A 143462-nucleotide genomic window follows, 5' to 3' on the forward strand; every position below is an offset into this window, starting at 1 on the left:
TAGAAAAGGAGAACTGTCGGCTAATTGACAAACACCATATTGGTGATTTTTTTTTTTTTTCTGTGTTCCACGTAGTTCCTTTTGTTGAGAATAGTCCAGCACTGCCAATGCTTTCAAGTCTGTGTGGCAAACAATGAAAGTGTCACATTTTCTTCAATGTTTAATCATCCTTCGTTTTTGCCACAACAAGATTTCTGAGCAATTTACATGATCAGACACTCAACAGCATGCATTCTCCTCCTCAACATTATAAGTATGTATCTGAAAACTAACATTATCGTGTGAATGGGTTGTGTTTTTTTTTTTTATAGTGTTAATATGTTACTGATGTTTGGGTAAGAATGCACTTGCACCTGAGTGAATGTAATTGTTATGCTGCAATGTGTTTACATGTTCTCCAATCCTTAAGCTAACGAGCTAATATCTGCTTTAAACGACTAACTTTATCCAGAGAGTAGACATGAGCCACATTTGCTGAACAAGAACACACGCGGTCCGCACATTTCAAGAAACACCCGAAAACACCGGACGCTTTTTCTGAAGAGTAACAATGCTTTGGACGACATCGAGAGTTATGACCAAAGATGAGAAAAGAAAACCTGCTGTAAGTCCCTGGAGGTCAGACAACCCAATCACCAGAATAAATGTTAGCTAAGTACGTTTCTGCAAAACCACAGATAAGTTAAAACTGAACGTTTCTTTTTGTTGCGACGTTACGTTTTGTTTAGGTTCAGTTTTCTATATCTCTCCTGTCACAACACTGTGCTTCTGGTTAGGTTTGGGCGCAAAAAACGCAAGGTGAGGGTTAGGAAAACAAAAAGGTTTGGCTGAAAATACCAGTTTTGGTCGCCACAATCACAGATACGATCCGACTCCCTGTGACTGATATCCAGTTTGGGTTGCAACAAACTGCGGTCAGCCGTCTAGTAGCCTTGTTGGCTGTAATAACTCCACCTCCATCCCCTCTACCTCCTGTTGTAAAAGTCAGCTAATAATGTGAACGTGATATGCCGTGTTTGCTACACACGTCAACCTTGGAGGTATCTGTGGTTTGCAGAAACGTTAACTGCCAACATTATATCCGGGCGGCTGGGCTGGGTGAGAGCTGTAAAGGTCAGCACTTGTGTCCCGTTGAGAAATATGAAGCATGTCCTCCTTGTTTTTATCAGTATTAGCAACGTCTCATGTGAGTGGGTGTGGGGGGAAAACTGTTATTTATAAAAGGGATGTTTCCACTATATTTTCATTTCAAACATATAACATTCTTTTATTTTGAAATTAGATGAAATGCAAGTCAACTAAAACACAAATGGCAAACAAACCGCAAACTAAGCTGTATCATATAAGCTCTGTATAATGCAGTATAATTGGCAGTTGTAGTAGAATTATGTGCATGTGATGACTCTCAGCTGTGGCTTCTTGTTCCCCGAACTTAACAACAAGCAGCATCACTGAAACTATCAATACTTCCCTTACTTTAATGCTGCTAAGTAAAGTTATATTTTCGTGTGTGTGCGTGTATGAGTCTGTGATTGTGTGTGTGTTTAGGTCCTTACATTACAGTGTGTCTTTGTCTATTTGTGTTTTGTGTGTATTCTTGCATGTATTGATTCTTTCTGTGAAAGAAATCTATTATCTATAGTTTGGAGAAAAAATGTGAAGTTTTGACTAATTCTTGCATACAGTAATATTCATTTTAACCAAAATAGACCAAAATAGAGTTTATGTTATTTTAGTTGCCTGTGGTTTTGTAGTCATGCTAAACATCAGGGCGAAAATTACTCATGTTGCTCTCCCTCAATTTGAGAAGAAATACAACACAGTATTTATTTATTTGGAAAGTGAAAAACTACTGAAAGCTGAGACGAGACGTCTAAACAAGGTACATAATTGTTATGAAACAGTGTGCGTGCCATTTCAATGATAGCATCAACTATGGACAGATGTGTGCCGTCACTGATAAATTATTGTTTACAGCTAATGTGATGCTACTGTATGTCTCAGGCATGTATAGTTCTCAGATTTTAATCAAATTTGCCCACCCATGATTACTTTTCATCCTGACTGAAAATAGTAATGAGCAGCCATAACTGGATACACGTTTTAAGTCGTCTTTAATAAACTACACAGCAACCACTATCAATACAAGAGCTGTTATCTTGCATTTATTACTGTACACTTTATATGTGATTGATTGCTCGTGTGGACAATTTGCGTATGTTCTAATTTTTTTGTTAAGTCTTTAAATCCAAAGTTTTGTACAAAGTAGTTTTTGTGTTTTTATGGATTTCTAAAATTTGATGTTTTTTTTATAATTATTTATTTCATGCTATGTACATATTAGTAAGTAAAAGTATATATTTGCAGAAATACATTTTTTTTGAAGCAGTGTTGTGACTCGTAACACTGTAGCTTTTTTTTTTTTACCTCATCTCTGTTTTTTTCACTGACTGCACACAGGTATCGTTTGTCCTGCTGCCTGTAGTAGATTTCTAAAGTTAACTCTGTAACACCAAAATAAAGCAACATAAACAAACCAAACCGTTGTTCCCTCATCTATGACTGAACTTTACTTTTATTATTTATTCGATTTTGCGAATTTTGATTGTCCCAGGACCAGTGCACATTGACCTCTGACCTCTGGGGGCTGATGTGAGGAAAGTGCCAACATTGTAAGTATTACATATGTATAAATTTGAATCTGAAGATGAGAGCACAATGTAAAATAAAAATGTAAAAAAAAAATGAAATTTTTAGAAATAGTTGTATAAATGTATAAAACATTTTTGGCATTTTTTAAAAACAGCCCTCATAGAAAAGTCACACCAACCTACGCTTTCCCACGGAGGACACAAATATGTGCAATGACAACCAATACCCAATTAGCTATTTTTATACGGAGAAGATTATGTGTTGGAATAGAATTATGAATGATAGTGTTGGTTAAATTCAGCTTTGGAAGGGTGTGAAGCTGAACAGAATGTGGTGATGGTACATGTACGGTGACCCTGAGAGTTCAACGCAAGCTTATTAAGAAAACATCAAAACATCTTCACCAGTTTGACAGCAAGCACATCATTTAGCAAAGAGTAAACACGGCCAAAGTAGCAGAGAGACTCTGCAAGTAGCGCAGAGACAGCAGAAACTGTTCCAGGGGACACCAAAAAGTGATGCACATGGCTGGGATATGCTTGTTGCTGTGGTTGTGTGGTAAAGTCATTGAAGTCGGCTATCCAAATGTGGTATTGGAACATCTGTTAAATTGTACGATTTTAAAGTGAGACTACAAGCATGTCCTTGCAGCTTCTGGACATGTGCATCACCTTTAAGTGTCCCCCAGAAACAGTCTCTGCTGTAATCTGTGCTACTTGCAGCATCTTTGTGTTTGGTTGTTTCCTCTTTTCGCAGATTCTTTTCTAAATGCTGTGCATGTGTTTTGTCAGTGTGGTGAGGATGTTTTCTTAAATGACTTGTGTTTTATCTATTTGCATGTAATCTTTTTGTCCAAACAACTACTGGTCATATCATTACAGCACCCATGTCAATCCCAATACAGTTGACAGTGATGATGCAACAAATAAACATCTTGATGCATGATTGATGCAAAAATTTCAGTTAGCCATTGTCTTCAGGTTATCTATCATTCCCGTCGAAACATTTAAAGTTTTAAAAAATCATCTATTTTACATTTAAATCTGTATGTATGATGTTCCAAAGGCATTGTCTAAAATATCATCTTGCGTCAACGATTGTGGGTGGCATATTACCAATCCATCTGAGTACTACATTTTCCCGGGCAGCAAATGTTAGTATATTACACAGCCCTCTTTAATGGGAACCTTTAATATCAGGACTGGGCAAACTGAAAAGCAAACCTGAAGTTCAGCCCCCAGCTTGATATCAAAAATTTGGTCAAGCCTACTGACAATTTTACCCTGATACTCCTCAACATGGATCCGTGTCCACATATGATGCCAATAACTTCCCTCTTGACATTTGGAGAACATTTCAGTCAAACTTGGATTCATCCTGAGTCTCAGCTGGGAGGGCTGTAAAAGATTGCATGTGTTTTCTTAACTTGCATTGTGTTGAGATCTCAGGGCCACTGCGGTACAAGATGATATGTCTAGAAGCACCTTAACGGTTTAATAGTAGTAGCAATAGGTAATCATAGCATTAGTAAAACTGTCTGATCTGCAGATGGTGCCTCATTATGACGACACTATTGCAACCTACCACAGATCATTCTGACGTTTTCCATTGATTTCTTCAGCACAAAATGAAAAATCTAATCACAGTCCCACACTTAGAATATGGACAAGCTGTCAGTCATGAAGACTAATAGATTTAGGCCATAATACCCAAACACGGGCGATGGATTGGTCAGAGAACGAAAGAAGAAGAAAATAAAGCTGCACTAATAATTTGATTCCTTTGACAGGCTGCAGGAGCCAGCTGTGCTTTTTGGAGAAACAATAATAACAGAAAAAAAATCTTAGTGATGAGAGTTTAGAAAAAGATGGAGCTTTGTCGAAGAGAAAGACCTGATCTCAAGATAGATTAGGGGTTGGATGTGAATAGAGCCCACCAGTGCTCCGGCTCAGCCGCTGGACCCCTGATAGTCTTTGAGCCCTGCAACAATGTCACCACCAGAGGCCAGGTCTCACTGCTATCTAACCCCATTATCTCACAGAAAGATTGATACACACCCCCTCCAGAGCGGAATCACCACAAAAAGTGATACCCTTCCGTTCTCATTCATGGGGATTCATTAGTCTTGCCCACCCCCACATCAAACTATATTTTAAGCCGTCTTTCACAGTTTGTCCTACGACTAAACCTCATTACTTGGGTGTACTTATTTTCCCAGACATATATAAAAATGCTATGGCATTTAGACCCTGCCTCGTGATGGGAAATGAATAAAGACTTGTTGAAGTGTATGAGCTCCTGGGAGCCAGCCAGGTTCAGGTTTGGTTTAGTGACTGGGAGGCTGTCAGCAGCTCATTCCACACCTCGACCTTTGACACTTTTCACACCATCTGAATGGGAGAAAACAAGTACAGAACATGAAACAGATCACAGGATGGACAGAAACTCCGGCCCTGCAGCAACGCTGTCTTTGGGGCTGAAGGAAATGGGCCCTTCCCTTCAGCCAGACCCACCTCGCAGCTTTGTCACCCAAGTGAGATGAACATTGTTAGCAGATAGTTGCCAGAGGAGGCTACGGCGGCTCCAGTGAGGGAGATGGCATCCTGACTGTGAGAACTTCGACGCGACCAGACTGCAAGAGTCACCACCCAATAACCATATAAATGGGAGACAATGGGCCTGATTGCAATCGGTGTCCTCTTTTTATTTTATGTCCCGAGTTTCACCCTGACATTCACAACAGACCACTGCATGCATTTCAATAAAGCCGGGGCAGACCGGAGCGACATATATACAGTGGAGCGGTGCAAAGGCCCACACTCAAAGGACACCATGCAAATACTCTCACAGAAGTCACACTTTGGTTACAGCCAGCTTCTGTTTCGCTCTTCCTGAGGCCTTTTGATGTTCAGTTCAACATAATTCAATTCAACTTTATTTACATTAAAGTGAATACTGGAATCAGTGTTTTTTTATGCAATTGCCCACAAAATAAATTTATTTTAAAAATGTGCTACTTTGGCTCTGATGCAATGTGCAATCTGCAAAGTAACTCATCACTAAAACTATCAAATATATGATATATGTTCAATTTGATGTTTTACCTGTGTGCAAACGTTTGACTAGTTTGAAAGACGAGTTTGAATGTGAAAAGATGATAGACTGAGCTGCTCTGATGCTCAACATGAAATGTGTCTGACTGCGGCTTTAAAGAATGTGATTCTCAAAGCTTTTCTTGTTTATAGGTCAAACACACCAAAGGTGACGGGCCAAAACGGAGCTACAGAGGGGAGAGTGCAGTGTGTGGGCATTTCATTATGAAACTGACTTTGAAGCAGGTCTTTTGATGTCAATATGTTTTTCTGTCTGAAATTAGATCACTCCCTTGGATTCAGTCTTTAACACATTCAACACATCGGGCCATCCGGATCAGAGAAATATCAAAAGCTAAAATATATTTTTCATGTGGATATTGCTAGAAAAACAGTCATGATATACTCCCAAATTCAAATATTACAAACTATTCTCTCTCACATTGTTAAATTTACATTATTTATCCTTAATGGTCTTGTTTATTGTGTATATGGCCTGTAAGTGATATTTCTCACTTCTATTTTCTAAATAAATAGATCCTGACAGCACTCACACCTTCACCCAACACTTCAGCCACTAAAATCTAACTTTAGATTGAGCAATGTGTTGTTTATCACACAACACTAATCACTTTTTTGCCACTTTTTGGACAAACATTAGTCACAGCAGAGAAAATAATCCCCAACAGATAACTCTTTGCACTGACACAAAATAAAACCCTCCTCTGATGGCTGTGTTGAAACATCTTCACATCTGTAGCAATCATGGCATTATGTTTTCCCTTTTACAGCCAGGGAGGGGGACGTGCGAAGTATGTCACCTGCCTTGAATGAGGATGATGGGTTATCTGTGAGATTTCTAAAGAGGACAGCCATCATCAGAAGAGATGTGACACCTGTAAAGCAGCCTTATCCCCTTTTGAAGTGCCTGTTTGTATTGTTGAAGCCAACAAAGGAATTTTGCCACCTCTGTACTTACAAGAGAACATTAGTCAAACTGGGGAGATAACAAGGAGGGAGGGGAGGTGGGGGTGATATGGGGGTGATACTAATGCACTACACAGTCTACAGGTGTGTGTGTTTGCACGTGCATGTGTGCGCATCTGGTTACCACGCTGACTCTTCAGTTTAAGGAAGTTTTTCAGGGGAGCTCTCTGTGCTCAGGTATGCTGCTGTAAGATGTGGTCTGGTTGTGGTGGTGGTGGAAGGGTCCCGTGCCTGGAGGTTGACAAGGGGTCATCATCCAGATCAATGTGGGCTGGGGCTGTAGAGGGGGGGAGGAGGCAGACATGATCACTCATTAGTCACCTTTTCACCTCTCTTGTAGCTCAAAGCGGTTCAGCAGGTAGGATGAGGGTGTGCACACATCCAGAAGAAGTTTCAGTCAGTCTCTCTGGAGGATAAAGATTCAATATTTGTTGTACTCCTCCTGTAATATCCATCAAGAGACTGAGATTATTATTTCACTTGTGGAGGACTGAATCCTAATATAGTATTTTTTTTGTTATACAATTATTATGTGTGTCTCATTTCATACAGTTAAAAACTTAAAAGTTTCAGATGCCTTTTATAGACAGGGCTGGTCCAAGATGTTCTAGGGCCTTAGGTGAGATTTTGCTGTGAGGGCCCCCTCCATAATTTAAAAGGACAACTTTACACAAAATGGAAATTTTAATAGTTATCTACTCACTTTCATTCTGAAGGAAAGTCGAGCAAAGTTTCATAGTCCATGAAACATTTCTGGAGCTTCAAAAAAACACAGCGTTGCAGTATTCTCCTAGACAACTGAAGGAGATGGGGACTTGTTTTATCACGTAAAAAAACAACCAGCGCAACCCAAGTCTCCAGGTCCTCTGAGATGCCAAACTGATTTGAAAAGACACTTTTAGCTTGGCAGCTGAAGTGAAGATTTCAGCCTTGAAATATGGAGTAAATAACGTCTTTTCAAATTGAATTGGGATCTCAGGGCTGCCGCAGCAGCAACGCATCAAACATATGATGATCTAAGCTCGACCTTCTACGTCATCACAGTGGCAAAATGTAACATACACATTAATGTAGCAATAAATATTAATCTAATGGTAAAACACTGATGGTAATACTTACATGCCTTTACTTACAGAAGGTTTTGAATGCAGATGTTTTTACTTGAGTATTTTCAGGGTGGTTTAGTACTTAAATTATGAAATGCTAAAATGGCAGTGGAAAGAAGCCCTTGTTTTATGCATCAGGTATTGCCCTGACCAGTGATATACAGTAACTGACCATGTCAATACAGCCAGGACACCATCTGCCTCAAGTCAAGGGGCAACATTTATGAATAACAGGGAGATCTTTATTATATATGCGTGTAGTCATCTGCCATCAAACGGGAATATAAAAGTGAAGAAAAATGTGACAATTTTTAACTCAATTTTTAATTTCAAACTCTGTCAGATTCATCACAAAATCATCAAGTTAAACATTGAAAACAAAAATGGCCTTTTCAGTCGGCAAGCCAGTTACATGCACTCTAATTCATAATAACCAGAGTAATTCATACATTTATTACTGCAGTATCAAGATGGGATTGAAACAGATCAGACTATCATGGCTAGGAGAGGTGAAAAAAATGAACTTGTTAAAAAACTTTCTTGTCACAGTTAACATTACAAGAAACAGAAACTGTATGTAAATCTTTACACGGAAACCAACAAACACCCTCCATTTCCCTTTTCTATTCCAGATTTTTTCCAATTGGTTTCCATGCATCTTTCCATATAGATCAACTAACAAACAACTCTGGGAGCCTGAAGTGAGAATTTGGTGTAATGAAAACTATATGAGTAAATGCCTGAATCTTACCTTAATATGTGCATTCACAAACTTTTTTCTGTATTGTGTTTTTGTAAGTGACTGACGGAAAGCCAAAATGAAGGGAAAAAGAGATGCATGTCCAAATTCATCCGCATTATTGTGGACATGTCCCGAGTGAGTGAGATTGGGTATATCAATTACAAGGTGGCTAGCAGGAGAGAGGAGCGGGGTTATCATTAGCAGGGACTGGCGCTGGCCTCTGGTAGTTCCAGTAATTACCTCACAAAGGGTGGTGCTTGCCTTCCCACTGCTTTTCCCACACTGCACTGCAGGCTCAGAATTCCAATCGGCCCCAGACCTGCAATCTCCTCGGTTTTAGACAGCAAATTACTGACAAGTCCCATTCTTCACAGCACTGTAATTGCTTTTTAGTGCTGTTTTTATTGAGGCAGCCCCAACCCCCTTGCCCTTCCCTCAATAAAGCTAAGTCAGGGAAGGGGCGAAGGGTTAATATAGATAACATTAGTACCTAATTGGAAGGTCTTGGACCCCAGGAAAACTTTCATACAAGTCCATAACTATGTTTCTGTTTTGTAGTGATCAAGAAACCACAGTCATTATGAAGATACATGCAAACTCTGCAATAATGCTTCTGCATGTGTCTGCTCCAGAGAAGTGATATCATTAAGGCTCTTTACATGCCATACAAAGAGAGGCACTGAGCATCTTGGCTACTCTACGACTTAAATCACTTCATGTTGTCTTTCCCACCCCTGCGCATTACTCTCTCAATCTATTACTTTGTGGAAATCATTAGTCTCCATGTCAATACAAGCTCCGAGCAGAGAAAACATCTCATTATGGGACTTAAAGAGATCTGTAGCATTCTTGGCTCCGTCAAGCTGTTCTTCCTTTCTTCAATATAGTTACTTTCCTTTCACCAAGAGGACAAATTCTCAACGTTCCAATGCCGGACAACCAAACAGTTGCCATTTGAAATGGGGAAAAAGAGAAAGAATGGAAAATGGCTGAGGGATTAGAGGATCTAAACAGGATAAAGGGATAGGAGATTCTTGGTGTGATCTAGTTTAGTTTGAAAGATGGAGGGTCTTAACAAGGATTTGAGACTTTAGAATTCATTGTTCCATTATTTCCATCCTGTGCAGTCTCAGCTAAATTGTTTGCCGTTTTGTGGCCCTTACAAGCCCATAGTCCTTCACATCTTTACATGCAAGTGTGTGCACAATATTCAAAATAATTGTGACCTAATGTGCTAATTATCCCTTTATTCGGATTTAAGACCATTTCCAGTTTGTTTCCCACGTGCATGTCACCATATTTGGTCTGGATGAGCACAAAATGCATTTGTGAGGTGGGTAAATCACATATATAAAGGAAGTGGATGAAGCCTCTGTGTCTGAAAAAGTGCAGAACAATTATTTCTATTCGCCAGTAGGGGGCAACTCCACTGGTTGCAAAAAGAGGTCAGAGTTTATGTAAGCTTATGAACTAGTTATTTTTTTTTAGCTAGTTCTCACTTATTTTTCTGCTCCAATAAACAGTTTTCTAATGAGCTTATGGAGCATGGTGTTCATTTTGTAAATTATGGTCCTATTTAGAGTAAAAAAAAGCTGTGAACTTGTTTTTGTGTATTTTCATCTCAGAACATTGACTGTTTCAGTGTGTTTTCATTTCATGACAGTTAATTGTAACATTTTGGTCACCTAAAAATCTTTCTTTCAGCGTTTGGTTGTACTAAAAAAGTTTTAGTTTTTTTGCTAGCCAAGATTAGCATCCCAATTAACATCAGAGGTAACATGAATGCACCTTTACAAATAGGATAACTAGCTAGCACTATCGTTATCTGATGACTTAGTGTTTGCTATGCTAATGTTGCCTGGCCCCTATGTTAGCCATAGACAGTGGGGCAGTTGATCCATGCGTTATTGGAAGCTATTTAATTTAAATGTGATAAAAGGATGCATTTAACTAACGCTAAGCTGACAACATTTGTTTTGTGTTTCCCGCACGTGACCAAATTTAATTGTATTGTGTTTTCTATAGTCAGGTTGCCAGTAAAGGTTGGCGTGCACAGTGTCTGCTCCGGTCAGATCCAGCCTTTGCTCCACCCTCAATATGGTCACTTCTGGATCCAAAATACCAAGATGGAGGCGGCCAAAATGCCAAACTTGAGGCTTTAAAACAGTAACCACAAATCAATTGTTTATGTCACATTGACTACAACCACTTCTTTTATACCGTTCACGTGTCCATTCATCTTGCAGCCTTTTTAGGTATTGATTCCCCCAAAGACAAAAACATTTACAGAGTTTTTTCTGCCTAAACCAAACACAAAGACATCATGAAGAAAATATGATAAAGAAGAAAAATGCAGAAAGCAGAGGTGAGTTAAATATAGTTTAAATGATGAAAAGTGATCTACGTGTCTCGTGTTTTCTGTCTATGCATCAAACGTGACTACATCCGGGCTTTATTGGCGGAGCAGCCCTAGGGCTACAACCTGCAGTTGACTCGGATAGCAACCTAATTCGCCTGCGCCTTTATGTGTCCATCTCCCTGTCAGTCTGAGCAGGTTGACACCTCTGACCCTGTCAGGGTGTCAAATAGCTTGTCAGAGGTCTTCAATAAAGTACAAGGACAAGCCCTCTAATGCATTACCGCACGAGTTCCAGTCAGAAATGAGAGGCTGTAATCTTTCCAGCCTCGAGGCAGACAGGTGCGCCGTCGAGCAACACACACACCAAACACACAGACACACACAAAGAAGCCCTCCCTATCAAAACAGTGACCAACAAAATGGAGGGTTGATGATACAGCTTACATGTTGAAAATCTTTATTAATATTTCTGGAGTGTACAAAACACAACGATATTAAAGGGGAATAATCGATTCTCATCATGTTTTTTGGCCTGTGGTGAACACACTTGGATTCAGTGTTAAAAATGCCTCCAAATTCATTATTCAATCACTGAAGGATTATCTTTGAGGGGCTTACATAATCAAGAGAGATCAGTTGTCAGTAGCAATAAAAAACACCCTACCAGGACCACCTTGGGAGCATGTGAGGCCTGTCACCACGAGGCCTCTCTAAAGGGCCCACAGGGCCACTCACACCCAACTTGTCAATGTCACTGATGCCTGATTGTTGGAGGAATAAGATGAGGCCGTGTTACAAATCATTTGGCATCAACATGACAGGTTAAAAATCCCAAATGCCAATTCTGGACACCTACCTGGTTTTGATGCCACAGGTTTTGGTTGGTGCTGGTTGTCCTCAAGGCCCTGCTTCGACATGCTGTGCATTCCAACCAATTATCTACCCCAAGGTGCAACAGGTTCACACTTTAATCTTTGATGCCTCCTCCAATGGGATATAGCTGGATTTAAAAAAGGGAACAGGGGTGGGACAACCCTTAAAAACCTGTATACATAGCAAACATGAATCAACTTCAAACCAACCCACTGAGGGAAACAAAAAAGTCTTTCAAAGAAATACCTTTATCCTCACTATTGTTTCATCTTGCATTGGCTCGTCATAGCCCATGTGGATGCTTGGAGCAAGTTTCAAAGAGAGAGGAGCCAACGTAGCCTCAAATATTACGCCAGTAAAAAAAAAGGTGTTTTGGGTTCACAGAAGGTGATGAAATGCCCTAAATACAGGTCATTCAAAGGGTCCTGAGAACTTGAAGAACTGGAGCTTGGTAACCTCACTTTGAACCAAGTCATCCTTTACAAGGAAATCCAGTTCCCTGGCATGGACGTGGTGTTCTATGTGTGCCCTTACACCTTGCCAGTATTATCCACATCCTCCAAGCCAGCGATTCCCATTCTTAATAAACCCCACCTCCCACGCTAGAGTACCCCATGTCCTTTCGGAGGAAGTGCGTCCTTGAAGAGCTTGTCTCAACCATCTGTCACGGATATCCCATTGACGCCAATGGCTCCCACAAATTCGAGAGTAGTACTCATTGGAGTGTAAAGGTCACCAGTATCTAAATTGTATAATATGTCCAGTGGCACAATCTCTCACAATTAAAGATTATTTGTGGCATCAACGATGAGGATATTTGTCTTGCACAAGTAGGTTTCTGGAAAAATCTGATCAATGCAAAAGAGGCGTGGCTTATGAAATTTCATTTTTCTTTCATTTTCTTGTTGCCCAAATGTATGTTTCGCTTCATTGCTACTCAACCAGATTGCCTCACTTCCCTTGTTACCATAAACTGTGCTGTCAAATTACATGAGAACCATCTTCATGCGGTAATGACTCAATATGGAATCAAACATTTCCGCAAGTACCCGGGGTGGAGTGCAAAATGTTATGTAAATCCCCATAACGACCTTTTCAGGCTGCCGACAATCACCATACAAAGGTGATTGGCAGCCGACACTGGTGCACATTTATCCTTTAGCCCCAGTGTGTCTCTCTCTGTAGCGCCCCCTACTGTGAGAGGCGTGGGGTAGGGTGCCCAGTGGCACTTGTTGCCAATGGATGAAGCCAGCATGGATCCTCTCATGGCAACGATGCTGCTCGATGTAATAATGTTCGGTTTGTTTCCTGCTTCACACCTCCTTTGGGACTTTGCCCGACCTATAATCCAGTACATGAGACGCAGAGGGAGGTATCCCATGCTTGTCCATCTGAGTTCCAGCACTGCTTAGCCCAAACCAGCTCCTTTGTACGATTCCCACAGCAGTCTATTGGTTGCCCTTGGGCCATTTCATAATGCAAGTCTATTATCATGATTATTATGATTACTGAAACATACACAAACCCCAAATCCAAAATAAGTTCTTAATGTGAAGGCTCACAAAACTGCAACACTTCTCTCTTATGCATACACACTAACGCGTACACACACATTCTCTGTCTCTGTCACATACACACACACACACACACACAGAGACACACACACACACACACACACACACACACACACACACACACACACACACACACACACACCAGATCAGCGTTCCCAAGCCCCTTACTGAGCGTTTTTATCCTTGCTAGGCCTCGTCTCAGAGGGGAGTAAGGCCCCTACTGAGATCCTTACCCACTTCCTACTGCGAAGCCTGTTTGGCTCCTTGGCAGCCCTCCTCCATTCACAAACAGCCATAAATTTACTTTGATTTGGATATGACTGACTCAGCGACCTGCATAACATCTCTCAGGTGATGATATAGTCCGTATACATTGCCCAGAAATTTACCAGAAGCATATTTTTCCTGCAGGAAAGAGCTCTCCAGAGTCCCACTGTGGCTGCCCCCCTCAGGGGTCGCGGCCCCTAGGTGGGGTTAGGTGTTCATGGGGACACATCTGACACAAATAAAGAAGGGATTTAACAACAAAAAAAAGAGAGAGAGTGCAGGCATGTGTCTCTTTGTGCGCATGTTTGTGCATGTGTTGGAGAAAGTAGTTAAGCGTGTACACAATTTGTTTGTGTGTTTGTGTGTGTGTTCGAGGGGGGTGTGCGTGATATATACACCCCCTACTGTCCTATTTCTAGCCCTCTGTCCACACATCACAACTGTCAGTATCTGGTGAGATATGAAGCCGAAAGGAGGAAGGAGGAAGGAAGAGAGCGCTTTAAATGGATATTACCGCCGTGTTTACCTGTGGAGTATGGAAAGGTGGATTCAGCAAAACATCTAGGATCTTAACCCTATCGACGACTCACCGCATGGTACGTTTTAAAAGTATATTATGATAATATCAACCGAATAAAACCTGCTTTTTGTCATTTTTGTTTGAATCCTCATGTAATCAAAAGAAGGGTCAAAAACAATTGGAGATCACTGAGCATTATTTATGCTAAAATATATCTCATAGCAATTGGCCTACAGAGGTTTTCAGCCTGCAGGTATAATCTTCCAGATACGTAAACTGGCTACAGCAGACGACACAGCAGTTATAAAATATGATGTTGACAGGTTTCATTTCACATGTTTGCCCTGATCTCTGCTGTCACACTGCCGCACCTGCACCTGTGCTCTCACTGTGCAAAGAGGGGGCTGGGGGGGCGGACTTTTTCACAGCTGTATGGAGGATCACCGAACAGTTTATAGCCGCAGTTCACTTCTTGTCTTGTTAAGCTGTCTGGTTTTTTTTTTAAAAAGCTGTAGTTTATTATGCATTCATGGATTACAGAACAGTGCAGAGTTTGAGCCCTGGTTCTCTGTTGATTCTGTTTATCTGCTGTAATTTAAGTTGTGTTGTGGTTCATATTGGTCCAGCTGATACTGTTAAAACCTTAAAGGAAAGTCAGTCACATAAAAGTAAAAATGCTCAGCAGTTCCAGCGTTGACAGGTTTATATGTCATAACCATGTTTTTAATCTTGGCACTGCATTAAATATCACTATTGTAGAAAATGTGTTTGTTTTAGATAATCAAAAGAACTGTACAATTGGGAGAGTGAAATGCTGTGTTATGCAGATGTGAATTTCCAAACTTTCAGTACTGCACAAACTTCTCATTTACTAAACACAAGGTAGAGACAGACTGTACGTACTGGTCTTCATTCTTGAAAAGAAAGACATTCAACAACTTTGTGCACAGATATCACTGTTTTCTCCAAAATGCAACCTTCCCAACAACTGAGAAACTGTCTTGTCTGCAATTTACTGTCATCTGTTTTTTATTCTCTTTTTGAGAAGGTTAGATAAGACAGTAGTGGGGCTGGGCGATATGGCCTTAAAGTAATATTGTGACTTGCAACTTGACTTGAAAATGAACGACTCGAGTCGAGGCTTGGACTTGAGAGTGACCTGACTCGACTTTAGACATGATGAATCAAAAAACCTTCATTCATTTTAGGTTTGACAATCTGATTTATTTCCATGGATGGTTATTTAAATTGTTGGCAGGAGCAAGAAATCTGCAGACGTGCAACTTAAGAGCCTGTATCTGTTCATAACTGAGATATTCTGTAAACAGGCCAACAGGGTGACTTGACTTGCCCAAGAAAAAAATTACTTGGGATTTACTTGACTCAAAAGCACTTCATAAATGCTAGGACTGCGCAACAAAATCAAATATCACACGTTTTTTGACCAAATACCTCGATATCAATATTGCTAAATATTGTAGTGACGACTATTGGTGCTTTCACAAAATATTAACACAATGAGGTTTTTGATTTTTTAAAAATTATCAGTAAGGTGGATAAAATGACTAAGTGGTTAAAGGCAAGTATTAGAACAAGTCTGATAAGTTCAGAAAATGACATCACTTTAGTGCAACGCAGCCTTTACAACCAGGAAAAAACAACCCTTATCACATATCATGATATGACAATATCCAAAATCTAAGATGATATAGTCTCATATCATGATAATGACATAATATCGATAAATTGCCTGGCCGTAGACCCTAGGTTGCAGAATTTTGTTAAAGGAATACATGTCATTTCTCCAAGTCACTCACCAAAATTGGCATGTCAGAGTTTGTGTTTTCACCTGAAGACACCTGAGCCTTTTAGAAACCTTTGGTTTATGAACAAGGTTTTTTATTTTTGTCAAGATTGTTAAACGGTTGAATGTTTTCTAAAATAGAAACAATGTGTAGTATCTGTTTTCACATTGTGCCATAAGAACAAAGTTTTTGGGGTTCAAACAATATCTGGAAAACACAGAGAGGATAAAGAGGAACATATATTACAGATGCTGACACCTTTGATACAGTGTGTTTGATTGTAAAACCTTTTGAAAATATGACATAGTTTCCTCTTGAAAACTGAGTTAAATGTGTGAATCAACAAGAATCTAAACAACTGCCACTTAGTAAACACCTTCCACACACGCATTAAAAAAGACAGCAGTTGCTGTGAAAATATGCTTGAAGTGATCTCTCAGGCATTTGGCAGGGCAAAACCACAAATTATGGTTGCAGAGTGAGACAGCATTATGAGCCTTCACTGTGTGGTCCATCACCAACTACAGACCTTTCTCCCCTCCTGCTGCTCTCTCCTGCCCTTCTCCCCTCCTGCTGCCCCCTCTGCTGGGGGTAGCAGGCATAGTTGACCCTGGTTAAAATTCAACTGGCCAAACAAAAACGTGGTCAGACCTTTTCTTAATGACCTGGTCGTGGATCTTAAGAAAGTGGAAGTTGCAGAGTTTGAAAACAAATACCTCAATAGGTTTAAGTGAATTTAAACTGAACATGACAGACTGCAAGTCATCAGCAGGATGCTCGTTAGGCAGTGAAAGAGTTATATTTTATGAGCCTCGTCTAAAGTTTAGACAATGATACACAGGACATTATTAATTATGTCATACTATCTGAGGAGTTTTCATGTTGTTTCAAATCAGGATCCTGGAAATTGATCTACATTAGATCTCAGATGCATGTAATCAGATTTAACTTTGCATAAAGTTTCTGATGTAAATATTGTTGTTATTTGATTTTTAAAGTTTATGTGTCAATCCTTAAAGCAGCTGGTAGAATGGTACACAGGGTTGAATCAGATTACTTTGAAATGTAGTCAGGTACTGAATATAAATTATTGTAATTAGCAATGTAATCCATTGGAATGCAAAAATTATGTAATCTAAAATGATTGTTTACGAATCAAACACTGAAAATAAAGCATTAAAAAATGTAAGCTCCACAAATCACAAATATTTTTTTACTCTTTAAACATCTCAAAACATTTTCAATACAAATACAATGAAATTAGCATATTCAGAATTTTAAATTACTCAGTATCAGCACTGACACAAACTACAGGAGTACTGTGAGAATTCAGCAACTTGTGGGATGCTGTTTCACACAAAGTTTAAATACATAATTACATGCAATGCCACGTTTTAAATACGTGATCTCATGGTAATCAGAGAGTCTCCTCTCTGGCATAAACTTAGTTATTGGACCTGGAGGACTCTATTGTCAAACAGGCCAAGAATTTACTCTCAAGCTCAACATATTTTAAGAACACATGTATACGCCCATTTCAAACCTGCCTGTGAGTTGTGGGTTCTTCATTATCTTCTCAGAGAGCAAGGGACACGTCAGGAGCTGCTGTTCCACTGGCCAGTAGAACCAATTCAGAGATCTGACATCTGGCTATTATTATTATTATTATTATTATTATTATTATTATTATTATTATTATCATCATTATTGTTATTACTATTATTATTATTGTTGTTGTTATTATTATACTTTTAGTTTTATTAATATTCATATCTCAATCAGTAAAGCTGTTATTAATGTTGTGGCCTCTGTACCTCCACCTCCCTCCCCCTCTCTCCCTCTCTCTCTCTCTCTCTCTCTCTCTCTCTCTCTCTCTCTCCATCCCTCTCTCTCCCTCTCTTCCTTCTCTCCCTCTCTTCCTTCTCTCTCTCTCTCTCTCTCTCTCTCTCTCTCTCTCTCTCTCTCTCTCTCTCTCTCTCTCTCATCCTTCTCTCCCTTTCTGTCAACCCAACCGGTCAAGGCAGATGGCCGCCCACCATTGAGTCCGGTTCTGCTCTGAGGTTTCTGCCTGTTAAAGGGCAGTTTTTTCTCACCACTGTCGCCAAGAGTTTGCTCATGGGGGAAATGTTGGGTCTCTGCAAATAAATGAATCAAGGAGTATGGTCTAGACCTGCACAATTTGGAAAGTGTCATGAGATGACTTATGTTGTGAATTGGTGCTATACAAATAAAGATTGATTGATTGATTGATTGATTGATTGATTGATTGATTGAACATTGCATCATGACGAGATGACCAGTGTTGTTCACTTGAACTGTAAATGTTTTTAATGTTGTGGCTGATCGGTATACAGATGATTACTTTTAGCATCGAGTAGGATAACATGTTGAGCAGAACGGTGGCCCCTCACAGCAGAAGGTCCTGGTTCGGTTTGTCCTGGCTCTGGCCTGGAGTTTACATCTCCCTCCCGTGGTTGTCAGGGTTTTCTCTGGGTACTCAGTTTCCCTGACCTTACCTTTTATATTAACAAAACAAGTTGTACGTAAATATTATCAAATTAGATATTGAATATTATTAATAAAATAACATCAATAAAAACTTTTTTTTCACCTGTTTTAGTTTGTCTCTGAATCAACTCACCTTTCCTATTTATCCTGTGCTGTGTGTGTGTGATATCCTCCTTTGTCCAGGGTTTTCATCTTGAACTCTGGGTGTCTGCATGGTCTGTTATTGTCTGTTATGTTGACTTTACACTTTGGTCAACTTATGTTTTAAATGTGCTATAGAAATGAATGACTTGTCTTGAAGCGCGGCACACTGAGTTCCTGCCAACAACCCTTTTTTTGTTTAAAGGTGCAATATGTAAGAATTAGCCACCTGTCATATGCATCATCAAAACAAATGGGGGCAGCTTATCACCACAGTAGTAACTGTAGCTGCCGTTAGCTAGTTAGCTCAATTTGGGCCTGGTCCCTTTTTTTCGGACAGAAGAGCGCTGGCTGAGATTAAGTGTTTGTGCGCTGCAAGAAAAAAACGCTGCACGTGCGTCTTGTCCCTATGACAACAACATCGCCAAGGCCAGGAAAAGGAAAAAGAGCGACAGTGACGTCACCAGCACCTTTTTGAAAAGTTTAGAGGTTTTAAACTTAGATATCTCTGCAAAGCAATACATGGACGGCATAATGTCAAAACTGTTATTACTTCTTCTTTCATTCTTTTGATAATTTTAGAAGAACCTGCCATTAAAGCTGCAGGTTTCCTTCCTGTCCTGTCACATGGGCAACTTTAATTAAATACATCACAACTGTTAAAAGTCCTGCACTTTAATTTCTACTGAAGTAAAAGATATACAGATATTAATAGGTTCAGGTAGTTTAAGGCAGGGACACAGGGCTGGAGAAGAGTCAGTCTATAAATGTAGTAAATGGTGCGCACGATTCATGTTTTTATGTATTCATCAAATGGCCTATAACATGTTATAGGTCAAAGCAGCCACATCAACTACAGTCAACAACTGCAAGGACAGGGAGAGAAATTCCCCAGACTCCCTTATAAAATCAATCAATTTGTGAGTTGTCGAGTCGGGAGAAACTTTGTAAACTTTGCAAAGTGCTATTACTGACAAATTCTTAATTATTTGGACCTTCTTGTAAATTCGGCATATGTTATAGCTTTGTTAAGGGGGTGCTGCAGCCCCCTCAGCACCTCTAGTTCCCGCACCCATGGTTGTGGGCTACATGTGTAAACACAATAAACTACTTTTTAACACAATGCAAGAATTGTTTTATTTGTAATTAAAAAGATCTTATGAAATATGATTACAGCAAAATTATACTGTGTTATCAATGAGTCATTTATTAACTGTTTATACACCAGTTACAGAGAGATAATAAGTTGAGAAATACAATAATTAGAACCAAAAACTTCCCTCTGTGTATACATACATTGTGCGTGCGTTATAAAGAATTTAATAAGTGTTCCTACATGTCTTATTAATGCTTAATGGTGAGTTAAAGAGGTTAAATGGGTAGTTAAACACTGGAGACGGTGCGTGCAATTCCCCTCTCAGCCACAGGGGGCGACATCTCCCACCGCGGTGACTACGGAAGTTTTGGTGGACCGGAACCTTTGACGTGTCAAATTGTAGCCATCTTTCTGAGGAAGGAAACGCCTTGAAGAAGGAAGGAAACACACCAACTGTGTAAGTGTGTACGAGAAACTTTAATTTATCCAATTAATTGCTGTTTTCGCTGACTGTAACTCACCGAAAGCCGTGCGTTTACCTCCAGTGCCGTCTGTGTGGCCGCGGTTACGACAGTCAGGATTCTGAGACAACAGAGAGTTGCTAACTTTACCGATTAGTGAGCTAGCTAGCTAGCTTAGCAGACGTTCCCCTGGTATTTCCGTGTTTACCACTCGTGTCCAGACTTGTATTTAATTGGCATGAAACATTATAAAATAACCGTAGCGTACTTTAAAGTAGTTTTTCAATAAACTTCCGGAAATGTGAACTGACCGGACGAGTGTTAGCACTGCACCTTAGCAAGCTAACTTTGTTTTTTGGATACGTCAGGTTAGTCTGGTAACTTTTAGCATTGCACCTTGGCAAGCTAATGTCAGAGTACTCCAGCGAGCTGCCGCCTTGGGTCTTAACGTCTATTTTAATTCACAAGAGTAACAACGGGGTTAGCCATTTTCAAAAAAACAATGTTTAAATCTTTTATCTCCACAGATTTGACATATGTTGTAGCACAGAAGAGCAGAGCAATGATGACTGTCTGTGAATTAGGACTGACAGTAAAATTTTATTGCGATTATTTTTGACTGATATAACTATTACGATGTGATTCAACATAAGTGGGGCTTATGTATTTTGAATCACGCTTTTCAGTTTCACTGAAAAAACTTGAAAATCCTGCGCCATTTGTTGAGGTCAGAACCAAACAAACCTGTTTTCTCACACCTGGAGAACAGGATTTGTAGGCCTGAGCAGCCCTACGGTGGAATGATACCTTTTTAATAACGTAGCCTACAGTACCCTTGAAGATCCAGCACGGTGCTGTGTTCATATCAGGTGACAGATAATGTTTTAATTTTTTTCCCTGAGGTTTGCATAGGAAATGTTATGTGATGTATAGATAGGCTGTACTAATGAGTGCATTGAATGGTTTCACATTTTCAGTTGGATTGCCTTCACGTGCAGCTCTGCTGTTTTTCAATCTAAGTAAATTATCGATGAATAATTTGGTCTTCAGCTCTACAGATGGCTTGTTTTGTGCGACCCAATGTCCAAAACCCAAAGAGATTGTTTCATATCGCGCCAGATAAAGATAAGCAGTCAATACTCACAGTTGAGAAGCTGAAACTAGCGTATATTGGGCATTTTGCTCTAAAAATCACTCAATTAGTTATGAAAATTGATGCTGATTAATTTCCTTTCCATGTTTCTCCGCAGGTTTCTTTTTTGTTTGTTTTTGCTAAAGTAGGATCCAATCAACAGTTGGGATGGGGGGAGTATTTGCAAAGCTCTTTTCAGGTTTGTTTGGGAAAAAGGAGATGAGGATCCTCATGGTAGGTCTCGATGCTGCCGGAAAGACAACGATTTTGTACAAGCTCAAGCTCGGAGAGATTGTGACTACTATTCCCACAATCGGTAAGAATAACTGCTTTACCTGGGACTTTTACATGGCTGTTATGTTTTACATCACATAATCATTTTCTAAGAAGCCAGTTTGTGTACTGTGTGCCCTCATAACTGTTAAACAATAACTTTTTTTTCCCCTTTAGGTTTCAATGTAGAGACAGTAGAGTACAAGAACATCAGTTTCACAGTATGGGATGTCGGTGGTCAAGACAAAATTCGACCGCTGTGGCGCCATTACTTCCAGAACACGCAGGGTACGTTCAGTAATATCAATAATTAGAGCCATGATTTGCTTTAATTAGCTTTTTTTTTGTTATTTTCACAAAGTTTCCATTGTGTTGTATTTTAAAGATACAGTACACATCGCACAACCACTCATTTGTTCCCCATTTGCTCTTGTTCCAGGTCTCATCTTCGTCGTTGACAGCAACGACAGAGAGCGAGCTGGAGAGGCTCGTGAGGAGCTTGCTAGAATGTTAAATGAGGATGAGCTGCGTGATGCTGTGTTATTAGTCTTTGCCAACAAACAAGTAAGTCATACTTGTGAAAACAATTGATGTATGCAGGTGTATATTCTAAACAGTTTGCTGCTAGTTTTTCTCTTGTATTCACAAGATTGGCTTCTAATATTTTCTCACTGTTTATTGTTTGTAGGACCTTCCGAATGCCATGAATGCAGCAGAAGTCACAGACAAATTGGGACTTCACAGCCTACGCAGTAGAACATGGTACATACAGGCAACCTGTGCCACCTCCGGAGACGGCCTCTATGAGGGTCTGGACTGGTTGTCTTCTCAGCTGAAAAGCAGACCTTAACCTGCTCTCCACAACTATTCTACTACACCCAATCTACTCTACTCTTAAGGTGTTGCCAAACTGAGTTACCTTGTCCAAAAAAAAAAAAATGCAGGTTTTTCTAGTCTCACCTCAGATGTTATTATCACAAACGTATAGACCAGATGCGCGGGTGATTTATTCTTGTAAAGCTGTGGGGTTTTTTGTTTTATTTTATGTAACTGTAAGTATATTTGGTAATGGAGCAGCTTATTGCACACATACAAATGGTAATTTCCCTTTCTGGTTGTTGGACAGCCATCGATGCATTCAATAAGAAAAAGGGAAGCGATGGAATAAGAATGGCCCCTAGGAGCTCAACGCAATCTGATGACTGGTTATGATCTGGTCACACATACTGTAAAGAGTGGTCCGTGAGGGGCTTTTAGTTTTCTATAAGCCGAATGGAACATGATGCACTACTTGCAGCTACTATAGTTGTTTCAGCCAGTGACTACATGTCCCTGATTACCATTTATAAAACACTGGCATTGACTATTTGTACTCTGTACTGACATTCCTCTGTGAACACTAACCAGCGTTTGTGATACATATGATGGCTTGATTTTAGAAATGCTACAATGATGTCCCATCTGTCTGCTTTATGGTTGTTTGAAAGGCAGTCTGTTGAGTCAGCATTAATGTTTTTTTTGTATTTCTGAGTCTCAGGTTTATCATGTGCTGCCTCTGCAATACTTACTAGAAATACAGCGTGGTGTGGTCTGTTAGTCTTTAAGGACATGCATATTTACTGGGTGTTTACATCATTAAGCTGCACAGGAGCTGTTACCCAACTGAGTACATATTTCAACAGCCATATGCTATAACTTGTTATTTGTACTGTGGCAGGTAATGTAACTAAAGGAGTTGCACACCGCTGTCTTTACTAAAGACTTTAGCAAGTAATGCCTTTTCTTTATTCAGTTATCAAATGTGGGAAATAGCATTTTAATGGCAATGCAGAATCAGTTTCAGCTACGTGTTTGATATAAGAAACCAGTATTTCTTCCTTTGCAGCACATCATCCTTGAGGTAAACAGGACAAGGTATCAAAGACACGTGTTGCCTCTTATTTCCAAGCTTCTTTTCTTAAAGGTGTGGGTGTTGCTTTACTACTCTGAAGATGTTTCAGATTTTTTGACTTATAACTGCTTTAATTTATCTTAATCTCTTCTTAAGTTTTTTTTTTTTTTTTAATGTAAACCTTTTGTTTTGTGAGGAAAAGGCAATGTAATTTAAGTGACTGGGTAAAAGAAAATCTTTCAATCTATGCAATAAAAATGTTGAATGTTGACACATGGAATGTGGCTTTTTCTCCCTTCTTGGTATTATTTTGTGATTTTGTACAACTTTTTACGGGTGAGTTCCCCCAAAGATGAAAGTATTGTTTTAGCTGGGGACAAAATGTAAACAAACAAAAAACATTAAATGGCTGTATACAGCTCGTCCGGTGTAATCCAGGCCTATGGAAGCCCAGAGATGTCAAACTGATTTGAAAAGTTATCAAATGCTTTTTTAGAATTTTTATATGCCAAATCTTCACTGGAGCTGCTAAGCTAAAAGCGTTCGTATGCACCCCATCTGAAGTTGTTGTACTAGCTAGACTGCATGTCGAGGGTGTAAATAACGTTTTTCCAAATCAATTTGGGAACTCAGGTCTTCTGTAGACTTGGATTACACTAGGTGACCTGTATGGAGCCATTTTATGTTTTGTCAGTCAGCCAACAGAAAATCAACATTTTTGATGTTATAGGTATTTATTAAGCAAACATGTTCCGTTTCAGGCATCTCAGTTGTGAGTGTGCCTCTTTAGTTGAATCCGATCTCATAAAAGGCATTTAATGTGTTATAAAAAAAATGCATATTAGTTTAGGTCTGCTGTAGGGAAATGAAGCAATTGGAGGATGTCCCTTTTCACAATTATTTGACATTTTACTGGCAGAACAATTAAACTGATGTTAGGGCCGTCACCCTTTGACCCTTGGAGAAATGTGATGGCCTGAGGTGGTGTAAACCACCCAATGTTGGGGTTAGAGCAGTAATGTGGAGAGCACACCCTGTCTCACATTGTGTAGGGGTGGCAATCTAGGACAGCATTCTTGCAGGTTGATTAGGCTGCTATGGTTAATGCAGCCAAGCCTATAAAACATGGCAAGAGAGGATGGTGGTGTTGGAAGGGGAGGGAGTTCGAGTCTCGGGTTCCTCGTAGGGCTGCTTTGTGTGGCCTCCTCTCCTGCTGCTCCATCAGCTTGGTTTGTGTGTGGCGGTCTAACGGTACTCGGTCATATAAAAGGACCAGCCTGGTTTTTTGCACTCTTCTTTATGAATGCCTTGCTCTTTTTTAGTGCACCCCCCAGGTGCCAGCCAGCAGAATACCCTCTTTCAGACCAATTCAAGGCAAATGCAAACACTACACTCTATTATGACCAGTGGAGAGCATTCCAATGGTATCGCACCAGTCAGGGAGCTGAACCTAGAACGGTGAGGGATTAAGAAGCACTGGCATGATTGAGAAAAGAAAAGGAGCGGGGCTGCTGAGTCGTGCAAGAGGCACAGTGGGATGGAGGAGATGTGCAAAGGGCAACGTGGCGTCAAGGATCATCTTGGGAAAAAAAATTAAGTAAAACATTTAAAGAAACTCCTGAAAAAGCTGCAATGTCCTATATTAAACTTTAAAATATTTACTCGCTAATGCTGATGTTTCATGACACAAACATTACTGTGCTGCTGAAAACACAAGCTATTTACCTAAGGAATGTAAACAGGTTAATTTGTTTTTTGTTGCTCCTGTCCCAACTTGTTTGAGACGTGTTACCGGCATCAAATTTAGAATAAGCTTCCATTTACAAAAATCAATGAGGTTGATGAGGAAAAACACAAAGTATATTGTCTTTGTACTGTTTTCAATTTAGTATAGGTCACAAAGGATTAGCGAATAATCAAAAATGATCACATTCTGTTTTATTGTTTTACACAGCAACCCAACTTTTTGGGACTTGGGGTTGTACGACACTTTAAAAAAATGTTGATATAAAGACTGATAATTCAATCTGTATCAGTTTTTTACTTAAGCTGCTGTGAACACGTGTCGGGGTAAGCAGTTTCCAGGAAAAACCTGACAGCACAATAGAAAATTTCTGCTTGTGGCATTAATGTTCTGATTTAATTTTCCACCATTTTCCAAACAGTGACAGCCAGAGGCCAGACACAGGGATAAAAGATAATTTTGTTTGCTTTGCAACATGTTTCATCTTGTGTAGTATTTTAACAAATTAGATCAAAAATAAAAAATGATGTTTGGCAATTTAATCACAATTAAGTGTTAAAAAAAAACAAAACACAGCACAAAAGACATCAGAGTCCCCATATTGACTTATTGGGTGAAAAAGCTAAAACACGAGGCCAAAGCCTGTTAATCAGACACATCGACCCGTCTCCATCCACAGTCAGATTGGCCGTTGAGGGTAAATGAGGTCTTCAGGGCCATTGAGCTGCTGTAGAGCATTCTGTCCGCGTTATGTGTCTTTGAATTGGGGGAGGGCGGGGAGGACATTAGTCGTCCGAGTCTGTGTCATGGCGCCGCCTGTGGCTTTGTATGGCACCAGCAGGGGCCGTCTTGTGGCCGGCGGGGTTACGGGGGACAGGAGACCCCCCATCAGAGGAGTCTGAGTCATGTCGCTGCCGTCGGTGATGGGGGTAGGAGTGCTGTTGCTCGGCCTTTGCTCCCCGCCTTGAATGGCTGTCATGGGGTCTGGCTCCACTCTGACTGTGGTATGATGGATTATGATGATGGTGGTCCTTTCTCTGCCTGAAGAGTAAAAGGAAACAAACAATCCATGATCAAGTCGTGGTGGACAGAGTATGATGTGGTCAGGCTGGGGAACAAGAAGCTGACTGATGAGCTTTATAGGGACATCCACAGAAAACACCCAATGACAGCTTTATGTGAAGATAACTGGCTGGTTTGTGGACACGTCTGTACATTTACAACTTTTATCATGAATCCTGTACACTGCTATCATGTGCTGATTTATACATAATAATCAAGCACATGAGCTACATTATTCATCTGGTATGTCCCCAACTATCCTATACACTTGATTTTCAGGATCTATCTTGTGAGACATGCACCCCAAACTTAAGAGGTAATACTTCAAGATGCTGTGTGTACGACAGTGCCTTAGTGCCCTCTAGTGCTGAGTGAGGAAAGATTTTGTTTCATGGCAAACCTGAAATTCTCCAAATTGTCTAGAATACAGGAGGTGGAACAATTTTTAAAATATTTTCATAAAATTATGCAAACTTGGAGAAGCCTGTGATGATTAAACGTGATTTGGAAATAGAATATTTTAAGGATTTCTGTTATTTATCCAATCTCAGGCAACTGGTGAACATTGCAAAATGAACCAACCTCTTTCTGTTGTCATCTGAGTCTGATGAGGACGAGTCCCTTCTTTGCCTTTTCTTCTTTTTTTCCTTCTTCTTTTTCTCCTTTTTGCTCTTCTTTTCTTTCTTCTTCTTTTTGCCCTCGTGCCTTCAAACATAAGAAAGTAGTGTATAACTATTATTGAATTAAACACGGCAAACTGGATCACATTTTGTCCAGTAGAAAAAAATACTTGATGGTTTTCGTGTCTGAAATATCATGCAGGCGTTCAGTGAGTTATCTTAGGTGGTGACAAATGTGAGCCGTACTCACCGTTGTTCCTCGTCCCCTTGTTCTACACTCTGAGAAGTCTTCGTCGTTGAGGTTTCTGGACGAGCTTCTGTTTTGTGATGCTGTAAGGAAAGCATTTCATTAATCTTTTTGTGAAGTCGTAGATCCAATGAAATAAACCTCCAACTCCTCAAGTCTCTTCGCTGTTTGTAAAAAGATTCAACAGGCCTGTTTCTCCATCCATCGAACTGGACTTCCATTTTAAACATCTGCGTCTTACAGAGTGAGCGTCATAAAAATGTTCTGTGATATTTATCAGAGAAAAAAAAAAACTTACTGTAAAAACAGGCAAGCCTATTTTAGCTGCCTCTTTTTCCTTTTGGGAGAGCACCATTTTCCTTGACCCTGCACTGTAGATGGAAACACTCATTTAGAAACACTTGACAATCACAGTGCATTAAGATAAGTGGCTCTCTTGCTGCCACCTAAATGTCAACAGGAGAGTTTTAATGAGTTTTAACAGGACAAAAATAGAAAACTGTGAAGCACATGGACAGATATTCACTTCTTGTTGTTTGCTCTAAAAACAAAAACTATTTTTATGATAACAAACATTAATGTGGGACCATAATCAACTGGAACTCAAAACATATAGACAGATGTGTGGAAATACTAAAAAATCTTCTGATATTACGTAGGTGAGTACTTTCTGGACACTTGTTAACGTGATTTGTGATTGAGACTTTCCATGTGGATTCTACGGAAGCCCTAAAGGGCCATGCATTAATACATTTTATTTCCTCCATTTTCCCGTGATAACGAGTTAATTTCATTTGTTTTCTTGAGATCTCGAGTTATTATCTCGAAATAACAACTGCCGTTTTCCCGAGATAATGGGATAATTTTCTCGAGATCTCAAGATAACGAAACTTTGTTTTCCTGAGATAACGATATAATTAATTTGAGATCTCGAGATAATGATATAATTAATTTGAGATCTCGAGATAACGATATAATTAATTCAAGATAACAATATAATTAATTCGAGATCTCGAGATAACGATATAATTAATTCGAGATAACGATATAATTAATTTGAGATCGAGATAATTAATTCGAGATAACGATATAATTAATTCGAGATAACGATATAATTAATTCGAGATAACGATATAATTAATTTGAGATCGAGATAATTAATTCGAGATAACGATATAATTAATTCGAGATCACGATATAATTAATTCGAGATAACAATATAATTAATTTGAGATCTCGAGATAACGATATAATTAATTCGAGATAACGATATAATTAATTCAAGATCTCAAGATAATGACTGTGATATGATAGGCCTGAGATTATGGAGACGCCGGGACCTCGTAGCTGGTCAGCTATGTAGTTAATGACGACATCAGGCTTACTTAGATTGCGCCGCCGATATAGCTGAAGCCTTGCTAACCGTCTTTTTAGATTACGCACACTAATGTGTATATTATCTGTAATAGCAAGGCATAATGCTATTTCAGCCTGTGTCAGGCCTTGATTGAAAAGATGATCGATATGCTCCTGCTCCTCTGACATTGCTACACTGAATGATGTTTCCTGCAATGATTTAATATACTACACTATCGTTTTGTTTTCACAAGATTTCGAATTAATTATATCGTTATCTCGGGAAAACAAAGATTCGTTATCTCGAGATCTCGAGAAAACAAATGACATTAACTCGTTATCACAGGAAAACAGAGGAAATAAAAAGTATGAATGCATGGCCCTTTTGGGCTTCCAAAGATTTCTGCATACTCTCACATGTAAATTATATGTATTTTAAGGGTTATTTATTTTTACACTCCATTCCACCGTATACTAGGTTGTTATATCCTATATGTAAGTTGACTGCTTAGAAATAATAAATTAATAATAAAGTCACCTGGAGCTTCCCAAGCCTGAGATACGATCCACATCTTTCTCTTCACCATCAGCCTCTTCCCTCCTGCAAACATCTGCAAGGTCCTAGGAAGAAAATTGGGAAAAAGAAAAAAATCGAATCATTCAACTTTTTTTAATGAAGGCCAATTCTTCAAAAATCAATGTTGAGCTTTTGAGCGAAAGTAAGACCAAACAGCGTGACATACCTCTTTGGTCAGGCCAGTTGGTTGCCTTTTAATATTCTTGTGCCCTCTAGATACAAGAATAAAAGAGATAAATATTTTATATCTATTGACCCACACTTGTGTTTATCAAGTGTTTCTCTTCCAGTAATTAAACTTACAAGGCAGCCATCAGTGCCTCATGCTCTGCAGCCTTGACGGCAGCAAGTTCTTCTTCTTTGGACAAAGGTCTGCTGCCTTTTTTGTCTCTGGCGTACCATGTAAGATCTTTGCCTTTCTGCCATCGTCCTACTGGTGCCATCAAGGAGTTCCCTGGAAACAAAACAAAAGATTTGAGAGCAGATGATGAGACGCTGTAGTGGTAATGTCACCCTGAGACAACCCCTGGAGAGACTCTGCTCTCTGCTATGCTTTAATAGCACCCACAGTGGTGTTAACAGCACTTATGGATGTAACATTTTCTTATTAACAGATATGAAGTAAGTGCTATATTCCAGTAGAGCGCATGGAAGCAGTATCCCACACAAAACCTCACTGAGCTCACAGCCAGTCCGAATCAGGGTCAATGAGGCAGCTCCAAAGGATGTCACCTGATGATTTCAGTCACTTCTGCCAATTATTGTTTTGGGTTCAGCGACATTATTGTTTTATTTTCAATACAACATTAAAAAAATTGCCCATCCTAGATTCCTCAAACAAATAACATCGAGAAAGACAGAAAACGTCTGAGAAGCTAGAATTTCATTTTTGCTTGAAAAGTGATTAAAAGATTGTTGCCAGTCCATTTCTTCTTCTACTAGTTGACTAATCACTGCAGTGATGTTGGTGTGTGGGGTAGACTTCGTCCTTTGAACACATGATTGAAGAAGACATTTGGCAATGATGTTGCACTTTGAAAAAGTTCACATTTTGGTTGCATCCTCTTTCCAGAGTCACCTGCTGATCACATTATACTGAAGATATTATGGTTTTAAAAAAGGTACCCGTGCCATGTGTTTAATCGACTTCCTGTGTCAAATGTAACGATCATGTCGTGTATTGTAGTTTATCCTTTTATGTCACAGCTGTGGGTGCTACGTAGTAATGCTGACATGATGACAGCGGTGTGGGCTCTCACAGGAGGTACGTGTGTCTGCACAGAGAGAGGAAGCAATAAAAAAAATAACACGACCTGCAGTGTGCAGAGTTCAAAACTGGACTAATACCGAGCCACTACAGAGTGTGTAATGAGGGACTCTACAACAAAAGGTAAGGAAAAGGGAACATGTGGAGTACTGACGACACGTTGTGTAGTTGTGATTTTTGGAGTCTCGCTCTGTTGGTCGCATGCTCGCACACAGCTATTAGCAGTGTCTCTGCTAGCTTGGCTAAACTTACCGAGATAATTTTCTCTGTGTTTATCCACTTTCACGTCATCCCAGTTGAACTGGTCCTGGCCTCCTCGGACGCCTCCAGATCTTGACGAACCAAACATTTTAGCTCGTTACGATAAAAGTTTTAGAGGAAGGTAGCGTGTCGTTAGCTCAAACAGCTGACTTTAGCCACATTAGCACGTGAGCAGCGCGATTGGTCGGGCCTTCAGCATTAGCTCATCCGGGGAGTTTTGCGGTGAGTTTAATTTCCCTGTGTCTATCGGAAAAACGTATTTCCTGGCGGTGGTGTTTACTTAGACCATTGAAACTAACCCGGTAGCTGATTCGTCATTCATCGAAAAAAAACCTTAAGAGCGACAGAGTAATAGTTGGTTATAACAGCCTTTAACACAAGCTAGGCTATGCTATATAGCTAACATTAATCTGAGACCTAAAAACAACACCGTCGTAAAAAAAAAAAAAAAAGCCTAGCCATGCGTGTATTTGGCTTTCCGTCAAAGAAAAAGTTGCAGCTACAAGTCTGAACACATGTTTTTAAAATAGCAGCGTCAGTAGCATCTATTCTGTGGAGCTAACGCTGCTAACAACTCTGCGTTTCTGTGTATTGTCGCGCGCATTCTCGACGCTCGCGAACGTAACGTGTTGATGTTTTGGCCCGCAGTGATGACGTAGGCAGCACAGTTTTCCCTAATGGCTCTCTCAGCAATCGCACAGAGCGGAGGAGAGGGAAAATCCTCCGGAGACGACCCGGCGATCGTGGACTAACATAACTCCCGATGTACATGAGATATTTTTCCAGGCTATTGTCAGGTAGGAAGGAGGATATTTGTTTAATTTCTTTTGTTTTTGATCATCATCTGCCGCATCACTGCTGCTTACACTGCCATTCATTTCCCTTCAGTGTGATACAGATGGTTTATACTGCCTTGTTGTAGAGGAAGACGGTTGTTGTGTGATCACTGAGCAGGTTAAACCAGTTTAATTGTGTGTGAATTGTGCTGCACAACAATGCTGTGTTACTATTGCTGTACATCAGTATTAATGCCACCAAGGATGATTTATGAACCTGCACCATATGTTATTCCCTGTAGATGGGAGCCATCAGTAATCACTGTTATTTAACTCGGGCAGTGCTTTTTAATGGTAATTAATTTGCGTATTATTATAAAAATTATCCAAAAAATCAATGCACAAAGCAATCATACACATTTCCTCCGGGAAATGCTTCTTTAGTTTGTGTTTACCAGCCTAAAAGCATTAACTCATAATTTTCATCCAATCACAACATATTTTTATTGCTCCTTACAGCGTTTTTATTGCTTCCAACATTGAGTCAAAGTGCACTTTGTTATGAGTTTTTATCAGTTAGAAAATTCCTGTGCAGTTGTGACTCTCACTCAATAATAATAAAACCTGAAAAGTCGTAATCTTTAGTTTCTGTGCACGATATAAAATAAGATAAAATGAGTCTGAAAGAACAGACCAAGTGGTTGAACTTGTGCCCATATAATGTCCAAATCACCTCTATGTGTACTTCAGGGTCAACGCTGCCGTTTTCACATTACATAGTGTGTGCTGTAGGGCTGCAACAAATGTTTCTCACTACATTAGTATGTCAGCAGTGTTTCAGTGAATTAATAACGCAATTTGTCCATTAAATTGTAAACAAATTCTGACCAAAATTCTCTCCAGAGGTGACATAATCAAATATTTTGTCTAACAAGCAATTAAAAACCCAGACATATTTAATATACTATCATATAAGACAACATACAAGCAGAGAGAGATCATCAAACCATGGAATGTTAATAGTTTTGTGTAGTTTGTACATTTTTGTTGTCAAATTGATAAATCAATATATTGTTCCTGCTTTCATCCTGACCACCTAACAGACTGTATCCGACTGATAGACCTGACAGATTTCACATGATTTGAATTATGCTCGAGGCTACTATCAATCACGTGGGGTTTAGTGCACATGATTAAAGTTAAGCTTGGTGCAGTTTCCAATAAGCGTCTGATTGTAAACCCACATGTCTCTCATTTCCTGTCAGCTCGGTGTCAAGTACAAAAGGTTCATTCTTGTGTAGGTGCTTGGTTTGTATTTGGCTGATAGTCCCAGAAGCTTTTGACAAAAAGAAAATGCAAATGAGATCTTGCTAAACGTTAGTTTAAAAAAAGTTTCCTTACTACAAACTTACAAAATGTTGTACATCTTACAAAGACCCAGCACACCTGCTTGTTCATGAACTTTTGCTTTGGCATTGATAATATTTCACTCTGGGGCTGCAACTTATACCCTATTTATTTTGTTGTGTATTTGTAAATTATGATAAATGCCCATTTATTGCTCAAAGAGCTAATTAGTATAGCGTATTCAGTCTGACAATTTGTAATCTGTAAATGTATATTATATTATAACTGACGACACTGAAAATCTGAATAAAAATGATTTGGTTGATTAATCAATTATTCCAGCACTAATTTACCATTGTTTAGAAGGCCGTCTTTTAATAATGGAAGTAAATATACTTGTAAGGCTTTTTAAAGAAATAAAGAAATAGATAACTAAAAGTACATTGAATAAGAAGATAATAATCTATAATTGAAAATAATAATTTTATTGTCACCCTAATTTGATTAAATTGCACAAATAGAATCATGGAAATGTTTTCAGTTCGAGGGCACAAATCTAAATATGTTGAATCTTTTCTTCACTGGCTCGAGGAAAAGGAACTGCTGCTCCTTTAATTAGTCACGTTGCTGTTTACTGGAAGCGTTCAAGAGGCAATAGAGAATGCCTCTTGTCATCTGCACCTGCAAAGTTCAAAGATGACCTCGCTGGTTTGCCTGGAGCCAAGAAGGCCCACAGTTTTATTCTTGGCTATAAAAGAAACTTATCAAAGATCAATCAATCAAAGATGGATTAGGCTCATATATAATTAATCTGTTGCATGTCATATGGACTACCTTATTCTTGGACTAACTGCCAGCCTGTCTGATACCTGACATCGATGTAAGTAACAGGCCTGTAACCAATAACCATGATGATTTATAAAAGCTTCACGCTGTGGTTCTTTTTGGTGGCCCAACAGCGGAGCTATAGCTGCTTTCCTATTACTACTTTCTGTTTGGAAGATTCTCATAGTTGTTACTGAAACCCAGCTGACTTCCTGGTTTACTGGATTGTTTTCTCAGCCTATAGAAAACTCATAATATCGTAGAAGAATGGAGGGTTGTGTCCCGGCCTTTGGACTATAAATAAAAAACACAGACAGGACCCTTCCTATAATATTCTCAGCATTTTAAATTCATCTTGGGCTGCTAAATATACTCCAGTGTAAACATGGCCCTTCCCTCTTCTTTTCACTCCTCCCTCCTGCATTTGTACACACCAGCACCCGATCACACCCACTCTGTTCACTTCCCCTTCTGCTCGAGCGCTGTGTGTACAGAGGAAAGGTAAGCAGGAACGCCATAGGATATACTTTATTCTTTATTTGAGTAGTTTACCTAAAAATGGTGGTAATGAAAGAAGGTGGTGTAGAATATATCACAGTGTAGAGATGGTAAGATGTTGATGTTTGCAAGTGTTAGCTTATAGGCGTGTTGGTAACTGGATGGCTCCATAATGTAGTTTTAAGTCTTTGCTTGAATACGTGTCCATGTGTGTATTAAAGGCAGTTTTTCCTCTCAGCCTCTTGTGTTTCTTAGCTTTTCTGTTCTTTCCTGCAATCACAAGCAGAGTAGGACTCTCCAATTAGGGAGTAATTGCTCCTCGACAGCACCATGGTAACCTCACGGCTTGCCTGTGCCCTTGTGGGAGATGTTTTGTACTCATCATCATCTGTTCGCCTTTGAGATCTGCTGGCTTATCATTTTATCATGCTTATCCCAGCAGACTGGGGCAAGGCTTGTTGAAACACATTAACCCGCTGTAATGTTCTGAGGTCTTTCTTCTTTTTTTTTGTGCACAGATGTATTTGGTCTTTTTATGACTCATGCCACAGGATTCCAGTGGTTGTGTGTCATCTTCTCCACCCTTGCCCACTTGTTTCCTTCACTGAACTCTCCTCTCCTCCTCCCCTGCAGCTATGGCTGGACCCAGGCCTGTGGTGCTGAGCGGCCCGTCGGGGGCAGGGAAGAGCACGCTGCTGAAGAAGCTCATGAAGGAGTATGACAGCGTGTTTGGCTTCAGCGTCTCCCGTAAGTCTGCCTGAGCATCTTACATTAGTTTTCGGTGGGGTTTCTTGCTCAGTCGCGAGGCTTGTTATTGATGAGTACAGTCTAACATGTAGGTCATTCTGTGTTTGGAGTAGGGGTGTCGCGATATGCGATAACTGTGACATTATGCATAATCATGTCAATAATGCACATATGATAATAATGTCTGAATAATCCAACAAAGATGTTCGGCCCTGTGCATCTTTTGTTCGTGAGTTCATCTGGTTGCCTTTTCACTAGTAGTTGAGGAGTTGATAATGTTCTTTTTGTACACTTTTTTTCCACAGTTATGGTCACAGACTCTCTCCACTCCCCTACACTTGTATATTGAGGGTAATTTATTTGCAAAAAAAGAGATAAAACACACAATAAACAAAGTTAAAGATGAATTTGATTTTTTTCTTGATTGATAAGTTCATCCACAAATTTTTTTTTTTAAGTTTATGAGTGAATGAATGAATGATCTATTTTAAAAATCAATTTAAGTCTCTCTTCATGCTAAAAATGCCAAACGTTCTCTGGTTTCAGCTTCTCATATGTGAGGATTTGGTGCGTTTGTGCAGTTCTATGTGACATAAAACTGAATATTTTTTCGTTTATGCCGGCATCAAAAAATACAAGCCATTCAAAGACATACCTTTTGAGTTTTAGCTTATAGTTTTTTGTGGACCAGATGATTAATAAAACAAAAGGCAGATTAATCAGTGATTAAGATGATCATTAGTCACAGCCCTCAATCTGTTATGAAAATTGTTGCAGACTGATTTTTCTGTTGATCAACAAATGGATTCATCGATTGTTTCAGCTCTCCAATAAATCATAGACTGTGACATAAATGTCTTATCAACCCTCAGATACAACAAGAAATCCTCGACCTGGAGAAGAGAATGGCAAAGGTACGACACATTCTTCCTCTTTCTCAAGCACTGCAACAGTATATCACATGTTTTGAATCATCAGTATTGTAGCTTTCTTTTACCTGTAATCTATATATTCCGCTTTTTGTGTTTCAGATTACCATTATGTTACACGGGAGGTGATGCAAACAGGGATCGACAACGGAGAGTTCATCGAGAACGCTGTGTTTTCTGGGAACATGTACGGGACGAGTAAAGCTGCTGTGCAAGACGTCCAGGCCAAGAACCTCATCTGTATACTGGACATCGACATGCAGGGCGTGAGGAACATCAAAACGACAGACCTCAATCCCATCTACATCTCCATCCAGCCGCCATCCATGGAAGTCCTGGTAAGCACAGAAGCAAATGCGTGCCATTGAATTGACAGCAGGCACGTATAGATGTTCCATTTTCCCTGCCCGAGGGGAGTTTCTGGGTGTGGCCTTTAGTTCTCTTTGTGCAGCAGGTACCTGGTCATACAGGTTTTGGTTCCTCTGATTGTCTCTGAATGACATTTTTTTACTTGTATTGTTTCAGGAAAAACGCTTGAGAGAGAGAAAAACAGAGTCAGAGGAGAACCTTCAGAAGCGTTTAAATGCAGCCGAGGTGGACATGCAGTTTAGTAAGTATTCATTGTTTTCTGTTGGAAATCAAGAAACCACATAAACTTTAAAAACACGACTCTGAACGTTACTTTATCTCCTTGTAGGTAAAGAACCTGGTGTGTTTGATGCCATAATTGTCAATGATAATTTGGAGGAGGCTTACGGGCAGTTAAAAAACGCTCTGCTTGAGGTGAGTTACCGTCACAGAACAGCCCTCAATACCAGCATCATCAAACACATGTTTGAATGCCCTTCACACATTGAATGAAAACGTTTTAACATAAACATGATTCAGTGAAAGCGAGACTATGTGACTTTTTAGAAAGAAAAAATAAAATCAATGATTGTCCCATCGTAACTCAGTACCAAGTGTAGGATTTCTCCACATGTGGTGGTGCGCATGTGACGTGACACACGGCATCGAAAGAATTTGAAATGTCATTTCTTTTTTTCTTTTATTAAGCCTTTCCAAAGCCAAATGCAGAAATGTAATGAACATAACCTGCCTGTTTTGGAAGCATTATGAAATGTTTTTTTTTTGTGCCTTCCTAGGAAATTAATAAGGTCAAGAAGGTCAACATGTCTTCGTAGGAGACGGCAGCACCCCGACACCCTTTTAGTCCCGTCCAGCTACTTCTCACCAAAACCGCAGACCTCCATTCCCGTCGTGAACATTCCCTCAGATGGTGGTCTGTGAACCTCAGACATCCCTTAGCGGATACACAAATACTTAGGTTTTACATGGTATTTAGAGGTAGTTATTACCAAATGATAACATGCTGTTAAGTGGAACATTTATTTTTTTTCTTACTTAAACTAAGCGCTTTCCATATTTTTATTTTCATTTGTATGAAGGAAAGATACTCCAATAATGCTTACTTGATATGTGACTGACTGGCGTGGGGTGCAGGATGTTATGTTGGACGGACACAGATACGCTGTCCTCTCACCAAGCTGGAGTAACACAAATATAACTCACACCATCATGTGTATAAAACTGGTCCTCCAGGGGTGTAGAACAAGCATTTCTGGATATGTTCTGGCGGCGAGTTATGTTACTCATACTGTTCACGGTGAGATAGATTTACAAGACGGTGAAATGTACTGGTGAGTTTGTTGTCACACGTTTAATTCAGGAGGGAAACCTCGTCTGAAACTTCAGCACTACAACTGATTTCTGGAAAACATGGCTGCTAGATGTACACGCAAGGCGGCTGTGTAAAACTATTCCAGTGCTGGTGGTTAATGCTTTTCTTTTACAGGTTTTTGTAAATTGCAACAGAATGTGCTAACTCCATTAAGTTTGGTTTGCTTGATAACCATAAATACTGTCATGCTCTAGTAGGATTAAATTCCACGATAGAGATAGAAACTGACGCTTAAAACTGTCACTTTTTTATTTTTCGGACAGAACAATGTAACTGTTTATTTTACAGTTGTAAATTTGTAAAACTTTTATATTGTGTAACTGTATCATTTTGCAGCTTCACCTGTACAGTAAAATGACACTCAGTGGACTATTTTGATTCCTCACTAAAGGAGACGTTTTTAACTTCGAAGGAAAATTAAATTGCGTGTTTGCCTTTTTTTCTATTGCTAAGAATCAAGCACACAAATCGTCTTTTACTTGAAACTGAAAATATTTATGACCCATCTGTAATTTGGTGTTTTTTTCCCCCTTAACAATCCATTTCTTTCAATTTTGAAGTGTCCACTTATACAGTAATTAAATGTTACATCAATCTAACTGGGATGCATGTAGTTCTCTGTTGTGTTATTTTACACTTAAACATCTCTTATAATAATGTGCTTGGTGTTGTGAATGTCATTATGTATTCCTTAAATCTATTAAACATCCAGCAGTAAGACTATGTTATCTGTTAAAACATTAATAAATATGTTACAATACTGGAAGAAGTGTTTTGTGAATGTGTGCTATAAATAAGAATTGTGAAAGAATCTGGACATGGTCATTATTTGCGATACATTTATTTAATTCAGATTTAACAGAGTACTCAAACATGTTTCCAAAAACTACACATGTACAGTACAAGCAATTACAATCCGTTAGTGCTTTAATATTAATACATAACATGTTCCTTGTAACTGACTAAAAACAACACAAACACCACACATATTTCAGGGGACAGCTTCTGTATTCTAGTGAAAAGGTAGTCAATTCTGTGAGCTCAAGTACTTTCGCATAAACATTTACTCACAATCAAATATGACATTACAAATCTGGTTACACTGGATAAACACCTCTGCTGTGGGAAAGCAAATACATGCAGTCACTCATCTAAATATCTCACTTACATATGAATATCCCTGTTATATGCTGTGCGTTCACAGGTAACTGCACTGCATTCATAGACACAAAAATGTTTTAAAAGCTGAGTGTAATATTCAGTTCACAATTAATGGTAGAAACGTGTCACAACAATAAATGACGTAAATGCAGTCAAATAGAGTTCTGATGTGAAACGGGCTGTCATTCTGACTGCTCAACAATAAATCATTCACAAACAACCCAAGTAGAAGAGAACTCATGATTGATTTTTGACAAACTGACTATGATTTCACCAAATCAACAACCGAAGTTCTGTTGTTAACTTCACATAATCAGTGTTGCATAAATGATCTCATCAATGATGAACTAGTAACATGTAGACATGACCTCATTAAAAGTCATTAACTCCCAACATTCGCTGCTCCAGGAATCCAAGGCACTGCAAAAGTGCAAAAGGCAACATTTCTTAAAAGGTACAAAAGTAAAACCGTGAAATATATCTAGCTAAATATATTGTACTATTTGTTTATGTATATAGCAACAGTCTCCGTTAATGATAATGCTTGAATCAGTTAATATTGGTGGGTCAAGGTTTATCATCTTGTAAAGGTTTCTACAACATGATGAAATTGTTCATCAGTAATAGCCTTAATTTCTTGCTTTCTGTCCACTGTGTATACTGTAAAACACATAATGTATGTGTCATAAAGCAGTTCTAACAGAGCAGTTTGGGACTGAAATACAGTGACTTAGTGATAGCTATATTTTCCAACTCACCTCGTCCAAAGACACCATCTGACTCTAACCATTTGTCAAGAAATAGACTCAGAGGATGAGCCTAATTTCTGATGGGCAGCTTTAAAATGGAATGGTTTGTCAAATGCAGTAAATATACTTCAGGTTAGAATATGTCTCATTCGTCATATCTAGGTAGAAATGTCCCCATTTAAGACTAAGAGGGTTTGTGGTACTAAATCAAAATAGCTTGCTACTACTGGTTCTGATAAAGGTTATCACTGATTTGAAGAGTGACTGGGTTTCCCACTGACGTGTAGCCGTAGGTCTGAGTTGACACTTTGGTTTTAAAGCTCTGCTGCCCACCCTCGACTCTCTGCACCTCTGAGCAGTATGACGGCTTCACTTCCAGCTTGGCGTGGCTGACTTGGATGGGGACGTGCCTCTCCGTCCCGGACCGGGCTCCGTTGGCTTGGGGGGCAGCGGATGAGAAAAGGCTGCTGGGGAAGAGATGCTCCCTGAAGCGGCTGAAGAATCCGCTCCTCTGCCTCGGTGCCACGACAGGCCGGCCCACGTTGAGGACCACCGGCTGCCCCACAGCGGACCCACCAATCTCCCTCTGCAGCACAGAGATCTCACAGGGCTTTTCTGCAGCAGCGCTGTGGACGTTGGAGGCGCCGTACGTCTCTCCTTCTTCTGGGACGTAATCCTCCAAGTCTTCGAGAGTCAGGACGCGGCCTCCTTGTGTCAGAACCTGAGGCTCCCGTTTTCCCGATGAGTTGTGATCGTCATCTTCATCATCTGGTTCAAAGATGACAGTTTGTTGATCATCCAGGTCGCTGCTGTCCTCTCCATCTGCAGTGAGGACGGATGAGAGCTCATGTGGCTCTCCAGTGATTTGTGTGACAGAATCAGAGGTGACAAGACCCTCCTCTTCCTCCCAGGAGAGCGGCTGGCCGCTGACGTCTCCCTGCAGCTGGGCCTGCTCCACCAGCTTGTTGTTGCAGTTGTTGGTGTTTGGGTTTTCCGGTGGAGACCGTTTGGGTCTGGAAGGTGTAGGTGCACGATCAGACCCTGCCGGTGAGATGCCTCTCCTCCTGAGCAGCCTGGGCGATTTGTTGACCTTGTACTCGATGACCTCCTCTACCTCAACCCACCTGGGCTTGCTCTCCACGACCCTGGCTCCAGCACCCTCAGGTTCAGTAACATAGAGGGTCGGGATGGTGGTCTTTCTTGCAGCGGGCATCCTCCTCACCCTGGCTGTAGGGGGCTCTGGGGTGGAGGTCTCTGAGCGGTGAGCTCCAACAAGGGATGCGCCGGGGGATCTATGCCTCCTCATGCGTGGGTTCTTCACCACAGTGGTTATAGTCTCCTCGCTGGCATAAACAATAAGAGACAACACTGGCATTATTAGAGCTGCAGTAACAAGTGTGTAAATATAAATGCTGTCTGAGGAGCTGCAGTAATGAGGCTGCTGGTTAAAGAAGACAACACCCTGGTGAAGACAGCCCATCCTCTCATCATCCTTGTGATAGAATCCTTTACACTCAGGCTTTAAATACTACACAACAATGCATACATGAGGCCACCGAGAGAAGCTCACACATATGAAAGAGGACCAAGTTGCCTATAAGTCTATTTTAACTTTTAGCGAGTAATACTTTCACAGCAAGGCAGAGATGGGAAGTACTAATACTTTGTTACTGTACTTAAGTAATTTAGTAATAACCCTGCAGGCCTCTGCCTGGATTTTTTTAATTTCTCAGTTTGTTGCTGTGCTCTGGATGCTTTACCAACCCAAAATGTCCATATTTGACATCCTGGGAATGATACTCAACTATCACAATCATCCTACTGATTCTAGCTTTAAGTTTAATAGTCTTTGAATTCTATTAATATGATGTGAGGTTCAGTTAGCTTTGCACAGAAATGGGCAGTAGAAATGTTCCTCAGGGGGATACTTTCTACTTTTCTTCTTTGAGTACATTTCAGAGCCTGTACTTTCTTACTTTTACTTGAGGAAAGAATGTGTGTACTTTTGCCACCTTTGCAGCAATGTCCAACCAGGCAAAATACATGCTCACAAGGATCATTTTAGCCTTTTCACACTTACATGATGATGGTTTTCTTTGGTATTCTAGTCTCCTGCTCCGTAACTATAGGGAGAAGCAGAATAAATGAGATTTCAAAGACAAAATAAGACAATTAGTCTGAAAGCTACAGTTGATAAAAAAAACCTTATCTGGAATATAAGATGCATTAAAAGCATTATAAGCATTAGAGTCTCTTTAAGGATTAAGTTGGTCTTCCTACCTTCAATGGTGATGGCCTGCTCACCAGTACGAGCGACAGCAGAGAGTGGAATTAAATCAGCAGCACACTTGGCACTGCCCAGACGGTTGGACAGCTGACAAAATCAGAGAATATATTTTTAGAGTCTTAAAGATTGTTGCTAATTGATATCAACTGCTTTCAACCCTTGGGTGCAAAAACAATTACAGGGCCAAATTAAAATGACTGAGAGCTGCACAGAATGTTGTTACCACAGGAAATGTTGATAGCCCACGCCTTACACATTAGTTTAAATAAGGTTTTTGATTTATTTTTTTATATATATGTTGACTAACCTCACACTCATAGTGTCCCAGGTCTCTCTCTGTCAGGTTTTTGATTACTAAGACCAGGACCCCACTGCGGAGCTCGCTGTATGTCTGAAACTTTTCCTGGTCAGTCAGCAGCCTGCCATCCTTGAACCACCTTGACCATAAACAGGTACACGCAGCCAAAAAAGAGAGGAAGAGGTTAACACACAGGGCAGCAGAAGTTTCAAAGGACCTCCTGAATTTAATAAAAATGTTGAACCAATTTCATGAATGTGTGCATACCTAATCTTGGGGCTGGGGGCACTCTGTATGACGCAGGTGAACTGAGCGTCCTCACCGGCCACAAATACAGCATTCCTCATTTTATTCACAAAACGAGGAGGCACTACAAGAAATATGTTCAAATATAATACATACATTTTCTGTGTTACATTATAATTTAAATCATTATAATTTAAATCAAAGCATTTGGGTATTTTAGGACACTATCACACTATGTCATTTACCCTGAACGGTGATCTTGCCGAGAGTGCTGGCGTTGCCGGCTGAGCTTGTGGCAAAGCACATGTACTGTCCAGAATCATCTGCTGTCATGTTGTCAAGGATCAGTGTGCAGGAACCATCAGGGTCCTCGATGATGATGTGATGAGGATCGGCCTCCACAGTACGTCCATCTACATCCAACAAGTAAAACAATCCAACACATTTGGCCTCAGATGTTGTTTGTATTCAGAAGTTGGTCATTGGTTAAGAGCATGTGCCTTTACTCCCCGTAGAACAAAAAACAAATGACGTACCCTTGTACCAAGTGACCGAAGGTTTGGGTATTCCAGTGGCTTTGCAGGCCAGTTTAACAGTCTGTCCCAGCTCTGCAGTGCAGTTTGCCAGAATTTCATCAAAGTCAGGAGGACCTGTGAAAGGATATTCATAATGAAAGGTTATGTTTGAAAATCTGAAAATACTAAAAAAAACATTCTGAGTGATGAAAGTGAGAATAAAATACAGAAATAAGTTAGCGTGTGTGTGAATGTGAACTCACTCCATGCAGGCATGCTGAATCGCTGCTGCAGTTCTCTGAAGTCTCTCAGCCATGAGTTCTTGATGGTAACAGTTCGAGCCTGCAAGGTGTATTTCCTCACAGAGTCCTCACGTTCATGCCAGATCTCGAAGGCACGGTCGTCGCCCTCCACTGTCTCATTCACATCAATGTTATTCAACTGCAACAGGATGAAAGATACAGACACAAACACCATTTAGGCTGCTGAAGAAAAAGAAAAGAAGAAAGTGTTAATAAAAAAAAAAAGTGTGATATTAAAAATCTTACCTTCATCATGTTCTTAAAGACATATGTTTGTGTATCAGTGTTGCTGTCTCTCTTGGGTTTGCAGATAATACAGTAGTTCTTAAACAAGAAGACATGGCGGTGGTGACCTCTGGAGGACGTCCTAATTCCTGGAGCCCCTTCCCACACTTGGAAGGGTCCCTGGTTTCAAAAGAAAAAAAATTAAATATTTGAACAATCAAACAAAATTAATCATGTCAGTAATCACTGTACTAATCAAGAATGCCACATTTACCTGTCTAATTGGCTCTCCTAATACTTCCAGTGTGGCGGGATAGTTCTCGATCATGGACACATGGTGTGTATTCTCAGAGCGCTGAGGGAGTGCAGACACCATGGCGTACGCCTCTTCCAGGAGGCAGCAGTTCTGGCCATTTTTTGCCTTGTTTCGAATGAGCTCCTGAAGATGATGGAGAAGAGATTTTTATAACTTAAATATGCAAGTGATGTGTTCCTATCTGTAATGGAGGGAACTGAACGTCACTAGAATTCATTCATATTGTGTGCCACAGCTGTCACCTTGAGGACAGCCTTGTACTTCTGAATCCTCTCCAGTGGATGTTGGAGGCAGGCATTGATGCTGCGTACAGGGGGATCAGCAGGGTCTGCACTGGCTTGGGCTTTCTCAGTGTACTCCTACAATGTAGTAAAAGAACATAGTAGTACAATACCGGCTGGAAAAACAAACAAAACTCACAGAAGAGGAATAACAGTTCTGGTGTTACCTTGAAGAAACGGTGGACTGTCTTGTCACTGATGGCAGATTCAGCCAGACCCTGTCCAACGAGATACTGCAGGTACTTCTCAAAGCCCTCCTTGCTCTTCAGGAAGCACATGGCTACATCATCATCTGTCTCACACTCATTCAACTTTGGAAGGAATGCCCTAAAAGCAATAGTTGTGGGAAATTGATGCATTAAAAATCTTGTTGTTCTTTACTTTCTTTTTTAAAATATCTGACTAAAATGAAAAGTCATGAAGAGGTGAGCTCACTTGCTATGGAAGGACTTGATATCATCAATGTTTCTAAATATTGTGTCCTTCTGGCTGCTGACTTCAGGCGGTGCATCGGGGACGTCTGCATGCTTCAGGTGGTGGGAGGTAAAGAAGTCTACCTCTTTTACAAACTCTGATTCACCATTTATCAGGTCGTGGATCAGTTGGCTAGGGACATGACATAATAGTTGGTTATGATACATGGTTTAATTCTAGTAATTGCTTGGTGAGTGTTGATATGCTTTACTTACAATAACTTCCTCTTGTATTCACCCTCAGACACCTCCTCTGCACTCGTCTCTGGAAGGTCACCTGTGTCAGCAGAGAGCTGGAGGAATATGCATTTTTATTATTACCTTTAAATTGTTCAACAGCCTAAAGAGAATGAATTTACACTGGTGATAAGAGTTGAGATGTGATGTTGGTGGATCAGTGGCTTTAGTTCTATGACATACTTTGAGTTTCTTGTCCAGGTAGGCAGGTGAGACCCAGCCTTGGCGGGATGGTGTAGTTTTGGTGGGTTTGGTCCGGACTAACCATTTGAGTGGATGAGCTGAGTCCAAAACTTCAACATACTGTCCCTCCTTGAGCGAGATGGATTCTTTGCTTGCTATGGGGTTGTAGTCAGCCGTTGCGACATAGATGTCAAACATCTGGAAAAATATGAAGCACACGTGGCTTCACAAAAGCTGCTGTGAGGATGCTTATTCTTTCCGTTCTATTGATATTTCTACTTCTGTGTGTAGAGCGGATGTTTTCAAAAGCCTACACTTTAAGGGCCTGTGTCCACATAGCGTTTTTTTATGAGTGCCAGCTTTTATCAATTGTTCCCAATGAGTGAGCGTCTGCTGCAGACGGCCACCCAGAGAAAAGGCACAGTGTCCAGCGTCTTTTTCCCAGCGCTCCGCTTTTTTGTGCAGATCGCTTCAAGTTGAAAATCTCTCAACTTTTCAGAAAGGCGCTGGTGACATTACTGTCACTCTTTTTCTTTTCCCTGGCCTAGGTGATAATACTCACCATATTTTTGTCTCCTACAGATCATGTCATGCACCCACATCCTCCCTGCTCTGATGTCCTGATGTCAAATAAAAAACAAACCGATGGTAAACTGCAAAGGGGCAGTGTCGATCATACAGTGGTTGTTGTCGAGATATTGTTGTCATAGAGACGAGATGTACGTGCAGCATTTTTCCTCTCAGTGCACAAACACTTCATCTCCACGCTCCTGAGCGCACAGCCAGCACTTTTCTGCCAGAAGAAACTGCTATGTGGGCCCTAAAACCTACACTAACATTTCCCCCTAATTCTCAAATTAAATGTTTTGGTCTATTTTGTGCCTTTATTGATGTATAAAATTCCCTCTTTATGTTTCTCCAGACAGTGCTTCTGTGCTGAATTGTGGTGGATGGATAATATAAATAAGAAGGAAGTAAATGGACTATAAATACTTAATCTTTGATTGCAGAACTCAATACAAACCTTGAGGTTTCTAGTAAAGCAATTCTGGACATCAAATATCACACTGAGAATTTGTCTATCTCACCTCTCCCCTGGCATCCCCCTCATCAGACTCAGACGAGGAGTCAGCAATGAGGGAGGGAGGACGAGAGCGACCGTGATGAGGTGATGCAGAAGGGGTCTTGGTCTCATCATCACTGTCTGCACCTGGTACGCGTAATGAAGCTGAGGCAGCAAGGACGGAGGGAGGCAATCAGAGGAAGACATGTCAGGATTCTGTTTAGTCAGTAGTGCAAAGAACTAGAGCACTTACAATAAATAAATAAATAAATAAAATAATATGTAATATAAAAATATAAACTTGGTCACTGTTATGTACCATGAAAATGAACATACTTGGTTTGAGATGCAAAAAAAAAGGTTTTTTTGTTTGAATTTGGTGGCAGTTATTAGTAACACTCAGTTTGTCAAAGCTCGGATGAAGCAGGACAAGTCAGCTCTAAATCACATTTCAAGCAATAACCGACTCTCTGCTGGCATCTACTGGTGCTTTATTTGCTTAGCAACGTCTCTCAAAACATGTCTAGGTATCATTTTAGATTTTATTTTAAAGTAATCACATATTTTTTGAGATGTAAAGAACATTGCTTTTAAAAAAACGTTTTAACTCTAAATGCTTTGCTATGACTATGTTAGTATTGTGACAACATGCAAGAAAAGGCTACAGTACAGATAACACTTTTTATCTGAGCTCTCCACATACATGTCTGTCTGTCAGCATGTATTCCAGCTATAAGTTGGTGAGACTTAAGTAGGTATAAAGGGGCACAGACAGCACAAGAGGGGAATGCTTTACAACAAGAGAAAACTGTTGTGACCGCATCTATAATACATGTTTCTTCCTGTATGTAAAACGAAATGTCCTACTAGTCATCTGCAAAGTTATCTAACACTAGAAAAATATCTAAAGGGAAAAATGTATATTAATTGTGAAGCTGAAGCACTTGGGATACATACTCGTAGTTTTGGGCCAAGATTTCATCCACTGGAGCACTTCGTGATTCTGTAAGCTGTCTGAATAACAAATTCATGATTGGATGAGCATTTAATCGGTTGGGTTGCTAAACTGATGGATGTAAAAGTGGTAAAGAAATGATGTCTGTATGAAACAATGAGAGCTTTTAAGTCAGATGCTCAAGGTTATAGTAAAACATGCTGGAAAACAAGCAGGAAATAAACGCTCCTTTGTCAAGTTTGGTGTTAACCTCGCATCTACTGGAAAGTGAATTCTTATTCAAGAATTGAAGTACCTAAACATTCACAAAACCACACTTTCACAATTCTTGAATAATCCCAATGAATTCACTAAAATTCTACCAAAACAGACGAACATGTAACAAAACATTTACAACAGAAGCACTGTATCCAACATAATGTGTGGATTGTTTGTATACTTTTAGCATCTTTAGCATTACCAACTAGCGAAGCCATTTGTGTTTCAAATGCAGTATCAGAAAACTATGACTCATTCTAATTTAGCAAGGGGACAGGCAACCTGCAGGGTTTTATTAACAAACACAGATAACACCAGGTGATTATAAATTAATGATTTTAAAGGGACTTTCTCTGGGTGAAAGCATCCACAGCATGTAAATCACAGACAGTACGTTATCTGGTCATAGTTAGCTTGCTGCATGTATGATGGTGACAGAATTAATAATTTCACACTGAATGAAACAATCTGTGATTCTATTCACCAGTGTTACCCAGTGCTGGATATTAGTTGTACATGCAGCAGTGTTTGTTTTGGCATATAAACTTTGATTTAGTTTTTGTTATATAGTCATCTGAATTGTTTCAGTTTGTCTAGTTTTAGTTGACTAAATATCGTAAGATCTATAGTAGATTCAGATGATATCCAAACTAAAACTGACAAAAATTGCAGACATATTGCCTGCCTGACATATTCTAACATTGCTCAGTATTTCTGGTTGAAAGTACTGAAAACTCTAACTAGAATTTCTTTCAAACATATTGATTGAATATGTAATCGCACAGACTGAATGGTCCATAATATACACTTACCTTGAGTAAACTTGGCTGATACCATTTCAGTGATCTGGGAGGTGAGTTTCATGAGGAATTCCTCAGTACCTACTTCACCTAGGTATGGGATTTTACCCTCTTAAGGCACACACAAATAGGGAAGAACAACATACTTATTGCAGTATTAATTTCTACAAATCATTTATATCACTGTAAATATAGACAATATTTATATAAATGAAAAAATCTCACCATGTCCTCTGCTGGCCTCCCCTTCTGGTGGACTAACTGTAATCCCAAGAACCCTGATGAAAATAAAATGGTTTTTTTTATATTCAAAATGTACTGTATATACAACACAATCTGAAACTCAAATCTCAAAGAAAAACTTACTCTGATGCTTTGGTCTCTTTCTTTGGTTGTGGTGCTGGGAAAAAGAGGAAGAAACATATACAATTACAGTCAAACCCAGAGGTAAACTATGTATATAATTTTAATCTAAAGTGCCTAGATGTCTTTGCTTTCCTTACTTTCATCAACCTCGAGGTGTGCAGTGCAGATTGACTGCCCTGCACTATTCGTGGCAATACAGGTGTAGGCGCCAGTGTATTCTGTGCCCACGTCCATCAAAATGAGGCTGTGCTGGCGCCCTGAGCTTGCCATTTTGTATCCCTTGGTATCAGGCTTGATCCACAGGACATCCTCCATTGATTCCTCCTTTAGCCAGGAGACCATAGGAGTGGGAGACCCTGAAAAAGTAAAGGGGAGTATTGAGAGTTTTTAGATGTCCTCAGATTACTGGAGGTGTTAAAAGATGTTAAAACAATCACATTAAACAGTAAACAAACCTTCTACTTTGACGGACAGAGTGATGCTGGCTCCTTGTTTCACCTTCCTGTTGCTGAACCTCTCAATGAAGCGGGGTGGCACCAGGTGCACCTTGGGGTCTGTGTAGATGAAAAACAAAAGCACAGTTATAATATACTATTATAAAAACTAAAGTAGTTGTACCTGTGCCAAGTTTGTAGGATAAATTACCTCTTTTATCTTGTGGCATAATCTCCCCTGGACCTGTTGCAAAATGCAGTTGTTACTTTATCTGTAAACATCTTAGCTCTAATATTTGATCTCATGCTTTTTGTGTTGGCAATAATTCAGACAATTGCATACATACTCAGAACTATCAGCCGAGCAGAGGAGTAAGCAGAACCAGCCACATTGCTGATGTAGGCTGAGTACTCCCCCATATCCTCTCTCTTCACCTTCAGGATCTCCACGCCATGAACATCTCTCTCTGCTAGCAACAGAATCCTGTCCGAGGGTCGCAGAGGGTGGCTGTCTTTGAACCAGTATACTCTGGGTTTGGGGAATCCTGGAGGACAAAGAGTATTTCACAAACAACATTCTCAAGTCATATGTATAAGACTGTTACAATCAGCTGTTGGCTGCCTCAAATGAGTTAAATTTTTATATTGGTTGATAAACTCACCCTTTACTTTCAGCTGCATCTTAGCACTAGGTGAACCTGGACTGACATGAACATCATGAAGCTCCTCCAAAACTTGTGGTAGTTGATCATCTTCAGCTACGGACTCAAATGTCTCAGTTTCCCTGCACGGGAAGAACAGAATGTTATTAATATTATAAAACATATTCATCAATATATTTTTAAACATCATAAACACTGTTCATAGTAAATTCACCTGGACATGTAGCCCTTGGCACTGATGTAGGAAGATGTCTCAGTGGCATCAGCAGCAGTGTCGTAATCTGAGCTGCAAGACACTGAAAGAAAAGATTGATGTACAGCATCACACAGTGATCAGTGAAATCAGGGAAAACGTGTGTCAATGTTTACATGTGTAGTTTTGCTAGCCTTGTGAGAACCAGTTTGAGCTTTCAAAGCCTTCTAATTTGTACACCAGTGTTTCCAGGTCGCTTTTGTATTTAACTCTCAATGTAAGGACCCTTTTGGCCACTCTACATTTTTAAGATGCTACTTTAAGACTAGCTACTAATTTCAGTTCCTAATTTCCTACTTATTTCCTACATTTCCCAAAATGTTTTTTAACAACTCAAACAAATGTGCCTGCATCCAGATGTTGGTTTCATGTTTAGTGAGAAGGAGCAAAAGATATGTCAATGACAAAAGTTAGGGAGTGAGATTTGCCTGTCAAAAAAAGAGAAAAGAAAATGAGAAATGTACCCTCAGAACAAAAGCATCGTCTTGTGTGATGAACCTTTAAGACTACTCCTGCAGTTTGTGGATTTTTTTTCTTTTTTTCTGGATTTTTTATTGTATTGAAAATAGCTAAATATAGATGCAAATATTAAATTTAAAGGGCTGACAACACATTCCTGATATTTCTACTGTACATGCTATAACTTTGCTGGAAATATCTCAGGGTGTTATCCACAAACTAAGGAAAAATGCACTACGAAACAAAAACACTGTCCAATAAACACAGCTGCCAACAGATGTGTTTAACAATGCTACAGTTATTTAGGGCCCGCCATCAATAAGAAAAAATGTAGTAATAACTCAAGCCAAGGTACTCAAACATATTTGTAAAACAAATGTGTAGGGAGCATATAACTACTCACTGTCAACCCTGAGTTCAGCCTTAGTGGCTGTGATGCCGCTGCTGTTTTCAGCTGTGCAACGATAGACACCCATGTCAGTAGGCAGCACAGTGGTAATAATGAGTTGGTGGCAGCCCTCCTGGTCTTCATTGATCATGTAATGGTCATTCTCCTCCAGCAGTTTGCCATCCTTATACCACCGAATGGTGGGAGGGGGCTTGCCAATCACAACACAGTCAAAGCTGACTGGATAACCGTCTGGAACATCCTGACTTCGTAGCTCTGTCAAGAAGACTGGGGCAGCTGGGTAACAAGAGCAAATAGTCGGAAAATCATAAAGTTAAAATGACCACATAAAATGTTGAACACTGGTTGGACTCAAGTAACAAGGACAATAATGAGCATACAACAGAGCAGAAATCTGAATCAGGTAAACATACATGATATTGTCACATTAAAATGTATACATAATGGTGAAAGTGTCAATGCTTCTTACCCAGGGCTCCAGCCATGAATGCAGGAGGCTGTCTTTCTTGTGTGGGGGTCTGTGTTCCATCTTGAGTGTAGCCCATCTTCCTAATTCGCAGCTCCACTTTAAGGTGCCCTGCCTCAAGGATGGCAGTCTCCACAGGAACTCCATGGATTGTGAACATCTCCTGGAACCTCTTTGAGGCCACCTCAGCCTCTCCCCGTGAGTTAAAGCGAATGTAGATGTAAGTGTCATCCTCACGGTAAGAGTGGGGATCTGGGGGACGCAGGTCTCCTTCATCCGCGCTGAGAAATGGTTCTTCCTCAACATCTGGTGGGAGACGTGTGCGTAGCAGGCGCCGGAGACGTCTGCTAGCCTGCCTCAGTGACTCGTCCATCTCACTACCTGAGGAGCTCTCAGCCTCACTGTCGGCACTGTAACCCACCGTCAGCGGTCGTCGCCCAGATGATTCTCTTGCTGTTCCTACTGTGACCTTACCGCTGTGAGATGATACTCCAAACTTGTTGGTGACCTCACAAGTGTAAACCCCAGTATCCTTTGTGGTGATGGCAGTGATGACCAGTGAGCAAGTACCATCATTGTAGATATCAATATGGTGGTGCTTGCCATCCGTCAGTGGTTCTCCATCCTTTAGCCACCTCACCTTATCAGGTTTCCCTTCTGACACACATTCTAGATGTATGGTGCCATTAGGTTCTTTGGTCTGGTCTTTGAAGGTCTCTTTAAAGACAGGACGCATGTCTCTGCGGGCTTTGTAACCCTTGAAGGCAGCTTGAATTTTAATGGCAGCTTCTCTGAGCTCAGGCTCATCTTCTTTACTGACCTCTATGATTTCAGTCTCCTGTGTAGAAACCTGTTTTTCATCTGTCTGCTGAATCGTGGTTGTTTTTACTTCAGTCTGCTGCACCGTTCTCTCCTCTGCCATCTGGAAATGCTTAAAGAACCTATCAGTGGTCATAGTCTCTGCCTCGTTGGTGGCTGTGACAGTAACCTTGCTGCTCTTCTTGAGGAAGGACACAAGAGATGGACCCCCAGAAACAGACTCATCCTCAGAACTGGTGATCTCTGTCTGCTTCTTTGCCACAATAGCCTGCTCCTTCTGTCCTGATGTTATTTCCACTTTCTCTGACTCCTTCTGTTCTGTTTTCTTTTGACCACCTTTACCGTCATCGTCAGGTTGTTCAGTGATGGAGTCAAGTGTGGGCTCTCGACTCATACGCCGCTTCTTTGCTGATTCCTCCCATAGGTCATGGATATCCTTTTCTTCAGCAGCTTCTGGAGGCAGACTGGGCTGACCAAGTTTCTCAGCCTCTACCTGTTTTGCCTCAAGACCTATAATGACAATGGAGTTTTCAATGTTACTATGTTTTTTTAAAAACTTAAAAAACAAAGCCATTAACTAGTGCTAGACTCTGTCGATTAAAACTCTACTTATTCCAACATCGCATGATGGAAATTCCTAAAGGCTTCAAAAATAGTTTGAAAAAAACAAAAAAAAACAACACACCCAACAAACAATGTCTTACCTGGGGAAACTAGTGGCTTCGTGGCTGCCTCTGTGTAACAATGACAAAACAAATGCACATATCACATTGCAGTTTTAAAACTTCTAAATGTCTAAATGCCATTATCACATCATTTGGGAGAACATTTAGGAGCACATTTGTAGAGCTGTCTATTAGGGTCGAGCGAGTACTTTGCTGAAACAAGTACAGATAATGTATTTTTTCAAGTACCATCCGAGGAATATGTGCCTATAGCTGACTGAAGTTTTTTATTCAAGTTTATAAAAATAAAAAATGCAAATAGTCTTACTCGAGATCAAAGACATTGATTGGAAGCTCAATTCTGAGGCTGTTTTGTTAGTAGTTTTCTAAAAAATAATACATATAGCAACTTCTGATAAACCCATATCAATTTCAGGCTTAAATTAACATTTAGTAATTAATTAATTTAATGTTAATCAAAATTTAGTCCCACCCACTTGCAGTTTAGCACCACCCTCCTCTGGTTTAAGTTAAGTGAAGTTTAACTCAAGGTGCGGGTGCAGATAATGATAAAGGTGTAATTGTCCGTTCCTACTGTCTATATATGACCCCAAAAAATACAAAAAAATCTTATAGTTTTAGGTAAATAATGTTACAACAATGTACTATAAAGCCATAATGAGTTAAATGCTCTCACAAACAAGCAAGTACACCCAATTTCACAATTTCATTGACTAAATCACACGTCTACTCACCGAGCTGCACAGTCTGAGGCAACTCAACAGGCTCTCCAGTCCCAGCTCTGTTGATGGCGGCCACCCTAAACCTGTAGCAACTCCCTGGGGTCAGCTTTTCAACCACAAACTCAGTGTTGCACACAGGTTCAGAATGACATGGGAGCCAGAGAGCACTGTCTACCAGCCGCATCTCCACCCTGTAGCCCAAAATCGGACTCCCTCCATCATGTAGAGGAGTGAACCAAGAGAGGTTGACAGACTGTTTAGTCTTACTGAGGACCTCTGGGTCCTCTGGAGGATCAGGTACAGCTGTTGGGATGGAAAGAAGCAGGAGTTAAAAGCTTTTATGAACAATTAAACTGCAATGGTACATGGGGCGCTGGCATGCAGAGTACATAAGAGGAATACAAAAGTAGGTGGCGAGTATTTACTTTGGTCCATTAACTGATCTTCTCTAAATAGTAATGTTAACATTTGAAATCTAAAACCTGAATTCCTTAAAATGAAGATACAAATCAGTGAAAGATTAAAAACACTTTTTTTTGTCAAACACTTACTGATGATAGTGAGCTTGGCCAAAGAGAGAGCATCTCTAGCAGCAAATGTAATTTCCTGCTGTGGCAAAAGAGGTGCCTGTCTCAGGACAAGGCGATAAGAGCAGCCATCAGCCCTCATAGCCCAGAGGTCACTGGACTTAATCTCAACTCCATTAGCATACCAGGCCACTTCTGCCGAAGGGACCGGCTCGGTGAGCTCAACACAAAACTCAACCTTGTCTCCCACTGCAGCCACCTTGTCCTCCAGGCCCTTTACAACGTCTAGCTGCCAGCCTTATGAGAGAAAATCAAAAGAATGAAACGTAAAACTTTGTCCATTCAAATGTATTATACTACCATGTATAATTCAGGCAAGATAATGCTCTGAATCTTGGTGTGTTCATTCTGACTCACCTTTGACAGAGAGTTGGGCCGATGTGGATGCTGTGCCAGCTTTGAAGGTTACTGTGCAACTGTCTTTAGTACGCAACTCTTTCAGTAGGAGCAAATGACGACGACCACTCTCAAATGTCACAAGCTCAGCGTTGGGGGATTCCTTCACTGGTTTCCCATCAAGAAGCCAGTGGCAATCTTTGCTCTCAGGACGAGAGAGGGCGCACTCAAACAGTGCTTCACCTCCATCAAAGGTCTCTACATTCTCCAGGCCCTGAACAATGTCAATGGGTTTGGCTGTAGAAAACATATGGAAAGATGAAGAAAGAAAGAGAGCACAATCAAAAAAGAAGAAGAACAACACAATATTCAAGTCAAAACTTCGATCATCAACTGATCACATTATTTGGCCACAGAAGAACTGTAAGTTATGAGGGAACAGAGGAGACTCCCGAAAGGTTGGTCCTCTTTCCATGTGGAGGGAAGCTCACCTTCCACATGAAGTGAAGCGACCACACAGGTACCCTGCGCTTCACAGGAGTAACTGCCCCTGTCCTCAGCGGACACACGGCTAATGTACAACCGAGCCACATTCCAGTCCTGCTCCACTACCACCCTTCGGCCATCAGGCTGCAATGGCTGCCCATCTTTCTTCCACTGAGCCTTGACAGGCCTTGAGAACTGGCAGATGAACTCAGCCGGTTGGTTTTCGACCACCCGAAGATCCTCCATGTCGCTCACCACTTCAACTGTGGGATCTGAGGTTGGGGTCAGGGGTCAAAGGGTCAGGGCTTAGCCATAAAATATAAGGATAAGAGCCGGACATGCCGAATGACATGTGGGCTTTATAACCCCCAAAAGCATGTTGCTGTGGTGCTCATATGTGAGTTATAATATTATGTTTATATGGATTGCCTAGTGCAAATTGTATGTGCCATGGTAGAATATCTTAATGCTTATTTCACTGTCCACTGTGAGCACTGTATGAGTTCACAAAATGGATAGGGGGTCAAAAAGCCCAACCGTCAAGGTTCAGGGTAATGGTTACACTCAAAGGCCAAGAAGAGCTGGCAGCTGATGAGAGGGGAGGGCTGATAAGTGGATAGAGATGCCAAACTCATAAAGTAGGTGTGGGTGTTAGAGGTTTTAGTGCTCAGAGGTTAGGGGCATGGCTTAGTGGGATGGGATAGGGGAGGTTATAAAACAACAGCCGGCCTACATGGATGGGTGGAGCAGCACTTTCCAAACACAACATTTTTGCTGCCACTATTCAGTGGTTCAACAACTCTATGCGATAAAACTTGGATAAAACCTTAACATCATCAAAACCAAGCCTTCTCTGTTATCCACTGAATCCAATCTGTCAATCTATATTATTCATCATTAATATTACCAAGAGACACATATACTTATGGCTGCACCTTTAACCAGATAATAATCACGATTATGTGTTTGCTTCCTACCATTCAACCTGATGCTGACAGTCTGCCAGTGACTTAACTGGCAAAATCATTCACTGGCACAGTCATTCACAAACAATAAATGTACCTCCAATAGGCACTGGTTGTTGTTTCTGAATCCTGTGCCTTGATTCAAATTTAAGAAAAGACTGGGCCAAATGGAACCAATAATGCAAACAAACAGAATAAAGTCTGTCTCCCCATTTCCTTTTGGTAGGTGTAAGAAGTTATTTATATGAACCAAAGGACATTATTTCATATATATTGGAATGGAATTTGCTAAATAGCAGGGAGACATCAGAGACATCACTGAACAAGCAGCAACACCCTGTTAGCTACCAACTGCTAGCCTCAACAATAAAAATTGACCCTGCCATGAGGAAAACTGCTGGTGTGGATACTTAAGACTTAATGAATGAACACAACAAGTGAGTTTTAGTGTATAGTTTGAATGTGGACTGGGCATGTAGTCGCCTTGACACCTCGTCGCCTTGAATCTGCTTACAGAAACAAATACTATACAGAAGAAACAACAAATGCCAACAGCTGCAATGGAACAGTTTTGTCATTTTATGCTCTTGTGTGTGAATTAACCACCTGTTTAATTCATACTCAAAACAAATAGGGGGGAGCATATTGCCAGAGTAACTGCAAACTGCTGCTAGTTAGCTCAGTTAGCCTTGTAGCTAGTGGTCCCATTAGTTGGCTCCAGTATGCCTGGACTGGGAGTTCGGAGTGTTTACACTGCTAGCATAAAAACCTTGGACCGCTGGGGCTCGCTCGTTAGCATGCTAACTGCAGTAGATATCTCTTCAATACAATACATATGTAAAAGCTGCCATTTCTACACATTCTGTAGATAATCTTTGTCAATTCTTGAAATGCTTTAAAGTAAAATTCTTACATATTGTACGCATGTCATCATAAGTCATCTATACGTCGTCAAGAGCTGGACCCACTCCCACCCACTTACAAAGGCACACAACCATTCAATCTCACATTCACACATATAGGCAATTTAGAGTCACCAATTACTCTAATCTGCATGCAAGATAGATGTCTCTGAACTGGACCCACAGGCACAGGAAGAAAATGCTACTTTCACACAGGAGGCCTGCATGTTCAAACCCGGATATTTTTGCTTTGAGGTGACAGTGCTAACCACTGTAGACATTTTCCAACTAAAAATAGAAAGACATATCTTGATAACACGTCACACGTTTTTTTCATGATAACATTTGTACAATTAGAGGAAGCTTTACAACTCAAAAATAGAGGCAGCTTTAAAAAGTGGAAGTTCAATCAATCCATGAACGGTCTCTGCGATAAGTGATCTCAAAAGTTTTAAACATAATCGTGATTATCATTGATTCATCATTTCAGCCCTACTCTAATGAAACTTTTCTGTGATGCTGCACCCAGTTGTATGTTTTGGTTATATCAAAGCATACAGCATGGAACTACTGCCATTGTTACTGTCGATGAAATGAGAAACAATGCTGCTCATGCATGATGAAGCACTGAAATATAAAAATATCCACTATGAATCTATTCATGAACTTCAAACCTTTTAAGGGACCCTGCAGAAAACATTATAATTCAAGGTATATTATTATACTTACTCTTATTCTTCAAGGAGAATTGCCAGATTTATTTAAATTATAATATTACCATTAGATGAACTGTACATTGTAGTGACAATAACACAACTTTGAAATTAAAATGCAAATATTGTGTTTGGCAGATCTGAAATGTAAGATTACATTTCTGCAGGGCCTAAAAAAAAGACTGAGATACTGCTTATCTCAGTCTGCACTCATTGTCTTTATAACGCGATACCTTTGACTAAGAGCTTGGCTGCTGATGTTAAACTGCCAGCTTTGAACATGACGGTGCCAGAGTCATCTGTGGCCAAGTTCTTTAAGGTGAGCGTGTGGATGTGGCCCTGGCTCAGCCCTATCTCACTAAAGGGGCTGTTCTCCAGCAAGTTGCCATCCAGCCACCACTGCACCTTGCCTGGTGCCCTACCGGACAGCTGGCAGGAGAAGGTTGCCCATTCCCCAACAAAGACGTCAGTGGTCTTAAGACCACACACAATGAAGACTTCTTTCACTGTTGAAAAATACACATATGCATACACTGAGCGTATAATTTGCTTCAGCATTATATAAACACAACACAGCCACGTGTACAAGACAGACAAACACCATGCAAACATCACACTGTATAAAGACTTAGTCCTTAAAAGAAACGTAGTCTATGTGTAAGAATAAATTGTAGAGTACAATTCAAATTTAACTAATCAGCCTTAAACTCCAGGACAAACGCAAAAGTATTGAGATTGGCTACCTTGCACCGCCAAAGAAGCTGTAGTGAGCTGGTCTCCTGCATCACAGGTGTAGAAGCCACTGTCTTCAGGCTCCAGGTTCCGTATACAGAGCTCTTGAACGCACCCTTCCTGCCTCATCTCATACTTCCTACTGGACTCGAGGACCATGCCTCCTTTCCTCCACTCAACACGAATACCTGGCTTAGACAGCTCACAGTCCAGGGTAATAACATCACCCTCCATGGCATCCTGGCTCTTGAGCTCTTTGCGAAAGAACACTGGAGCACCTGGTGAAAATTCAAAATGTGAAAGGCATCAGATGTTGAATTGGAAGGTTTGGCATCAGAAAGTTGAGATGACAAGACAAACATCTCTTAGGGACTTTAGACAAAGGTTTTGCTGATGCAGTGAAGCCAGACTGGGTGTGTGGTTGAGAGACGTGGAAGTTCACGAATATTTCGGCTGTTCATTTCAATCCTATCTTGGTCCACATTTTGGAATCTGATCAGGAAATTTATTTTTTTTTTTATTTTTTTTTTAGAGGTGGCATCATTCTTTACCTTCCACAGTCAAGGTGACGTCACACTGTGCATCTCCAGTGTCACAGGTATATGTTCCTGAGTCTTCAGGCACCAGGTTGTGGATACGAAGCTGGTGGAATGCTCCGTTGTTCTTCAGGTCATACTTCAGACCTGCTTGGATGGGCACGTTGTTTCTGATCCAGGAGATAGTGGCCATGGGGTCAGAGATGGTGCAGGCCAGAGTGACAGTTTCGCCCTCTAATGCCACAGTGTCGTGTGGCTTCTCTAGTATTAGCACTGTAAATATGGGAAACCCGAAACGAGATTTAATAATTGCAGAATTGATATGCAATCTTTTCCTTTTCCCTTCCTTTACAGCCCTGGCATGAATAATATCAAAGCTATTAAAAAAAATGCATGCATGCATGCAGTGATAATTATATGCTATCACAAATTTTTACAGCATGGTGAATAAAGATCTGAAATTGTTATCAGAAATATAAAAACTGCAAAATTTGACAAATTCAGTATTGAATGTTTATCTTTGAGAAACACTTACAATTTACATTGTTAAGTAGTTTATCTCCTTTTGTTACAATATTTGTGTTAGCACTTTGATAGCATTTCTTTTTTTAAGCAAACACTAAATGCAAAGAATGGAAAACACGACTGAAAGTTAGGATGTTGAAGATGATGGTGCCAGCCGGTTTCCATTTGCCAAGACAAAGCTGTTCGGTGATCGATGGAGATGGATATGGGGAGCAAAAATCTCCAGCGACCATGTCATCTCCTTTACCTTTGGGTTTCTCCTCCACCAGAAGACAGGCCACGCTCTTCTCTTCCCCCACTACAAAGGCAACATCCCCGGATTCATCTGTGGTCACCATCTTCAGGACCAAACGGTGCACTCTGCCCTGGCTGCTCATTTGATTGAGATCGTTATTTTGGAGGTTATTGTCTCCAAGCCACCATTCCCCGTTTGTCACGCCTGCATGTGACAATTCAACCTCAAAGACAGCATCCTGCCCAGTGGTCACAGTTGTATCGCAGAGTTCTCTGAGGATGCGCACATGCTCTGAGGGTAAATGGGATGATGGGAGGTCAGTGATCAGATCTCGGCGGGGCTTCCAGATGGCATCAGTAAGAAGGTGGAGCCATGAGCAAGAATCGGTTTTATACTTACTTAATACTTCATGCCACAACTTTGATCTCAGGTTCATGGCTGTTAGCATTTACCAATCTAATGACAACTAACAGTCAATCTACAGTAGTACTAGATTGTAAAGAAAATACTAAACTTAACTACACTAAATATTACAAATCGAGCAAACCTTAACCTAAATCCATTCACTATACGTATATGTAATTTGATGACTCACAACACATATTAAGGCAGAAGTTATAAGAATAAAAAAGTGTAGCCATCAGATAATTAAAAGTCAAGCTACATGCCAGCTAAGACATCACACTTCTAACTCGAGGACAGTCAACTCCAAGAAAAATAGATGCTGAGTAGAAGATATGATCCGGTAATTGATAATGAGATGGATGAATGTAAAATGAACGTCAGGAAGGTTGAAGACAAGAAGAGACAAGAGACATAAATGAGATGAAGATGTGCTCTGTTACCTTTCACAGTCAGGGTAGCAGTACTTCTCTTGTCCCCTGTATCACAGGTGTATTCTCCACTATCCTTCACATTCAGCTTGTGTATGACCAGGATCTGAATGGTAGCTTTCTGCTCCATACTGTACTTCTCCCCATGGGTCACTACAGTTGAGCCCTTCAGCCAGGTCACCTTGCAGTCCGCACTTGATGTCTCACAGGACAGGGTGGCCTTTTCTCCTTCAGTCGCCTCTTGACTTTCCAGCTCCTTCTTGAATAGTACAGGTGCGGCTGCCAGAAAGACCATTATTAATTAGGATGACTGATTTAAAAATTGTCCTGGGTAAACCCTGTCATCACTTAACACACCAATCATAGGCGACATTATTTATACTCATATTCTACATTTTCCATACCACTGAGAAGCTTAAAACAGAGCATGAAAAGGTTAGGTCCTTGCAAAGTTTATCTACATTCAGTCCATTTCAAAGTCTGAGGTAAAACACTGATAGACTGAATCAGAAAAAACAGCAATCAATTTAATTAATATTTTCATCAACAAATGATTGTGTCTGTGAGCATCGTTAAGCAACACAGAGGATTCAAGAGTGCGAAGATAAAATACAAATGCTATTTTGAAAATCTCAAGTATAAAAAATGTTTATTTTTTGTAGAGGATTTTCCCCCCTTTATTATAGAGAGGTGACAGAAAATAAGAGAGGGATTGGGATGACATGCAGCAGAGAGTTTTCCAGGAGGGCTCTAATCTGGAAAGTTGTGACTGCATCGTCATTCACCACTTAAACAACAGAATTTCAATGACTGAATAACACGACATGGTCAAACACTACAGTGAATTTTGATGTTGTGTATCAAGTTATTTTAAAATAAAGCGTACAGTCAAAAACAGTCAAGAAAGTGTACAGTGCAAACAACATGTTGTAAACAAGATTTCAAGTAAACAAATTGATTGACATGACCAGTGTGTGATATGAACACTACAGTGAAAAGTAATGGGGAAATGTTAGTTCAATGGAAAGAAGAATAAACATGCAAATACTGTAGAAAAATGACGGAATATGCAATACGGTGCAGATCTTACGCAAATATGAAAGTGAGATGAATGGATACAAGTCAGTATGAGTGGAAAGCAATCAGAAGCATCCATGTTTTGGGATGCTTCTAAAGAAGGAAAGATAGAGGAAAGGTGTCCCACAAGGAAGAAGATATAGAGAAATGATATAAGAAGTCCAAATGATATGACAGAAGCAAAAAGTAAAGTACTTATTCTTGTCCCAAGAAATAAAATGCATAACATTTCCCTTACCTCTGACTGTCAGAGAAGCAGTGGAAGTGTGGTTTCCCACTGTGAAAGTGACTGTTCCCGAGTCAGCTTTGGTGACGCCTCTGAGCGTGAGGCTGTGCACCCGACCCTCGGTCTTGATCAGGTTCATTTCATTATTCTGTAGTGGTACATCCTGGAGTTTCCACTGGGCCAGGGGTGCCTCCTCATGAGAAACCAGACATTCGAAGTGGACATCTTCACCCTCGTATACAACGCAGCTCTCCAGGAATTTCAGAATGTTAACGTCGACCTCTGTTTGACAAATACATTTCAGCAAAGTGGTTACATATTTGTCTTGACAAAAATATCAAGTTCAAGTTGTGCAGATTGTGATCAAAGTGTGATTAAATATATAAAGATCTCTATTGAGCTGTTATTGTGAGTACCAAGTGAAAAAAACAGTGTGTGTGTTACTGGTCGTGAAGAGAGACCAAAGATAGGCACAAATGATGAGACCAGTGATCAAGCTCAACGGAGAAGTGTGAATAACTACAAGTGTTTTAAAAACAATGACCTGCAAAGCAGGAACATGTGGGGTGAGAAATACCACGTGAATAAACAAGATCAAGCAAACAAGATCTCCAGATGAAAGGTTGATGCATGTCATGCTCAAGTTTTGGAATGATGTAAGACGTGCAGAAAGATGTGACTCCAGAGTGTGCATGACAGGGACAGTCTTAAATAGAACAGCTCCTACCCTGCACAGTGAGGACAGCTGAATCCCTCTGGTTGCCTGTATCACAGGAGTATTCTCCTGTGTCTGCTGCCTGCAGTTTATAGATGACAAGCTCAACTACAGTTCCTTCCTGTTTCAGGTGATACTTGCTGCTGGATGCCAGCACCCTGTCACCACACCTCCAGACCACATTGGCTCCAGGCTTTGTGGTTTCGCAGCGAAGACTAGCGCTCTCCCCAGCCTGTCTTTCAAGGTTCTGCAGCTGAGTTTTGAAAAGGACAGGCTGGGCTGGAGGGGCAGAAATGGAGAACATGTGGAGACAAAAATATTAGGATGACCAGGTGAAAGCTGGCACCCACTACACACATAAAACCGCTGTGTCAAGTCAAAAAGTAGCAGTGGTAAAAATGAGTCATATATGTCAAAGACTCTTGCGCTTACATCTTAGTCCTTAAGTCATCGCATTTATTTAATAACAGGTCTTCTTAGACAAACAAGTCTTCAGTAATTTACTTTGCAACTCAACGATTTCCACTACACACATCAGGTTTTAGTAAGCGTACCCTTCACAGCTAGTTGTGCAGTGCTCTGACGGTCACCAGTGTCACATGTGTAGCTCCCAGAATCCTCTGAGTCTGTATCGTGGATAATTAATGTAGCCAGGTGTCCTGTTTGTCTAATTTCATACTTGGCACAAGGACAAAGACCAAGTTCTCCTTTCCTCCACTCCAAAGGAACACCAGGTTCAGAGAGCTCACAATGCAGGCTTACACTGTCGCCCTCATCAGCTGTTTGGCTTTCAAGTTCTTTTGTGAAAATAACCGGGGCAGCTGATGAATGAAAAGAAATAACCAGATGTTTATCTAAAGTACAAGATCGAGAATGGCGATGAAAAATGCAGTGAGATGAAGAAGAGTGGATTGAAAAATGAAATGAAAGACTTGGTGGCAGAAGAAGACAGCATGAGATGATGACATGGTCTCAATCATACCATTTACAACAAGAGAGGCTGAGCTTGTTGTGTCCTCAGAACAGCACGAGTAGCTTCCTGTGTCTCCAGGTCTCAAGCCAAAGATCTGTAGCTCATAAATGCATCCTGTTTGTTTCAATTGGTATTTTTCTCCACAAGTCAGGACTTGAGTTTCCTTCTTCCACTCGACGGGCAGTCCAGGTTTGGAAAGCTCACAATGCAGAGTGACACTGCCTCCCTCTTCAACCTCCTGGCTATCCAGGTCTCGAATGACTACGGCTGGAAGAACTGGGGATTGAATCAATAAGATGTTGATGTGTATTGTCACTGGCAAAGTTTTCAAATTGCCAGTTCATACCAGATGAAGACTGCAGTATGCTTTGTACAAATATTTTAATTTTTAACTTACATGACTGAGTGGATGATGATATTTTCACCACTAATGTTGTTAAAGATCATTCTGTGGTTGTTAAAGCTAACCAATCTCGCTTTTGTCTTCTATCTTCATTGTTTTTCCTACTTTTAGCATTGATTTGTTTTTACTTTAGGTGTCATATCTTACTTTATTGTTCAATATTTTTTTGTAATTTCTATTGTCAATGTGTGGCTGTGTCATTTGTAAAATATGTGGGGGAAAAAAATATGCATACACACACATACACATAAAACAACACTGATAATCCTTAATCCCATTCAAAGCAGAGGGCCAGCTAAATATTTTTTTTTTTTAAATCAGTCAGTGAAGATCTTTCTCTGCTGATTAAAATATTTTCCCCAAAGCTACATAGTGCACCTTTAATACTTTTTATCTGCAGACAACAACAAAATACAGCAGATCTGGCATTCACAAATGAATACTGTAAAGGAATTTCCATATCTTAAGTCTCATAGGTTCATAGTCGTAAATTTGTCAATATACATCTCCCTCTCTGCCCACCCCGGAGGTGAAGTTACGCTGAAGTCACGTCCAGGGTCACAGCTTTCTGTGTGTGCAGAGGTTCCTCCTCCCCTCCCTACACCGTATCTCAGTCATAGTGGAATTGTTGTATTGAGCAGCTGGGGTGATAAGATGTGCTGTCTCCCAGACAACAAAAGTGACATTCTTGTTCCTCTATCATCTAACCTTAACTACAGGCTCCATGAGAGACAAAACTCCATATTCTCCCATCAAATACAACGCGACTTATGTAAGCACATTTCCACAGAGTATTCCATAGTGGGTTAAATAGTCACAGACTAAGGAAGTGTTCTTCAGAACTAGCATTGCAATACACTGTGTTACTACATTTACTGTTGAGCTATGTTCTCCTCGATCAAGCTTTATTAAATACTTCTCACCTGGGTTGATCAGATGAATGAAAATTCATCAACAAATACAAAGTGAGCAGCAACAAGACAGACTGATTACACAGCATACAAAACTCCTTTCACCTTATTATCCAGCTCTGTAGGCTCTGACTTTGGGATGACATCACACAGCAGGCTTTTCAATCTCCGCAGGTGTAGTAAATTTAATTAGACCTTAAATATCTACTGTAATAAACACAGAGCAGCACTAATACAAGAATAGTAAGGAGACTTCAGATGAATAAACCCACAAAGGATGTTGCCAAACAAATAAATTAACAATCACATCAACAGAGAGGATTGACTGATTCCAACAAAATGCTCCTGCCAATGCACAATTTCCAACTAATCAGCCAACAAGAACAAATGGGCTTGTCATTTGACAAATCTTTCAAGACACAAGGAAGCACATAACAGTCTGGAAGTGTTGCATTATAGTATGTGTTTTGCCAAAACCCATGCATATAACAAACCTGCTGATTACAAACAGAACCCCATTTACATTCACGGTGTTCTTGGACTTTCTTTATAACACCACCACATACCTTCAACTCTCTTTTTCGTTTCTTGCTTGTCAGGTTCAACTCTGTATGTCACTGCCGATGTTGGTGACTTCTCTGCTATAACTGAAGTTAGTAGCAGACATATAATGTATGTTTTAATGGAACTTATATAACGTGGAAATTTTCTCCAACAGACCGAACAAGACAACAGATCAGAAGCAATGTGCCACACGAGTTTAGAGCCACAATGTCCAAGACAACAAAATGCCATCCAAACTTGAATTCCATTTGTCTGGTACTGACAGTACAAAAGTTTTTCATTTTTTAGATGATACATATATTCATGCAATGTGCAATGGTAAAATCTTAACAAAAACCTACAGACAGTACTATGCCTTTGTCCAGAAAAGAAAATAGTAACACTGTATAAATGTTACGTAATGTAAGACTATGGGCATAGACAATCCATTTTTGGAATCCATAGAGTATAAAGTCACAGCTGCTGCAGCATTTGGAGGCCTCACTGCTCCAAAACACTGAAGCCTAATCATACCCGAAACATGGCAACTAGAGAGCCAGCAGCCACAAATCTCATTTTTAGATCCGGTAAGTTTTGCTGAGAACACATACTATATTTCGGCAACATCTTACATTATTATCCAAATAACTTTCTTCTCTCCCATTTAACTGAATGACCTCATCACTAACTCAAATCTCTGAGCTATGAATGTAGCCTTTAAAAGAAATAAACACTTTTGGACAACACAGCACAGCAACATACAGACTGAAGCATAAGAACAGGACCAAGAGCCAAAATATACAGTACGTCTCACAAGCCAACACATCTTGCATGTCATGACCACTGTTGAAAATTATCTTCAATCATACAACTTATTTTTATTGATGTCCACACCTTACAGCGTTACAAAAACAAACTACAGCCACACATAAACACAAGTAAGAAACATCAGTAGAGATAGAACACCTGCATTTGGCAACACGAAGACTGAATGGTATGTGAGAGGAGACGATGAGGAAGCACAAGGCCAATAAAGAGCTAAAATTGTTGCATACCTTCAGCTGGCTCTTTGGTCCCCTGTTTCTGTGTATCTTGTTTGGCAGCTATTCCAGCAGCAGTCTTTTCAACTGGGATAAAACACAACATTACCCTCACAATCATGCAGTGATAAGCTCTATAACCTTAAACCAGCAGATGACCAGAGCCAGTAAAGCACACAAAATGACCCAGTACACCTTGTTTACTGTTGCCTGTTTAGAGCTTGGCATACTGAAATGTCCTTGTGCAATCAATCAATAAATCTACAAGCAAGAAACAAGAAAGGCTCTCTCTCCTCTAGCAGATCATTATCAATAATCTAACATACAGCAACAATGCAACACAGAACTGCCAGAGGTGCCAACACAATCAGCAGAGCCAAAAGCTCCATTACTAGTCAAAATAGTTCTATTTTGCATTTGTTTTACATATTACACAATATTCAACTTTTAACTCAAATTGTTAAGCTGATATTATCATTTGTAATATGAAAATAGTATAACATTCAAAACAAATGCAAAATAGAAGTATTTGACAAAAGGTCTGACATTTTGACCCTACTCTAGCAACAACACGTTTGACATTCAAAACAGAACTGGAGTAAACTAAGCATAAAGACAAACAGAAAATACAGTATTGAATGGTATTGGTGCTATAAAATGGAACTGACAGAACAGCACACAAGGGCAAAAACAAAAGCCACCTTCTTTATACATTTTACACATTCTGTAGACAACATAACCTACTGCACAAACAGTAAATCCAAACTGAGCTGCCTACACCCTCCAAATTTTCTAGTACTTCTTTTCTTGTTAAGTGTGTTTTTCTACAAGCTTGAAGTTACATCTGGAAAACAACAAAAGACAACAATGCTAACAGTATTGACAAATGTCAAATTATTAGACAATAGCCATGCAAACGTGTCTCATTACCTTCACCTCCTACTTTGAGCTCTCGTGAATCTCTCTGAATCTCTTGTTTGAGATGCTGCTGTGTAGGAGTCTGTCCAGTAGATGGCAGTGTCACAGCTATGAAATTGAACAAAACACAATTCGAAATTGCCTCAGCACATTACGACATGTATCACCAGCCGATGGGAACATAATGTGTCTCCAGACCAATAAGTCAGCCTCCATGCAACAGCGTTAAGCAAAGAGCTCAGATGTTGAGAATAATATGATGATTTCTTTTCTACAATAGTAATACCAGCCCCCAAAATCACACAGATCATGTGATGGTTGAATAAAAAAGCCACATTTTCCAGCAGGCAGATGAAATAGAAGCCACAAGACACCATGTAAGAGGGTTCAGGGCCCAACAAGTTTCTGTCCGATGACACCAGTCAGCAGCCAAGACATGGAGTGACAGTGTTAAGTACTGGATAGCTTGATGTGTGTTCCTCACTTATGACTAAACACAGCGATGCACAGCACAGACCGATTCATTACTAATGCACATTGGCTGAACACCCAAGCAAAGCTAAGAATCTTCAAAGGATTACCTTCCACTGTCTCAATTATCTCTTGCCTCTTCTGCTTTTCTTTTATGGACAGAGCCTCAGGCGTCTTGGCTGAAATGTAAATGTGATATGAATATAGAAATGCTACATAAAGTATAAATGGTAGCAACCAGTAATATTGTCAGACCTGCATTATTTTATACGATTATCTAAGCACAAGCTGTAACTGCCACAAATTCAAAGACCTTTAGTCTGCTCAAACCACGCAAATAATCATGTAAAGGACAATGAATCATGCCACATACAAGTGCGTAGATTATGTACAGGTAAACTCCAGCTGGCAACAGGTATCATTCAAAAGAAAACATCAATATGCTAACACCAGAAATGGCACAAACACAAGGTTTTGTATTCCTTCTTCTAAACCAGCTTATTATGCTACAAAGACTGCAATACAACACTGAGGAGAAAGAACAACATAAAAATTCCAAAACACAATCCTGCTATAAGACAGAAGGAACAGTTGACACAGCAGAGACTCACAAAAGCGTAACCCAAGAAATATGGTAAACTAAAGAAATAATGCCACAACAATATATTCATCACATCCTAGATAGGCCAACATGTAGAGGCCCAATTTAAGGCAGACTGCACATGGCAACACAAAGTCCATAATCAAGATGGACAGAGCACATAAAGCTGAAAGCCAAGCCAGTACATTGCCTTTTTCTTTCCATACCTTCCACTGTTTCTTTGGCCTCCTGCCTCTTAGATTCCAGTTTAGTAGCTGAAGGAGGAGCTGACAGCTTCACAGCTGAGAGGAAACAATTCGAATTCAGAATGCTGTTATTCTTGATCATCTACAGTACTGTACCATGATTTGTAAAAACTAAATACCACTTGACAATATGGCTCACATTTTGTAAAATTAAAATATCAGCAAGAACTGCACAACACAGGCTATAACTACAATACAACGTGAACAAATATCAATTGGCTTGTCTGATTAAATAGTCAAGAACAGTTTATGGACCAGTATATATATATATATATATATTATCAATGGTCAACACTATCATAAATAAAAACAAAAACCTGAGACACAAAAAAGCAGCAACAAGCAAGATCTGCTAAAATGACGTGGTGAAAAGGGCTTGACTTTATATGTTTTGTATTATCAAATGTATGATAAAAAAAGAAAAAAGTGATGAAAAATCTGAAGAAAGGTCAATATTCACACATCACAGCACAGAGCACACTCCAGAAGAACGACCCAAGCAAAGACATCCAACTTACTGATCCACCACATACAATGTAAAAGAAAATTTGATGAATCTGATGTCAGACACTGACAAAGAACGCAGACATTTTATGAGACAGAAAACAGACAACAAAAAACAAAGAGACGGTGACAGTAATGTAATGTAATACAAATACTCTTCCTATCAATAAAGTATTTAAGCAGTCTTCAGGATTTCATGTGAACAATATATCTCCTGCAGTGAAAAAAATCAAAAATGTTACACCACAAAATGTAAAGTAATGCATGTGTTTGTAAGTAACAAAGACACATTTTATTACAATGTAGAAGTTTAAAACAAATCCTCCTACCCTTAACACTAAGGCTGGCTGTGGTCTTCTGGTCTCCACACACACAGCTGTAGTCTCCACTGTCTTCTGGCATGGCTTTGTTGATCAGGAGTTCATTCACAGAGGCCTTCTGCTTCATCTGGTACTTTTCTCCAGACTTCAGGACCTGTGTTCCCTTCTTCCACTCAACAGAGACTCCTGGTTTGGAGATCTCACATCGCAGAGTAACGCTGGTTCCCTCTTCAGCCTCCTGGCTCTCCAGCTTCTGTTTGAAGGTCACTGGTTGGGCTGAGCATTTTTTAATTAGTTAGCAGTCAGTGGCATGCATTACATAAATTATACAAATATATATATTAAAAAAAAAGACAAGCACTGACAATTTGCAATCCACCATGACATGCATACTGTTAAAGAAACAGAAAACCAGCTGCATACAGTTTTCATAAATTGCTCCACAGATCAAATCCTGAGAAATCCTCTTCCTACCCTTAATGTTGAGGCTGGCTGTGGTCTTCTGGTCGCCACAAACACAGCTGTAGTCTCCACTGTCTTCTGGCACCACCTTGTTGATCAGGAGTTCATTCACAGAGGCCTTCTGCTTCATCTGGTACTTGTCTCCAGTCTTCATGACCTGTGATCCCTTCTTCCACTCAACAGGGACTCCAGGTTTGGAGATCTCACATCGCAGAGTAACGCTGGTTCCCTCTTCAGCCTCCTGGTTCTCCAACTTCTGTTTGAAGGTCACTGGTTGGGCTGAGCATTTTTTAATTAGTTAGCAGTCAGTGGCATGCATTACATAAATTATACAAATATATATATTAAAAAAAAAGACAAGCACAGACAGTTTGCAAAAGATGATGACATGCAGACTATTAAATCATTTTTTAAATTTGGTTCTCAGACAACTGTTTGAAAATCTTCTTCCTACCCTTAACGTTTAGGCTGGCTGAGGTCTTCTGGTCTCCACAAACACAGCTGTAGTCTCCACTATCTTCTGGCACCACTTTGTTGATCAGGAGATCATTCACAGAGGCCTTCTGCTTCATCTGGTACTTTTCTCCAGACTTCAGGACCTGTGATCCCTTCTTCCACTCAACAGGGACTCCAGGTTTGGAGATCTCACATCGCAGAGTAATGCTGGTTCCCTCTTCAGCCTCCTGGTTCTCCAACTTCTGTTTGAAGGTCACTGGTTGGGCTGAGCATTTATTAGTTGGTTAGCAACCAGTTGCATGCATTACATAAAACACAAACATTTATATAAAGCAAAAAAAAAGCACTGACAATTTGCAATCCACCATTACATGCATACTGTTAAAGAAACAGAAAACTAGTTGCATACAGTTTTCATAAATTGCTCCACAAATCAAATCCTGAGAAACCTTCTTCCTACCCTTAACATTGAGGCTGGCTGTGGTCTTCTGGTCGCCACAAACACAGCTGTAGTCTCCACTGTCTTCTGGCACCACCTTGTTGATCAGGAGTTCATTCACAGAGGCCTTCTGCTTCATCTGGTACTTTTCTCCAGACTTCATGACCTGTGTTCCCTTCTTCCACTCAACAGGGACTCCAGGTTTGGAGATCTCACATCGCAGAGTAACACTGGTTCCCTCTTCAGTCTCCTGGTTCTCCAACTTCTGTTTGAAGGTCACTGGTTGGGCTGAGCATTTTTTAGTTGGTTAGCAGTCAGTGGCATGCCATTACATAAATTATACAAATCTATATATTAAAAAAAAGACAAGCACGGACAGTTTGCAAAAGATGATGACATGCAGACTATTAGATCATTTTTTAAATATGTTACTCAGACCAACTGTTTGAAAATCTTCTTCCTACCCTTAACATTGAGGCTGGCTGAGGTCTTCTGGTCTCCACAAACACAGCTGTAGTCTCCACTGTCTCCTGGCATGGCTTTGTTGATCAGGAGTTCATTCACAGAGCCCTTCTGCTTCATCTGGTACTTTTCTCCAGACTTCAGGACCTGTGATCCCTTCTTCCACTCAACAGGGACTCCAGGTTTGGAGATCTCACATCGCAGAGTAACGCTGGTTCCCTCTTCAGCCTCCTGGCTCTCCAGCTTCTGTTTGAAGGTCACTGGTTGGGCTGAGCATTTATTAGTTGGTTAGCAACCAGTTGCATGCATTACATAAAATACAAACATGTATAAAAGGAAAAAAAAGAACTGACAATTTTCAATCCACCATGACATGCATACTGTTAAAGAAACAGAAAACTAGTTGCATACAGTTTTCATAAATTGCTCCACAGATCAAATCTTGAGAAATCCTCTTCCTACCCTTAACGTTGAGGCTGGCTGTGGTCTTCTGGTCTCCACACACACAGCTGTAGTCTCCACTGTCTTCTGGCACGGCTTTGTTGATCAGGAGTTCATTCACAGAGGCCTTCTGCTTCATCTGGTACTTTTCTCCAGACTTCAGGACCTGTGATCCCTTCTTCCACTCAACAGGGACTCCAGGTTTGGAGATCTCACATCGCAGAGTAACGCTGGTTCCCTCTTCAGCCTCCTGGCTCTCCAGCTTCTGTTTGAAGGTCACTGGTTGGGCTGAAAATTTATTGGTTGGTTAACAGCCAGTTGCATGCCATTACATAAATTATACAAATATACATTAAACAAAAAAGACAAACAAAGACCATTTGCAATCCACAATGACATGCAGACTCTAAAACAAACATGTCTAAATATGCTCCACAGACCACATCTTGAGAAATCCTCTTCCTACCCTTAACGTTGAGGCTGGCTGTGGTCTTCTGGTCTCCACACACACAGCTGTAGTCTCCAGTGTCTTCTGGCACCACTTTGTTGATCAGGAGTTCATTCACAGAGGCCTTCTGCTTCATTTGGTACTTTTCTTCAGACTTCAGGACCTGTGTTCCCTTCTTCCACTCAACAGGGACTCCAGGTTTGGAGATCTCACATCGCAGAGTAACGCTGGTTCCCTCCTCAGCCTCCTGGCTCTCCAGCTTCTGTTTGAAGGTCACTGGTTGGGCTGAGCAATCATTAATTGGTTAGCAGCCAGTTGCATGCATTACATAAAGTATAAAAAATAAAACAAAAAGACAAGAAACAAACACTGACCATTTGCAACCCACAATGACATGCAAACTGTGAAACAACCATGTCTAAATATGTACATAAAAAACCTGTTGTATACATTTTTTATACAATGCTCCGTGCTCCAATTTTTTAATATGTTACTCAGACCAACTGTATGAAAATCCTCTTCCTACCCTTAATGTTGAGGCTGGCTGTGGTCTTCTGGTCTCCACAAACACAGCTGTAGTCTCCACTGTCTTCTGGCACCACCTTGTTGATCAGGAGTTCATTCACAGAGTCCTTCTGCTTCATCTGGTACTTTTCTCCAGACTTCATGACCTGTGATCCCTTCTTCCACTCCACTGGGACTCCAGGTTTGGAGATCTCACAGCGCAGGGTAACACTGGTTCCCTCCTCAGCCTCCTGGTTCTCCAACTTCTGTTTGAAGGTCACTGGTTGGGCTGAGCATTTATTAGTTGGTTAGCAGGCAGTTGCATGCATTACATAAATTATACAAAAAAGAAATAAAACAACTAAAAGCTGAACACATACAGTTTACAAGCAAGGATGACATGCAGACTCCAAAACAAACATGACTAAATATGTACATTTTAATAATATATTACTTGGACCATCTCTTTGAAAATCCCCTTTTTACCCTTAACGTTGAGGCTGGCTGTGGTCTTCTGGTCTCCACACACACAACTGTAATCCCCACTGTCTTCTGGCACCGATTTGTTGATCAGGAGTTCATTCACAGAGGCCTTCTGCTTCATCCGGTACTTTTCTCCAGACTTCAGGACCTGTGTTCCCTTCTTCCACTCAACAGGGACCCCAGTTTCAGAGAGTTCACAGCGCAGAGTAATGCTTGTTCCCTCCTCAGCCTCCTGGCTCTCCAGCTTCTGTTTGAAGGTCGGCGGCAATGCTGTACAACCAAGTTGTCATTCAAAATCAGGAAAGGTAGTTCTAACAAAACACCATGAAGGGAACAAAAGTGGAACTCCTTTGGGAAATACAACATGAGCACACAAAACTTAAAACTGCAGATAAGACTTCATGGATCCATACCGTTGACTTTCACAGTTGCAGACGTCTTCTGGTCCCCACACACGCAAGAATACTCTCCACTATCTTCAGTCTTCAAATTCTTAATCTGAAGCTCACAAGAGGTCTCCTTCTGCTTCATCTCATACTTCTCTCCAGCTTTGAGAATTTCAGAGCCTTTCTTCCACTGAATGTCGGCCATGGGTTTCGATAACTTGCAGCAGAGTGTCACAGTCTCTCCTTTGTTTTTCTCCTGGTTCTTGAGCTCCTCTTTAAAACTAGCAGGCAGGGCTAAAATAAAATGAACAGTGACTTGATTATATAATATATTGTGTTGCATTTTGTTTGGTTGTGATGGAGGATGGAAATGATTAGAGGCGAAGATGATGTGTGAGTTGTCGTGCTCCAGTTGCCCAAGGTTAGCCTTTGGAGTCAAAAATGATTCCAACAGTTGAACTGATGTTCCTGTTGATGAAGGTTTTGCTACAACCGAGCACTTGATCCAAAAACAGAATCAAAATCTCATTACAACTCTACAGAATGGAATCCTTTTGAAATGCACAAGGATTACCAAAAAATGAAATATTCCTTAATGCAGTGAGCAGTCCTTGCATAACAAGACAATCCATTTGGGAACAGGTCACTTTGAAACATCGGCACATGCTGATGACTGTCGTTCACAATTTGTAGATGTGTAAACAGTCTCTCAATCATACAGACCCCAAGACAGAATGGTGCAACAGAAAGGGAAAAGCAGATCCTCCAGTAATATACTCACAATGCAAAATACTGAAAACAAAATTCTATTAGGAGAATGCATGAGATTTAGTAAAAAGTCAACCTTATTTATGGTACTTGACAAATCTAGATTTGTACGTGACTGCAGGCGGTGTCTGTTACCTTTGATAACAAGGGACTCATATACTGTCTGATCCCCAGCAACCACAGAGATGGTGCCAGAGTCCTTTCGTGTTAGCTCTCTTACAGTAAGAGAGTGGAACCCCCCCTCTAGAATGTGAATATCATTGAGGGGGCTTGGCTGCAGCAGGGTATGATCTAAGCACCACTGTACGTGAGGCAGAGCAGTAGGACTGACAGCAAACAAATGTGGCAGATTCCCCTAACAAGTAACATCCTGTGGTTTTTCCACTATAACCACCAACTGGCCTTTAAAGCAAAAGCAAACCAAACTATGAGGAAATTCAACATTGCAGTAAAACATTAACAGTGGAAGTGTCTCAGGTTCTGATATTGAGGGTCCATTCAGCTAATGTTAAATATAAATACATTTTCTTCAACAGGATAAAACAGCTTGCATCTAAGTCATAATTACTTACCAGCTATCATCCACAGTATTATGGGGCTTTATTCCTGCCTTTATTCAAAAGTGTGGTCTTTCAATTTGAGAGAATGAGGACGGGAGTGGATGGACCCCATTTAACCCATTTAGCCATTCGTAAGGTAGGCGCTAAGAAGTAAAGCGAACACACCTGCCACAAGGCAGAGATCATGTCTACACTAAACCTGGCATTCTATTGGTTGAGGGATTTTGCTAGGGTTATTACACAAAAAATCCAAGAGCAGAAGAGAAATTTAAGAGCGGCACGAGCACACAGAAGCAGCCTGAGTGCGATGAGATGGGCATAAGCTGGAGCGGGGAAATCTGTGCAAGCAACAATATATCTGACTGCAAGCACCTGTACAGTTTGAGCAGAAGCAGAACAAATCAAAGCGCACAGTCATTTGACTACAAGGGCAAGGTCATGAGGGAAAGCATTACAAAATCTGAACCTGAAATCTTTGAATCATGCTCAAATTAAAAAGACCATGCTTTTGAATAAAGATATGAAAAAACGCCATACACTGTACCAATTTTGTTTCTTCCAAAGGTAAGAAGTAAGTAACTCTTCACACAGAATTCAAAAAGATAATCAGCTCTGCATGACAAAACCTTAACCCAAACTTGTATACACACATACAAAATTAAATTCTTACCTTTGACTGACACCTTTGCCATGCTCTTGGCAGTGCCTACGTCACAAGTGTAGATATCAGTGTCTTTCTCCTCCAGGTGTTTGATGGTGAGGGTTAAGACTCCTTCCTTCTGGAACATCTCATATCGACCTCCAGCCTTGAGCTCTGTGTGACCCTTAAGCCATACCACAGTGGATGGGGTCAGTGCGGTCTCACATTGCAAGGTCACAGAGCTCTTCTCCTCTACTTGGCTATCCTTCAGCGCTTTAGTGAATTTATGGATTGGTTCTGGAAAAAGAAAACAAAGTTTTTACAGTTTAAGGCACAGTATAACATTGTAGGATTGATATATGGTTTCAGAAAATACCAGTTCTATATCTAATAAGGATATTATCAGCTTTTTACCACAATCTATAAATAACTGCTGTCATAGGTAAGTGTCTAACAATGTCGAAGACAGACATTTCAGTGAGATGGAGGTAGGTAAATATATAATTTTCAGTCTCACCCTTGATCTCCAGCTTTGCTTTGGTGGTTGCGCCTCCAACAACTTCACAGCTGTACTCTCCAGAGTCTTGAGCCGAGACATTATGGACGATCAGCTTCATGATTCTGTCCTCTTGGCTAATGTCATACTTCTGGCTCTTTCTGATGGCTTTGCTGTCCTTGGCCCAATTTACAGTGAAACTGGCCTTTGTTACCTCACAGGTAAATACAGCATCTTCTCCTTGAACAGCGCTAACATTCTCCAGTCCTTTCGACACAGATGAAGCTTTACCTGCAACATGGGACAACAACGTGTCTATTTTGTTACCTTAGTATTTTTGTTACTTTGTCTGGGCTTCTTAAAAATTAGTTATGTAGCTTACCTTCGACTGTTAATGTTGTTTTAGAGCTCAGATCTTTAATATTGAAGACCACCTCTCCGGCATCAGCAGGAGTAACATCCTTAATGGTCAGCATGTACTTGCGTCCTTTACTGGTGATTTTGAAGCGACCTCCATTTGTAATAGTTTGGCCATTAACAGTCCAGGAACACTCATCTGTGCTCTCACGAGACAAGATGCACTCAAAGCTACACGCCTCTCCCTCATTCACCTCAGCTGACTTCAGCCATTTGGTAATTCCAATGCCAATCTCTACATTTGGGACAGAGAGCATACATTGGTGACATTGCCAAATAATACCATATGTATGAAGGCTAACACTGTAAATCTGTGTATCTCAAACAACAGTACCAACCTCTTACAGTGACCTTTGATTTAGAAACCTCAGTTCCGAGATCACAAGTATACTCTCCGGCATCTTCTTTGGTGACGTCCTTGATGATCAGTCCCAAAGACTTGCCCGTGTGAAGGAGCTCATACTTTGGTCCAGCCTTTAAGACTTTACCTTCTTTTCTCCATGTGGGAGAAACCCTAGGCTTGCACGCCTCACATGCCAGAGTTATCATGCCCTTCTCCTCCCCAATGACATCATCGAGAGACTTGAGAAAGACAGCACGCTTCTCTGGATAGGAATAAAGAAAATGTAAAGAGTTCAGTTTCAAGGAATGGTAGGCATGGTATGACCATGCCTTTAGTCACAATGTTTGATTTCCTGCCTTTAATTGATATACATAGTGGGGTTTTTTTGTGTGCTTGTACACATAACACATGATGGTTCTTACCTTTAACCTTAAGAGTCACAGACTCTTTCACCTTGCGGACCTGAAAGGTGATAGTACCTCCATCCTGAGGTGCCAAGTTCTTCAGTGTGAGCTTGTGAACCTTTCCTTCATGAGTGATGGTGTTGACTTCATTGGTGAAGAGCACCTTGTCATTCAGAAGCCACTGTACCTCTTCATCTGGATAGTTAATCTCACTTGTGAACACTGCGTCGCTGTCTTCGTCAACCTCTGTGTCAGCCAAGTGCTTGGTGACCTTAATTTCACGCACTGGACAAAAGAAACAAGACTGTTTTAGTTTGAAGAATGCTTAAGTCCAAATCAGTTTCTCTATGTTGGATTTAATAATACTATACAGACTTGCTGTATTTTGTGTGGTATCTAAAGGTCCTGACAGTACCTTCAACAGTAAGCGTGCCTTTGGTCTTAGCAGGTCCAGACTCACAGCGGTACTCTCCACTGTCCTCCTCAGTCAACCTTTGAATGGTAAGTTGAGCCCTTGTAGCATCTTGCTTTATGTTATACTTGTCTGATGCTGTCAGAGTTACCTGACCTTTGAACCACTTAACATCTTTGGGTGAGGCAGAGAATTTGCAGGTAAGCATGGCTGAGCTTTTCTCCTTTGCCTTCACATCTTTGATGGGCTCTGCAATCTCCAGCGGACGCTCTAAATGTGAGGAATAGTATGTGATTAGATATATTTACCTTCAACAGCATCACAGTACATACATTATTGAGGCAAACTGCAGTATACACAAGATTTACCACATTTACCTTTGACTGTGAGCTGGGCTACAGATTTGCTCTTCCCAGCTGTAAACTGCACAGGTCCTGTCATTGATGCTTTGGTCTTTTTGAATGTAAGACGGTGCATGGTGCCTTCTTTCTCCATTTCAACATCAGTGCTCTCCTGAACAGCAACTCCATTCAGAGTCCATGTAGGAGGTTTCACCAGTTCCATACTGACTTCAACTTCAAAAACAGCTGCAAAGGGTTCTGTCACTTCTACTGAACTAAGCTCCCGCACAATGCTGATGGACTGCTCTGGAGGGGTCATGAAAAGAAAATTGCTAAGTTAGAAGTCAATAGTACAGTATGATTTATAAAATAAATGTAATGTTGAGTTATACTAAAGGAGCATAGGGAATATTTTAGCCTTTAAGAAGACCTAAGTCAAATTGCAAATCCCACATACTTTACTATAGTGCCGAATTCTGCAGTAGCGGTCAGAAATTTTTTAAATGGGAATCCAATATTTTTTTTTTGTGCTATAAAAATCATCTTGTAGGAACATAAGTCTTGCGTGAGATATGTGAAACATGAATCACAAAACACCTGTTTTGTCATTCCAAAGGGTACGAAACAAATCATAAAAATCTTAGTATCCTAAGAGAATAAGAGATGTCTAAACAAACTTAAGAAAACAAACTCTCTTCATTTTCATGACACTTTTCTAGCTTCAAACAGTGTTCTGGTGAAGTTATTTTCTTCTATGAACAGATTGTTTATTCAGTTATGGAAAAAATGAATATTTCTGAGTCTGTATTATTACCTCATATTAAAATTCTGAGTTTGAAATTCTTCTCCAAAACTACATAGTGCTCCTTAAGGCCAGTACTGATATTTGGGAATCTGATAATATTATATTGGCATATAGTAATTTTCTGAACACATTATGTAAACAAACAATTAGATTTGTTCTTTGTTTTTTAAATTGTGACCAAGACACATTCTGAGAGGGACATTTATTGTTGACAAATAAACTTGTTAGCACTCTCTGGTGGTGTAATGGAGACACTGTTTTAAAATGACTTCAAACCTAGCTTGCTATATTTCTACTGCAATTTTTTGTTACCTACCTGCCGACATATACACCAACATAATTTTACAAGTATGATTAGTTTAATAATAGCCCACATATGATTACTTTGTCAGATACACTGCTAATAATTGCCTCCATATATATAAACCCTCCTGCTCCTCCTCACCGTTATTGTTCAAATATTAATTGTTTTGGGTATTTGGGATTCATTTTAGAGCTACAGCTAAATCAAAGAGTTCTTCAATATTTCAACAACTAATATGATAATTTGCTATTAGTAATATCAAAATCACACAACTGAATTGAAATAAGCAAAAACGACACAACATATAAATTATATAGACAAGCATAACAACCACTGTACATGCAGTGCAAATCAATGGCCATTGTTAATACTTATCAAGGATTGTTTTTAAGTCCTAAATTTTCTAAGGTCCTAAAAAGTCCCATAGAAGGACAGGCACAGGTATTACTAAAAATTTCAACAATAGCTCCTTTCTATTCAAGTATCCCAGTAAGTCATGACAACGACAGTGAGCCAGCATGCACAATACCAGGAACCTGAAACAGAGGTAGCTAAACGGAATTTGGCCATCATTAAATGTATTATTTACATCTGAACTTTTTCGACTGTGAAATGTCCAAATGTCTTCAGTGAAAACTGTCTATTATTCAAGTCAAAGGACTTTCTTGTAACAACCTAATGAATTCGCACCAAAGTCTAAGTGAGCTGAGGTCTTCTAATTTAGAATGCAGAAAATACCTGCATAGGTTTCTTCACCTGCAGTAAGTAGTAAGCAGTAGTAACACAGTTTTGTTAATTTCTTTCTTGCTCAAATACTTTGAAATATCAATAAATATGTTATTTCATTCAGTAGGTCAGGCTTGTTCCAAAATGGCCTACAAATAAATCAACATAATGTTCCCATAGTGCACTACTTAATGACAGACAGACAGACAGACAGACATATACATTTATAGACGAATACCTCATTGACTTAGAGTCTGATGGATTGTTTTGTGTAAATACCTGAGTATGTACATTTTTTTTCAGTCATATACATGAATGCCCTACATTTCAAAAACCTGACACTGAGCATACAATAAACCGTCTTCATCTTCCATCAGGTTACCTTCTACAAGTAGTTTACACGATGTCTTGTCATCAATGGCATCACAGGTGTACGTGTCTTCATCACGCTCGTCCACGTCGTTGATGGTGAGTTTTCGGTACACATCCTCACTCTTGATCTCGTACTTCTTGCTGGGCTTGATCTCCGTCTTATTCTTGTACCACGTCACCTTTGCACTGGCACGTGAAACTTGGCATTCAAGGTGACCACGATGCTTATACATCGCTATCTTATCCCTGAGTCTCTTCACAAACTTGACGGGCAGCTCTACAGTAACAATAACACTAAATCAATGAAAACTCTCATGTATGCCACAAAGGAAGATTAAAAGCTATTACTGCCAAGGCCTTGCCAAAGCCCTTGCCTAAGCACATTGTGAATGTGTTGAATCATGTAATAGCCAAAGCAAATAGGGCTAATTTCTACTGGATAATCAGTTTTAACATTTTTTGCAAAAGCTAAAGCCAATAGCTAGCAGCTTGCACTAATACTTGCCATTCATTTCTGTTTTTATATCAGTGTCTGATTGCAAACAGTGAGACACTGACATAGAAACAAGACAACATGTGCATGATGATGTAACTCAGTAAAGTAAGCTATCTAATTTAAATTGTATTTCTCATTCTCCTTGAGATTTCCAGTCTTCAAATGTCCCCAATATGTCCATATTTACTGGACCAATGATGCCTTCTCTGTAGACCATCACAAAAATCTAAAGATACATTTTTTTTTAGTTTTGACTGATCACAAACCTCAGCTAGTTGCGTTTCCTTTGCCATCAGGTCTCAATGAGGCATAACAATGTAAAAGCAAGTTGCAACTGGATTTTCTATTTCACTGATATTGTCCGAATGTTGCACTGTGTTTACTCTTTCAGCAAGACGACATTTCATCTAACTTTAGTGTGACCATTTAGATTTGGCTCACTAAACCAGTTGAAATGTTGAGGTTAATAAATATATAAATCAGTTTATGAAATGACCCAGGAATTAAATCTGCTTCTACGTAGCCAAATAATGTGTTTACAGTAACTGTTTAGAATTATATAAGGCTTAAAAAGTGCAGAGGTGTTTAATTATTTGCAACTTTCTAACAGCTTTCGCAATCGTGAATAGATAAAATCCATTTGCAACCCCACCTGAACATTGTAACATAATGGTTAGCTAATACGTGCAACAATAAACACTATGTACATTTATGTTATTGTGGCACATACCACAGACTTATTTACCTTTCACTTTGAGCTTTGCAGTTGAAGAGGCCTTGTCAGCTGTGAATTTAATCTCACCCATGTCTTCTGGGGTGACAGATTTGAACAGCAGTACATAGGTTCTGCCTGGAATAAGAAACAGACAGCTAGTAGTAGTAAAATCTCATTTTTAGTGATAATCATTATTCAGGTAAATCCTATAATGTTGCATGATTATACAGGTAGTTGAATCAAATTAATATACAGATTTTTTTGAGGCCTTACCCTCTTGTCTCATCTTGATGTTGTCACCAACTTTGAGTTTGGTACTTCCTTTGAACCACTGGCATTCCACTTCATCATGTGAGATTTCACAAACAAATGCAGCACTCTCCTTCTCCATCACCTCCACATTCTCCAGTTTCTTAACAATCTTAATATCTCTGGCTGCAGGGAAAAATATATTTTTAACATGTTTCTGTACACTGTACACTGATTTGTGAGCTTCATGACATGACAATTAATTACCCTTAACGGTGAGCTTGGCGGAGGTGTTATCATCAGTAGTGCGACAGATGTAAGTGCCTGCATCTTCAGGGGTGCATTTGTTGATGACTAAAGAGCGCTTCCGGCCCAAAGAATGGATGCCAAAATTCTTTCCTGGTTTCAGTTCAACATCATCCTGCAGATTAAAACATTTTCCAGAATGTAATATATGTACTTCACACTTTTAATCTTATTTCACTCTGCGATTCCAACTGTAATTTTTCACCTTGAACCATTTAACGTCGGCATTTGTTCTGGACACTTCACATTCAAAAGTGACCTTCTCCTTCTCAGGAACACTGCTATCCAGAATGGGTTTGGAGATCATGGCAGGAGGTTCTGTAGAATCAACATGTGTTGGTCAAAATGTGACTAGATTATAATTCTCCTACAGAATGGGTGCTGCACAACAATAGTGGTTTGGTCGTCAAGACCCTAGTGACCAGAAGCAGCCATTACCTGTGACAATCAGTTTGCAAGAAACATGTACTCCTTCCGCTTGGAAGGCAATAGTTCCTGCATCTTCCCTCTTGAGATTAGAGAACGTTAAGGCATGCTTCTTTCCCAGGACTGTGATGCGGCAGTTTGCTCCTGGCCTTAATTTGGCTCCATCCCTGGTCCAGGAGCCTTCAACGTCTGCCTGGCTGAGTTCTACCTCAAGAGTTACTGTCTCTGTCTCATGTGCCTTGGTTTCTGTGAGGCCCTTTATTACCTGGATCTTCTTCACTGAAGGGAGGAGGAGGAAATGTTTGAGTGTTAATTAATGGAGAATAAGATTATCGATTTGGGGTCGAGATACAGCCTTAAAGACTTCAAATTGTATCTTAAAAATGTGATTGTGTATCAGTCTTACTCTCCACAGTGAGTTTGGCCTGGGTTTTGTCGTCCAGAGTTTCACAGGAGTAGATGCCCCGGTCAGCATAAGTCACACTCTTGAAGACCAGACTCTGCTTAGCTCCGTTCACTCGAATCTCCATGTTTCCTGCAGGCTGCAGCACTACGCTGTTCTTCATCCACTTGACTTCATCTGATGCCTTACTGAGCTCCACCTCCAGCTTCACTTCACTCTGCTCCTCCACTGTTAGGTTTTCTAGCTTTTTCTTAAATGTCACTGGCTCATCTGATTGGGATGCAAAGAAATGTCAATGTTAATGAGGAGATTAAATCATTTAACAAACAGATATTTTGACGAGAAATGTATATCCTTACGTTGTACTTGTAGGGTAGCTTTGCAGCTTTTGCCTTCTGCATCAACACTAATCTCTCCAGCATCTTTTTGGGTGACAGAGGTGATGGTGAGTGAGTGACTGCTGCCACCATGCTCAACCTTATACTTGGGCCCAACAGTGATGGGAATACTGTTGTGGAACCATCTCACGCTCACATCCGCTGGAGCGACAGCACACTTGAAAATGGCGTCTTTTCCCTCTGTTGCTGCCACATTGTTCAGTTTAGTGGTCAGCCGCACTACTCTGGGTGCTAAAAAGAACAAACAACATCAAATGAAGCACACTGGAATGAAAGAAAAAGTTTTTCTACCCTTAAATTGTTTAGTTTAAACAAATGATTAATTACCCTTTGAGGAGACTTTAGCAGAGGTCTTATCATTTCTGCATTCACAGCTGTATTCTCCTTCATCTTCTTTAGTCATGCCAGTCACAGTGAGAACCCGCTTAGCACCATCTGTCCTAACACAGTGCCTGCCTCCAGGTTTAATCTCACGGCCATCACGCTGCCAGACAACGTCCCCTGTGGCTTGATTTAGTTCACACACCAGGCTAAGTGTACCACCCAACTCCACTGTAGCAGGTTTCAAAGGGACAACAAACTTCAAAGCTAAATCTGAAAGGAAAACATGAGAGTTCGACATCAAAACAACATCTGACATCTGAAGAGGTCTGTACTGCAATTATAAACAATTCTACAACTTGCCTTTAACTTGAACTTTGAACTCCAGTTTGTCATCCGCAGTTTGACAGGAGTATGATCCACTGTCTTTAGATTCAGTGGATTTTACTATGAGGGTACGAGAAAGGCCTTCTTTTTTCATTTCATACTTGCTGCTCTCCTTAAGCTCCACACCATCTCTAAACCACTTCACACTACCACTCTCTGAGTTCAGCTCAGTGGTCAAAACAATGTTTTCACTTGCTTGAACAATACAAATATCCTTGACAGGCTTCTTCTGGAACTTGACAGCTGCATCTAAGGAGAAGTAAAAGCTTATTTTTAGTGCTTTCTGCAGACAATTATCAATACTGTGGCAAGTAAATTATGTTTGAAAAATATATCACCTGTCATCTGCAGCTTGAATACCAGCTTCTCTGTTCCAGCCTCACATGTATATTCTCCAGCATCTTTTTTCTCCATTTTTTCTATCACCAGCTCACGACTCTTGCCCTTTGACTCCATGTGGACTGCTTTACTGGAAGTCAGCAGCTTGCCATCCTTGTACCACTTCACTTCTGTCTTGGAATCAGAAACCTCGCAGCTCAGGGTGGCTTTCTGCGACAGAGTAGCTTTCACCTCCTTCTTGACTGACTCCTTGTTAGAGAAGCCAGCTGGGAATTCTGCAGAGCAAGTAAAAAATATGTAAAACATATCTGTCAACCTGAAATGCATGGACACAGCCAACAGCTTCCAGCTCGTATTGAACAGACTTAATGAATGCAAACAAGGGGAACAAGAAAAAAACAACCTACAATGCTACAAAACAAAAAGACCAATTCAATTCACGTCTGCATATTCCCAGAAATAATAACAACATCTCATTCCTCCTACCTGCCACCTGTATCGTAAAAGCCAGCTTCTCAGTCCCAACCTCACAGAAGTACTCTCCAGCATCCTTCTTCTCCACGCTGTCGATCACCAGCTGTCGACTCTTGCCCTTTGATTCTGAATGGATTGTCTTGCTGGAAGTCAGCAGCTTGCCATCCTTGTACCATTTCACCTCTGTCTTGGTATCAGCTACCTCGCAGCTCAGAGTGGCTTTCTGGGACATAGTGGCTTTCACCTCCTTCTGAATTGACTCCTTGTTGGAGAAGGCTGACTTGACTGACTGGATCTCTGCAAAAGTAATAATGGAGAATGTTATGGGATGTCACCTCCCCATTCATTTTAATACAACTCATTAAAAAATATTGCACAACAGAAGATACAAGCCAAAATATAACCAGGAAATTTGCTTGGAGCAACCAAGCTTCAACAGGGATTAAATATGATGGATAAATGTGCAGACAAGACCAGCAAACTGCATTGTGTAGCTGAATTAACAATTTATATATCTGTAATAGCAACATACAACATTCCCAATTCAACCCAAAACAGCAGTTCCCCTAAACAAAAAGTTAAAATCCTCCGCTTTAGCTGTTTTTGGTCAGCTTCACCCAAACTTTTCAGACAAGCAGACATTCGCACAAAGCACATCTGCTATTCCCTTTGATTCCTCGTACCTGTCACCTGTACTTTAAATGCCAATTTTTCTGTTCCGACTTCACAGATGTATTCTCCAGCATCTTTCTTCTCTACCCTGTCGATCACCAGTTGACGAATCTTGCCCTTTGATTCCATGTGAACTGCTCTACTGGAAGTCAGCAGCTTGCCATCCTTGTACCATTTCACCTCTGTCTTGTTATCAACAACCTCACAGCTCAGAGTGGCTTTCTGGGAGAGAGTAGTTTTCACTTCCCTCTGGACAGACTCTTTCTTGAGGAAAGCGGATTTAGCCTGGACTTCTGTAGAAGTAACTGTGAAGGAGTGTTGCGGCAGAACAGTTACCCATAGAAAGAAAGTGCTTGACTTTACAGCACAGACACCGTTTTGGATTTACAGGACAAACACAGTCAAAACATACAGACACAGTGCACAGAGCAATAAGCTCCAATAAAGCATGACAAATTCAGGGAGATTCAACATTTTGCAGTGATGAAGCAAAATAAAATTGCGCATATACAAGTTGCCACAGAGAGGCACAATGAATACATCAAAACCAACTAATTCACAAAGAAAAAGACAAAATCTGTGAACAGGAACTGACAAGCAACAAAGCCACAACAACACCAGAGCTGCTCCTGCAAACAAATGCTACAAGAAATCAAGGCATGAAGCTCACTAGCGCATACAAGCGAGAAAATATCCCCATTTTTCAACTGTCATCTCTGGTAGAAAATGTAAATACCAAAAATGGTATTCCGGACAGCGCTGAGGAGAGCATGTCAGACATCGCCATACTGAAGCAACCAACAATTTAGCCAAAATGTGACATTTACAATCAACACTCAGAGGAGACCACAGACACGAAGAGAAAACACACAATATCTACTGTTTTCACACAGTGAATGCCATTTTTAATCTGTTAATAAAAAAGCTGCCATAAGACTTGGTTTCATGACTTGAGAGCAAAATTATTGTTCCTTTTCAATTTTTTAAATGCTCAATGTTTATAAGTGACAAGCTTTTACACAAATATCATATATCACATATAACATGTATATTTGTTTTTCTTTATTTTCATGTTTATAACTATGTAAATGCCCCTCAAAATAAACCAACAAGTAACAACAACCAGCAGGATTTGATCATTTTAATGTGGTATTAATTAAACATGGGCTTTCTCCTTACCTGTCACATGCATCTTAAAAGCCAGCTTCTCAGTCCCAGCCTCACAGATGTACTCCCCAGCATCTTTCTTCTCCACGCTGTCGATCACCAGCTGCCGACTCTTGCCCTTTGATTCAGTATGGATTGTCTTGCTGAAAGTCAGCAGCTTGCCATCCTTGTACCATTTCACCTCTGTCTTGGTATCAGCTACCTCACAGCTCAGAGTGGCTTTCTGGGAGAGAGTGGCTTTCACTTCCTTCTGAACTGACTCCTTGTTGAAGAAGGCTGACTGGGCCTCTGATGGAGGAGGCGTGGCAGAGAAAATATCAGATGTTATTCATTCAGAGCATATTAATGAGCACCCAAAATGTAATATTTTTTAAAAAATCTACTCTCCCTTACCTGCCACATGCATCTTAAAAGACAGCTTCTCAGTCCCAGCCTCACAGATGTACTCCCCAGCATCTTTCTTCTCCACGCTGTCGATCACCAGCTGCCGACTCTTGCCCTTTGATTCAGTATGGATTGTCTTGCTGGAAGTCAGCAGTTTGCCATCCTTGTACCATTTCACCTCTGTCTTGGTATCAGCTACCTCACAGCTCAGAGTGGCTTTCTGGGAAAGAGTGGCTTTCACCTCCTTCTGAACTGACTCCTTGTTGAAGAAGGCTGACTGGGCCTCTGATGGAGGAGGCGTGGCAGAGAAAATATCAGATGTTATTCATTCAGAGCATATTAATGAGCACCCAAAAGGTAATATTATTTTGAAAATCTACCCTTCCTTACCTGCCACATGCATCTTAAAAGACAGCTTCTCGGTCCCAGCCTCACAGATGTACTCTCCAGCATCCTTCTTCTCCACGCTGTCGATCACCAGCTGCCGACTCTTGCCCTGCGACTCAGTATGGGTTGTCTTGCTGGAAGTCAGCAGTTTGCCATCCTTGAACCATTTCACCTCTGTCTTGGTATCAGCTACCTCACAGCTCAGAGTGGCTCTCTGGGAGAGAGTAGCTTTAACCTCCTTTTGAACTGAATCCTTGTTGAAGAAGGCTGATTGGGCCTCTGTGGATAACATCAATAAGAAATAAAATGTTTTTATGAGGTGTGTAAGATCACCAATAACTGAAACATGAGACATCTAATTGGCACTTTCTTGGGGGCATCTATTCTATACATTAAGTATTTACTCTACCAGTCTTGTTTAGGATATTTTAAATCCCAAAATTGATACTACATCAAATAAATGTGATGTGGAAAGGTGGTTAAATCTTAACTCACATTATATTCATACAGTAGCTCACAATCAGAGAGACAGAAATTAAATTAACTTTATAAAGCTGAAAATATTCTTAAAATTCTATAAATCAATTTGATCATACCTGACACAGTTATCTTGAAGACCAGCTTATCCCCTCCAGCTTCACATGTATACTCTCCAGCATCACTCTTCTCCACCTTTTCAATCACCAGCTGACGAGTAGTGCCTTTTACTTCTGAGTATATTGTCCTACTGGATATCAACAACTTGCCATCTTTGTACCATTTCACCTCTGTCTTGCTATCAGAAACACTGCAACTGAGAGTGGCTTTCTTGGAGAGAGTGGCTCTCACCTCCTTCTGGACTGATTCCTTATTGGAGAAGGCAGCTATAGCTTGAGTTTCTGGGAAAAAAGACAAATAAGGTAAAGAAATGTACATCCTTGATGTGAAGTCAAGTGTTAGTAGTGGTACAAAAGCATCATACTGTCTTCTTACCTTTTATCTTGACCTGGAATGTGACTCTGTCTGTTCCTGTCTCACAGGAGTAATGGCCTTCGTCACTTTTCTTGGCACCCTTGATGATGAGCTTCCTTTGAGTCCCTTTGGAGATGAAGTTAGTTCTTTGGTCCTCAGTGATCACAACTTGATCTTTTTTCCACACAACGGCCGCATTGGCAGATGATACCTCACAGCTCAGCTCAAGATCTCCTTTGAGGGACGATGACATTCCCACGGTTCCTCTGGCTTTGTTCAGAAACTTGGCAGGTTCATCTTAAAGAAAAGAGATACAAATTAAAATCCCTTTGAAAATGTGGATCTTAAGGTTTTGTTATCAGAGCAGCTCATGCATAGGAAGCATGAGTTGGAGTCCCAGAGAGTTGACTACATGATTACAGACTATCCTCCGTTTGACGGCTCATAAGCATATGTTAGCTTCCATCATTGCGTTATTTATTTCAGTGCATCACATGGTCTGGGACAAACTGTCTGCATTATGTGTGAAACCATCTTTACTACTACCATAGCAGACAGATTGCTGAGTTTGCTGAGGGATGAAGTTAAACTGTAAAATTATAATTAGTATAAGCATATTAGATTAGCAATCATTTTTAGGAGCATACCTTTAAGAGAGAGTTGAAGGGACATTCTGTCATCAGCTAAAGCACACTCGTAGATGCCCACATCTTCCTCTGTAACATTGTGCACCATCAGGATCCTTCTGCGGTCAGTGATCACATATTCATACTTCTTTCCCATTTTCAGCTCCCGCCCGTTCTTCATCCAAACCACCTGAAGAAACAAACACAGAACAGATTGACAAAACAGACATAAGACATTTTTTGAGTAGCAAAAATTTCATGTCATATTGTAATACAATCCTGTGTTGTATAATAATAGATAAATCAAATCTTGATCTTGAACAATAAAGTAAAAAAAGCTAAGGTTAAAAGAGTATATTCTAACCAAGTAGAATAAATGTTACTTTAGTGTGGCACTCAGCTACCTTTAGAAACGGCAGAAATACATATTCATATAGAAATTAATATGTTTTTCCTCCATTTCTAAAGGTAGCTGAGTGCAATGCTTCATAAGTAAGAAGTATGTGTATATTTTCAGTCCTTGCACACTTGTAAATTTAAAGGTACATGAAAAGAATCAGTGAAAGCTAAAAGTAAAGCTGGTATTGACGTGTGTTCCCATCACAAACCTGTGCATCGTAATCCGACACCTCGGCAGTCAGCTGAGCAGTGTCTTGCGCACTACAGGTCACCACCTCCAGCACATCTGACTTGTTGGTGAACCTAACAGTAGGAGCTAAAAATACAGAGAAAGAATTACGATGTACTGGAATATTTTAATACAATTTAGAGCATTTTCTCTATCGATAGTCTAACTGGATTTGAGTGCATACCTTTTACAGACAGGATGCATGTGCTTTGTGAGCCTCCCCCCACAAACTTGACTTCAGCTCCATTCATCTCTATGGTCACGAAACGGATGAGCAAAGTGTGTGTGTTCTTAGACCTGGTGATGAGATAGTCGCCTCCGCTGCGCAGGAGGCGGCCATTTAGAGACCAGAAGCCAGAGCAAACAGCAGACAGCTCCACGGAGAGAGAGAACTCCTCATTAGAGACTGCAGTGCTGTTCATCAGGCCTTTCCTGATTTCAGCCATGGGTTCTGCAGACAACACACAAACAAGATATGAGAAAAGAATATTTGAATGCATACAGCAACAAAGGGCACAGAGACATCACTCTTACCTAGGTAGAAACTTCCAGGCACATCCAGGTACGGGCTCTGGCCAAAGTCGTTCATAGCAGAGATGCGGAATTGGTAGCTGGCTTCTTCAGTGAAGTTGCAGATGGTGATCTCTGTTGACACAAGGGTTTCTCCAGCATTGCACCTCTGCCATGTCTGAGTGCCAACCTTCCTCCTCTCCACATTGTATCCCTTAATTGGAACAGGCCGGTCGCTGTCAGGAGGAGACCACTGAATGGTGAGGGATGAGTCAGTCTTGTTCTGCACCACAGCATCGACTGGGGGATCGGGAGGATGCTTCCTTGCAGCTAGAGGAGAGAGAGTGATAATAAGATCAGTATTGAGTTATTGTAACAGGTTTTATTTTCATAGGTGGTGATTATTCTTGCCAGTTTTGATAATATTATGTTTGCCAGCTTATTGTAAACTGTACACTTTAACCCATTTTTAGTTTTTATAAACAATTTAAGGGCAGACAAATCCAAGGTACTCCAAAGCCATATAGCATAAGTTAAAATTCTGAAGAGCACCTACGTTTTATGTAGATGTGCACGTTGATTTGAGGGCTGCATCTCACAATTTTTTTCATTATCTATTACTCTGCCGATTATTTTCACAATTTTTTTTCACGTTTGCTTGAAAATGACTGAAACGAATAATTGATTATCAAAATCTTTGGAAAATAATTTTCCTTCGATCGACTAATCAATTCATTGACTAATCGTTGCAGCTCTAGTTGTTTTGAAAACTAACCTGGGGTTTGCTGCAACACTATGCAAGCAATAAATACAATAAATTTCACTTTGGCATCCTCACCAGTGACGGAGAACCGAGTGGAGGTCTTGCAGTCTCCGGCCACAAACGCCACTTCTCCTGAGTCATCTGCCTGGCAATCTCTAATTGTGAGTGTGTACTGTCTGAGCACCCAGGCAATGGATATACGGGAGTCTTCCTTCAGCTTCTCGCCATTGCGGGTCCAGTAGGCATCTGGGCAGGGATGCTCCAGCTCCACACAGAAGATGACAGTGTCACTGACAGGAACTACTGTCCTCCGGGGAAGCTTCTTAGTAATGTTGCCTGGGATATGAGAAGAAGTGGATCAGGTATGCAGTGGATTCAGCCCACATAATTTCATTTCAGGTCACATTGATATTTCTTGATAATAGCATTGTACATTGTTTTGAACAAGAACTAAAGATGGAAACAAAGTCTCAACCATACCCAGGACGGTGAGCTCAGCCACAGTGCGACTGCCTTCTTTCATCTCACAGATATAAACACCATCATCATTGGTGGTGACATTGTGTATGGTGAGACGACGCAGGGTGCCTTCCTCCTCGATGCAAAATTTGGCATTTTGCTCCAGCCGCGTTTCCTCCATGAACCAGTTTGCCTGGGTTTGAATGAGAGGCACCTCACACATCAGTGTAGCTGACGTTTTCTCTTGTACCTCCACATCCAGCAGCTTCCTCCTGAATGGCACTTTAGGCTCTGGGACAATGAAAAACAACAGAATCTTTAACAACAATGTTGACCCATATTGAGTCCGTCTATCAATTACAAATTGCAGTAATTACTTTACGATACTGGCTTTTTTCAAAACTGAAGACAAAAGAAATTTGAAGTTACATTCTCTTATTTCAGTCGAGCATTTTAAAAGTTTGCAATTATATATTCGCGATCACAAATGTATTTCTCAATTGTGAAAATGTGTATGTGTCTGTGAATTCATCTGTGTGTCTGTCTTGGCTTTAACTGTATATGTTTATTTTGTACACAGGTCTTTCTTGAAAAAGAGACCCCGATCTCAATGAGACTACTTGTCTAAACAAAGGATTAAATAAGTCAGAGAAATCAAAACCAATCAAAAAACTTTGAACATGTTCTGGGAAAAGTAAGGTATACTTTCTGAAGTTAATGAGCCAAAATATGCATAACACTGCGTGCTTAATACCTATAAATTAATTGTAAAAAATATTCCTGAAAATTGTTTATATTCATTTGACTTTGTTTACTTTGAACTACAGGTTTCAATGGGCTTACTGCATCCACTAATTCAATGAAGGTTGCAGAGCAGATCTTCTATGTTTCCCCCACTTCTCGGTTTTCTTATTGCCCGCTGCTCCATAACTGTATCCATAACATACTTTGGACCAGAGCCAACAGTTTTAACTTTAGGAATCAAGTGTTGAAACATGTGGAACTCCACTTTGAGTTATGGCTTAAGTCCACTGAGTTCAGTGGGTTTACATTAAAATATGTCCTGAAATGTGCCTTCTAAAGGAGCTGTTTTCAGTTTGGCAGTTGAAGGTTTTTTACTTTGAGAATATCAGGTTGCACATAAACACAGCTCATGCACTCAGCAAAGCCAGTCAAAGTTGGTAAGATACAGTTTGACTCCTAAAGTGAACCCTAGATTGTAATTAAGTTGCTTGTAATTTATGTACATACAGTATACTAAAGATTAACAACCTGTAAAAGCTATCTTTTATGACTTGATATGTCATCTTTCCTGAAATGCGATTGACTTCCCTTTTCGCCAGGACCCTTTATTTCATCTCAAAGTGATGTACAATCATCCAACATAAAGTTGTTAAATTAAATTAAATATACAAGATATGTTGTCTATTTTATTGAAAATGAAAAGCCAACTTTTTCTCCTTTCGCCATTGTTATTGTACAAGTTTAACAGATATGACAGATAATAAGGGCCGGTAATTGTGCACTTACTTGTACTTGTTGTTACAATTTCTTTTCCATTCATTGTATTTTTCTCCATTTTATTCAGTGCTGTATTTTATGTATTTAATCTAACGTTGAAAATTGTCATGCAAACACAAAAATTCATATTTTCCCTTGCAAACTTTTCCTTTCAATCCAGCAAACTAACAAACACCAATGAAACACCAAAAGTGTCCATTTTCCTGTACCAATAATAAGTAAGTAGCAATAAGAGGCCCAGCCTTCATTATCGGACTGAATGGAAATTAACAGCAGACATAAATCAACACCTCTATAATTTCATCTCCTGGGACAATTTCTTCCCGAGGGAAGTCACACTACCAGCGGTGCCAATGAGCTCCAGCAAGTGAGTGACCATCTTAGCAACTGTGAACCACTCATCACCAGCAGAAAATAGATGCAACACAACACCCGCCTTCAGAGGATGAGCCAGAATTCAACCTTGTTGTGAAAAGCCACACACATTTTGAGAGGTTAAAATGAGGCTTTGGTATAATAGTGATCTGGACAACACCTAGAGTAGTGCGGTTGCTGATAATAACACATAAATACACAACATAAATACACTTTTATGGCTATCACAAACACATACATGGACCACACTGCTGCACTGGGTAAGAGGTTCCTTTACTGCGATGAACATATGCACTGCAGTTTATTTTGAGTTAAATTACACATGCACCATCCTGGTGTTTAAATTTTCACAAAAGCAACAATGTCTATTAATTTGCAGTTCAAAATAGTCCTACATAAACAGCATACACAAATCTGTTATGACATAATACGTAGACTACATACTGTATATAGTGTATATGTCCATGTATGTCTTACACACATTTGCTTATACATGTGATGTCCATATAAGTCACAATATACCTCATCTGCATCCGGAGAAAGTTAAATCGTTTTTTAAAAAAGTGTTAATCAATAACACTCAACAATTGTTTTTTCCCAGAATTGATGAAGGAAGCTACGAGTGAGCCATCTTACTTCTTGTACATGTACAGTACCTATTGAAATGTCAAAAATTTGCAAAAAAAAAAAAGATTTATATTTATCTGACTTTGTTTTATGTGAACCAAAGGTTTCAATGTGTTTACTACACCTACTATTTCAATGGACGTTGCAGAGTAGATCATGTACTTTTCCCCAACGTCTCAGTTTTCTTACTGTCCTCTGCGCCCCAGCTGTATCCATATCCATACTCTGGAGCTGAGCCAACAGTTTTAATTTTAAAACATAGTTTTCCCAGAGTTGATGATGAAAGTAGCTAACAAGTGGCCATCTTACTTCCTTCTTATCTCTATTGAGAGTTGCACATACACAGTACGTATCAGGCAGGAGAAATGGATCTGGTATCTTTCACAAATCACTGAAAATATGTCTCTGTCAACCCTGAAATGTAAAATTAACAATGAAAGCCTGGACTGGCAATTACTTCTTTGACTGCCATCTCCAAATGTCAAACTAATGTGTTTAATATGGGATGAGTGCATTGTGGTAATTAAAGAATATAATGTTCGGAGGCACCACATTTAGAAACATCAAACTTTCGGGCCAAACTTTCCAGAGGGATCACAGGACAAGGACGCTAAAGTACAGAGTTTGATTGCATTATGATTTCATTTTTTCCTTTGTTTAAAACTAGAAAACACACACAAAAAAGGGTTTGAAATACGTTGCTTAAAATTTTTGGCTGATCTACATTTCCTGGTTTTAAAATCTGGCCCAACTAAATTTGTATCGGAATAGCCCTGGTGTACAGTATACTTGTGAGCCATTTCTAAAGATTTATGTCTTCAGTGGGAACCAAAAAAGGACCAAAAGGACCTAAAATCCTTGTGGACACAAATTAGTCTAGAGTGACAAAATCTTTGATTTTGTACAGGCTGGCAGAGCATGCATATAATTTATGACCATCTTACCTTTGACTGTTACCAACACAGCACTGTAGGTCTGCCCAGCCATATTGGTGGCATTGCAGGTGTAGAGACCATTATCACTCTGCTTGCAGTACAGGATCTTGAGGATGAAGTTCTCAGCTTGGTCCTCATAAATGACATGCCTGCGGCCCTCGCTGATATTTGTTCCATCCTTCCTCCAGATAATGTGGGGTTTTGGGTGACCCGTCACAAAGCAGCTGAGTTTGGCGTGCTTGCCTTCAGTCACCGTGCAGGTACGGGTGAACACACCTTTGGGCAGCTTCGCCAAAGCAGATGCCCTCAGCTCATATTCCAGACTCAACCCGTCTCTGATGCTGGCTGTGGAGGAGGAAGAAACAGTGGTGCTGCTTTCTTCGGTGCGATAGATGGAGATGTCCTTCTTCATTTCCTCTTTGCGCTTTTGTAGGTGAGAGAGGAGGGAGGTGTTCTTGTCTGCAGTCAGGTGGCGGGAATCCTGGGTGTCTACGACAAGAGCAGCTGCAGCCTGTGCACGGCCGACAGTGTTCTGGGCCCTGCAGGTGTAGGTGCCGCTATCCAGGTTACGTACACTTTGGATCTTTAAGGTACTGCCGTCACTTTCGTTTAGAATCTTGATACGGTTAGACTCCCCCAAATAGCGGCCATCTTTCTCCCAATCAAAGTTGGCTTCAGGGTGAGCTACAACACGGCAGAGGAAAACAACATCACCTCCCAAACCTACACGTGTAGAGGTCGGCTTAAGCAGGAAAACAGGGGCCCTTTGAGCCATCTCTGTTGGCAGAGCCACTTTGAGGGTTACAGCAGCATAAGCTTCCCCAACGTTGTTTTTGGCCCGACACATGTACTGGCCGCTGTCCTCCAGTGTTAAGTCATAGATGGTCAGGCGGTACACGTCTCCATCCTCCACGGTCTTGAAGCGCCCCCCAGACGTCAGCTTCAGCTTCTCCTTTTCCCAGGTGATCAATGGGGTCGGGCTGCCCACAACAGTGCAGCTCAGTGTGGCATCCTTGCCTACACACACTGAGAATGCCTTTGGGCGGCTGAGAAACCTGGGGACTCCTCCAAACAAGTTTGGATCCATTGTTTGTTCCTATAAACGGAGAACAGGTGAATATTACACAACAGTACCAGGCGGGAAATAGTATACAGCATTGTAGAGGATGTCACATTTATTTAAAGCGTAAGTTCACCCAAAAATTTGAATTCACTCATTATCTACTCACTACCATGCTGCTGGGTAATCGGGTGAAGTATTATAATAATATATATAATATATATATATATATATATGTATGTATATAATATACAAAACATGTCTCAGAGCTTCATAGCAAAACAGTGTTGCAGCATTCTCTTGTACAACTGAAGTAGCTGTGGACTTGTTTTAAAGAGTAAAAGACAACATTAAGTTGCTCTATACAGTTTATCCAGAGTAATACAAGTCTTCGTAAGCCATGAGATCCCAGGTTGATTTGAAAATATGTTATTTACACCCTCAACTTGTAGTCAAGCTCGTGCATCCACTTTAGATGAGATGCACGCTAACGCTTTTAGCTCAGGAGCTACAGTAAAAAAAGTTTTAAAAAGGAAGTTAAAAAGGGTGTAAATATTGTCTTTTAAAATCAATTTGGGATCTTGGCTCAGAGACGTTGGATTACACCGGACGTGAAATGTATAGAGCCATTTTTAAGGTTGTTTGTTTGTTTTCCCATCTACTTCTGTTTTTAAGTGAATGCTGCAATGCTGTTTTGCTCCAGAAATGTTTCATGGAATAGAAACTTCACCCGACTTACCATATGCATGCAGGTGAGTAGATAATGACTAAATTATTAATTAAACTTATTCATTTATCTTTATTTATTTATGCTTCTTCTGATAATTGTCATAGCTGGCAAAACAGCAGGTAGTTGATTGGCATGGTTTATCCGATTAGGTACCAAATTCCAAAAAACAATTGTGAATAATGGATAAATATGCAGTTTCACTGCAGTCCTCTTGCATTAAATAAATGTTTGGGAAACACAAATAAAATCTCTTCCTGACTGTAACAAACAAAACTACATATTTTGTATGTTCACATAAAGGTTCTCAGTTATCTTATGTATTATGACCAAATATATATATTTTTTAAAAGCCTGTCAAATGCGACCATTGTCAGATGTGACAGTTTGTTAAGTGTACTCTATAAATATGTTATGGTATGAAAATAGACATAACTCCTCAGGTCATATTTATGGCTGGCAGTTACAGTAGCCTTAGTGTCAGTCAACACACCCCTGTCCTGGCCCTGCAGATATCACCAATACAAAGTCCTAACTTCTCGCCATGCAGCCTATTCGATGGGAAGGTAGTTTAATAGCACAACAACAAACAAATTCCCCTGTAACAAGGTCAAATTGTGCCGACATGTGCCTTTCAAAGAGTGACATTTGCGAGCTTTGTCACCTCTGTCGCTTGAACTGCCTGTCCCAAAAATAACCTCAGCTGTCAGACCCTGTCTCTGTCCATTGCCATTTGTAGAAGCGAAAGGGACATCAGCTGCTTGATAAAGCTCCCACTTCAGAAACATAACGTTACTTCATCTCTCACAGTGTCCATTTTGTATTCTGTAATATCTCCAAAATGATGCTGGAAATAAAGTATTAATTAAACGTTTGTACAGCTGCTAAAACAGGAGCACACTCGTTTGTAAAGACGGTAAAACACATAAAAGTAACGAAAAGGTAACTGGAAGCTGTAAGTTAGCTAGGTTAGCTTAAATTACTGCAGCTAGCTAACTGTTAGCAGTTACAGGTGTGAAAGTTTAGTTATAAGTACACATACAAATTAAGAGTTCAAATTAATTTAAAAAACTGCTACAACTTCGGTCTACTACACTCCTTGTCATAATTAATGTGACATTTAAAGCTGTTATCATTCATTAGACTTATAATTACTTTGTTCACCTTGAGTCTTCAGCCACTCAGGTAAAACTGAATCATGTGGCTTCAGCTGGCCGTCAAAGATAGATTTCCGTTGGACTCCAATATCAGTGTTTTAGAAATCCCACCCCAAAAAAAAAATGTCTTCTTTGTGCTCAAATATCCGTGAAATGGTTGTAAATCCAGGATGGTGGAACATCCCCCCAGTCTCCGGTGGTGGGCGGTTGACTAGACTTATTTCTTCTTTCTTCTCCGGTACCTCATGATGCCAAATAGCTGACGTGCCTATTTTGGCGCAGCCTCCTTTTCCAAAATAGACTTGTCATTTAGCTGCGCAGATAGGAGATAGCCTGCTGGCGGCGAGGCCGGGCGGGAGCAGCAGCAGACTGGCCGGGGCCCCTGCACACTGCTGCAGGCTGCACACTACAGCTGGGTCGTAAACAACTCATCATAATGCCGAATTTTACTACCAAACTGGCTTACACCTGCAGAGAGGAGCTGTCAGTAGCAGCACTCTTTATGAGTAATGCAAATAAGTGGAATTATGAGCATACTAATTAATTAATTAATTAAGCCTGTAATTATGCACCATTTAACCGCATTGTCTTGATCCCAGTCTGGTTGCTTTTCCTCTGTTTTAATAATAATAATAATAATAATAATAATAATAATACATTTTATGTTAAAGCACCTTTCAAGTCACTCAAAAAACAATACAATAAAGTAAGTCAATGCATAAAGAAGATAATCATAATACAAAACAGTCAATTCATAGTTTTTTAATGATATATTGAGGCCATGAAGCCTAATCCCCCCCTAGAAAGTATGTCAAATGTTCTATTTTGATTATTCCAATGTCATTTATTCAGCAGCTTTTTCTGTATATTTTATCTTATCACGTCTTTTTGTCCGAGCTAACGCAGACAAACAATTAAAGGGGCGCTAGGTAGTTTTGTAGATGAATTTCAAACTCAGATTTTCAATATTTACAATATGAATGAGGTTATAATAAAAACTCATATATATTTGTATTTTCCGTGACTGAATAAACAAGCTGTTCTCAGAGGAAAATATGAAGCTAGAAAGGTGGCGGGATCCGGCTAATAGAAACAGTTAGGTAAGTAGGCTGCACACTACAACTCGGTCGTAAACAACTCATTATAATGCTGAATTTCACTAATTGTTAGGCGTATTGCAATTAAGTGGAATTATGAGCATACTAATTAACAGCCTATAAGTATGCACCATTTAACCACCTTTTCTTATTTCCAGTCTGGTTGCTTTATGTCTGTTTGAGGATTTAAGGCGGTCATGAACCCAAATCCCTCCTAGAAGGTAAACTACTCAAAATTAGTCAGGGATATTGGGATATTTTAGCGTTTCACTTGACTGTTTATTCTGTGATGATTGTTTATTATTTACGACCCTGCTTTTGGCTTGTTCAGCACCTCATTCAAGTCAGCCTAGTCACCCAAGTCGACAGGAGTCCCTGAACAGTATAAATCCACAGGCAGCCAGAAAAGCCAAAAAAATGTCAGGTACAGGTTAACTCGACAAAACCAAATACATTTGCAACTTCATCTTTCTTGTATGTCTAACTTTGTGACCTACAAACTAATCTCCTGTCACCTCTATCTTCATCTAATGATCGTTTGGCTCATCTTACCACAGGGTAATGTGGGAAATGAGTTTGAGGACGAGCCAAATTAAATTTGAAGTTAATTTGTGCTTTGGAGTTCTTAATTAACAACAGGTGGTCCCTACCTTGTCCTTATCATGAGGTTACCAGTTTGGCACAGTTGTATATGAACATATTTTGTTCTTTCCAGTTATGATTACATCTTAACCATTACCTCATTCTTTTACTTTTTCAGCTACATTAGATTGATGGCTGAGTGTATGTGGTGAACAAGAATATTTCCCAAAATATAAGTGTTCCTTTAAACCTTATTTTTTGTTCTTCGTTGCCTTAAAAGCATGAATGGGTAGACAATCTGCCATAATTGTACTCACTATTGAGTAACCTTTCCTTTCTTGTGGCTATCACCTTCTAAGTATGATCTAAATTAGTTGCTACCCACATGTATGATACTGTACGTGCTAAGCTCTTTATTTAAACTGAATGTAGATGCGATTGGGGTAAGCTGAGAGATTGGTTGAACTTGCCCCCTAGCACATTGTATTCCACAATCACCATGCTGACAGCTGCTGTACCCAGCTGGTCAGACCCATAATTAAGTTATGACTTCATATTGTGCAAAAGCCTTAAATACAGTAATGCGCCAAATGTATCTCCCATGACATCTTTGCAATGATGGAAACACTTAGCAATCATTCAGCATGACAAAGCAATCCCTAGATGCCAGAGCAGTTGTGTGCCATTTTTTATTATGCTCTGTTTTATTGCAGATTTGGAGACATGACAATATTTTTTAAATGTAATGCTGATGGTACGTAGCAACAAGGGGAAAGTCTTACCCCTTCCCCTCCTATTCTTTGGCTTCCATGGTATTTTCTCGGTCTTTCAGAGCGGGCTTTCCCCCCAGTGCCAATGACTGACAGCAGCAGGTCGCCTGGGCCCTTATTTAAACGCTCCGAAACTCTAGCAGACAGTAATCCAGTGTTGCTGCTCGCTTCTACTTCATCCTGTTCTGGCTACTGTGCATGGTTTCCATACTCCCGAAAGTCTACTGAGCAAAAGAACACAAGAAAATTACAGATAATTCCTTCCTTCGTTTGTCCTGTCCTATTTATCCAAACCGTTTAGATTACTAATGAGGATAAAAATAAAATAATGTTATACATTTTTATTTTGACTTGCTTCCAATTGCTTTTCCTCCCCCTCCTTTGCTGCATTTCAAGATGCCAAATCAGTTAGTAGCATCAAATCACATCATGGATGGTATTTCCACAACCTTTGGTCGTCATCCAAAAGCCACTCTCGGCCAGCAGTCACCCTGTCATGACACCCTGTGCACAATGCAGCCTGGGGCAGTGGACATGCAGGCACCTCGCACCTGGATATGTTTTTCGCACTTACAGAGTTGGATCAAATTCCAAGTAAAACATTTCTTCATGATTAGACAATATTCACAAAAATAGCCACAACATATACTCACCAATATCTGACCTACGTACAAGGCCTTCCACCTGACCTCTTAGCCATTTCGAGAATAAGGTCAAGGTTGTATCATGTTCACAACCGAAACACATGGGTGTTATCTCCAAAGAACATCTACACAACAGATGACAAGTGAGACAAATGTGAGCTGCACCAAGGACAGATAGCCAAGAATGAACACTAGAGGGCGTTTCTGTTCCTGAAATGTTCTATGGGAGTTCAACAACTATATAAAAAAAGATGAGACCGGTGTGTTACAAAATAGAGCCATTGTTGTGTTTATTTACAATGAAGATAGCATTTACAGTATCGACAGAGTAGCAAATATTACAGCAGGGACAGAAAGCCAATAAACAAAAGTCCCCTTAACTATTTAAATCCACAAAAAGGATAGAGGTCCCTTGCACCATCAATCAACTGTTATTAAAGGATAAGGTCACCCAAAAATATCTACTCACTCCCATGCGGATAGAAAGTCAGGTGATGTATGTAGTCCACAAAACATTTCTGGAGCTTCACAGCAAAAAAGTGTTTGCAACAACTGCTCCCACTACACCTACTGGATGCATACTAACACTTTTAGCTTAGCAGCTACAGTGAAGATTTTGGCCTGAAAAGGTGTCTTTTCAGATAAATCTGGGATCTTGGGGCTTCCAGAGACTTGGATTACACCGGATGAGCTGTATTTGGCTTTCTTTTTACAACAACAAGTGGAGAATGCTTCCACGCCGTTTTGCTGTGAAGCTCCGGAAATGTTTTGTGGACTACACAACTTTACCCGACTTTGTATTAGGGCGAGCAAAGTAAGAAGTAAATGTCCTTGCATTTGATGTTCATCCCAAAGATTAGACAACAGCATCTGAATTGGCATGCACAGGAGAGGTGGATCTAAACTCTGAGACGTGTCAGCTGATTAGTATCTGAGAAGAGACAGTGAGTGATTGAGCAAGAGGGAGGGGAAGAGGAGGCATTTCAATCCACCTTAGATCGCTGTCTACAACACAAGAGACATGGTGTCCTGTGTGCAACTATATATAAAGCTTTTCATTTTTTAAAAGTTGTTCAAGTGAGCTCTTATTGAAGAGTTCAGAAGTCATATAAATCAGATGTTTACATGAAATAAATTATTTTATATCCTTTAAAGATATGGTACAGGATTATTTTGTTATTTAATTGTTTCATCATTGGTTGAGTTGTTGTGTTGTCCATGTCATAACCTCAATGCACCTTATGCTGCTGTCCAACAAAGTGACTTATTTTATGCAATCATAGGAGTCACCAAACAGCCATTCTGAATCCTACACAAATGTGCTTTAAAGGGTATCCAATTTTACACATTAAAGTGTGTTTACAGGTCTTGAGGAGTAATTCTACATAATGTGAAAAGAGTAGTGTAAAGCCTAATATGGCTCCAGAGGAAGCTGCATGTAATCTGATAAATTGCCAGTTGCATTGTGGGTGATTTGCCAAGAAGAATGCATGGAATAAGAAAGGCTTGTATGAATTTTATTCATATGTTTCTGGTTGTTTCTAACTATCCATAATGAGACTGGCAGTGTTACAGAGGTGCAATGCTAGACCAGTAGAAAGCTTTTTCAAATCCTGGCACCTACATTACCCACAAAGCAATTTAGCCAATAAATGACATCACTAGAGCTAATTTATCAGATTACATGCAGCTGCTTCTGGAGCCACAAAAGGCCTTATACTTTCTTCACATATGCAGTTGTTCTCCAGTATTTATTTAGACACTGTACACTGGCTGTTTTGGGACATTTCATTCTCAGTTTGTCAGTCTCTATTTGATCAGATACACATAGGATCATTGTGGTTGGGGCCAAATGTACGCCAACAATAGTTAGGATTACCAGCCTATGTTAACATCATTTTTTGGCAGGTAAGAAATGCTGGACTCTACAATGGCAAAATGACACTTGAGAAATCAGAAACGATACTGAAAACAGGGTGTTTCTTGTGTGTAATAAGTTTTTCAAAAAATACCTGCCCATAGAACAAGTGATAATTTTCAAGAAGCAAGTCCTTATATGAGATGTTACTTTCTAGGTGATTGACATGTACAACATTGACATATATTAAGTATAATGAGATATTTTGACCAGATATTGGACAGTATACTTGATGAGATTTAACTTTTTGGCAGAGTACTAATCTCATCATTCATGAATGAATGGACTGAATGACTGCAGAAAATGTCATGGCAATCATTCCAACAGTTGAAGAAAGAGTCGGCTGGTTACACACACATCACGTAGGTTCAAGGCCATCAGGAAATCATGTGAATGAGAAGAGGGTAACCACTGCACACTTACTCCATGCCATGGAGGTTTAATGATTCAGTAAATTTAAATTCATTATTCAGTCATTATCATTTCATTAAACCTCTGTGGCATGGAGTAAGAGTGTAGGTGTAAGTCTCTTTTCAATTATTCCAACAGTTATCAAGACACTTCACTGTGGACAAAAATGTCAGGCTGACAGGCTGACATTGAGCCATAAGATATACACTTAATATAAAAGGCTTTGCAGTTCAGAGGGACACATGCATCAGTACCATATTAGTGTGAGAGAAAATGCTCCACGTGGGAATCTCACAAGATGCAGCAAACTACCCAAAATAATATAAAACAAAGAGAAAATTAAAATAGATTTTTATTTCAAATAAACATCACATAATCAACCACACATGAAATGATTAAATACACTCAAAATAAGATTTATTTGCCTCTCTACTCACTCACAGAAAAACAACACATGTATTGTAAAGCTGTGCCGAAAACAAGTTCTTTTGGCATGTTTCATTTCTCAGCTAGTGTTTCTTAATTTACAGAATAAAAACAAACAGACAAACCTATGTAACAAAAAGAAAAAACAAAAAACACGTCTTAAAACATGTTCAACATTTCAGGATGAAAACTTAGCACCTTGTTCCAGTCAGTGTGATTCTTAGACTGGTGTATAGTGGATAAGAAACCATAGTACGGTGAGAAGGTTGGCCATGATGACACTGCCAATTACAAGGCATAACTCCTGCTGCTGTAGGATATTGAGGACAGTGCAATTTTAGACACCATGATAAGAAGACGTGTGCTGTCAGACACATAAACAGACTGACAGTAGAAATCATCCTAGGAGCCACATCCACAACATCACCACATACTTGATGCTATACACAATGACTTTCCAAATAAAATACTGTACATATGTGTGCTGCTAAATCTGTGAACGTAAATGCAATAGTTTACATGAAATGGCTTCTATTCAGAGCAAATACTAAACCTTAACACTAAGGCACTGCTTAAAATAAAACGACAAACATAGCAGTGAGGTGTAACTGTGGAGACCGTCAAAAGAAATCAACTCTGTGCACAAAGCTGAGCTCCAGTGTCTCTACAATGATAAACTCACTGCGCAAATGGACAGTGACCACAATACGCATGTAAGCATATTTAACGGTGTGACAGAAACACGCTTTTTTTTGTTTTTTTTACTGACCAGAGGTAAGAAGAACGACCTTATGTGATCTGGCCACAGTGGTTCCAGGTGGTCTGCTGTGGACAGTGACGAAACATGCTGATGCTTTACTTATATACAAACAACGAGAGGAGGATGGAGACTGACTCAGCGTCCCTTTTTGAGACCTGCCCTTTCTAAAATCAACTTTTGCAAGTACTGTATATATGCACACATCTTAAAAAAATGGTTTATTTTCTGTCAGTGCAAAAATTCTGAGTTCATGTTAGCATAATTACGCAGGTGTCAAAACGCATTCCTTCCACGGACACACACACACAAACAAAAAGTGTAATAGTTTCGAAGCACACGCGAGGGCAAAGACACATTTGCATCCTCTAAAGTCTTGCAGTCTTGGAGGATGAGATCTATATTACTGTGATCTATGTAGAATGCAATAAAGAAAAGAGTAGAAAGATATTTTGCACACTGCATCGACAAGCAGATTTAGTCCGAGTTTAAGTGTAAATCACATTCAACATCATGCTGCTGGCCTTGTTTTCTTTGCATTAATAAATCCTTTTTATCAGAATTTCAAAATCAAAAATTGCTTTTTTCAAAAACTAGTGGGGGGTACATGCTACATTTCTTCCTTTAAGAAGATTATACTCTTTTGTGATAGCAAATGATTTGACAAAAGAATCTAAATATTTTCTTTTCAAATAAATAATAGTCATATCTCAATTAAATATCTGGAGGGGAAACAGGGAATAAATAAACCTACAGCTAAGATTTTATGCTGACTGTGGAAAATCTAAACTAAAATCAGCCCTTTATGACGAGGCTCTATTTTCATGTGAGCAATTTGGACAAAGGGACACAAACTACATGTTCATGTGCACGATAAAGATTTGTAAAAGCAATACCACCCTGTTTTGTTCTTTAAAAAAATAAAATAAAATAAATTCTGGGACATGGATGCTTCATTCAAAACATCTTCTGGGCGAGAAATAAGATCAGAAAATAAACAGATTCCATTTACACCTGCCATTAAAATCAAAATGCAGTTAAAAGATGCATCTGTACACTGCAAATACTCTTTTATGTACTGTATATATATATATATTTACATAAAAGTAAATACACTGCAGAGGTATTGGTTGGAGTATTAGTTTTTCTTCACCACCACTGAGGTCATACGGGATTTAAATACATATGTCTTTATATCGGTGTTAAGGCATAAAGCTGACTTTAGGTCCAGCTTAAATAGACTTAAAAGACATCTTATATCTGCATCAGATTTTGACGCCAAGTGTATTTGGGCCCCATGATTTCTGTTGTGTTTTTAAAAGGAACAGTAATGTCTTGATACATCAGCTTCAGAACTATTAATACTGAATAAAATCTGTACTTAGGACCACTAAACACAGACAGCAGCATCAAAGCATGTGTATAGACATGTTCTGTCAAACCCAATAGGGCTTTTTGCCAGGTACACATGGTGTTTTAGAAGTACGGCTACTGTACAGTCAATACTTGGTATCTTTTTCAAGGATTAGATCTGGTAGTAAAAATGAGGACTTTTAAAAGGATAAGTAAGACGCAAAAGTGTATTTACAAATCACCAGGGTCAAACAGCACAACGTGAATTATTGACTTCTTTTTTTCTTCAGGTGATCAAAATTGTTCAGGCAGCTACAATACAGTTTGCAGTCTTTGTAACACAGATCAAGACACCACTCTGTGAGAAACTTCAATTAGACTCGTGCTGTAAAACTTTGTGATGCACAAATACAAGAATTGTGCACACACAGGCTCAGCAGAAGCCACTATGAGCCTTTTGTATTCCACAATAAAAATTGGCCGCACCCACCATCACACAGTGATCCAATGAATACACTATATTGTCTCTCTGCCACTTTACACGCCCTTTGTCTGTACAAGTTAGTGACAAAATCAGGACGAAACGGACGGAAGACGTATGGTTTCCCTGATGCCATAGTCTGCCTGATGTGACAGGATGAGGCGTGGAGGTGCGGAGACAGTGGTTATTCAATGAGCCTCTCCTACAACAAAAGCTGAATGATGTTTTTAAAGGTCCATGCTATATTCTCCATGAAGATCATCTAAGGCCACAATGTTCATAGAAGAAAGTAAAATGTAAACACTCTATAAAAAAAAGAGAGAGAGAGAGAGGAGAAATTATCATGACAATGTCTCCCTTGTAGGATAAAAGGCCTGTTGTTAGTGTCAACAAACAAGTGTCACAGGATACAGAACCACAAAGCATACATCTTAGATATGTGTTTAAAAGAGAGCATGTACCTTATGACATAAGGCACTTTAACAACTACTCCCAGTGCCCTGCTTTGGAGTAGATCCACTGTTAATCTCCTGATCGTCTTCATTCTCCTCTTCCTCCTCCTCCTGCCAGCGTCCGAGGTGGACTGGGGTGGGCATGGAAATGCTGGTACCAAGGCCACTCTGTGCCTGGAAACCTGAGAAGAATATTGATATAAGGTCAGTCTTTCTTGCACTTCGGCCACAGCACATTGAACACCTAATGTACTCAGACCGCTGCAGAGCAAATGTGCAGCAGAATGTATCTTTTAGCTGACTACACCTGCTGTGTGAGTCACAGGTCATAACAAGACTGTGAGCTTTTGTTTTTGGGTTTGTGTCTTACATTTTTGGACCCAGCAGCACTGTCTTTTCACAGAGTTTGTATAATATGGATATAATATGGATTAGAGTTTGGAGGTTAAAATCTACAGAATACAGTAAGCTAGTTAAAAAGGTGTTATTGATAACACTCCCTCAAGTGGTTGCCAGTTTGTTAACACTAACATTGCTAATGCTAACTAGCTATTGCTAATGTCACTAACGCTAGCTAGTTAACATTAGGGCATTACAGTATGCTGGGTGCATACTGTAGAAACCAGCCATTTACATGGTTTCCACAAACTGGCAACTACCAAGACTTTTGATGCCAACGAAACATAGTTAATGCGTAATAATAACGAGTTATACTATTGGCTGACAGACCTTGTTAGAGGCTGAAACCAACCATCAGAATTTTTACACAGAGGTAAACTAAACAATCATCAAGACCCCAAAGTGGGGTGTTCAATGTAGCCATGCTGTTAGGCATAGTGTAGTTAACAGAAGGGAAATGATTCAACCTTATCCCACTTCTGATTTGAAGCACTGAAGATTTTATGATCAGTGTGATTATTTTTTCAATGTTTACATGTTAATACTTATAATATATCATATAATATATTCATTTCTTGAACAAAGAGGGATATTATTGAAGGATTGTATACGTGTATTTTAGCCAATTTACAAATCATAAACAAATATTTAAATTTTTTCAAAGTATGCTGCAATGTTAAATATTTTTATATTGTATTTCTTCATGTTTCTGGCAGCCATTTCACTTTAGTTGGAAAATCAACTCGGAGAGACTTGAAACTTGTAATACGCCCCAGTGAGCTTCATATCTGCAGTAATGTTACTGTGCCAAGTTGTCAGTGCAGGTTTGGCTTCCGTGGTGCACTACCATGTAGTATAACGTAAGTTAGACAAATATTAAAGCGGACATAATTGCTTCTAAAATCTATTCTAATTTAATCTGATGTCTTTTAAGCCTCTGCTCAATTTGTAGTTTTTGATCTGACTGGAGTGTGTAATTAAGTGGAGCAGATTTAGGTCACAGCCATGATTTCAGCACTATAAGCAATCTTTTTCACATTACACAGACTCATTACATTTAATATTAACGTCAAAAGTCGAAAACGTCAAAGTCTAAAATCAAGCTTAACGAACAGAACTGACACTGATAGTAACTTATCAATTGTTTTATAGCTTAACTGAGGCTGCAAGGTTCTTTAAAATCAATATTTACCAGTGTTTGTGTGCAGATCTCTCATTGGCACTGGGCTCTGCCACTGCCCAGAAGTTCTCTGTGGATGGGAGCTCTGCAGGTGGAGCTGGAGATAAGCAGTCATCAGTGTACAACAGAACAGAGTACTAATGTACAAGAGATACTGAAAAGTGTTACTTTGACCTAAATCTATCTTTTGAGTATACAAACGTTACAAGCACCTTTAAGAGGTGTATGTCCTGTATAATACTCAGAGGATATGTCTGGGGAGAATCACTTTAAAACTTAAGAGAGAAGACGGATAAATATATTAATGAATGTCAACTGCAGAGCCTGGGGGCGGCAGCTCAGGAAATTACCTCATGCAGGTAGATGGCGTGAAGACTCATCTCTGCTGAGGCAAACTCTGACTGCAGTGTGTTGCTCCGGATGCGAGAGTCACTGTTAGTCATACTGAAAAAGAAACACAGCTGTTTATTTAATTCTAAAAGCTACAGTATATAAATCATGCTGCAGAAAAATGTGACGCATGTTAAGTACCTGTCAATGATGGTGCGATCGCTGCGGTACATGGTGCTCTCGGGGTGGACGGATGAGGGCAGGAGGCTGTGTGTGCGGCTACGGCCGGGATGTGCGAGCTGAGAGGAGGACAGAGAGGCCAGGACGCTGGCAGCAGCGGAAGCAGCGGTGCTTGGTGGGATGAAGCGATGGTCTCGGCCTTGTAGTCCTGACGCAGTTAGAATGGGGTGGGCCAGGACACTCGCCAACAGATTATCAGGCTGGAAACAGCAAACATCAGAGCCAATAAGTAAATAAAATTAAAGTAGAATAGAAAAGAAAAACATCGACGCTAAAATTCTTTGGGGGAAATACCTGATTAAATTCCTAAAATATCCAGTGGTAATAACTATTAATCATTTTCATTTTTGTTCTTGTTAAAATGTATTAGCCGACTGTCAGCGATATTAATAGACAATGCAATTTTATTAGCATGACTAATAGCTTTAGTTCACGTGTGGGGCACACTATTTGTGTCCTCTGGGTTTCTTACCCCAGTGGCAGACTCGTTGGACTGCAGCGAGGTGCAGAGGGGAGCCTCAGAGAGCAGCAGCTGGGTGGAGGGGCCGCCCTGTGCATCGTGCTGCACCTTGTCCTTCAGATGACTGATAAACACTGAGCTCTCCTGAGGCGGCTGCCAGCGCGGGTTCTTAATGGTGAAATGCATGAGAGACAGCTCTGTCTTGCCATTTTCAGCCTGTTGGTATATGGAGGCCTCAGTCTGGCCCTCTGACATCCACTGCAAATAAAAAAAAAAAAAAAAATAAAGTTGAATTTCAATTCAACATTATAACATTCAATTAAATATTCTCTAAGACTTTTGCTTGTTGAGAGTCAAATTCTCTCTGGCTTATTAAAAAAACCTTAAGAATTGAGTGGTTTGTATTTGATGTAACAGAAGGAAGAAATCATACTGTTGGGTTTCCGTGACGCCTGATGTCCATCTGCGCAAACGAGCAGATGTCTCCAACACCCACCACTTCCACAGTGAAGTTCCTGAAGAAGTCGATGATCTCTAGAGACTTATTTCTCAGGAGGAAGATGAGAATGAAGGGTGTGACGATTGGACTGAGCAACTCCTCCAAGATGAACACCTGATTTGGACAGAAAAACACTAAATGTACATTCTGAAATTCACACAGTCAAATGTAGATCAATGTTCCCAAGAATTCATTAATAAATCCAGACTGCATCTCAGACCCAGGAGCCACATTAACAACTTCATCAATCACAACAAAAAAAATCATCCATAAATGTATTCTGACAAATGTGTTCCAATCCACCGAGTTTCTCCGTCCCTCACCGCTTTGTACTGGAACAGCTGCGCCACCTCGTCACGGGTCTCGCTCTTGTTAGCATTGCCCCTCCAGTGGTCTGGCATGTAGTGAATGTGTGCCAGCATGCACTGCAGCAGCTGTTCTGGGCACCACACCATATGCTCATCTGGGATGAAGGACCTGGTGTAGGACAGGTACAAAATATGGACATTTTTCAACAGAACTGCTGGACATGTGAGATGAATTAGGGAAATAGGATTGTTTTGTATGATAAAGTTTGATTTTTATGACTGGAAATCTTGCTATTTTCATTAGTAAGAAATAAAGTACTACCCCAATTTGAAACAAGCTTCTGCATACCATTAAATACAACTTAAATGAATTAATTACACAAATTGGATAAATGTAATAAATACGTTGCAAATCATAATCTATTACAGAATATACTTGTTTGTATATCATAAACAGCAGGAAAGCTCACCTGGTGATAGTGATAACCACCCCCAGCACAGTGATAGCGGTCAGAATGTGCTGCACTGTCAGAACGTCCTCATCATAGACCGTCAGTGCGATGAGCACAGCCAACACTGAGCCCGAGAAGAAGGCAACGTTCTTCGCCATCACAGTCAGCAGTGGTGATGTAAAGGAGTTCATGTATTTGGAAGTGGGTTTGTAGCCACGGCCTAAACGTCCGTGCAGCTCATGGTTCAGCTCGTTGAAGTGCCGCAGGTATAAACGGCCGTAAAGGGACCAGCGTCGTGCTCCCAGGCTTCCGGGTTCTCTGCGGATTATTTCGGTGTAGCTGAAGAATGCGTAGAGCACCTGCCACACCAGGATGAAGGGACATAGCAGCAAGTTGGCCAAACCCATCAGCAGGATGACTCTACTGAGCTGCTGTGCGAGCTCTAGCCGGTTTCCACTCTTCTTGTACTTTGGGTGCAGGTTCCACTTATTCTGAAACAGAGAGCCAGGACCCCAGAAGAGGATTAGCTCAAAGTTGTACTTGAGGCCCTGGGTGAGGAACACCACATTGCCCAGCAGGGGGAGCTGCAGCTGCACTGGCAGCAGTGATTTGTTTATCATCGCCACCATGTAGTTCTTGAATCGCAGTATACGGTGATAGATGTCGAGCTCCGTCAGCTCTTTCTTGTGTATGCACATTTGCTGCTCTCGTTGCAGGCTAATGAGCCGGTCCTGGACTTCCTGCCATGTGACGTTGCATAGTTCATCCTGGGACGAGGAGGCAAGGAATACAAAGTAAACTGAAAGATTGACGATGCATGACAAACATCATCATTTTAGGTATGGTTATCTTCATGTCATCTTCAAAGAAGCATAAGACATTTGTCACATTGATTTGAATGACATTTTCCTGTATGTAATGATAAGGTCTCCAGGCGCAGCACCTACCATTCTGATCTTCAGCGCTTTGATGTAGAACTGCCTGATCTCCCAGTAGCTCAGAACATTGCAGAAGACTTTGATAAGTCGATAGATCCAGAAGATGGCTGCCATGATGAGGAGGAAAATAATCCAGCTGTTCTCTTGAATGCTGGAAAGAAACAAAAAACCTTTTTAGACATGGCTGGCTTCATGTTTCTTGTTAGTAATGGCTTTTTGCAATTCAGACATGGCGACTATGTAAATGTTAGATACAGCTGTAATCAAACATGTAAAGACAACGCTCACGCAATATTTAGAATGGGATGGAAATATAGGCACACTTTAGATTAGGAAACACATATAAACATTAACTAGTTGCTTTTAGCATGCAAATTAGTAGCACACTGGCTCTTTATGAATCATTTTAAAGCGCTTATCAATGCTTTGTCCTTTGTGACCATATTCTCCAACTAAAAGGCCATTAACTAAGAGCTTTACCTCAATAACCTCCTAACTGCTTAATCATACTAAATAAGGAAGTTGTTGTACTTACAATCTTAATATGCTTCCCTCAGTGTGGGCCTTAAATTATGATATATTCTTATGTAATAAAACACATAACTACAAGTGTTAATAGTTTTCAGATAACTCTAAATTAAGTCTTTTTAACTCAGAAGTAGTCCAAAATTTAAAGTGAGGTCTTTCTCATAGCCAGTTCACTAGTTTAACACTAGTGAATTAGTTAGCAGGTTCTACTAGATGGGTAACCAGAAGAGCTAGTACATTACTTAAACAAGTCGTTAACCACTTGTTCAGGTAATGTATAAGCTCTTCTGGTATGGCTAACTTGAAATCTTGGATTTATGTCTTAGAATTTATGTTAAATGACATACATCTAATTGGACGCATAGTAAGACATTGTAAATTGACCCTTTAAATAGTATTTAACTTATAACACGATAAACAGATGAGAAAATGAGCAACTGTTGCTTTCAGCGTATGTTGTAATCTATTAAAGTATTCATGTCAAAACATGTCAAAACACAGGACACACTGTGCATTAGCTAAGAATACTTATAATCATGCATTGGCCCATATCAGCACAAATGTTGCCGCTCCTTTAAACGTCTATATCATTTCATATTTCTGAGTCAAAATAAAGGTTAAATGAAAAATGAATTAGGTCACTTTGAGACATAATAAACAAAATATTAGTTTTCAGGACATGGATCTGGCTTTACAAGGGAAATTAGAGACGGGTATGAGAGGACAGAGAGGATTCAAACTGTGGGACAAGCTGTTCCCAAATTAGAATTCCAAACGTTTGTACGTCATCGACTTTGATATAAATGACTATTGAGCCACCGTCAAAACAGGAACAAATTGATGACAGGCCTAGCTGGAGAAAACAAGTAGAGGCTAGGTTACATCTTGATCTTGGAAAAAAAAAAAAAAAAATTCTGATAACATGGGGCTAGGGAGAGAGTGGGGTGGGGTGGGAGGGTCTGTCCCTTGAGGCCAGCTAGTGAGGTGTCATGTGGTTGTCAGCCTGCTGGCCCAGCCAAGTTGTCAGTATTTCGCCAGGACAGTTTTACCTCGTCAGAGCTATCAGTTACATGCATTGCCATGTTCCCTGAAGCAAATCTGACCACAGTACACAAATACCTCCCTCCAAGTCACCATGAGGAATGTTGCAATTCGAAGCTACCAATCTCAGGTTGACATAAACAACAAAACTGAGAAAGAAATACATTTCTTAGAAAGAGTTGTCACTTAGAAATAATATTTCTTACGTGTTTGTTTATTTTATTTTTGAGTATTGGGTGCTACTGTGAGTGTACAATGAACGTAAAGATCATTAATAATAAATTAAAAACCTTATGCTCTTGCACAGAACGGGTCTCTAAACAAATCAAACATTTAATGCTAGCTCTTAATCTGCCATTACCTCTGGCACTTTTATCTAACATAAATTACTTATATTTTGCAGATATCTTCAAAACAATAATGCACAATAAATAATTTAAAATCTGTGTCACGTTGACATACTTGGGATGTGGGTTAAAGTTGCTTCTTTTAAGTTTAAAAATAAAAAAAGATGTTCAGATGAGTCGTTGTCTAGCATCACAAATACAAGAAAGTTCTCATGATTTTCTGGGGTAAATAAGGAAAGCCACGGCGTAGATCTCAATAGGCTACTGTTCCATTTTCCTTCACTGTTAATGCGACCGAATCTTGAGGTCTGAAGCGACATCCTGCACAATCCAATAAAAAAGTAAGTGTGAAAGTCTGATTGCATCTGTATTAAGCCAGACAAATTAAATCCCTCAAAAGGCCTGTCTCTAAGGGGCTCTAATAATATCCAAGACCATGTCTGCTTTAGAACAAAGCACCTTATCAAACTGGCTGGAATGAGAGAACATCACTTTATGCGACTGTACAGCCTTTTTGATTAATTCACCTCAACTTTAGACTGATTTTGTCCCATTTAGGAAAACACACTAAAGCTCTCCTTAATAGTGTGTTAAAGATGATTACCTCTGAGTGCACTGCTGGCTGGGTAGGATGGCATCTGGAAGAGTGACCTTGTTCCTGTCGAGCGGATTGTGGCCTGGGCCGGTGTGGTTAACTGCTCGATTGGCAAACAGGACGTCATACTCCACACAGTTGACCAGGAACGTCGTGAATGTGACAACAAACAAAAGCTGACTGTTAGGAAGACACGAAAAGGGAAAAAAGAGATTAGGTTTCATACAAGAAAATAACAACAATGACAAAAGAGATTAATACTGGTATATAGTATTGTGATAAGTGAATGCATTTAATTTCTCACCATCAAGCCACAGACAGTGAACTCAGCATATATAGAGAAGTGATTCATGTTTAATCGTGCAGATCAATTGCGTGTCGCTTATTTAATATGTTCACAGATGAGCTGCAACATTTCATTATTGATTCATCTGCAGATTATTTTTTACAATTAATTGTTCAGTTTATAATGTGTGAAAACTGTGTTGCTCATCATAATTTCTCAGAGCCCAAAGTGACGACTTGAAATTACTTCCTTTGTCTATCCAATAGTACAAAACCCAAAGACTCTTCATTTACTATAATAAATGTTAAAGAAAAGCAACAATACTAAATACTAAATAAGTCTGGGTGCAAAATGAACTGTTTTGTCTACTGGCCAAATGTCAAGTAAGTGTTTTTTTTGGATTTGTGTTTGAGGTTCATCAACTAGCCATTTGTATTTGGGTGGTGGCTGGTGCTGGTAAATAAGTAACAATAATAATATAATAAGTATATATAAATAGTAAGAGAGCAAATAGTAAATAAAGCAATAGTCACAATTCTTCTGTTTACTGAGAAACAACTGTTTCACATGAGACTTAAGTGCAGCTGGTGTCGAAATCATCTGGCTGAACTTGTTCATGCTGAAGCCTGAGGCACGCTTAACTGTCATAAACACCATGAAGAGGAAGACCCAGGTTTTACTGAAAATAAATTTCCTGTTAAAAACGTGATGATGTTTTCCAGGAATCAGTATGGTACTTACACAAGTTCAAAGAACTCTGACAGCATCATACAAGCAAAGCCATTCTTCTGATGGAAATGATAGATGTGGACAGGCCGGTTAAGGAAAAACACCAACAAAGACACCTGACATTTGTCTAAATCATCAAACTCAAGGCTTCCGAGGAAATTCACTTTCCTAGTGATCCCTGCTCTTGAAGCACTGTAAAAGTAAGAGGCTGTCGAGAAGTAAACATTGTGTAGTTCAACAGATTCTATATATGACTGCTGACATGCATCTTAATAAGTATGTGTGTCAGCATGGCATGATGCCAATGACATGTTGGGAGACCTGCTATTTAACTACACTGTAATTTAAAAGGATATCCTTGTGAAGAAGTTATCCAGGTTCTTGATATGGTGCCATGAGTCTGCAACATAAACAAAAGCATTAGACAGCAAGAAACCCCTACAGAGTAAACAGTCTTATCAGCCTATTAGTCAATTATATTAAAGATGCTTCAGTCTACATGACATGTTTACCTTTTAGGCCTTCTGGCACATGCACTATTAAATCCTCCTCCCCTGGTGGTGAGTCCTCCTCGAAGTCCTCAATTCTCTGATACTCCTGGTAAGCTTCAAAGTTGGCCATTGTGCTTTTACATTCTTATGGTCGCTCCCTACTGACGAGCTACTTGTAGTAAACACTGTATGGAAGTGAATGCAGTCTCGCAGCCTCAGTACATCGTGTAAGCTAGCCTCTCAGCAGCTCAAGCAGTTCAGATGAGGGGAACGTTAGCCACGGCTAGCATTAGCGTGCTAACTTGCTAGTCTAGCGGACAACGCTCTTGTAAGTCTACGCTACCATGTTAACATGTAATATACTTGGTAGCAGATAAAATATAAGAGCTCGAATTTCCCACAGATTGACTACTGGATGTTAGTTGCCTTAAAATAACGTTAAAACCTAACTCAAGTGTCTGCTGTCTGGTTAGCCTGTGAATGATTCAGCCTCTCGTGTAGTCACGGTGACACGGTTTGTTTTGTTCCCGACTTGCTCCGTCCATCTGCTGATCCAGATCTGCTTTCGTCGTCGCTTTGAGAGTCCAATCTGTGACCACAGCTGCGTTTAAATCACGACACGGTGGTCTTCAGTTTGTCCCGAGGTCCGCTGGTTGGCTTCCAAAAATACACCATCCTCTGTGTGTCCACTGTTTTTGTCTTTCACAAATAAATGTCAACAAAACGTCATTGGCGTCACTTCCGGTTTTTACCCGCCGTCATTTCCGGGTCAGGATTGTAGTTTTTTTCGAGCTTTCCCCAAAGAAAGTCAGATTTTTGTCGTGTCTCTGTTCAACAACGTTGCACAAATCGTTAAATATTCGTCAGTTTGTTGCCTGTTATGAAACAAACCTCCTTTTCGCCGCCACAAACCGATATTTACCGTAAAGATGACCTCCTCTCGAGCTACATGCAATGCACCCTGGGTCAGAGCCAATATGGCAGCCTGCAGGTTGCCTGTGGATTACTGTACAGCTTAACGATTCATTTGATCTAATGAGCGTTTTTTAATAGAAAACAGGCGTGAATTATGTTCCAGCTACTCTGTTGTAGAGCAAACGTCAGTGCTCCGGTGCGGTCATTGTCGTTATACCCGCGACGCAGTAAAACAGCAGAGATATGGAGACTTGCACGGTAGGGTAATGTGACCCGGCAACTACATTAGCTAGTGACAGCCGACCTGTAGCTGCTGTGTGGGCCATGTGTTAGTTAATCAACACTGATAAGCTTAGCCTACTTTGATTTTCTCAACAGTACATCTTTGCATATGAGGTTTCATTAGTGTTCATGGATAGATAGAGTACTTAGGAGCAGTGAGTCCTAAAGTAATGTAATACTATTTGTTTCCCCCATATAATTATGTTAATATTATGATATATAGTATGATATATTATAATAAATTATGTTTTACTGTTTCTCCCTTGTTGTCTCCTTACATACGTCCTTTTGTATCTGCCATAAACTTCATCAGTAAATAAGACATTTTTTCTGGTCATCTACTGTGAAAATCTGGTATTTTTTAGCCTGCCTGGAGCACTTGGCCCTGTTTCCCCTCCTGAGAAGTGGTTTAGAAACTGCTACCCGTCCTTTGAGACCACTATGAGACAGCATCTTTTGACAGTACTTTTGCTGCTTGGTGTCTTGCGTTGTTTATTGAGCAAATTCTGTATCAGTGACTCCATCTCTCAGTGAACCAAGCTTGATGTATTGATCACATGATGGTGTGGTCACTTTGGGTCTGCCTGATCGTGCTTTGGATACAACTGATGCACTGCCCCCTTAGAAACCTTTAGTCCCCCCCCCCTGCTCAGAATAACAGTTTGACTTCTGACACTTTCATTTACTTCCTTGAGTCCTCAACCTTTCCAATTATTTCCAGGTTTACGTGACTTTATTAGAGATTTTCAACGTAGTTCGTAATCCCAAACAGACAATAATTAGATGACAGAAAGTTAAAAGTTAATAAACAACATATTTGTGCTTAATTTCATTTGTCTTTTCAACTTTAAAAGACAATTTCAAATGAGATCATGTTTCTTCAGGTCTACAATGTAAAACTGACAAAACATCAGGCCTGTGGTGAAATTTCATAATCAATTAATTGTTTCAGCTGCTCCAGTGTCTTATATTACATCACTGTAAATTGAATTACTTTGAGTTTTAGTCAAAACAAGCAACTTGGTTGCCCTTGATGCAATCCCTTCCCGTTGAGTCCAATGTAAGATTTAGATAAGATTAATTAATGATGATTAATTGAAAAAATAATCATCAGATTTATACTAGTTACATCCTTTTTATATATCAGTCTGAATTTCTTCAGCCTTGACCATTGTTACATTAGCTTTGTAATACTTTGATGATCAATTATTGAATGCCTAATTGTATTAAAACAACATTATGTAGAAACTGTCATTTTCTACAGTTTCTGATTGCAACACCACTGTTTCAAATACAAATCCCAGGTCTGTAACAATTTTTCAGACGTAACGTAGGTGCTAACTACAAACAAAACTCATTACGTCATAACAATGTTACGTGTTGAAAACTTGTATGTGGAAGTCAACATGTATGTGACGCTGTGATCCTACCCTCTCACTGAAGCTACATAGTGCAGAAACAAGTGATAGGGGGGCGGAGTGGCTGAGACAGAGACACCATTCACCCTATTACAAGACACTGTACCAAAATGATTTTAAAGCTTATATTTTAAGGTGAAAAGTTACATAATGTCACTTTAATATTCTTTTTTTATATCCAGGTGGTACACATCTCCAGGATCTAAAGCTCACAGCTCCTCACAGCAGCCTGGAAATGCCATCAGCCGTTTTTGGAGCCTCACTCAGAGAGCTGTCCGCCACTCCACCACCCGAACATCCAAACCCCCGGGAGTAGCTCTGAAGTTCATCCTGGGACCAGCAGCGCTCACTGTCTCCGCACGACTGTTTTGCCACGTAGCTTACTGCGAGGCAGATGAGAATAACAACATCCCTGTGGAGGTTGTAGCCAAAAACCCTGTGCCTGAGTTCAAATGGCATATCCTGTGGGAATTTGTCAAGCCTCAACTGTTTGCTCTCATCGGTGCTGTTGTGGTAAGCTCAAAATCAGTTCACCCAAACATGTTTTCAGTGTTTATAAAATAAAATATGATGTGACATGCAACTAATTTGAGTATTTTTCTTTCCAGCTTGCCTTTGGCGCAGCTATCTTGAACATAAAAATCCCCCTGATGCTTGGCGACCTGGTGAATGTTGTGGCAGGCTACCTGAGAGAACATACAAGGAATTATGTCCAGGAGATAAGAGGTCCAGCACTAAAATTACTTGCAATGTATGGTCTCCAGGTAAGTAAATAAATCTGTCATTCTGCCAAGCAATTTCACAACTTACTGTGCCAGAGCTTTGACAAGAGACGAGTACAATCAGCCATTGTTTTTCTACTGTCAAGTGGAGATATACAGTACGTCTAATATAACTATCATTGTCCAGTCAGGTGTTTTATTTACGCATGGAGTCTTGTGCTTGTACTTGTAATATAGGGCAGTGGTTCCCGACCTTTTCGTATGACCTAACCCCCACAGCCAAATGAGTTCATCACCTAAATTAATCATTTATAGCTGACTCGATACGTGGATGTATTTTTTAATCAAATCATGAATTAAAATTTTTGAAATTGTAGTTGAGCTACATTTACAATCTCTCCATTTGCAACCTAGCAACAACAGAAGTCTCCCCCCTGGGGTGCAAGTACTCCTGTTTGGGAATCACTGATATAGAGGATAATAACTAGACATTTATTTCTCTGTTAATTACCTGTGAAGAAATGTAGGGGGTGGACGCCATAAAAGTAACACCTGGACAATATAACAGCTCTGAAATAACGACCACTTTATGAAGCTTTTAATTGTGCTATATTTTTACTGAAACTATGTCAGAGAAGCGTTAATGAAGAAGACAAGTGTATCTCTATGATACCAGGCTGTAGTTGGTGTGTTAATCATTCTGCTCAGTTATAGCTTGCCGATGTTATGGCTTGAGAAAGTCCATTTTCCTAAGAGCTATGATGCTTATTACCCTAGCATGTCTGCACGTTCTGTTCCACTCACATCCATTGTGAAGAAAAATAATCTGCAAGAAAACCTATAAATGTCACCGCCGTTTTTTTTGGAAAATGTTCTGCTGCACTGGTCATTAATCACCTCCTTTGTGCAGGGCCTGCTGACAAGTGGCTACATCATCCTGCTTTCCAGGGTGGGGGAGAGAGTGGCAGCAGACATGAGGAAAACCCTTTTTGCATCTTTACTGAGGTACATAAATCCATCAGTGTTGTTGCACTGGTCACCAGCGATGGTGCTGTCATTTATATGCTAATGGTCCATTATTAAGCTCATGGATGGACTACATCTGCAGTCAGTGTTATTTTTTTTGTCTCAGGCAAGATGTGGCTTTCTATGACGCCAATAAAACTGGACAGCTGGTGAATCGTTTGACTGCTGACATTCAGGAGTTTAAGTCATCCTTTAAACTTGTCATCTCTCAGGTAAGAAGTGCTATATTTGTGATGTAAAATAATAAGTAACGTGCTATATTGTTTTAGCCTCCTTATTCCCATGTTTTGTTTTGTTTCTTGCATATCTGCAGGGGCTGCGGAGTATCACACAGACAATTGGATGTTTCGTCTCTCTTTACGTCATCTCCCCCAAACTGACAGGCTTGACAGTAGTTGTCCTCCCGTGTCTCGTGGGAGCAGGTGCACTCTTTGGCTCATTCCTCCGCAAACTGTCGCGTCTGGCTCAAGAACAGGTGATGTAGTATTATTATCCTTTCGTTCAGAAATTTTGGTAGTCACAAGGGGCTGCAAAATCAGAACAGGTGTGACTCAAAATGCCAGCATGGTGGTCAACGTACTCTACCTCCTCTTGTCTTAACACAGTATATATAAATATTTAGATCTGTTCTCACTTCTGCCTACAAATATTAAAAAGTTTCTTTACAATTTCTTCTTGACACCTACTCAGATTCTCATCATTGTGTGGGCTGACACGCAAACAGAAAGATATGTCTATGTTAATGCTTGTATTGTGAGATATATTATTATAAGTCCAAGTAAAAGTAATAAGCCTTCGGCAGTCTTTGCCTTCAGATTTCTGGTGGTTTTGAGAACCAGTCTTTGCACTGATACCATGAAACTTAAGTATGTTATTACATAACGAACCAAGCTATTCATTTTCAGTGTCTGTACTTACAGCATGTATAATTTTTTGACAAACAAGGTTTAATATGTCTTGACTTAAATGTGCTTAACTTAAGGTGGCAAAAGCAACAGGAGTGGCAGATGAGGCGCTTGGCAATGTGCGGACAGTGAAAGCTTTTGCGATGGAGGAGCGGGAGCTCCAGTGAGTGAGACCACGTTTTGATGAACTCATAGACTTAGACTCAGTGTGCTGGAAGTCAGAGACAATGTTGGACACACATGTTTGCTTCCTAATTAAGGCCTTATCTGTGTGTGTAGCATTAGTGGCAAATGTGAACTCGGCGTATGTGTTATGATATTGGAGTATTTGTGTTTGGTCATTGACAGAATGGAAGTTTCTGTAACTAAGCAACAACTTCGACCAGAGTATAGTATCTGCTTTCTGTCAACAACGGCACAGGCATGCCCAGTGTACACGAATGGCCACGTGATGTGCGTTTTCAGGGGTGTTAATGTGGACAGAGATTATTTCTGAAACGGTGCTAAAACACTCATCAGGACAGAGATCGAAACCCTGTTTCCAAAAATGTATGTATGGACTCAATTTCCCAAATCTTTTTCCTACAGGTTATATGCATACGAGGTTGACAAATCATGTGACTTGAATGAAAATCTTGGTGCTGGAATAGCAGTTTTCCAAGGACTGTCAAACATCACCCTGAACTGTGAGTGTATTTTATGATGGAAACAGATAAACACGTCTCATGATACTCTGTATAGTCATGTTTTTGTGTTGTGTGCCATTAATACAGGCATTGTCCTCGGAACCATTTTTGCTGGAGGGACTTTAATTGCGAGCAATGAAATGTCCCCTGGAGACCTCATGTCTTTCCTGGTTGCTTCTCAGACTGTTCAGAGGTAGAAGACACAACTTGTTCTACAATCACTGCTCGTTATGACCATTTACAGTCAACGTTAGTCGTTGAAATGTAGCTGATGTTTAGGCTATAACTCCTGTATTCTCTTTGTTCTCAGGTCATTGGCCAGTATCTCCATCCTTTTTGGACAGGTAAGTAAAAATGATATATGTGTGTTGAGCGTGACTCATAGGAGTGACACATATTTGTAGAAATCTGAAATATTATTCAGGCAGAAATCTAGCCAATCTCTTACGTTCGTTACAGATGGTGAGAGGAATAAGCTCTGGTGCTCGGGTTTTTGAATACCTGTCTCTGAAGCCGACTATTCCCCTGTCCGGAGGAGGACGCATCCCGTACCATTCTCTGACAGGAAGAGTGGATTTCATGGACATTTCATTCAGGTGAATACAAAACAAAAGTCAATTTCAAGACAACTCTAGACGCTAACTGAACATGAATATCAGATGATAATTTTTTTTTTAATATATGTACTTCTAGCTATCCAACAAGACCTGGCCATCAGATCCTGAAGAGGTTCAACTTGACGCTGCCACCGTCTAAAACCGTCGCGATTGTTGGAGAATCTGGAGGAGGTAACGATTCTGATTGCAAACGTATGACGTGTAAACAATGTGACCGTGAGCCTGTAATGATTCATTTGATACATTTTAGGGAAGTCCACTGTGGCGTCCTTGCTGGAGCGTTTCTATGACCCAACCAGTGGTGTTATCATGCTGGACGGACTTGACATTCGAACTCTTGATTTGTCCTGGATGAGGGGGCAAGTCATTGGATTTATCAATCAGGTAAAGACCGGACAGAGTTTTTGGGTCTGAAAAGTGAAGGCAATGCAGAGATGCTTTAAATCTACATTGTTCTCTATTCGCCAGCAGGGGGCGACTCCACTGGTTTCAAAATTAAGTCAGATTGTGTGTAAGCTTATAAGAAAATGACCCTACTTCTCCTTTTATTTGTTACCTCAGTTAATAGTTTCCTAATGAGTTTGTGTTCTCAGTCGCTAGTTTCAAGTCTTCTTCAATACAGCATGATGTTCATATGTAAATGATGATCCCATTTAGAGTAAAACAGACGATGAAGCAGGGTATTAAGTTGCTACCACCGCATGACCTCGGGGTCTCCATCATATCCAATCAGGATACCATCTCCAGCTCCACCTCCTTGTTAAAAAATGGTCACTTCTGGCCTTGAAAACCAAGATGGCTACAGCCATAATGCAAAACTTGAGGCTTCAGAGCGGTAGTCCACAAAGTGATGGCTGAAGATATGTTGGGTTTAGGTTAATTATTAATCCATCTCAGTTTTAAAAACAATAGTTTGTCATTTTAAGCAAACTATTATTTAGAAACATTTTTGCATGTCCAGTCTTCATCACCAACCCTGTGTCTCTGCAGGAGCCCGTTTTGTTTGGATCATCCGTCATGGAGAACATCCGCTTTGGGAAGCCTGAGGCCACAGATGCTGAGGTCATTAACGCAGCCAAGCAGGCCAACGCTCACCGCTTCATTACAGCTTTCCCAGACGGCTATAACACTGTGGTCGGTATGTGCCCTCGTTTAGGTATTTACAAGACACATAAAATTTGTGTTCCATTTAAATACTAAGCCGCAGAGTTCTAACCCAGGTGAGCGAGGTGTGACGCTATCAGGTGGCCAGAAACAGCGCATCGCCATTGCCCGCGCCTTGATCAAGAACCCCAGCATCCTGGTGCTGGACGAGGCCACGAGCGCCCTGGATGCAGAATCCGAGCGTGTGGTGCAGGAGGCTCTGGACAGAGCCACAAGGGGTCGCACCGTGCTTATCATCGCCCACCGGCTGAGCACCATCCAAGGGGCCGACCTCATCTGTGTCATGAGCAACGGCCGCATTGTGGAGGTGAGGTATTCGGAGAGATGGAGGCGCTCTTATCTCCTCTCGGCTTCTTTATTTGACTTACAAGTTCAAAGAGGTACTGACAAGAGATCCTACAGGTATATTGTTCGCTTCCATCTCAATGCACTGACTGTGATATACGTTTTGATGTTATCTAACAGCTCCCTCTTTTCTCTTAAGGCTGGGACTCACTTGGAGCTGCTGAGCAAAGGAGGACTTTATTCTGATCTGATCCGCAGGCAAAGAGCTGAGGGGCAGAAATGAACACACCAGAAGTTGTTTACTGTAGCTCTACAGTGAGACTACCAAGAGTAATGAAATTCATAGGGAAGTCTTGCCTGAACAGATAATTCATTTTAAACACGTTATGTAAATTTAAAAGCTAGTTTTATGACAAACTGTATGTAAATGTGTAAGCGGACCAACTGCATCAGCCTGTGATGAGGAACAAACCACACTACTGTACAGTATCTCACTCAAAAGGATATTTCATAACACTGTTTTTCTCTTATCCTGTACAGAATTATAATTATAATGTAATAGAAAACATAATTAAACTTTGCTTTAATGAGAATGTACTGTATTTTCCTTTTGTATGAATCACAACACACATTTGGTCACACGTACAGAAGAAACTGAACACTGCACCTAAATAACGAACAGTATGTCTTTCGTGGATGGTGTCATTTCTTGTTGTGATTCTGCAGTTGAAATCTTTTCGCTCTCTACGGGGAAAAAAGGAAGCAGGATGTAATTTCTACTCTGTGCTTCAGTCGCTCCTCACAGTCATCCATTCTGTTTAGATGTGACATCTTGGGAGGAACGGCTGTTCTGGCACCAATATAACCTCCCTTACAGGGGTGTAAACTTTTCAAGCACGAATCTACCTCAGGATGTGTCACACTAACTGTAGTCAAATCTATTTTATCATAACTGCTGGAAATTACAACATTTTTACAACCACCGTTTTCCCTGAATGTGTGATGTATGACTTTAAAGGATAATTTCACCAAATTGAAACTGAAAATGACGACATTATCTACTCAGCTTCATGATGATGGAAGATCGGGTGAAGTTTCGCAGTCGGCAAAACATTTCTGGAGCTTCACAGCTGAACAGCGTTGTAGCATTCAGCTAGGTAATTGAAGTGGATGGGGACTTGTTTTAAAATGTGCAGAAAAAGAAGAAGAAAAACATAAAATGGCTCCATACAGCTTGTCTGGCGTTTTTTCCGACACAGTCAAACTTGTGCACCCACTTGAGATGGGGTGAGCACTAATGCTTTTTTAGTTTAGCAGCTACAGTGAAGATTAAAAAAGGGTTTAAATCAGTTTGCAGAGCTTCAGATGACTTGAATTGCGCTGGACGGGCTTTGCGGAGCCATTTTGTGCTTTATTTCAGTTGTTTTGTTTATGTTTTAAAACAAGTCCCCATCTACTCAAGTTGTTTAGGAGACTGCTGCGAAGCTCCAGGAATGTTTTGTGGACTGCGAAGCTTCACTCGACTTTCCATCAACACGGGGGTGAGCACAGAATGACTGAATTTTCATTTTCGGGTGAATTAATCCTTTAATGTCTCTTTTGACATGAATGTCCCAGGTGACTATAAGCCATCACTGTTCATTATGTGCCAATATGCTAAATAGAACAAGTGAGAAGCTAAGATTTGTATCAATTTGAACATTAAACAGGCAGATTGGGCTTCACATCCTGCAAAGTATGTGGGTCTGAGAGTGAATATTGTACTTGAACAAGTTTACCATCTGGATACACTCATTTTGTTTTCTCCTTACAACCTAAATCTGCCGTAAAATGTCTTCAAAGAGTAGAAAATTGCTCCGAAAATGTCACAGCATCCTGCAATGATTTGGTATCTTTGGCCTGGGTTTCAACCTGTGCTGCAGTTCATCCCTTGGCCTCTAGATGACCGACAAGAGGAGAAGCTTTGCTGCAGACCGACCAGGAGCAGCAAGTGAAGATAGCTTAAAGCTAACGCTAGCTATCATAACATTATTTACCCCCGTTTGGGGCTTTAATCATTCATTGGTTGCTAGCCCGTTAAAGGCTGGCTTCACTGGCCAAACATGCAGAAATATGAAAAGCTTGAAAAAATCGGAGAGGGTAAGTTTCCTACGCTTTTCTTTATAAAGTTAATATTAGCTAGTTACCCTGGTTTGCTTAACTAGCATGCAGAGCTAGCTTACGTTAAAGCTTGATTGTAAACCGTGTGCTTACTGTAACTAATTTCCTAGTTAGTTAACCATATACAAATCAGCGTGTACAGTTTTTACTTACACTATAATATGTTAGTGACACGATTTGCCAGAGGTTTTCTGTCTGACAGCGTATTCGATATTAATACTAGCTACAAGCTAATGCTAGCACCTCTGAACGCTGCTATGCTCATTCATCAGTACGATAACTGAGGTTGAACTTTACGTTATCCGCCTCGCAGGTACATATGGGACAGTTTTCAAGGCGAAAAACAGAGAAACCCACGAAATTGTGGCGTTGAAAAGGGTGAGGTTGGACGACGACGACGAGGTTCGTTTTCATAGTAACGTTTTAGATTCATTGAATGCTAGCAAGCTGTTAGCATGCTAGTGCTAATGAAGCTGGGTGTCATTTCTTTCAGGGGGTGCCAAGTTCTGCCCTGAGAGAAATCTGTCTTCTGAAGGAGCTAAAGCATAAAAACATTGTCAGGTCAGTCTGCAGCCCGAGCTGAAGCCAACTTGTTATTATGTGGGAGTGACAGGTTGTTTTTCACTGTTTGTCAGATGAGTTAATATACCCAGCAGTTTGCATTTAACCCTATGTCAACCAGCATCAACTTAAAGCTGTCCTGTCTCCTCCAGACTACATGATGTTTTGCACAGTGACAAGAAGTTAACCCTGGTTTTTGAATATTGTGATCAGGTGAGATAGAGTCACCCCAAAAACACCATATGTTTGAATGTATACTTTCTCAGGCTAATGTGAGTCTTTTATCATCTGCAGGATTTGAAGAAGTATTTTGACAGCTGCAATGGGGATCTAGATCCTGAAACTGTGAAGGTAAAATAAACCTAGCCAATGAAAAAAGTTTCACCAAGAGCGATGCAGCTTGGCTTTTAGATAGCGTCATGTTTGGCCTGTGATTGTCATCGATATGTCAGTTGCTGTCAGTTGTTTTGTCTCTAAACTCGTTCTCTCTCACTTGCAGTCATTCATGTACCAGCTGTTGAAAGGCCTCGCTTTCTGTCACAGTCGAAACGTTCTTCACAGAGATCTGAAGCCGCAGAATCTCCTCATAAACAGAGTGAGTGGTTAGGTGCATGTGGACTTTGACTTGGAGGCTGGTAAATATTCATAACTCCCTGTATGAGAAAATCATTTGAGGAAGGCAAACAAAAACAAACCTGTAACTTGTTAAATAAGTAACAGTATGTGTGACATGTGTAGCTAAATCTGATGCACTGTAAAAGCTGTGTTAACATCACCCATGACTGTGTGATAATGTGTGTCTCTTTCTATAGAATGGAGAGTTGAAGCTGGCTGACTTTGGGTTGGCTCGAGCCTTTGGCATTCCTGTCAGGTGTTACTCAGCAGAGGTAGGTTGTACTTCATTAACACAGCAGGTGCTAATGACTGACTTGTTTCATCTGTGTGACATTCACATTGGTTTTTGGCACATTCAGTATCTGAAGAGAAACCAAGTCGCAGAATGACTTCTGAATAGTTTGACTGCTATTGCGGGCTTTTAACTAACAATATGAAGAGATTTGTGCTCTTGAATTCAGGCTGTCATAGAAGCTGTATTATGTCTGTATAGCTTATATAGATGGTCCAACACCCTTCTGTAGGGTTAGAAGAAGAGAGAAGTTAGAGAAGCTTAGGGAATTGCAACAGAAATTTCATTATACAAACTTGTGTTGTTTAATAGATATATGGTCAGTGTCAGACTTTTCATACACAAACCACGTCCATGCGACAGAACAAGCAACTCTTTTAGGTACAAACCTAAACCTGTTCACTCTCCTCCATGTTTGTTTGTCTTGCATTCATGCACATTTCCTGCCTGAAGCCATGCAGAAGAATGCAAAGCGTCGCCCAAATCATGAAAAAAACTTTTTGGGTTTGCAACCCAATGACATAAATGATAAGCATTTGTCAAAGGATTGACATTTTTCTATTTTCTATGATATCTCTCAGCCCTATGTATTTCTAATTTGAATAATATGATAAAAATAAGTGTGCATGCACAAATGAAACGCACACTGCAGTGCTCCAAAATCCAGTTTTTATTTTAATGCTCTAAAGTAGTGATGTGCCAGGCAACACTGCCATTAGGTCGGTCACATGAGCAGTCTCTGATAAGTAAAATACAAGTGCAAAAATATTCATAAACACACACACAGATGATATCGCATTTAGTCCCTAATAGATGACACTCAAACCATAAGATGGTGTTGTGCAGTGCCACTAAGTGTTGCTGGAAATCTCACTACTTTGGTGCATTAAATAAGCCATTTCATGTTCAAATAGAGCAATATTTCGGGCTGGACAACATGACCTAAAAATCTATATCTCGGTGTTAAAATTAATATCAAAATATGGCACAGTAGTAGCAATCAACTAGCAAACTGCAGCAGCAATTGCAGATTCTTGGACACTTCAGCAATGTTCAGTATGTATCAGGGACACCCAATTGTGTTTGTTGATGGCCTCGATTTGTTTCTCCGATGTCCTGAATCAGCTAAATTAGTGATGGAGGATAGGGTATAACACACAGCAGCAGCTTAAGTAGTGTTTCATTTGTGTGTTGTTGTTGTTGCTGATGCCATCAAAGAAATGACAGGCGAGTCTCAGGAAGGTTTAGTGGTTTTTGGTTGGCTGACCTAAGGGCCCGGCGAGCCAATCTCAAGAGGGGACTCTTGACCCAGGGTGACACCGCTGATCTGAAAATGTAATAAACAGAAAACCTAGAGGGGAACAAAGCTTGAAGTTAGGTCATTTTAAAAGGTCATTTCAGAGGATGTATTTCCCTGAGACTCTTCTGCAAGAAGAAATGAATGGATCCTGCAGTTGTTTCACACTATGTACTGGATGTGATACATAACACGCTGCATAGATTAACACAGTGGCTGAACTTCTTTTGATAGTATGGGGATTTTGTTTGAATTACAAGCATTATTTCCACCCAAGTCGGATCTCTAAAAATCCAAGAAAATAGTTGAGTGGAGTTCATTACAGTTCTACTTTTTATTAAGTTTTTATAAAGACTCAGAGTTAAATTAAAGCAGTAACAGAGGTTTAATTCAGGCGCATAAGCATTTTTTATGCAAGAAAAGTGCATATGCAGAGTCCCCCACACTAATTTTGAAGTTCTTCTGCATTAAACTAGTCACCCAGATGAATTAAAAATGTCCCACAACCCACAGGTGGCTTTGAAACAGAGTGCTGCAGGATGTGTTGTAAAGCATTAAAAAAGCGATAGAACGCGCTCAATTTATGTCTTTGTGCGTCACTTTTTTGTAAATAAGAAATGAACTCTGCAAATGTTCCCGACTTCAACATTTTCAAACTACTCAACAGCTTAACAGTACATTTATGTCACAATTTTACTCCTCTTTTTCTCTGTAAAATGACTTTGAAAAGTTGTTCTGCGACTCTCTAGCAGGTGGTCTCATAATTAACTCCTGTACCGAGTTGAACTTTTAAACTTTTCAAGCTGAAACAAAAGCACTGCTTTCAGTCGGCCCACACATTCTCTCTGGGAAACTTTTCTATAGTTTGATTTTATGATTTTTTTACACTGTTCTGTCAGTGCACCTCTTCACCAAACAGTTTCACATAACCGGGAAAAATAGATGTCTGTAAAACACTGGACGGTCGATTAAGCTGCAGTTTGTTAAAATGTCAAGAAGGTGTCGAGGGAACCAGAGAGCTGTTGTAAGATGACTGCTTACTGTTGGTGACAGTGCTTGTACAATTAGTGTCAGGACAAAATAACACCCACCTCAGAGAGCAGTCATCAACGCCAATGTCTGAACATTGTTAACATCAGTTAATGGTCGTGATAACTGCTGTAATTGGTCTAAGTCTAACACTTAACTCTGTGATTTGTTTGTAGGTGGTGACATTGTGGTATCGGCCTCCAGATGTGCTGTTTGGTGCTAAACTTTATTCTACCTCAATTGACATGTGGTCTGCTGGATGCATATTTGCAGGTTTGTTAAATTGCTTTCTCACTTTGCTCTGGTACCTGGTGTGACTTGAGCACAATCCCAACGTCAGCACTCACAGAGTTACAGACTTTGAGACTCGTTCCCAGTAAGTCCGCGAGGGTTTAGGGCTGTCTCTCTGTCAAATCGTCCAAGAGAGCTCTCTAGCAGACAATTTCAGCCCTTTATGTCGTCCTCTTATGGTCCTTTATTGATTTTATTTTTATTTATCTCTATTTTTGCATTACTTTTCCTCTCTTTCTTTTTCTGTGATATTGCCTGTTTTATGGCTTTTATTCCTTTTACTTACAGCTTTTTTCTCATTTGGATCAGAAATATAATTGCTATGAGTCAAGTTTTACTTTCCCCTCAACAAATAGTTTTTTTAATTAGAGGTTATGAAATAACAACAAGAACTAAAGTTACTTGTCATGTTTAATCTTATCCGCCTTGCTCTAAAGCCTGCGGCAAACCGAGCAGTACGTAGTCAGACTTTACCCGCCACCGTATTATGGCGAGTGCCAGTTCGGTATTGTCAATGTGCAGCTGTCAACATAGATGAGAAAGAAGTGAGATGACTCACTCCTTAGCTACTAACAGCATCAGCTCAGGAAACAAAAATGCGTGTTAATTTCTTTTGTTGAGCCCTAAAAATGTGCAGCTTGTAGAGTAAGGCAGGCCAGGACTACAGTAGAAATACTTTATTTTAGCCTTTAGTGTTGTTATCCTGACATGCTTTAACTTATGCAAACACTTTGTTTTACATGTTGTTTGTAGTTTTGTGGTTCTGTGTGTTCATGTTTCATGTAGACTTGAATCTGTGTGTTTTCTGGTGAATACGTAGAAAAGTGTGTCCATCAAGCCGTATACAAAATATTAATTGTATTCCATTTTGATTTCTTGTCCCATTCAGAGCTGGCTAATGCTGGAAGGCCTTTATTCCCCGGGAACGATGTGGACGACCAGTTGAAAAGAATCTTCAGATATCTTTTTTTGACAACTTTAGTAGGTATTGATATTGGGGACCAATGAGGTTTGTTCAGCCAGAACTATGGATCTAGTCTGTGATCAATGATTTACAAACAGTGAGTCTTAACAGGTTTGACACATCCCTCTGTTTTCAACAAGTTTTTCTTTAACCACTCGGTACATTGTTGGGTACACCGACTGAAGAACAGTGGCAGACGATGACAAAACTCCCTGATTACAAGGTAAATTATTACCCACAGTGGATGGAGTATACACCATATGTTACTGTTTTTTCTGTTTCTCTCCCTTCCAAACTATTATTTACAGTTTCTTTTCCTACCTGCAGCCATATCCCATGTATCCAGCCACCACCTCACTGGTGAACGTGGTCCCCAAACTAAGTAGCACAGGACGAGATCTACTCCAGGTACGTTCACTTTTAGCTTGCCAATAGAATAAGTGGGTCTGCACCAGTGTTTGGCTTTGTATATACACACGCCCCAACATTCAAAAATGATTGTCATTAATAATCTTTCTTTTTAATTTCCGTCTGTGTTCTATGATTGTTTGCACAAACAGTTCAATAACTAAGCTAAAATGACCCACCAGATGTTGCTACTATATTTTCTTGCTTGTCACAAATGTGTTATTGCTTTTTGCTGATTCAAATGTTCCCTTTCATCTCAACCAGAACCTGTTGAAATGTAATCCTGTCCAGAGGATCTCTGCAGAGGAGGCCTTGCAGCACCCTTACTTCGCCGATTTCTGCCCACCCTAAATGCTAAATTGCCTCTCACTAAACTTCAGCCGCCAGAATCAATCATCCTTCCATCCTTCCCTCTGTTGGGTCATTAGGACCAGTCCCCAACAAGGCAAATCCCTCACTGGTTTTCAAGCACTCCCTCCCCCGCTTTAATTCTGCTGTGCCTCTGTGTGGAACAAAGTCCTAGTGGCTCTGCAAGGTTTTAGGTTCTTTTTAAGTTGCAAGCCTGTTAATTTGGTACATATACGCCTCCCGGTTAATTAGCACAAAATGCTGGAGGGTGCACTATGTGTTGCATTGAATACATTTTATACCTGTGGAAATGGTTGTCAACAATAAGCCCCACTGCTCCAATAAGACTGAAATTAACATGTGCAGTTTGTTTGTTTCTAATAGCTGAGCGTGAATGAAAATAGACCTTTTTAATCTTGGTGAATTCATTTGAGATACTTGGATTTAGCTGCATCAGTTACTCAAACAGCCTCTTGAACAATCTGGTTTCTGTTGCTGTTGTGATGTATTTTGCCAATTAGCTTCCATTATTACAAAGTCTTAACATCAGTGGAAACTGTAGCTCGACCGATACGGGAGTTCAGAAAATATGACGATGATTTATCAGCCAGTATTAGTTTGTTTTTCCTTGATGACATTTAAATTTGCTTATTAGATCTTTGGCATTTGTCCTCTGTAGTTTGTTGTTGCTTGTTAGCCACAATGTATGCTGGTACTGATACATCTGTGCTAATATCCACAGATATATTTGCTCTAAGTGGAGACCACAGTTTCCTGGGGCAGCTAACGCTACAATGCCGCTTAATTAAAGAGATTGATTTGTAAGTTTTAGAACCACAAGCGAGCGATTCATTGGAAAGTTGTAAAGGCTTTAACTCAATGTCTCTTTTAAGGACTGTATGTTATTTATGTAACACCTAATTTTACACGTCTGTAATTTCTTCAGGATATTTAACTACAGTATGTCATTTGGTACTAATTATTGTTACTGATTTCTTTCTTTGAAAGAACTTTTCCAGTTAAATCTGACTAATATTCATAAGTTATTCTTTTATTATAGGAAAAGATGAACAACTTTAAGATTTTTGCATGTTCAGATGATCATTTGCACTAGGCCTGGCTGATATGTAACATTTTATATCCCGATATTGTTCTGCCTAAATTTTGCGATAGATAATATTATCGTTGCTCAAGCAAATTGCGCTGGGTAATCTACTCTGAGGTGAGACCGCAAATTTATGGTTATTTTGCACTTGTTTCCAGCAAAGACCACATGTAGCCTCATTCAAATCCCTTGGCAGGCCATTTTCTCCCTCTTTAAACCCTAAAGTTTGCCTCATTAGCGAGCTCGCAATCTTCTTAGAAACGAAGTTGTCAGTGTCTGTATATTAAAGCGTTGCGTGCCTGCTGCTACATCAGGCCAATGTTTTGCTTTTCAGAATAAAAGCCCATAGATGCTGTAACAGCTTTTGGATATTCGTTATTAAAAATATTGCACATGACAGCAAATATCATGATGTTCGATAATATCCAATATCGGCCCAAGCCTTATTTGCACTGAGACTCTTGAGGTTAAACTGGCTTTTAAACACCAATTAGTACCAAATCAAATACTTATGTCCTTGGAAACTTCCCAGGAAATGATTATTTTGAAATTACAGACATGTAAAATACCCTTGTTTTTTAATTTTCTTTATTTTTAAATTTTTTAGACCAGAACAGACTTGTCATACTGATGTTTCACGCACCAACAGTAAAACTCTCTGTCCCACTACCTGTTACGAGATTGTATAATAGCACGGGAAGCTAATTTATAATTTTCTTTTTGCTCAGGCTTTTTGTTTCCCTTTTTGTATTTGTCTTTCGTGCACTTTGTAACTGACAGTTTTATTTTAAATCGTCAAGTTATTAATATTATTAAATATGTTGAACACTGACAGCCAGGATTATAGCCGGTTATCAATAAATGGGCCAATATATACAGTATATATATGTTAATGACTAGTGGACCATTAGTGACACACACATTCATTTTTTTCTTTATCATTATTGTACTAATAGCTTTTTTTTTTTTTTTAATAATGCTTTTGTAATAGTTATATTAGAGCTGAAAAAATCCACTAATAATCTGTATTTTCATGATTGTTTTGCACCATTAGCTGTTTCCATTTGGTTACTTTATATTAACATGGTTAACAGCTTGCAGTGTTATTTTACTCCAGATTGTTACAGTGCTACTCATCCCATAAAAGCCTACATAATGAGCTGTTTGAAGTGACTGTGTTAATAGGGAAATGATTTATTTTCATTTAGCTGATGTAAGACATGATAATGGATGCATGTATTTATTAATGATGGAATGTCTGCTCATGTTTTTTGCATTCGTTTGATGTAGCACAGCTTCATTTGGTACAGAAACTCTCCTTTTGAATGACTTCATGATACTCGGATCTTTAGCGTTTAGCCGGCTCTTTTTAGGATTTCAAAATGTTTTGAAGGTTGTGTGTGTGTGGATTAAGTTATAATGACAAAAACACAAAAGCATTTGCTCTCAGTATTTCATTATCTCATAGCGACACAAGATTTCAGACCAACTGCTGTAGAGTTAGATCTCCATTTTGAATGAAGAGTGGATTTTGCACTTTGCTAGTACATTTGCTTTTGTTGGTAGAACTTGGGACAGATGTCAATGATTCTTTCTGTGTATATTTCAGCCAATAAGACAAATACATTTTTGCTTTTGAGATTTGAAGTTCATTCTTGACCTTGGGAGCAGTATTTGCCAAAATTGTCTCTGTTCCGGACCTTTTCAACATAATCACAAGATCTTTCTCATCACATGGAGCCCGGCCGTCACGGAAATGATGTTCAAATTCTCTCGTTCTTGTTGTCTTTAAAATTGAGATTAAAAGTTTATTCTCTACAGAACAGTAGCTGACGAATTCATCTCGCCATCAAGTCCATTGATGTAGTCGCTGTTGTGGAGCTCTTGATCTTATCTGTGACAACTGGGCAAACTCCATCTGCAGAGAGAGATGGTGAGATACGATTTAGAGCTCCACAACAGCGTCTACACAGACCCTTGTGGAGAGAATCATTCATAAGTCACCTTGACTATTTCAGGAACATCTTTGTTAGATCTGTGACGGCCACATTTTAAATTGTAAAAATAAAAGAATCCAGTAGACTGGATCTGGCCCTAGTTTCACTTGTAATTTTGTCAGCTTCAGTGTACAACAAGCTAGTCCATGTTTGATTAAACAATGTCAAAACAACAAAACTAGCTACTTAGTGACATGCCACTGTTGGATATATTTGGTTTACCCTAGACACTGATAAAACAACACAGTACATGAAATGGGCACAGCAGAAAATGCCAGATAGGTGGGACCACTGCGTTAACACGATGCACTTATGACTGAAAATGACAACAGAAATAAAGTTTTCTTATTTCACATGCAAATCTGCTCATGTAGGATCACATCGCTCAGTGTGAAGGTGATAAAATGTCTTCAGGGCCTTTGAGCGCCACACAGTTTGGTTTGCAATTTGAAATGCTCATGACCATTTGACTTAAGACTGACTACGTTACACATAGTTAATTGTTATTAACTATTTAATGTACAGTTCAGAGTTAAAATCACATATCTACAATAAAATGCACATAAAGCACGTTGGAGCCAGATGAAGCAAGCTCAGTTCCCCAGATGTTTGTGCGCATGAAAATCTTGATGTTACAACCAGTCTTGAAGGCACATTTCACTTCAAGCCACGTTATATTTACTTAATCCCTACAAATTGATAGAAAGATAATGCAGTTTCCCCACATCTGCACTGCATCTTTCTTTTTGAGTATTGCATGATCCCAAGCCTGGTTTGAGTATTTTCTTCTATGCTATAAATATTCAAGATGTGGTATCACATGATGTGGAGAACACTCATTTTGATTCATCTGGCTCCGAAAATACATTTTGGACCTTACAAAGTGAATAGCATGGCTAAGATTACATTAAGAGACCAGAGATAATACTGTAGGAATACACAATGGTCATGCAAGGAAGAAAATGGGGCGATGTGACATAAATTATTAACTGTTAAATTAAATAGTTCAAATCTAGGTGTTGGGTGACAGAAATATATAGAATACTGTTCTCTACTTGGCCATAACTATGCGGTAAATATCAATCCAGCACAAATAGTTCAGTTATTAGTTTCTGCCAGTTCACATACACTCTGCTTTTCTCTGACTAGTAGTAAGGCAGGGGGTGGGGGGAGAGAGGTAAAGACCCAGGCCATTTTCACAAATCCTTCATCCACAGTTTTGCGGTAAATGCTGGGTCATTTTTCTGCTTTTTAACCCGACAACATGACACACACGCACACACTCGAAAAATCATCAAGGCAATGCAGCATCATCAGAATAGCATCATCGCGTAACATGAATTGGCATCCGTGTCCCTTTTCTTTAGGAGAATATACAATCATCATTATCTTACATCTGTGTTGCAGCTGTTCAGTCATCGTCCATTCCAGCTGTTGAATATGTCATGAATCGAAAATGGGGACCCAAAATATATTTTTTTTCACGTCAATTTGAACAGTTGGTTCTGATTCAGTGCACTTATTGCTCAAAACAAACCACCACTGATACATGCTTTTTTTGTTTCCTGAAAAGTAACATTTCCATTTGGATAAAAAGTCTCTTCATGAGGTGATCGATCTCTGCCTCCTCTGGGAGTATTTGCTCTATTATATCATTAACGATGGAGGAGCAGTGAACACACCACGTGTGTGTAGCTAAAATAAGAGCCATATAAGGTAGTCACAACCATAGACGTCCGGTCGTTGGCTTTTCAAGTGATGGCTGATCTCCAAGGGTTTGTGCTTCACATCAACAGTCATCTAATACACAGACAACAGAGTAATAAAGCTACAGTGTTATGAACACCATTTACTTGATTGGCATTATTATACTTGAAAGTTTCACATTTATAAAAACAGAACTGTTCTCTGGATTTTCAGTATTTATAGTGAGGATATGTACCTACAAGTCCATGACTGTAGTGTCAAGGATTTAAATAACAGTGAACATTAACAGTAGAGGAAGTAGACTCACACGAAGAAGATAAGAAGAAAAGTTGTGTACGTGGGTAAGATGGGTAAATATATTGTTTATTATACTTGATCATTTATACATCACAAACTGTTATTTGTGACTTATTACACGTTCTGGAATAATAAGAATAAGAATAATAAAAGGACACAATGGGTAAATTGTACAATGCATTTCTGTTATAAATCAACTGAACTGAATGGGGCTGAGCTGCGTGGTGGTTTTTAATGTTTTGAGGCAATTCTCTTGATTCTAATAAAGTCTATTCACTCGTTATAATCACCAGAAACTCAAAGACGGTCCACTCAGATAGAAAGTCCAAATTCCTTCTGGTGTAAGAACAGATGAAGAAACAGTTTTAACCATATATATCTATATTTATATATACAGTAAATAGATATATATATATATATATTTGACCAATGTCTCACATAAGTGGTATAGAATTTCTTCATGGCATTGATTTGACTGCGGGTATTTACAAATTTCTGTCAAGTTTAGGAATGTCACCGACAAGCCTTTTTAAACTTTACTTATGTTCCATAGACAATAGATTACTATCACAGGGGATTGTGCTGATGAACACCTCTAAGACACTGTAATGAGAAATAGCTAGAATTGTTTAAAAAGGCAAAAAGGAAAGCCTGATTGTTTCTCTTCTAATGTATTCAATGTAAATAAGGGCCAACTTCTACAGCAAGCTGCATGCTAGCATTATTTGTTTTTGTGACAGTCAGCACAGCAAAACCATCCCCCCAAAAATGAGGAAAACAATAAAAATTGAAATGTCAGCTATACAAAGATAAAAAGATTACAATCAACAGCCTTTGTTTCGGCCTCCTGGTTCTCTTTTTTTTTGTTTTTTTACCTTAACTGTGTGTAAAAAGTGACTTAAGTTAACAAAAACATCCGACTCTGTAGTCCGGGGATCCACGTGGAACAAAACTAGATACTTGCATATATACAATCAAGTTCCTCCTCTGTTTTTAAATTGAATAAGCACAGTCATCTAATTAATGAGGCAAAGCCTCATAGTAGCAAAAGGCAACGTTAAACACTTGTCTTGTGTTTTGATTCAGGTGCGAGAAGCTCTTTTAACCAACAATCGGCTCATTAAAGTCGAGCAGATTTCTAGAAAGGCTCTCCTGTTCAAACTGGTGACAAGTATAAGGTCACTCAATACAGCATTGTTTAGGTGCTGAAGACGTTAACACTTATAAGAAACTGCAATGCTACACATATCAATCCATATGTATTCTTTTCTTTTTTTTTGGATTGATGTACAGCAAAACTAGAGCAACAGTACTATGTAACTCATTTCACACAGGTCAGAAAGCCATTTTTTTGGACACATTTATCTTCACTGATTGTATACTCTTGAGTGAGAAGAAAAACAAATCCACAAAATGAAACATGAATAAATTAACACTAATGCCTCGACATGGCAGTTAAACCTGAGTTCTGTTTTGGAAGTGGTCTCTTTTTCTTCTGATGATAGTATTCTATTTCTATTCAGGCGTTGATAAACTCTACTATACGTCTTGTGAGTTACACACTCTGCTAAATACATACATTATTTCACAGTTTGCTGTCAAGTTCCCCGGATGTGCCGCCACCCCACCCACAACCCCTACTTTATGTCGTCAACAAGCAAACTCCTCAAAGTTGCCTAGAGTCGGGTGACGAGGTAACATGTTCGGCGTGAATCCGAGACTGTCCGAGTGACTCCGGAGGGTGTCACAGGTGCTCTGCAAAACAGAGGGGAAGGAAGGAGGGAAGACGAGTTCAACCGGGTTAAGGGAGGGAGGGGCGATGGAGGGGGTGATGATGGAGGAAAGAAATGAGCCACAGGTAAAATGAGAGCGACCAGGACGAATGGGGGGGGAGAAAAACGTATGTGGCAGAAGAGAAATTGAGCAGAAACAGAAAATAGATGAGGTTGATCACAATGATAGGATGTATAATCAAACACAATGAATGACAGAAACATATGTGGACAACGATGAGGTGGTGAATAAAACAGATTTGGAAGTTCCAAGATCAGCCACATCGCAGTGGAAAGCGAGTTTAAAGAAAAAATCAGGGGGAGGTGGGGAAAAGATGAATGAAAGGAGGGAGAAGAGAAAGAAAACAGCATATTTTTAGTCCTGATTTTACACTAGCATGTTAAACTGTTAAAGTTACGGAAGCTGAAAACATCCACATATGTCTGCATTTTTTTCTCTATGTGCTCCGTGAGTAGATAATCACTGGTAGTCCCCATTGGCAAAAAAATTCGCTATTCGAGCAGACAAAGAACCATTTATATGTTGTGCAAACTCACTGCATGCAGACCTGCGATAACATCACAAAGTAATGCATCTAGTGATGTTATCTGGCGTGAGCCTCAAATGCATTGCCTCTAAATGGACCTCTGTGCTGCGGGGAAACAAATAGATCTCATGTGGTTCAGCTTTTTGTACAACAGTTCAATAAATACGTAATCTGTTTTCACAGGAGTACTGCGCTCTATCCTACGGGAAAAAAAGCATCATTATTCAGTGGAAGGAGCAAGTTTTTGCATTTTGCACAGAGTCGTATCTTTACTGGAGAATCCAACCAACTCATGTCTTCTGCTGAGCCGATAAAATACAGAAACACACCGAACTAACCTGATGTTAATAACGCTCGCTGCAGTAGAATAATCACCCCTCTTTTTGTTGACTGTCTACTAAATGCAACCAAATCATTTGTAGCCACTGAGGAAATGATGTATGAGATGGTATCAAGTATGTATGAAAGAGAGGGACAGCATGGGGAGGGAGCATCTATTATCAATGGGGTGTGCTACCTGGGGGCATGATTAGGCGTGACACCAGGGCTGGTTGGGTTCTCTGGAAACTCCTGGAATAGACATGATGAAAAGAAAGATGGGTGAGGGTGACTGAAATGAAAATAAACCACAATGCAAATGCTAGTAGTTAAAAACTTGCGAGGGAATACTGCAAGAGGTTGTTTTTCGCCTCATTTCATTAGGAGGAGGAGGACAGGTGTTCAAAATAAGATAAGAAGAGACGCGTTTTTCTAATAAGCCGGGTAAACAAAAGACAATTACTGCCATCCATAAGTGTTCCCGATCATTGAGGACAATGACAGTCAAACTTAAAATAGAGTCAAATAAACCACTAAATGCATTACTTTACTGTCGGGCTGTTTGAGTGGAGATGTGACAATGGACTAGTTGAAAAAACGTTTATTGAATATGGGAGAAAAGAAGTACGAGAAGATGGTTTATTGTAAGCAGGTGAACATGACATGAATGGGAAAGAATACAGTAAATATCACACTATGTAAGACTTTAGTAAAAGCATGACACACTCTTCTTCTGCCACTTTTAATTTCTAAAAGCTGATTCTCCACAAGCCAGACTGACTGCATTAACCTCATTCATAACTCTGCTGCCTTGATTTAACCTAATCTTAATCTGTGACCACTTCTTTCAATTTTTCCCTCCACATAAGCCGTCAAACCAAATCCTGAACCCGAGGCAAGTGAGCATGCATCACACAATCCACATGCAGACACAAACCCATGGCTTTTTCACAGATTTGAAGAAAAGTAAGTCGGATTGCTGGAAATGAAAAAGTCTTGGGCTTGTGTGACACACAACAAAGAATTAGACCTTGCATTTCCAAGGTTCTGCCAATAAGACTGGATGCAAACTGGTAGATACAGTTTGCTCAGGGACAAAACAAAACGTCTGCGCTTAACAGAAATCTTCTTAAATGCTTTTGATGAAAACGGCACCGGAAAAAAGGAAATGTTTTAGCTTACAATGAGCTGCAGAGAGGGATTAGTGGCTTTTAGCTGTTATTTGGACTTGACCAGTGTTCCCCATGCGTTAGAATGCGGTTGATTAAGTGCTTTCTACAGTTTACAGTTTGAAATTAAGTTATGTTCACATTGAGAGGAAAGTTAATTTGATGGCGGTTATATTGGCAGGTCAACAACCTTTTAAAAAACTTTTTAAACAAACATTACATTAAAAATAAATTGCAAGAAAGGAAAACCAGACTAGAATTACAAATGACTACCCCATGTCTGTTTTTCGTGTTGTGCATTCGCATTCGGGATAAGCATAAGTCTGTATTTCACTCGTATTTACTGACGTTATCTCCTGGACGTCCTCTGTAATTATTACAAATTACTAGAGGTCTCCGAGTAATACTAGCCCTGTTCAAATAGGTCTTAAGATGTACCAATTTTAGTTTGAGATTGTCATATGTTTTAGTGAATTTAGATCTGTTTATAGTAGCGTGTAGGATATTCCACACAGAAGAGGCTCTATAGAGAACATTTCTCATTATACAAATTGTTTGTGAACATGTCACTGTCAGAAAACGTGTCACATCTATGACATTTTTTCGTTTTGTTTTTTGTCATAGCTGCTGAGCTACAAAAGCAGATTTGATCCAGCCTCCACAGTTAGTCATGATGGTATCTTTCTTTTCAATGCATTTTTTACTTTGTCTCTTCACAAGTCGTCGTGAGTCATCGTCGGCCATGACAGAAGACAGATCATATGCAGAACATTTCTTCGAAAACAGCAACTATATACTTTTCAATCATATAAAAAATGTGACTAATGATGATCAAAGGGAGACAGTACATTAATTTACTTAAAGCCTCAGCATTTGTTTTTACTCCTTCAACAGACAAACTAAGCTGAGTGACAATTATTACAGATATTAATACATTTAGCCGTAGCTAGGTCCCTTACTGACTATTTTAATCCATTTTTCTAATAGTATGCAGCTCACCTTGTTCATGAGATACTATTGCTATATACTGATTAGGTTGTCAACATACATAACCAAATGAATACTCATACTAATATACAGTAAATAAATTACTTAACGTGGAAAATAAAAGTGGACCCAATCAACTTCCTTGTGGGACTCCCCAGGAGTTGTTTTAACCATTTATTTGCATTCTTGCTTTGTTATATCAGAGGGCTCCTCCCAGGCGGGAACTGAAGGTGAACAACTATCATTTTTAAGTTTGGCATTAAGAAAACCATGATCAATAACATCAGTTTTAAACTTGCCTGAAATGAATAAGCTCAAGTATTTTTTTCTCAGCACAGTGAGGGTACTAATGGTTCTATAACTGCAGACTCTCCATCTTTTAGTAAGAGTTTGATTCAGCAGTATGTGATGAACATTTGCTGATTACTGCTATTAAGAAGGTGCATTTCAGTTATTAATAATTTCTTCCCTGCTCTGGATAAAGCTTACATAACAGTCTGCAGGAGAAGTGGAGGGCCGCAGTGTTAAACCGCTGGGCTCGACAAAATGCTAAGATTTAGGGCAGGACCAAAATGCCACACATTACTCTAGTTTTCATTTTGAAGTTAAAATGGGTTTTACTGCCTTGAAGGCTTTGAAAAAGAGTTGATCATGAAATGTTAATAAAATCTCCAGACCTCTTAATCTTGTTCTGCTTTCAGCTCATTCTTCTTTCCTCACTTGAATCCACTTGGATTTTTAATTCGCTCTGATCACACTGCCAGACATAAAGCAGTATAAAGCCAGTACAAAAAACAGCTTTTTCTGCTCTAAGTGAGCCGCAATTTCTTGATTGAATGTGAAATCAAGAAGCTACTGTACTACATATTGTGTAAGTATTTAAAAGTGGATCGGTGTTTGGGTCAACTGAGGTAATACAAACCAAATATAAGAGCAGTTAATGAGTCATGATGAAAATGTAATAGAGAGTAGGTCAGACAATTCACTTGTGCTTGTCCATGAACTGTAGTTTAAGGAAACTCGGTTAGTAAAACACTTGACAAACCACAACACTACGAAAAAAAAGTCAGTTTTCTCCTTGTAAACACTGATCAGCTTTTGTTTTTTTGTCGTTACAAGGAATAAATGTGCTGATTCTCATATTCACATAGTAAATAAAGAGCACTGTTTGTATACCATTTGATACACTGATTATGCATTCATACTGTGCAATAAAAACTATGTTTATGCAATATTAATGATTATGTTTTCTAGCACAATATGTCTTTTCTGCATGGGAAATTGAAAGTAATGATGACAGTGTGCCGCGGCTTTGTTTTCTCTCTGGTGCTGTTCATTAAAAGCATTTCCAGTGTTAGCAGACATGTTGTTGTTGTTGTTGTTGTTGTTGTTCCTGAGCTCATCTAATATCACATCACATTCATTTCATTCAATCAAATGCATTCAGAGAGGCTAGAATTACCAGATTGTCGCTCTGACAACGCTGTGGTCGTTTCTTGCGTATGAAGTAACCCAAAACCTTATCCTTAAACACCTGAATGCAAAAACATCAGTTACACATTATTCACACATGGAAGATGTCATGGTCAGTGACATTAAGACTAAACATTGAGTACAAATATATTTACGTTCTGGGAAATATGCTTATTCGAGAGTCAGGAGAGATAACTGTACAGTAAACATAAACAGCCAGCAGCAAATTATCTTAGCTTAGCATGAACACAAGGGACAACAGCAGCAATTAAACACTTATATCTTGTTAATTTAATCCATACATAAACTGAAGTGCAAGAATGGTTGTTGTTGAAAAGTGTGAAAGTCATGAAAGTTGTGGTTTTACTGGAGGCAATGCGCTGGACTGCAGTTGTCAGGCATTTACTTCTCTCAGACAAATAGTTTGGTCCCTGAGTCACAACTTGACATTTTTACACCTCAATTTTTGTACACATGAAACAAACAAGTGTTCATTTGTGAGCTTTAGAGGTACTGGTGGGTAGATTTTGTTATCTTCGGACAGAGCAAGGCTAGCTGTTTACCGGTTTTACCGGTTTCTTTAAGCTACGCTAAGTTAATAAGATGCTGGCTGGACCTTCATATTTACCGGAAGACATAACCTGGCTGTCTAAATGAGCTTCCTCACCTAAATGTCGAACTATTCCTTTATGATTAAACACATGCAGTCCAAATATATTCAAAGGTCGTCTTTGGCCCAATCCCATGACACCCCATGCCAGTTCAAAGCGCGTTCATGCCTAGGGGTAGGGTGTCCTGATCCTTGTTGTGGGAAGTGTTAGAGCTACTTGGTCAACCTGAGGTTTTCAAATAGAGGGTTACGCGAACTCTGTCGTTTCAGTGTATGATGATCCTTTTCTTTATAACAAGCATAAAAACAATCACTTCTAGTTTGCTGATGTCTCGGTTGCTAATTAGCTAGCTAACGTTACATTGTTATAGCTGATTTGTGCATGACAGTCACGCATTTCAGTGTTGCATTTCCAACTGATAGGTAGGAGCACAGGTTGCTAACGTTAACCTAAAAAGCACCGCCAGTGGTCAGGTAATGAAGCACTGTTTTTTTTTATTTATTTGATGACTTGATTGATAGCGTGAAGTTGAAGACAGCTGAAGACGGCATATTGGAAAAGTCCAACTACAGAAGAGGGTCTTAAAGGGTTATCTTTTTTCATAGAGGGAGATTTCAACCTCTAACCCTTGTAAGTCTGTTCTGAGGGGCAAGGGGTTCACTCAAAAACAATGGGTGGGGTTCAAACTGGAGATGGGATTGAGCCTTTGACTTTTTCTATAAGGTATAAAAAGTAAAATCAAGTATAAC

At 39.9% G+C, this 143462-nt stretch overlaps 8 protein-coding genes across 9 annotated transcripts in view; 4 read left to right on the plus strand and 4 right to left on the minus strand.

Moving 5' to 3' along the window:
• The first annotated feature begins 20107 nt into the window (after positions 1 to 20107).
• On the plus strand, positions 20108 to 23759 carry arf1 (ADP-ribosylation factor 1). Its single transcript, XM_073490532.1, has 5 exons — positions 20108 to 20179; positions 21434 to 21631; positions 21766 to 21876; positions 22028 to 22152; positions 22277 to 23759. The coding sequence occupies exons 2-5, from the start codon at positions 21484 to 21486 to the stop codon at positions 22436 to 22438; spliced, it is 546 nt and encodes a 181-aa protein (XP_073346633.1). The 5' UTR covers positions 20108 to 20179; positions 21434 to 21483; the 3' UTR covers positions 22439 to 23759.
• A 2156-nt stretch (positions 23760 to 25915) lies between these two features.
• Positions 25916 to 31218, minus strand: c21h1orf35 (chromosome 21 C1orf35 homolog). Its single transcript, XM_073490529.1, has 8 exons — positions 30605 to 31218; positions 29389 to 29539; positions 29252 to 29297; positions 29047 to 29129; positions 27451 to 27523; positions 27156 to 27235; positions 26868 to 26990; positions 25916 to 26264 (listed from the first exon to the last, which is right to left on the minus strand). The coding sequence occupies exons 1-8, from the start codon at positions 30699 to 30701 to the stop codon at positions 26009 to 26011; spliced, it is 909 nt and encodes a 302-aa protein (XP_073346630.1). The 5' UTR covers positions 30702 to 31218; the 3' UTR covers positions 25916 to 26008.
• guk1a (guanylate kinase 1a) lies at positions 30348 to 38245 on the plus strand. 2 transcript variants are annotated; one of them, XM_073490531.1, is made up of 7 exons: positions 30348 to 30475; positions 34693 to 34806; positions 35679 to 35720; positions 35838 to 36073; positions 36261 to 36345; positions 36433 to 36518; positions 36881 to 38245. In XM_073490531.1, the coding sequence occupies exons 1-7, from the start codon at positions 30454 to 30456 to the stop codon at positions 36917 to 36919; spliced, it is 624 nt and encodes a 207-aa protein (XP_073346632.1). In that variant the 5' UTR covers positions 30348 to 30453; the 3' UTR covers positions 36920 to 38245. The 2 variants fall into 2 exon arrangements, with proteins under 2 accessions (XP_073346632.1, XP_073346631.1); XM_073490530.1 differs by lacking the exon at positions 30348 to 30475 and adding an exon at positions 31289 to 31410 and having other exon boundaries at positions 36881 to 37017.
• A 1364-nt stretch (positions 38246 to 39609) lies between these two features.
• obscnb (obscurin, cytoskeletal calmodulin and titin-interacting RhoGEF b) lies at positions 39610 to 95173 on the minus strand. Its single transcript, XM_073491434.1, has 77 exons — positions 94096 to 95173; positions 90650 to 90919; positions 90245 to 90505; positions 89431 to 89736; positions 89081 to 89347; positions 88877 to 88983; positions 88290 to 88458; positions 87664 to 87939; positions 87288 to 87569; positions 86695 to 86970; positions 86314 to 86589; positions 84094 to 84378; positions 83607 to 83882; positions 83245 to 83517; positions 82888 to 83154; positions 82522 to 82791; positions 82166 to 82432; positions 81772 to 82038; positions 81539 to 81651; positions 81295 to 81448; positions 81052 to 81213; positions 80809 to 80913; positions 79578 to 79844; positions 77397 to 77666; positions 77023 to 77289; positions 76626 to 76892; positions 76199 to 76465; positions 75826 to 76095; positions 75465 to 75734; positions 74978 to 75244; positions 72597 to 72863; positions 72133 to 72399; positions 70277 to 70543; positions 69815 to 70081; positions 68908 to 69174; positions 68036 to 68083; positions 64823 to 64903; positions 62524 to 62790; positions 61982 to 62248; positions 61267 to 61536; positions 59964 to 60230; positions 59131 to 59409; positions 58374 to 58631; positions 57834 to 58100; positions 57324 to 57596; positions 54516 to 54782; positions 54046 to 54321; positions 53653 to 53925; positions 53114 to 53404; positions 50878 to 52203; positions 50403 to 50684; positions 49502 to 49583; positions 49288 to 49409; positions 48973 to 49170; positions 48837 to 48869; positions 48647 to 48745; positions 48329 to 48547; positions 48192 to 48225; positions 48051 to 48103; positions 47838 to 47936; positions 46770 to 46826; positions 45838 to 45977; positions 44750 to 44947; positions 44546 to 44622; positions 44292 to 44462; positions 44024 to 44183; positions 43818 to 43934; positions 43534 to 43698; positions 43281 to 43439; positions 42996 to 43173; positions 42754 to 42867; positions 42463 to 42630; positions 42239 to 42341; positions 41981 to 42110; positions 41667 to 41760; positions 41467 to 41509; positions 39610 to 40729 (listed from the first exon to the last, which is right to left on the minus strand). The coding sequence occupies exons 1-77, from the start codon at positions 95171 to 95173 to the stop codon at positions 39610 to 39612; spliced, it is 18612 nt and encodes a 6203-aa protein (XP_073347535.1).
• Positions 95174 to 102786: 7613 nt separating this feature from the next.
• Positions 102787 to 115457, minus strand: atg9b (autophagy related 9B). Its single transcript, XM_073490949.1, has 14 exons — positions 114766 to 115457; positions 114610 to 114653; positions 114266 to 114330; positions 113248 to 113418; positions 110737 to 110878; positions 109808 to 110556; positions 109353 to 109506; positions 108964 to 109143; positions 108543 to 108788; positions 108032 to 108270; positions 107851 to 107944; positions 107513 to 107597; positions 105931 to 106103; positions 102787 to 105774 (listed from the first exon to the last, which is right to left on the minus strand). The coding sequence occupies exons 1-13, from the start codon at positions 114872 to 114874 to the stop codon at positions 105949 to 105951; spliced, it is 2433 nt and encodes an 810-aa protein (XP_073347050.1). The 5' UTR covers positions 114875 to 115457; the 3' UTR covers positions 102787 to 105774; positions 105931 to 105948.
• Positions 115458 to 115737: 280 nt separating this feature from the next.
• abcb8 (ATP-binding cassette, sub-family B (MDR/TAP), member 8) lies at positions 115738 to 123357 on the plus strand. Its single transcript, XM_073491188.1, has 16 exons — positions 115738 to 115917; positions 117542 to 117872; positions 117968 to 118123; positions 118992 to 119086; positions 119214 to 119319; positions 119421 to 119582; positions 120090 to 120175; positions 120601 to 120698; positions 120786 to 120891; positions 121009 to 121042; positions 121158 to 121294; positions 121392 to 121486; positions 121566 to 121699; positions 122306 to 122453; positions 122536 to 122786; positions 122964 to 123357. Exons 1-16 carry the CDS (start codon positions 115814 to 115816, stop codon positions 123045 to 123047), a joined length of 2127 nt encoding a protein of 708 aa, XP_073347289.1. The 5' UTR covers positions 115738 to 115813; the 3' UTR covers positions 123048 to 123357.
• A 1377-nt stretch (positions 123358 to 124734) lies between these two features.
• On the plus strand, positions 124735 to 132717 carry cdk5 (cyclin dependent kinase 5). The gene is made up of 12 exons (XM_073491970.1): positions 124735 to 124903; positions 125238 to 125326; positions 125418 to 125485; positions 125638 to 125698; positions 125780 to 125836; positions 125985 to 126080; positions 126298 to 126372; positions 128895 to 128991; positions 129899 to 129968; positions 130136 to 130196; positions 130301 to 130381; positions 130646 to 132717. The coding sequence occupies exons 1-12, from the start codon at positions 124867 to 124869 to the stop codon at positions 130730 to 130732; spliced, it is 879 nt and encodes a 292-aa protein (XP_073348071.1). The 5' UTR covers positions 124735 to 124866; the 3' UTR covers positions 130733 to 132717.
• A 4794-nt stretch (positions 132718 to 137511) lies between these two features.
• Positions 137512 to 143462, minus strand: part of asic1c (acid-sensing (proton-gated) ion channel 1c) — a 17203-nt gene continuing 11252 nt past the window's right edge. The window contains exons 9-11 of the mRNA XM_073491405.1: positions 142092 to 142163; positions 138673 to 138725; positions 137512 to 137590 (exon numbers count right to left, since the gene is read on the minus strand). Coding sequence (XP_073347506.1) covers positions 137512 to 137590; positions 138673 to 138725; positions 142092 to 142163 — 204 coding nt within the window. The remainder of the gene's footprint in view (positions 137591 to 138672; positions 138726 to 142091; positions 142164 to 143462) is intronic.

The sequence above is a fragment of the Pagrus major genome, chromosome 21, assembly GCF_040436345.1.
Source record: "Pagrus major chromosome 21, Pma_NU_1.0".
NCBI classification, from domain to species: Eukaryota; Metazoa; Chordata; class Actinopteri; order Spariformes; family Sparidae; genus Pagrus; species Pagrus major.

What these genes read in the sequence shown, in the direction of transcription:
- arf1 (XM_073490532.1), top strand. Translation starts at nt 21,484, where the DNA reads ATGGGGGGAGTATTTGCAAAGCTCTTTTCAGGTTTGTTTGGGAAAAAG. An exon ending in GACTACTATTCCCACAATCG is followed by an intron (nt 21,632 to 21,765) that starts GTAAGAATAACT and finishes TTTCCCCTTTAG; the next exon opens with GTTTCAATGTAGAGACAGTA. An exon ending in TAGTCTTTGCCAACAAACAA is followed by an intron (nt 22,153 to 22,276) that starts GTAAGTCATACT and finishes TATTGTTTGTAG; the next exon opens with GACCTTCCGAATGCCATGAA.
- c21h1orf35 (XM_073490529.1), bottom strand. Translation starts at nt 30,701, where the DNA reads ATGTTTGGTTCGTCAAGATCTGGAGGCGTCCGAGGAGGCCAGGACCAG. An exon ending in ACACAGAGAAAATTATCTCG is followed by an intron (nt 29,540 to 30,604) that starts GTAAGTTTAGCC and finishes TTTTGTTTCCAG; the next exon opens with GGAACTCCTTGATGGCACCA. An exon ending in TCAGATGACAACAGAAAGAG is followed by an intron (nt 26,265 to 26,867) that starts GTTGGTTCATTT and finishes TTTACTCTTCAG; the next exon opens with GCAGAGAAAGGACCACCATC.
- guk1a (XM_073490530.1), top strand. Translation starts at nt 31,377, where the DNA reads ATGTACATGAGATATTTTTCCAGGCTATTGTCAG. An exon ending in TGGAGAAGAGAATGGCAAAG is followed by an intron (nt 35,721 to 35,837) that starts GTACGACACATT and finishes TTTGTGTTTCAG; the next exon opens with ATTACCATTATGTTACACGG. An exon ending in CGCCATCCATGGAAGTCCTG is followed by an intron (nt 36,074 to 36,260) that starts GTAAGCACAGAA and finishes GTATTGTTTCAG; the next exon opens with GAAAAACGCTTGAGAGAGAG.
- obscnb (XM_073491434.1), bottom strand. Translation starts at nt 95,173, where the DNA reads ATGGATCCAAACTTGTTTGGAGGAGTCCCCAGGTTTCTCAGCCGCCCA. An exon ending in TGTCGGATTACGATGCACAG is followed by an intron (nt 88,459 to 88,876) that starts GTTTGTGATGGG and finishes TTGTTTCTTCAG; the next exon opens with GTGGTTTGGATGAAGAACGG. An exon ending in AGCTACCCTACAAGTACAAC is followed by an intron (nt 82,433 to 82,521) that starts GTAAGGATATAC and finishes CATCCCAATCAG; the next exon opens with ATGAGCCAGTGACATTTAAG.
- atg9b (XM_073490949.1), bottom strand. Translation starts at nt 114,874, where the DNA reads ATGGCCAACTTTGAAGCTTACCAGGAGTATCAGAGAATTGAGGACTTC. An exon ending in GTGGTTATCACTATCACCAG is followed by an intron (nt 109,507 to 109,807) that starts GTGAGCTTTCCT and finishes GTCCTACACCAG; the next exon opens with GTCCTTCATCCCAGATGAGC. An exon ending in AGATCTGCACACAAACACTG is followed by an intron (nt 106,104 to 107,512) that starts GTAAATATTGAT and finishes TATTCTTCTCAG; the next exon opens with GTTTCCAGGCACAGAGTGGC.
- abcb8 (XM_073491188.1), top strand. Translation starts at nt 115,814, where the DNA reads ATGTTCCAGCTACTCTGTTGTAGAGCAAACGTCAGTGCTCCGGTGCGG. An exon ending in TTGCAATGTATGGTCTCCAG is followed by an intron (nt 118,124 to 118,991) that starts GTAAGTAAATAA and finishes TCCTTTGTGCAG; the next exon opens with GGCCTGCTGACAAGTGGCTA. An exon ending in CGCGTCTGGCTCAAGAACAG is followed by an intron (nt 119,583 to 120,089) that starts GTGATGTAGTAT and finishes GCTTAACTTAAG; the next exon opens with GTGGCAAAAGCAACAGGAGT.
- cdk5 (XM_073491970.1), top strand. Translation starts at nt 124,867, where the DNA reads ATGCAGAAATATGAAAAGCTTGAAAAAATCGGAGAGG. An exon ending in AAGCATAAAAACATTGTCAG is followed by an intron (nt 125,486 to 125,637) that starts GTCAGTCTGCAG and finishes TGTCTCCTCCAG; the next exon opens with ACTACATGATGTTTTGCACA. An exon ending in CAGGACGAGATCTACTCCAG is followed by an intron (nt 130,382 to 130,645) that starts GTACGTTCACTT and finishes CATCTCAACCAG; the next exon opens with AACCTGTTGAAATGTAATCC.